Source organism: Aythya marila, assembly GCF_965140915.1.
Source record: "Aythya marila genome assembly, chromosome: 4".
In the NCBI taxonomy this organism is placed as follows: domain Eukaryota; kingdom Metazoa; phylum Chordata; class Aves; order Anseriformes; family Anatidae; genus Aythya; species Aythya marila.
In genome coordinates, this window is record NC_139045.1 from 67,185,249 (window position 1) to 67,313,249 (window position 128,001).

Consider the following 128,001-nt stretch of genomic DNA (forward strand, 5'->3'; position numbering starts at 1 on the left):
TGGCGTCTCTCTAAACCCTTCTTCCTGATTGATTACTTCAGGTCTTGTGCAAACTGACCCTCATTCCCTGGCAGAGAAATGAGCCTTGCAGAACTGCAAAGCAAAGTCTCCATTTGTGATTTTTCAAAGGTGTTCTTAGCAGTTGTTTGCCTTCTGATTTTATTGCCATCTGTAGAAATAGCTATGCTGGAATTTTTGGAATTAAAAAAATAAATAAATAGCCAATATACCCAAAAAGGGCAGTCAGAAGTTCAAATCAAAGTAGCTCTGCCACACAGAGGATTACAGAAGGAACAGGAGTGAGCATATTTAGCTACAAGAATACAGCGAGATTAAAAACGAGTTCTCTTTAGCTCCTTCAAACCAAGGAAAATAAAAATCCTGTTCAGCTTTGACCACCTACAACTTTCCAGTGCAGCCTTAGAGCCTGAGAGTTCAGGCCTTTTTGTACTCACAGCCTGAGAGCAGGGGGTAGCAGAGGCCTTTTTGTACTGTCAGCCTGAGAGCCAGGGGTAACACAGGCCTTTTCATAATGACAATCTTGCTGCTTGGCCACCAAGGTGTATTTTATCCACTCGCTTCCAGCTCCTGCTGCACTGTTCAAGGCAAGCACCTTGGCAATGTACAGACAAGGTTCTTGTGACAGCCCAGACTGAAGGTGTGAACAGCTGCAGACTGTAACTTGCATCTTGGCAGTTCCCCAACTAAATGGACAGCCGTGAGAGGGTCTAAACACATCAAATTCTGTCTTGTTCCATCTCCAGTAAGTCCCCCAACTATTATAAACAGGACTGACGATGCTGAATGCAGAACCAGGTATGCTTCAGCATCAGGCCAGGCTGCTCTGCACCAGCACTCACCCAATGTGAGTCACCCAGACTGGGCTTTACGCACACTTCTCTCCAAGGAGAAAAACAGCCACTGAAGGTGATTCTCTCCAAGGACCAAGCCATATATTCAGTACAGACTTGACCCCTTCACACAGCTGACGCAGGCACAACAGGACACGCATTGTCACACGTCCACCATGACAGTCTAGCAATTTGGAGTGGATGCAGGCATTTAACTATCACACAGTTTCTACTCCATCTCTGGTAGAGGTGGCACAGCAGATCTGTTTGAGGACACAGCAGCAACCTCAGCCTGATCCAAGAGATTTCGCATCCTTGCTGCATCCACGAGAAGCAGCAATGCAAGTGGCAGACTCCTGCGCCCATCCAAACGCAACAGTTCATAGGCATGAACACTCTCCTGCCACTATCCTACTCTTTTCTCTACAATCACTAGCAAATAAAAACTTGCTTTCCAGCTCTCTGCTGACACCTACCTACTTCTCTGCCAAACTCCCAGTAGGAATTTTTTGCTGTGCTTCTGAATTTGTGGCAAGTACTGCGAAGCTTTGCTTGTAAAAGGACAAAGTGCATGCAGCAGCCAAGGGCATGCCACAAGGCACGTCTTTCAGCAGCAGCAGCAGCAGAGAAACACTGATCTGTGATGAACCCAAGCAACTCCTTACATAATAAAATTTTGGTATCCAAAGGCCAGATTCCCTTCTGAGTACACAATCTGCTCTATTTTCTGTATGTTGAACTACCCATAAATTGTTAGCTCAGCCCACAGATAAGTAAAATTTAACTTATACAATATCAGGTGCTAGGATATTATTATTTTATTATTTTTTTAGGGATTTCACAACAGTGTAATGTAGAGATAAATTACTGTCAGGCTAAATCTGCTTTCTGATCCCACCCCCCACTACACATTCCTCAAATAAACTGACACTTCTTATTTCAGTAAAATGGTGATGTTACATACGCCTCGGTGTACACAGTGGGATAATAAATTTGAATTATTTCTAGATGCTCTGATGCAGACAAATGCTCAAAAGCAAGTAAATTTTAAAGTTAACTTCCCCTCACTCTGAAGTCCTTACCAAACTCAAAGTTCACTTGGTAGCTGCACTTTTCCAAACCTGACCACTGCATATTTTATCATAATCCAGGATGTGAATTATTTGTACTCTAGGCTGTATCCACTTGATCATCACAGACCAAAGTGTCAGAGTGAGGCTACCATGAAGCCCATCATCTTTCAGGGAGAGCATGAAACCACAATCATCAGAAAAAATCCTAACTGGAAAAAAAAAATAGCACTTTTCTTTAATTCTACTCACCCACACTGAAAAAACATATGTTTACATAGCTAGTCCTTACAAAATTCCACTGAATAAATTCTAAGTCTCCCATCCTTACTCTGTTTTGTTTGGTCTTATTGCTGCATGATGTTAAAGTAACATTTGTTTTCAAACTTGACTGCAAAGTAATGCTCATGTAGCTGGCGGAATGATAGCTGAGGATCCTCCCAGGTAAACAGGGACACAAAACTGTAACAATGTCATCTAAAAGAATGCAGAATTTTCCCAGAAATGAGCAGCCAGCAATCTAAAAAATCCCATGTGTTCTTCATGTGATCATTTTAGCAAAGAATGTGTATGTTATCCTGGCCACACTGGAAAAGGTACTAACTGAAGTGTGCATGTTGCAGCACCATTTTTATAAAGTGTAATCATCCATAATTCAAATTCAAGTATAGTTTTCCAAGCTACAATAATTAAAACTTGTTTGTTTAAGTCTACAGCAGGGAGGAAAGTGAGGAATTTTTCCAAGCTATTTGCTAAAAACAACTCTTGGGGCACATTTTCACACACATTTAGATACCTAAAGGCACCTACTGGCATTTTCCCTGCAGGTGCCGCAGTGCTGTTAAAACCCAAGCAACTATTTGCATTATTCGACAAGAAAATGCCTCCAAACCCCAGCAGCACGTTTTTGACTTGGAGAAATTCCATCATCGAAATATAAAACTGTTCCATAACAGTTTGTGAGCAGCACCATAAAAACACACTGGAGCAGTAGTTACATTTGGCAGTAACCGACGGAGCAAGACGACCAGAGTGAAAGAGGCACACACATGTGACACACAGATGTGCAAAACAGATGCATGGCAGAGACAGCTTGGCGATGGCATAGATTGGTCCAGACCTAACTGTTATGCCCAGACACTTCCCTTGCTGACAGCCTGCTTTCTCATCTCTGAGAGCACTGTCCACAAACTGGCACATTAATATATTTCAAGAACATCCTACAGAAGCATCAGCAGCATCACATGGTTTTGTCCTTCTCATAGTTGATTCCCATACTCCTGGTAAGGGCAGGGGGAGAGAAGGGGAGAGCTCACTAAGAGGAGACTGCTAAATTAAAAATGAGCAAAGCCTTCACTTGTGCCAGCAGAAGTTATGAGTCACATTTATGACCAAAAGTATTGGAGTTGTTTTGTTTTGTTTTTGTGCAAAGAGTTCTGAAATTGTAATCATCTTACAACAATCATAACCCATATTAAACTGCATTTTAGACCACTTACACCAGATGTGTGAGTAATCCCCCAATTATTTGGACATTATCGGCATTACCAGTGTTAACCAATGGAAGCTACATGGTGAGCACAAGTCTACTCATAGGATTGCAACTTGGCTTTCATTTTTCCCAGTTTGCCACCGGAAATAGGAGGCACTTTATTTATTTAGAAATAATAAAATAAAATAAAATAAAATAAAATAAAATAAAATAAAATAAAATAAAATAAAATAAAATAAAATAAAATAAAATAAAATAAAATAAAATAAAATAAAATAAAATAAAATAAAATAAAATAAAATAAAATGGTTTGCATTTCTGTGAGCTCCTGTTGTTCTAGTCAGAAAACTGTGATTTCCTCAACAAAAATGTCAAGCCTATAACATAATAGCAAGGATTGCAAGGTACTATAAAAACGAAAAGCAACCGATTTTTAACAGGCACAACAGTAAGGTTTGACTTGCTGCTTCAGCCTCCTGAACATTTTGCAAAGTAATTTAGTGCATGAGAATAGGAACCAAATTAAAAAACAAGTGAAAATCATCTTTTCTATTTGACTTATTCAAGGTAAGTACAAAAAGAGAAGTAGAAATCTGTAAAGCAAATTACTCCATTTGTGGAAAGCCTTGTAGGATAATTATGTTAACATTAACAATGACTATAAATATATCCAACCATCTAGATAATCCTAGCTGAAATTACTATGACATACACAAATCCATGCACACAGAGAACCACATGAATGTGCTGATTCACACCCCCTTTAACCTGAAAAAAAAAACACATTTTAACACTGTGACTCCTCCTGTAAGGCCAGCAGCAGTCTGATGACCTTTAACATCTCATCAAATCTCCTCCTGTGCTGCAAAGTCCCAGTGCAAGCAGTTTTAAGCAATCTACAGAAAGGCAGCCTTTGCAGAGAACCTGGGTGATATATTTTCCTGGTAGGTACGTTTTTACAATAGAAATTTTGCAGCTTCATTATATATCACAATGCTGCAACTATTACAAGTACGGTCCTGTAGATGGGTTGCTAAATGCTGAGTCCATGAAGGTGAAAAGCTCTGCTCCATGCAGATGTCAGATCAAGGCCAACGTATGACTTGGAGACAATACACAAGGGCATTTGCTTCATCCTGTTGTCACACATCCTGCAACTATAGGAGGTAGAAAGCAACTCACTTCATCATGAAAACAGTTTTGCACTGGTTATGGTACAGCATAATGAAATCCACTACTTACATCTAAACACCAGCCTTCTGAGACCCCAACTTTTTACTCCAATATCAGAAGACAGCTCTGAAACACTGACTAAACAAAGACTGAAAGTGGAAAACACTGCATTTCAATGCATCAGGCAAGCAATGCACATTTTAAATATCAAGTACAAATAGGCACATCACAAGGGTTTTGTCCCTGCAAGTCCTCTAGTGGCGATCTCTTAATGGAAGAGCAACTATTAGGCCTGGTGAGCACTGGGCCCTGATATCCTGTTCCCAAGGAGCTTCAAGTCCAGGCTACCCTAGTTGTACTAAATGTGTGTTTATAATGTAGATCACCACTGCCCGTTTGTCAAATAATAATAAATAATAATAATAATAATATTAATAATACCACCACTTAAACTGGGAGTCTCATAAGAAATATTCCTTTTTCCCTTCAGAAATAAGTTAGGCTGATAAAAAGGAAAGTACATCTCAGCACAGAACAGATGACAATGGCATTAATCAACTCTCAAACGAGTATTTTTTTTATTTGAGAGATTTCTGATATTTTACATTACTATTGAGACTACAATCAAATAAATTTAAAGGCCAAAATCTGTCTCAAAAACAAGCAACTGCCTCTCTTACCAGGTCACATAGTGAACCCTCTCTTGCACAAAATTTACATTCAGCAATATTATGAATTATGCATATCTAAAAAACAGAATTGGGCTGTGATATTGTGTCTTATGAAGGCACAGTCAAAAGATTGCAATACCCAAGATATCATTCTTGATAACCACTGGAAGCCAAAGGTGGTACATTATTACAGGTCAAAACTTTGTTTTCTTTGTAACTACACTAATTTTTTAGTGTAGGATAACTGCCATATTTACATTCACGTTTTATTTAAATAACATTTTGTTTTGGGACAAATACACAGAAAACAATAATTACATAGACAATGCAACACAAGAAATTAAGTCAAGTTTTGTATCATACAATCTCATTGTACAAAAGCAAGTTGGCAAAGACTTGTGGATAAACCTATATTACAAGAGAACTTTTTTTCTGTTGATTCTGTAGCATATCTGAAGACATGCTCTTACCCAGAACTGTTTTTTTGCTATTTAGGGACAGTAAAGAATTATTTAACAAAAGTTTTAGCGTCAAGGTGGATGATTCAATTTTGATGCTGGTACATTAGGCATAGTTTTGGAGATATAAATAAAGAACTCACATTCAAAAGTGACTGTTTCTTTTGAGTAACTTGTTTTTAAGCTTTTCTGTATGAGAAGCGTGAAACCTCATTTTATAAGTCATGTGTATGTTCAGATGCAGTAAAATTTGACAAGAATTACAGGTACTCAGCAGTGATGAAAGCAAAGTTCATGTTGTCTAAAACGGAGCTTTTAAGAACAGAAGCACCCTAAACATCCCTTCAAATTACTAAGGTTTATAAGTATAATTAAATTATGTTATATATGTGTGTATGTGTTCTTGTCTGTGTGCACCCTTGTCTGTACGCACTCCTGACACCACATCTTTTAAAGCTGAGCAATTTTAGCCAAAGCTACAGAACTCTTGGTGAGGTATAAAACTGAATTACCCATAAATCTTTTTAAGCATGTCCATAAAAGAGCATATAAATTAAACAAAACTGTGCCTGCAAAAATCAGGCACTGAGTTTTCTTGCTTTTGTAAAGTTTCATTAATATATTAATAAAGGTTTTACATAATTTATACACTCAGATATATACATATATTTTATCTGTAATGTGTGCTTACATACATACAAATGCACGCATGCAAACTTATGTGTACACATACCACACACACATTCACATTCCCTTACCTGCACACATTCAAGTTCTTTTTTTTTAAAGAAAATGCCACAATTTCATAAATGCTGGGATTTGTTCCAGGTTCTTACATGACTTTAGACTTACACAAAAAGATAACTTACATCTATTGTATATGGAAAAAAACTCTGGAATTTACAACCAAATTTTAAAAAGAATGAAAGGAGGAGAGAACGAAAGGAGGAGAGAACAAAGGGAGGAAAGAACAAAAGGAGGAGAGAACGAAAGGAAGAAAGAACGAAAGGAAGAAAGAACACGCACACACCCCTCAAGCTACCAGCTTTCCAATTAGGAATCAATATATTGGAATGAATCTGGTATAAATGCAATATTCAGTGGCAGCTTTTGTATTTTTAACAATAAATGTGAATCTTTTGGAAGTTAAATTAGTACCAGCTTATGGTGAGCAAAATGTTCTTTGCTAGACAGGTCACTGCTGAGCCCCTTTCTTCTTTTGCTCCAGCTCCTGCAAGCGTTCCTCCCTGCACTGCGCATGCTGTGTTCCCACTTTGTGGGCTGTCTCGGTGGCTGTGATGTCAATCTGTGCATATCGGGATGATCCACTCCCTGAAACACCAAACAAAATGGTATAATAGACTATACCACACAGTCCAGAATAAGACTGACTGAGTGTTAAGCTATTGAGAGACTTCTTCCTTGGATTTTCTATGTGGATCTTGGTCTGGCATTGCAGCAGTCTCTATAATGGAGTAAGATGATAAACACAACTAAAGAAGCTTTGTTATCTAGATATTTCAGGTATTTGCTTTTCATCAAATGAGAATCTGAAATGCTTGTATTTCTGCTCCAAGTTTTAATCTTCACCCCTGCTCCTCCCAGTAGATGACAAAATTGAATAAAATGACAATTTAGTCCAATAATAGTGGGGACTGCTAGCGTTAGGTCAGAGGTTGGACTCGATGATCTTGAGGTCTCTTCCAACCTAGAAATTCTGTGATTCTGTGATTCTGTGATAATTGGCAATGAGATAGATAAAAGCTGCTCAGCCTGTTCAAGAGAAGAACAGTTCTGTAAGGGTGCAGACATACAACTCCAGAAGCTGGAAAAACTTTAATATGAAACATTAAAATAGTTATTATCAGCACCTTCAAAGTTATACAAGTTGAGCATGGGTTAGCGTTTGACATTTAAGAAAGTTCATGTCAGTTTATGGAAATAAATCTCTTCGTTCTTAATGCCTTAGTTTACTGTCTTTAAAATAAAACATCACTCTCATATCTCAACAGGGTGTTATACAGAGATCTATATTTATTAAAAAAAAAAAAGTGCTAGCATTTCAAAATTGTAAACATGCTGATATTAAAGGTATTAAAATTAAAATGTCAGTAGCTGAAAATTAAGCATGGAAAATCTATCAATACTAAGGAATTGAATGCCAAATCCTGATTAGGATTAGCTGTCTGTAAGGCATTCCTCCTTACACCTCTAAATGACCGTACATGTTAGTTATAATGCACATTTATGTGCTAATTCTCCAAATGAAGCATTAGAAGTAAATACCCATATGCAGACCAAAGAATCAGGGGGTGAAGGGGAATCAAATGCTTCTGCTAGCTTCCTCTCTGCAGCCTTTTCACATGGAAAGCAGACAGAACACCATATTTCTGTTCTTAAGCATTTGCTGCATGGCTCTACAGGCAGTGTCTTCTTCAGTACCTTTAGAAGCAAGCCTTGTACACCTACACCCACAACCCTGTCTCTGAAGCCAAGCAAGGAAAATTAAACAAATGCAGTCCTAATACATGCAATAAAACTCTTGAGAACATGAAGCAAATTACTGTCTGTCAAACTCCACAGACATAGAAATGTTCACTTTAGGATTGCATATACAATGCACCTGTCAGAGGGATGCAACATCTTATAGAACCTTGTTAGTTCAAAATCTTTCTCAAAAGAGTCAGCAGCTACAAGAAGTGCTTCACAAACGTACCTGGGTACAACTCCACAGTTAGCCAGAGGCTAAATGGGTAGATGAGAAATTAAGATTCCCCATACCATGTACATTCTGCATTACTGCATCCTTTGCTGTTTAAATAGTACTGTAGACTTCCTTACCTCTTATGCTTGTGGTAGGTTCTTGAAGTTCCAGTTCCATGTAATGAAGTTGTTTTTTGGAAGTCGGACTGACAGGAATATTAACATAGGTGGCTGTCTCACTGTGGGGTCGATCTGATGCAGGTACATCAGCTGAATAACCTACTGCCCCTTCTAAAATAAATAATATGTTATTATAGACACTGTGATGACCAGTGATCAATTTCATAAAACACACTGTTCTGTCAAATATTCTGAAAGAAAACATTTAGCAGTAACAACTCAGCTCACCAAATGGTATATTTGTCAATCCTAAATGGGACATGAGAAGACCAAAGCTTCTACAGAAAATATTGTCAGAGACCGATCAAATCAGGAACTACGCAGAAGACCACAGACCACTGCCTGTGATCTCATTGGGTTGTGTCAGAAAACAAACACTGCACAGAATCTTTCTAACAGATGCAAGGTATGCAACATTACTTCGCAAGGCTATCAGCTATATCTCAGATTAATAAAGCCTTACATGAAGCAGCCTGTTCTAGGAAGATATGGACTATTATAGCACGTGCAAGAGAGCACCCAAAACCAGTAGAAGTTCAGAAAGCATGTCACAAAAACAGAGACTGAAGAACTGCTTAAAACAAGGGAAAGGCAATCTTGTGCAGACAGCTTTCCTAGGAGGACTGATGCCAAGTGGGGAAAGACCAAGTAATAAAAGATTTCAACTGTAGAAAAAAAAAAAAAAAAGAAAAAGAAAAAAAAAAAAAAGAAAATTAGACAGTTGGAAATATATCTTTAATAGTTAAGATCACAAGAACACTAAAGATAATCCCACAGAAGCTGAAGAATGTCTGCATCTAGAATTGTCTAAAAAAGAGAGATGTTAATGCCTACCAGGAAATAGTTCTCTATAGAACAATTGTGACTTAAAGGGGACTATATTGTCTATTGGATGACTTCTCAAGACCCCCTCTAGTACTATTTCCAATTATTCTAATCTTGTCAGAAGTGAAACTAAGAGAGAAGATAAAAGGTTAATGTTCCATTCACTGGCCTGCCAAGCATTTCAGCCTTCAAACCCCACCTGACATCAGGCACCTACATCAAGCTTTTCAGTCTTGATGAAATACCAACAGAAAGACTTCCCAGAATTACTTGGGCTATAGGACACCCAAATACAAAGCTGTATTCTGTCTGTACCTAGACAAGGCTTTGAGTCCCACCCTTATGGTACTATTCAGAAAGCCAGTTATCACCTGTCTGCCCAGGCCTGTTGGAGTTCTTACCATTAAACATTTTCTAGGGCGGTGCTCAAGCTTACAGTACCATGGCTGCTACATTCTCACAAGGCATGGGTAACTTAGAATTCATAGTTCAGGTCAGCACAGAGAGATGACAAACTGCAAGTTTACATGCTCATCACCAGGATCACCAGGATCCACCTATGCACACTCTCTCCCATCATTTGTTTTGTGAGTTGTACCCAACTCAGGTCACCTTATAGGCCAAAATGGAAAGCCTGTTTTGAGAATCACAGAATGGTTAAGGTTGGAAGGGACCTCTGGAGGTCGTTCTGTCCAATCCCCCTGCTCAAGCAGGGCCACCAAAACCTGCTTGCCCTGGACCATGTCCAGACAGCTTTTGAATATCTCAAAGGAGGAGGCTCCACAACCTCTCTGGGTAACCTGTGCCAGTGCTCTGTCATCTTCACAGTAAAAAAGTGTTTCCTGATGTTCAGAGGGAACCTCCTTTGCTTTATTTTGTGCCCATTGACTCTTGTCCCATCACAGAACACCACTGAAAATAACAAGGTTCCATTCTCTTTGCACCATCCCTTTAGGTATTTATATATTGATAAGATCCCCCCTCAGTGCTGAGTAGAGGAAGGACCACCTCCCTCAACCAGCTGGTCATGCTTTGCCTAATGCAGACCAGAATACAATTAGCCACTTTCATGGCAAGGGCACACTGTTGGATCATGTTTGATGTGGTGTCCACCAGGACCCCTAGGTCCTTTTCTTAAGCAGGTATTGGTGCCTGGGTTTGTTCATCTCCAGGTGCAGGACACTGCACTTCCCTTTGTCGAACTTCAGGTTTCTGTCAGCCTAGAATCCTCTTTCAGGTTCTCCAGATCTTGCATGAAGACTCTGAGCAGCTTGCCTGTATCAAGAGGAACTCTGTGCTTGCTGGGTTTTGGTTGTGACCAGTAGCATCATGTTAGGTATTCAATTAAGGAAGTCTGGGGCCTAGAATTTGCAAGTAGCTGAGCAAAAGCCCTGAAAACATCAATGATATTTACACAGTACAATCACACGATAAAGATGCAGATGTGTAGTCCTCAGTGTCCCAAGAAGTCATAATTTAACTAACAACTAAGTGAGTTACTGCCACTGCCTCCTACTTCAGGTAGTGCCAGGAGGAGTGCTCCATGGCCTGCAGAGGTCAGTAAGTACTTAACATTAAAATGCCTCTGTCAAGTGAGTTTCCAGAGAAGATGGGTTTTGACTGTTGTTACTGCCTAAATGCCATCATCCATTACATTTTATTAATAAAAAAAAAAAAAAAAAAAAGTTTGTTAAATATATTTTTATAAATACAATGATCACTACTGATTGATTGCTATTGCATTTTAAAGCAATGCATTTCTGATTTTCTTTCTTCCATGTTTATCTTTGGCAACAGCTTGGGGGAAGGGAGAAATGAAGGGGGATTGTTTTTGCTTTTTAAAACATTTTGGTCAATGATTAATGCTAGCTTTCTCCAGAACCAGAGCATAATAATTCCACAACTATATATTTACATATATCTGAGTAAGCTGGTGGAAAAACAGTTGTCATAAGCAAGCAGAAGACTCAGTACCACAAGCTCTGTCTGTCATCACTTACAAAAGGAGTACTAAATTGAAGGGGTAATAAGATGCATGTGTGTGGTTCATCAGCTGTTATGAAAGGAATAAACTTGATCAAATTATGTTGACTTTCATTTATAAGGTCCATCTCAAATGGAAATGTAAAATCCCATACCAAATAAGGCATCATAAATCACTCCTGTGTGTTCACTAGATTGCAGGAGTGACAGCTTCTGAGTGCTAAGAACTAGAGAGAGGTCACCTTAGAGTCTGAGGTTAAGTTGAGGCAGAGGAGTGCAGAGGAAAAATGGTATCACTTTCAGGTTCTTCCTCTCCCTGAAGTTCCTTTCTTTGTCCGCGCATAATACTCATATCAAAACTTTATTTGTCCAAATCACTATGTCTCTTTTAATCCAATCCGGACTTTGTCAGGATATAAATGGAAAGGTAGTAGGTGGTCTTTTTAGAGCACAGAAGAGGATGACTTCCTATATCCAAACAGCATCAGCTGTTAATAAAAGGGGACTTTTTCTTCTTCTTGAACTGCATTATGAACAGCAGAGAGAGCTCATACAATGTTGGGTAACAGTAAGAGTTGTCAGAGGTTACAGTAGGATCCACAATAATGTAATCTCTCTAGACTTAAGCTATTTAAATCAAAGGAATATACTGTACATTCCAAAAATTTTAAAGACTTGTAAACCGACCAATTTTCTGATAGATTTTCATTTTTTAAAAATAAATAAATGAATAAAAACAGGGGCATCCAAGAAGTAACCAACCAATTTCTGACCATCAGACAAGTTGTTGTTCCAAAGCAAGTGAGCAAATGTTAAAAACAATAGGAAAACAAAAGCGAACTAAAAAACAAGAACAACAACAAAGGAGAAATCTTTAAGTCTGCACCAAACATTATTATCAGAAATAGCTAAATGATTCTGTCTTGAGTATTTCATATGAATTTGGCAGATCCATAGCACTGAAAACATGCACCCCAAAATAGTTAAAGTCATAAGCAAATGACAATCATAAGGACTGATACAGCGCAATAGCTGTTAAGGAAAAGATAATTTTTGAAGTCTTTCTATACACTATTAAAGTGATGTAGCAGGAGTTTAAGTCAAGTGCCCTCAAAGCTAGCTAGCAGGAAAACTAGCAAACTATAGGGGTAAATAGGTGAAAGGCTTTGGGAAGCTGAATGTCATATCTGATAATTTTTCTGAGAAAGGGAGAAAAAGGAGAACCAAAAGAAATATTTAAATCAGTAACAGGAGAAGCGTAAAAACAGGAAATGGAGTAGCATTGATAAGAGTGAAAAGAAAAAGAAAGGAAAGGCAAACGTAGGTATGACTGTGGAGAGAAGAAGAGAATGATATTTGAAACTGGTGTTTCAGCCTTTCTTTCAACAAGTGTTGTTCGCAGAAAGAACACCAACACCCGAAGTTAACTGTGTGCACGTGTGTGAGTGTATGAACATACATGTAAAACTGACATGTTCAAAGGCCATCACCTCAGAAAAAATCAACATTTAGAAGAGATCACAATATAAAAGCAAATAAGGAGAAAGAAACAGGAGATGTTAGTGTAGTCCTCTGATGTAACTAGTTGCAAAGATCTTTACTCACCAGGTTCCTCAGGGCTAGTAGGAGTTCCAGGTTCTGAATGAAGTGTCAGCATCTCATAACCACTTTTAGGACCTAGAATACAGGAAAACCATCAATGGCTTCAAAGGTGGGAATCTGCTTAATGAAAACGCAATTTTAGGTTTGGACTTGTAACCTTCTAATCTAAATAGTCATACTGAAAAAAATCCAAGAAAGGATAACAGTGGCTAGTGTTGGCTTTTCTGTGATGATGATATCAGAATTTTCTACAGAGTGCAACAACAAATAAATAAACAATAGGGCATTTTTAAAAGTATTCACACTGAAGGCCACTAAAGTCAACAGCATGTTTTGCTATACATTGATGTGGGAGCGGAGCTGTCTTGAATGCATGAATCAGGGAGAAGAGCGTGGGTGATCTTGGGAGCATCTGGAAGACTCTTGTTAAAATTCCACCTCCAGTATGATGGATAACTTCTTGATTTCTGACAAAGCTCTGTAGAAAGTGCCTAAACTAGCCCTTCCAAAGATAACTTCTCATTCCAAGTGCAAATCGTCATCTTTGCAAGAAGCCAGGTTGCACAACATCACTGGTGCTTCCAGAGCTCTAAGCTGAAAAAAGATGCCCATGTTCCATCGTGATCTCAGACTCCACCCCAGTTCAAGTAAGGCAAGCTGAAAAGCTATGCCCATAGTATGAACGTACTGGTATTAAATCTGAATGACAAATGCTCACAATTTTACCCGCTAATGTTGTTTTTTTCCTCCATTACCATAAGTATCTTTAAATGTGTTTGTTTTTTCTTTTCCAGCATCTCTTTGCTAGGGTACAAAATGTCTCATGGCCTGAGGTGGGTTTTTTGTTGTTGTATTGTTTTGGGCTTATGTTTTTTGGGGTTTGTTTTGTTTTGTTTTTTGATTTATTATTTTTTTTTTTTTTGGTGCGTGCCCTTTGCTAAAGTGCTGGCAACATTTTACTGCTGTGAATAAAATTACTGCCTATGCTCTGACACTTATCTCATCTGTCACTGCCTCTTCTAAACTTATCCCATCTGTCAATGCCTTTCTAACAAAAACCTGCAAAGCAAAAAACCCAAAGATATGTAAGTGTTACAATAGGGAATCAAATCATACATTACTTTTTACCATTTCTGAAGTTTAAAATATTTTAAGTTGAAATTAATTTAAACTTACATGCACACACACACCTCATAACCAGTTGTACCTACCAGCTTGGAGACTGTGCCCTTTATGTAGTTTCAGAGACCCAGAAGATGCCATGACAGAAGAAGCACCTGTTTTCAGAGAGATATTCACATTAAACCTAAATACCTGTTGCTATTATTAGATACCTGCTGTGCATCATCATTCTTAGTAAGTGTTTCTGAAACATCAAGAAAAATTCTAGTGAAAAATACAAGTCTCTGTTCTTCCTTCAAGCAGTATGTTTTTTTGCAAAATTCTTTATCCTGAGATGATTGTGGCATTATAATCTAACTTTGTTGTTCTTGTTTTGGTTGGGTTGTTGATTTTTAGAAAGAGAGGATGCCTTCTATAAAACTTTGAGATATCTGGCCTCCCTATTCATGGTGACCTTATTCACAGAGAAGTTCATCTTCAATCGAGAAGTAAAATGGCAGTAAAAAACTGAGGAGTTGCCTTTGCAATCCATAACACAGCTTTGGTAGCCACAAAGTTAAAGCTGTCATTAAAATCTCACCAGACTGGATCCAAAACCTAACAAAATTAACGGGAATAACTGTATCTCAGTTCAGTAGTCCACTGTTCAGTGATATAAGAATACATGAACGGGGGCAAGCTGAAGGCTAGGTGAAGGATCTAGCTTTAGAGTGCTGCAGCCAGAAAAGCTTTACCAAGGGCATGTCTGATGGCTCAGTCTTCTTTCTTCTGCCGTTTTCAGATCATCATGAATGTCCCAAACACAATTCTAGATAAGGAAGCTTGAAGGACGATAAGCCAGCAGCTCGGAAACATACAAAGTGGTGCATGTTTGTCTGTATCCCCATATCCCTTCTTTACACAACCAGCAAACTAATCAGGACTATACCTACCTGTTCAGTTAGAATTCTTGTTATCCAGCCATGAATTTCTTCTCTCTGCTGTTCTTACAATGAGCGCCTTAATCAAGGTGAGTGGCATTTACTTCCTGACATGAATAATTTCAAGGGAACTTCTTGTGCAAGTAAGTGGTACTTAACAGAAATGAGGTAGGAGGCTGTGCTTATGAGTAACCCTGCCACTGGTGACAGGGCAGCTATGCCACGTGCTGCTGGGTGTTTGGGATCAGGTATAAAATTAATACTGTCTTCAAAACTGATGAATAGTCTCGGAGCAGGATAGACACCTCTCTGCAAATTGTTTTTAAAATAGCATCCAAAAATTAACATAATTCATAAGCAACATGAAGAAATTCTTCAAGATAAATACAATCTCAAGTGCTTAAGAAACCTACATGACCTAGGAACCTAAAGAAAATGGCAATTCTTTATTTTTTCCCCTGCATAAAGTATATATTAATGGATTTTATTTTCTAATTGTAATCATTTTCATGCTTATGAAATTATTTCCACACTTTTATAAAATAAATCTAAATAAAGTATACATAATTTCACTTATCGAGGATGGTAGGTTAAAAAGTAGTGAACATATTCAAAAGCACAAGACTGAACCAAAACCTTTGGTTTTGCATTTTTTGCTTTGTACTCAAAGGCATGTTTAGGGTAACACAAGGTTACAAGAATTTTCAAGCATGCCATCCTGAAAAAAACTGATTTTGTATTTTAACCAATGAGTTCAGATTGTAGAATCTTTATGTATCCTGAAGAGAGCTTAAGCACTAAAAATATTGTTTGAACTTTTGTTTTTAACAAGGCTGTTGATATAAATAAATACAAAAATAGGACAGAGAAGTATGACATCCTGGACTAGCTGATTTACTTGTATTTTCACTGTGACTGATTTTCCTTTTTCTCACCTCAGAACATTCTGTCTCTGCATTATTAAGTATATCTGAATATACCTCATGCAGCTGAAAGTCTCATCTCACTTTGAGAAGAAGACTACAGCTTTATGCTAATTGCAGCTTCATCACAAAACTGGTATTTTTTTCCCCTCAAAAACTTTATGCAATTCAATAGAAATCATTCTACAGGAAATATGGATTTTTAAGCAACATTTTTAGGATTTATGAAGAGCGCACACAACAGGAAAGGAAATTTACAACCATAAAGTGTTCCAGTCCATTTATCGTCAAGTTGAAATTTTCCGATTTGAAGATGCTTTAAAAGAGCTGTGTTAATGTTTCAAGGTTTGACCTGTTGCATTTTCCTCATTTTCAAATCTGGCAACTAACAAATACTTACATAGTCAAATCTCTCATGGAATTCTTGTGAAGCTTTGAACTGCACTGTATAAACAGGCGTCAACAGAGTTTGACCTATTTTCTTCCTTCTCCTTTACAGCTACCACATATACTGTCTTGTTTCTCATTTGTGAATCCTAGGATAACACTTGAAGGAACAGAAAAGCTAGCAAGATAGCTTCTGAACATATGAAGCATCCAGTAGGAGACAGACAATCCCTTCCATTGTTGTTTTCATCTTACAAGGGATTGTTAAGAATAAATTTCTGCAGTTTCCTATGCCGTCCAATTCTGTGTGGCTGACTCGTTCATGTCTTTGTTATAACTGAATAGTTCATCAAGAAAGCTATTTGTATTCTACTTCCTTCAACGTATAAGGAGACAATGATATTCAAAATGTAAAAAAATGAAAATAAGTTGCCTCCTTCCAGAATATTTTGCATTCCTACCTATGATTAGACTCAAAACTCCAGTGTAGTTCAGTGAAGACAACCACTATTTGAAAAGTTTTTCCAACTGTAGGTTCATTTCTTTATGTCCACTCTTCAAAAAATAAGCACAACCTACAGCACACATACCACAAGAAACAGCCATGAAAATAGCTCTTATGGCTCTTGTAATGCTTAGCCCCGTGATGTATAGTGGACACTGTTCAGCATACAGTCCTTTACTGGCTCAATAAATGTATCATTGTGGATATTATTTTTCTACAGCTGAAGAACAGATAACATATACAATTATGTGAATTATGAATTATTTCCAAACTAAGCAACAATAACCAACTCAGTATGAGACAAATTCTTCTTTCTCACCACTCTCAATTAATTCCTTGAAACTCCTAAGCCTGGAATAGAAGCATCAAGCTGAACATGTTTGCAATAAAAATATTAAAAATGCCTGAGAGAAAGCCTGGTTTTCCATCATAAAAGCTAAGCTGTCAGACAGACAAGTTCATTTTCAGCATCCATCAACCATTATATACTTAATTTTATTCTTTTTTCTAATCTCCCTTGACTCCCTATCTACCTAAGAATAACGTAATAGAGATGCTGTGTTCATAATCAACACCCTGACTTTTCAGCTGAATTCCAATCCACAGCATTGTTTTATGTTTATTCCTTAATTCAGCCTCTCAGAACATCTTCAGTCAAGCATTGTGTAGGTATTACAACAAAGAGGCTGACAGATAGCAAGAGCGTCTGTCGCAATGCTGATGAATTTGCTCATTTACAATATGGAAAAAAAATGGAACTGTGCAGCCAAAAAATAAAAAATAAAAGAAATTTAGGAGTAACAAAACTTTACAATATTCAAGTATACAGCTTCCAAAAGAGAACATTTTTTGACGTATTTTCCCACTCAGCTACTGATTTTTGTAATACCAGAGCCTGCAGCACAGAAGAACAAGGAGACCAGAGCTTCCACAAAAGAGCACAAGATTTAACTGACAGACCTCAGTTACAGCAAGAAACACCTCAACTATTCAGAAATGCATTCTAAATGTAAGAACGGTAAAGGACTTCAGACAAATTAGACGGATTAAGAATTCTCACTGCAGAACACACTAAACAAACACCGAGCAGACACATACCTAGAAGCACATCCTAGCCTTGGGACAGAGATTTGAACTAGACAAGCACTCGAGCCTTGTTTTTCCTACTCCCTGTAAAACGCGTCACAGTGATTTATAGCACCAGAAGGACAAACAAGAAAGCAATGAGCTCTTTAGCTGACCATCCTGTGACAAAAAGTGCTGTCCTTTGATTCCAGCTCTCAACACTGAATGTGCACTTCATTCATGATCCCTTAATTCAAAATACATATGGTTCATATTTATGAACATTTTCCAGCTTGCCATTAGAACTAGACACATTTCTCTGAAGTAGCTTATTTTATTGCCCAGCATACATAACTGAGAGTAGCAGGAGAATATCATCCCCCACACTCACAAGCAATATACTGATACACATTTAAACTGTAACTCCATTTGTTGGTACAAAACTGAGGCACTCAAGAGCAAAAATTGTTGAATGGTTCAAGTGGACACCAGTAGCACTAAAAGAGGTGTGCTGGCATTTGTATTAAAAAAAAAAAAATGTAAACTGAAGAATATGAAAAAAATTACATGAAAAATGTAAATTGAAGAATAAAGTTCTACAGGTATACATAGTAACAGAATCACATGAGACTATTTGAGAGCTGAAGACCCCACAAAGACAGTTAAAAACTTCAGCTGCTGTATCCACCTAAAGCATTTTATATGCATTGCAACAAATAGTCGTTTCTTTTCCTAGTGTACCAGATATGAAAAACAACCCATTTTTTCAGCATTGCATCTTCCCTTTTTGTTGATCTTAAAAGCTGCCTTCTATCTGCATTTCCAGTTTGCTTTTGATAAGTTTTTTTCAAAACATCTAACTCCTTCACCTGCATGAATACCCTGAGATCAAGTTCTCAGCAGATCTTGTTTGCATGCACACTTAATTTGCCACTGACCTCAGTGTAGAAATAATATTGTACCCACCACACCTAGCTGTAGATGCAAGTGCCCCTACATTTACATCATAAGAATTTACATCATAAGAATTGCTGTGGTTTCCTTGGGTTGATTAAAGGACTAGAAACCTGAGTATTAGATAGAAAAATAAAATTAGATGTAATGATCCAATTTGTGCTTCTACTTAGACCTCTATAAATCAGGAGTAATTCCACTGACTCAAGTGGAATAACTAGGAATAAGATCTGCTACATGCTTCTGGATTTTCTCCTGCTAAGGCAAACAAAGGAATAGAATTACTTATGACCTTCTCCAAAGACATCTCCTGATCCTAGGAATCTTACTGGATTTGTTCACACAAGCATCAGTTAGCTACTTTTTTTTTTTTTTTTTTTTTTTTTTTTAAGATTTTTTAAATTAATAAAGAAACCCGAGCACAAGGTAGTGTTCTTTTTGAAGAAGGGTACATGATAAATTTAGTGGATCTATTGAATTATCAAGTAGATAGTTAATGAATACAAAGATATTTAAGAAACTAAACAACTTCCCTACACAGATCTCTCAAAGAATGAAATGGAGACAGTACACAAAAACAAGCATACTTAAAGCCTTACAAAATGTTATGTGTGAAGCAAAATGATGATATAATTTACTGACTGTGTCAGTCAACAGTTTCATGGGCATAAGAGAAGCCACACTATATTGCCTCTGGTAAGGATCCATTCCTGTGGTCTTGTGTTATTTAGAAAACTGGTTATATACACAAAACATATAAATCAAGCTTGCCTTTGATGTTAATATAGCATAAAAGAACTTCATCCTGACTTCAAGAATGTAAGCAGGAAAAGCAATAAATAACTTTCTATAGAAACTGACAAGTTTGAACCTCTTTACATTATAAAATGAAGGAAACAGTCAAATACATTAATCTTTGCAACAGAAGATACTACAGATTACATGTACTTCATAAATGTCAGTCTCAGGAATAGCAGCAGCAAAACCTACCGCAAGCAGGATGCTTCTCAATACAGTCTTTAGTTCTATTTCCATAAGTCTGCTGTTTTGCTGATCACCATTTGGGACCATTTGGGCATTATTTTTTAACAAAACAAGTAACTAAGTGGTTCCTACCTGGTATAGCTGGTAAGACTCCAGACTGTAATATTGCTGATCCCTAAAGAAAACAGAAAATTTTAGAATGAAAATCTTTAAAAATTAAATTTTAAAAATTAAAAAAAGTATACAAAGTATAGGAAGAATGGCAGAAAAAACACTTCACCATCACAAAGGCTTAATACGTGCTATTCAAATCTGGAACACAAGCAGGCAAAAGTGTTCATACCTGGAGGTGTTTAGAACAGGCATAAGTTGTGAAACCCTCATGTACCTTAGTAAAAGCAAACTAACTTTGCTAACTTTTTGCTTTGGTTGCTTTGCAACAGCTGGAACAAGCACAATGAGGCTTAGCACAATTGAATCAGTCATGAACCAACCTACAAAAAGCAACAAAATTTGGTATTCAGACACAGCTAGCACTGAGTTGGAGTAACAGATAAAATAATTAACAGATTAATTAAGGTCATGTCTATATTTGCTTAAAATGGTAGGTGCTGTGAGCAGACCAAAGTTGTGTGTGCTTGTCCCAGCTGCACAAAACCAGCACATTTTATTTTGGAGATCAGACTGACTTCAGACTGCCTTCAAATTCTTCAAGACATCAAGGTATGTCTCTAGAAAAGCTTTGAGCCATCTCAGTTACTTTACGTTACTGGTATCAGTACAGTGGCAGCTGAGGCACATCAAAGCAGGCAGCCTGAGTACCAGTGCCCATCCACACCCAACAGTAAGCACGTTCCAAAATATGCAGGACACATTTTTCCCAACTATGCTACGTCATTCAAAGATGATCTGGAGGATGCTCTGGCACTTTGATCTCCAGACAACATCAAGGCTGCTCCTACACTAAAACATCAAGGTAGGCTATGAAGCCAGCATGTTCTGTGCTGCAGACCACCACTCTGCCAAGGAGATCTCTTTTACTTCTGGGATATTCACAAGAGCAATAATTCATCATCACGATCTATTCTTTTTGATTAATAAATGCATCTTTTGGACTTTGAAGTGGAAAAACACTCTATGCTTCCTGGACCTGAGCAATAACACTGCTCAATTCCAAAGCAGTAAAATTCCATTTTATGTTAACACCTGGCATTGGTTTTCTTAATCTAAACACACAGACTTTCTTGTGACCTCTGATATGTTTCCTACACTTTCCTATGAACTGATAGCTTTTGAGAAGCTATCAGGATTTTATATATACTACTTATCTTCACCTCTGTACAAGCACTGTTTACTGTTTTAACTTCCCCAAAATTTCTCAATAGAAAACGAAATAGTTTATTTATGTACTAGAAAGTTCAAGCCATACTAATTCCTGCACAAAGTCTTCTTAAGGCAAACATATTAAGATGTAAATCTTATTACATAACGCATTGCTGAATTCAGAACAAGGTGACACCACTGAACAGTGAGATGGAAGAAAAAGAATTTCACAGGATTCATTCTACCTGAAAAACAAAATAATAATAAAATAAAAATCTAAGCACAGAAATTCCCAGAAGCAATATTTTCTGCGAAATTATGTGTCAGGATGCTTTCAAGTGGTGATGTAGCTTCTGATTCAAGAATCAGAGATTATTTTCTTGATGGTATATTAATCACTTTAAGGCTTCCTTTTGTTTACTACTTCAAAAAAATCTTTTTTTCTGAGCTGCCTTCCATTTTTCAGAAACTATAAATGTGACATACAAGAAAAACTGTCAGAGTTAGCAAATCTATCCAACTTCACTTAATGCAAGTGGAAAGACTTTGGCTTTGATGGAACTTGCATTGAAGTGGGAAAAGATTAGAAAAGATTACAGTGATTCTGCTTCACACAATAAAATACACATTAAAAGAGCTTCATTGGACCTTTGGGGGTGTAAGGAATTTTTTTTGAATGCCATTTTGATATCTGCAACACAAAACAGCCTAGAATAGTAGCATAGCACACATCAGACAGGAGACCAGCCTGATCCTATTGCAGACATGGAATCTCCAGCCTCAGTGTTTATGGAGTTTTTGTGCTAGCAGTATGTTTTAACATAAGAGACACTGAATGTGAGCAACTGTTTAGAGTGGAAAGGGGGTGGAGGGATCAGAAACATAGACCAGATTTCATTTCTGAAACAAGAAAAATATCATCCTGCAGTATTTCGGAAAAAATAAAAATAAAACATTAATTTAACCATATGGAATGTTGTTTGTTCCTATAGTTACTGTGTGCCATCACAGAAGATGCTGATTTCAGCTGGGGGGTATGCATACTTATCTGCTCAGGTAACATACAGAAGACTTTGGAATCCAATGTGAGCAATATCATGTATATTTAGGTAACATAATACGTTTCTGTTGCAATAGAATTTCTACATTTTTTGTCTCTTTTTTTATATCAGACTTCAAAAATACATTTCTCCTGTCTCCAATAATTTATTATGGGTATGTTAATATAGAATGCAAAAATAAAATAAAAAAAAAATCCTGACTTTTTTGTGTCTGTGGATGTAAAACAGATTATGGTGTCTTTACGGTAACACCTGCTAGTTTAGTTAATGAAATAGAAAGCATCAGACTGCAGTGCTGAATCACATGAAATTCAAATCTTGCTAATGAGAAGGGGTCTCACAACTTTCTTGCAGTTTTTTTGCTTTTACAAACAAAGGAGTATTTTTGTAACTTGTGGGGTAGGGGAGAACCATATGTTTATCATTTCACAAAGTCAATCACAAATTGTTTGGGGAGGGGAAAAAAGCCTTTATCTTCCCTTTTGCCCCTAGACTCATTATCTGTACAGCCTTGCTGTCATTCAGGGCTTGTGCTTGATGCATGAAACTAGATAGCAAGTCTGAAAAATATTTTTAACTCTTTTCCCATAAATGCATTGCACATCAGAATATCATAAACTATGGTAAAAACATGGATAGAAACTTAGGATAGAAAGCAGAAAACCTGAAAGAAGATGGAGAACTCTTTAAAGAAAGAAGGCACTTGTTTATTCTTTGAGTCTCCCAGAGAGAACTCTTTCAACAGTACAGACCTTACAAGCAACAGTGATGCAAAGAAACAAATAAACTGAAAATTTTCACTAGAATAGGTTTTTTTCTCAATTTATAGCAAAGTTATTATTTGCAAAATAGCATTGGCTCCTACATGCTAAGTAGCTCTGTTTCCCCTGTAAATCCAAATTGTAACTACTTGATTTACTTGCAAATTAATTTTTGCTCTTTTTCTATCTTCTCATCATTGCATAAGTATAGCACTTCTGCAAGGAACAGAGGGATTAAAAAGCTAGCAACACTGAATGTTTCAGCTGCAGAAACTTTGATTTTTAACTCACATTAAGCAGCACAACTCCAAACAAAATAATAAAATCAACAGGGAGTTCAGACCTCTGAATGTTAGTGCAGCATTCAAACCATCACTTTTTATTTATTCTGTGCATCATATATCGTGTGGAAATAGCCAAAATTATAGAGATGTCACTCTGTTAACATATGCACAGTTTGTTCAACAGTGGAGTCTTATTTCATGACTGGAATTCCTAGTCACTCTTACAAAATAAATTCTAAATAGTTTTTCATAAAAATGTATGGGTTAGGTGGGTAAGATAAGAAAACTGATGAAAGACTAGACAAATAATATCAAACAAATATACCTTCAAACTCATTATTAGAAGATTAGATCACACCTGATAAAAAGATGCAAAAGGGCTAGAAGAAGTTAGATGGGTGAAATTTCATCAGATATGGGACACTGATAAAATATTGTTGGAATTATAGTGAAGAGATGGAAGACAACAAATAAACAGAAGAATCAGATGTGATTAGATTTAAAAAAAAAAAGTCAAAGATAATAACAAAAAAATTAAACCAATCTTTTGTCATCAAGTGATTTTTCTAGACTATAAAGTTGTTGTTTTCATTTTCATTTCACTGCACTTATTCTATTATTTCTGCAACTGCAAGGCCTCCTGCAACAATCCTTAAGAAGAAAGAGCCTCCACTGACTTACAGTGGCTGCTGCTGAGGCAACCCAGTAGACAGAATGAGATTAGAGACTTAATTTTTTTTTTATTCTACATAACAAAGACAAAACATGCTTTGGTCTGCAGGAAACAAAAATTTAAATTACTATGGCATAATGTAAGTGCACGGCTTTCATATGCAGAGTATAATACAGAACTCAAACTACCATTAAGCCAAAGAAGAAAATGAGTAAGTGACCTCACTCATATTACATGCTTTTGTTATGCCTGATGTGATATTCAGACAATAACTAATGATGAGAGTGCCTAAATCCTGGAAATCTACTGCTACTTATAAAATAATTTAAGTTAAACATCATTCTAATGTGGATTCTTTTATCTGTGACCCACGAGCTGAGTGCTGAAATATGTGATGCATGGTTGTTAGTTCAAACAACCTCACCACTACAACACCCACAGTAAACGGATATGTACCACTTGTATATCACACATCATGAACTACATGTCCAGGGCTATTTTAACTCTGGTAGTGATCTGGCTGCTGTCAGATGACATTCATTTTTGATGTTCTGCTTCCAAATAACTTGGGTAGGGTTCAATGATAGATGTTAGGAGAACCACTAGTTTGATACACTGGATCATTATTCACAGATTAGCTCTGTTGCCCTAAACAGCTGAACAGAATCTAAGCATTGGCATTTATTTGTGTGTGTGTGTGTGTGTGTGCAAATAACCATCACAATTATTTTTACAATCAAAAATTAGTTATTTTGTCTCATGTATATTTGATATATCTCTCCCCCTTTTTTTTGTTTCATTTGATTTTATTGTTTGATTCACTTCAATTTCCATGAAATACATGTTTTACTAAATCAGTCCTCATTTAAAAAAAAAAAAAAAAAAAAAAAAAAAGCAGAACAAATACTGTCCCATTTAAAGAGCAACATGTCTACATTTCTTTACATACACAAATCACTCTTACAGCTAATTCCTCCTCCTACTGGCTCCAAGGGTATAAAACATATACATTCTCAAAGAGACAAAACATTTTTGTTTCATATTTTTAAACACGGCTGATAAAAAAGGAGGAAGCCACGCTTCCAAGAAAGAGTACATCAGCTTCTGTAGTTTGCAATGCTGAGCTGGTCTCCATCATCACTGGCAAGAGAAATGAAATGCCATTTGCCTGATTACTGTCAACATTTCAGACACACCTCATCAGCCACAGCTTATGTCATTCCCTTTGTGTATCTTTGGAACTAAAGCTTCGCTTTCAGCTCATCTAAGTTTTTTATAGCTCCGTTATTCTGAACCTAGTAAGAGCTAGATGTACAAGGGTTTAAGTGTCATTTGCATTTGTTTGTGCATATCTATGAAGCTTTGCCACAGCCTGGATCCTCAGACTGGAAGAAAGGCTCAACATAAATGAGAAGACCCCATCTTCTTTTTTGGAAAGAGGAAACAGTGATAGGAGCAATTATCCGCAGTCAGATTTTTATCCTGCACACATCAAAAATATGATCATAATTGGAGAAGATGGAATGCAACACTGTCCATCTGCTTACTTTTCAAGAAGGTTATGATCTAATTTTTTTTCTCTTCTTCCCTCCTCCCCCCCATATTTTTGAAGCCACTGTGCTTTATCAAGGCCATGCAAAGCATCCAGTTTTTCAAAAGAAGACCATCAAAATCATGACTCAGAATCCATAGGTTGGTCACCGAAAAGAGAAAAACGAAGTGGACTTCTCTAACAATAAACAAACATTCTCATGCCTGCTGTATACAGCTGATAGCCCTTCATCAGTATCCCTGTGATTGCTTCACATAGTTTGTATGTAGAGGGAGGCAGCAGATTGCAGTTATGTTTATGACTATAGCATCTTGAGCTATAAGCAACTTCAAAAAGGAAGCAAAGGATTCAGTGGGAAATCCTGAGTGAGGATTTTGAAATTAGCATCACAAAAATATAAAATTGTAAACTGCTTTTAGAAAATGGAAAAGAAAATGCCTCAAACATGCCCAAAGTTCTGCAAAGCTCAGATACTTCAGCAAAAATAAATCCGTTCCTAATGAAACTCACAGCTAATGTACTTTTATCATGAGGATTAAAGGCTATGACTTATTCTTGGAGCAAACCAAAAGAAAAGTTTAAAGCTGAAATGCCTAGGCTGCCACGGGAAAAAAAAGAGTTCCCAGGAAAGGTCAATAAATATGGACACGTGGAGCAACCTTTAAAGGTCATGTGCTTTGCTGGGCTGTTTCACAATGCCCAGCAGTTGATCAGGTTCTGAACAATACAAAATTATTAAACTCTACAGTCTTTCGTAACTCCAAATGAAACAGAAACTCCAGACCATGGCATGCTTCAGGTGCAGGGCTCCAATTTCAGCTGCAACCTTCTGATTACTCAGCTTCATCTGTTGCAAGCCAACTGCTGGCTTACAGAAGGATTGCTGAAGTCAGTTCAGAAACATCTCAGTTTGCTCAGCCAAACCTAAACATCAGCTATTTTCTGAAGCGTGAGGCTGATGAGTTTAGTGGCACTGGCAAGCAGTGCCCTGTGTCACATTAAAATGTGTCTCCTGAAACCTGCAGAATAGTCACAACCCCACTAACCCACAGGTTAGAGGTATTATTTAAACCAAAAGAGATGAGAAAGAATTAAAAGTATTGTTTAGTTCTAGTCCAGATCTGTGTACTGTTCTTGTATTTTTACAGAGGAACACTTCAGTGGTGACAATGAACTACCATGCCGGTCACAGGCCTTTGTTGAGAGGGGCCTCCTGCTTCTTGCTGTGAGCGTCCCAGCCACCTGCAAATGTGAGCCATTTGCCACAATACGACCACTGGCATCATACTGCAGCTCTGAAAATGACACTCTACAAGATCGTAGAATATCCCAAGCTGGAAGGGACCCACAGGGGTCATCAAGTCCAACTCCTGGCTCCACACAGGGCCATCCAAAACTCAAACCACATGTCTGCGAGCATTGTCTAAATGCTTCTTGAACTCCAGCACCTTGGGGCCATAACTGCTGCCCTGTGGAACCTGTCCCAGGGCCCGACCACCCTCTGGGTGCAGAACCTTTCCCTAACCCCCAGCCTGACCCTCCCCTGTCCCAGCTCCATGCTGTTCCCTTGGGTCCTGTCGCTGTCCCCAGGGAGCACAGCTCAGTGCCTGCCCCTCTGCTCCCCTCATGAGGGAGCTGCAGGCCGCCATGAGGCCCACAAAGGCACTGTCACCAGCACGCAACAGTCCAGCAGAACAACATAAACAATCCTTTCCTTTATTACCCTCTGTTCTTCGAAGAGAGTAAGAAAGCCTGGGCTGAGCCCTCTGCCATGGCTGCCACAAAAGCCAGTACCTGGACCCTGCTACCCAGCTTCCACCCAGAGATGAAAGCCATTTCCAGCTGGTGGCCATAGCCCCAAAATTCAGATGGTAGGAGTCTGGGTTGCAATGCTGAAGGGTCAAATTTTGTGCCCTGCTACCAATATGGTACTGGCACGAGGAAGCTGACACAGCAACAAGTAACGTGGTTTATTCTTGTTTTGGTATTCAAAAATGGACCTTGAATCAGAATATACCAGAGAGTCACACTAGTCCTGTGCCAAACTGGACTGTAATGCAATTAATTATGTAGCCACATATCCTCTTTTCCATGGGACATCTGCCCCATTCACTGCCTAAGAGAGACACATGTGGGTAAAATCAAGACAGCAGGAGCAACTGTAAATCTGTCAATTCCTTAACAGTAAGGGGTTTAGCTTTTCAACCTAAATAACTTCCTTTTAACATCACACATTACATGCAAAAGTGTTTAGGCAGAATGCTAAAGGAGACAGCTATGCAATCCCAACCAGTACATATAAAATAGCTGGCATAAACACATCAATGAAGTTTGTGTCTGTTTCCAGACGCTAACACAAGTCAATCTTGCATACTTTTGGGCTAGACCAAAAAAAGTCAAGGGCATAAATAGCTGACACAAACCAATAAAGCTCACCCTGAGCAGAATCTGAAGGCACACAACACTAAAGCAACAGCAACAGTCCTAGCACCAGTATCAGCTAGATAGTTTTTCATGCTTGTGGTTACAGAGAAATGCCCCAAACCACAATAGCCTTAGTGATGTAAATAAAGACATTCCACCACCTCCCTCAAACAGAGATTTGGGATATTTTTAGTCTTACATTTTTGAACTACTTTCATAAGGTTTATTTTTCTTATAGTACTTTTAAAAAATGGCTATTTTGGTTCCAGATGATTTAATTCCCCTGGAAATTTGATCCATCTATCCTTAACCACAGGGAAAAATCAGAAGCACTGATTTCTATGCAGGTAGAAGCACTTCTTTGTCTTAGAGAGGTGTTACAGTGATGAGCACAGTGGCAAGCTGCAGAGAGAGATACTGCAGTAGCAAATCCTCAGGGTGAATCAATATAAGCCATTCCATTCAGAAGCCAGACACTATGAGTGTCCCTGAACACAGGATCTCATCTAAGCTTCATGACAGACCTCACACCACTAAGACATTGGAGTATGATCAGGACACCTTTCACCTCAGAGGAGGGCTTTCATAGCCAGAGCTATGGCTAAGCTGTAAAATTCAACCAACAAGAAGAAATGGCTAATCAAGAGACAGCAAATGGCTTCTGAAATAATTTTCATTTTCTGTATGTGATAAACATGCCTAGAATTGATGCAGGAGTTAGAAAGCAGGAGCTAAAAACAAGTCTTCATAAGAAATAAAAACACCATATGTAAATGTCATAAGGTATATTCATCAAACACAACAACCAGAGCATAGTACTTATCGCCTCATTTCAGAGCACAGAACCCTGAACAAATACACCTAGATAGACAGATAATCTAGACAGATAATAAAATTCATTAATATCAGTCTTTACTGCCTCATCTTTCAGCATTGCATAAAATCATTCTGCCATTCAGGACAAGAAAGACTCTTTACACAATTGCCAATAAAATAAACCATCAAGTACATTCAAGCTCTGAAATGGTAACTTTTTTTCTCCAGCTATGAGATTCCTCTCAAGAGGCATTCAGATCTAAGATTCAGGACAGATACTCCTGATATAGTCTTAAATTCAGCATATAATATATTCCTAAAGCCAAAATAAATATGGAGAATTCTTCCAGGCAGTAAAAATCAGGTACGTTGCCTTCCCCCTGACCCCTCAGCTGAGCTGTGGTGATTCAGAGTAGCAGAAGACCTGTTCTGGAATTTTATAAAAATTAACAATTTTTAACTTAAGCATAAGACACTCAGCAGTTTTTCTAACTCATGATAGTTATGTCAACTTTTTAGGGATGTTTTCATAATAACATTACATTCCCTTTTCCCCTTTCAGAGCCTTGCTCAGCCAGCCTCTTGTTAGTTAAGCCACCCTCCTAAGCTACATACAGAAACTCCAGCTGTGATGTTTAAGGAAGAGAGTTCAAATATGCATTTGTTCTGACTGTTAAAGGTTCAGCAGTGCACCCACAGCGTTGCTTTAACCATTCACACTGTCACAGGTGAACATGAGTGTGTTATGAATAACGCAGATGAATTATAGTGTATACAATAACTTCAGCCATGCAGAAAGACAGAATGTGTTTCTCTTTTAAAAGTGGTAAGGCTTTTATGAATAGATGGATGTTTATCAACAATAGAAATCAATATTGACTATATGAGGTTGCATATTGATATCACACCTATCTTGAAAAGAAAAAAAGAAAAGCACCTATGTTAACATGAAAAGATTATTTCAAAAAGGATTCAGTTCTGATGACTGAGGAGGAGGGAATCTTTTTTATTTAAGCCCCCTCCAAAATTGTATATATTATATATATATTATTATTATTATTATTATTATTATTTAATAGACACTGGCACTTCTAAAGTCCTATCAAGAATAATAGAAAGAAAGTCATACACACAAAGTCACACAGGCTTCACTTCCCTATATTCCAGTTTAAATTCCGTATATTCTAATTTCCAACAGGGGGTAGCATTACACTACTGCAAGAACATTTTATATTTAAAATACACTCAATTTCCCCACATTTGCTGGTCTGAGCTTCCTTGTACAACAGATGTGTTAAATTCCACTCATTCTGTACAAAATGAAATCCACTCAGACAAAACTACTGTACCACTGAAAATAAGCCTCAGATGGGGCCCAAGTAAGTCCAAGTAAAAGCAGATTTTACTGCTCAGATAATAAGCAGTTTGGTTTCCTAACCCCATTCTTCATGCTCCGTATGTAAAAGACACAGAAGAGGCAGGGTGTACACAGACAGTATGCAGCACCTCACACGATCTATCTCTTTCGTATTATGAAGTTCACAAGATTAACAGTTCCACCATTGTGGATATCAGTAGCATAGAAACACCTGAGAAATGTGGACAGCTTGACAAACAGAAAGTGTTTTTCTACATTTTCTTACAATAGCACATCCCAGAAAAAAAAAAAAAAAAAAAAAAATGAGCTCTGCTGCAGCAGGAATGCTAGCCCATTTCAGGATTTTAAAAGTCAATACGAAAGCACTGCCTAGCAGGAAGCTTGAAGCAACTGAACATACATGTAAATGCAAAGGACAGTCATTAGCATACACACCCCTGCACACACAAAGGGATTCAGATATTCTTGCCTTCTCAATTAGGAAAGGGTGCCTTATGGCAAATTTACACAGGAAGAGATGTATAATACAAAAGCTCTAATAATTCGTTTTCTTGACCCAGAACCATTCCTTCTCTGATGAGGAATGGGGATGACTTCAACCAAAAATGTGTAAGACATTTTACATATTTCAAATATGTATACATATAGTTCTTATGCAATTGTACTGAGAGGCATTCCAACGCACCAAAACTACGCTTATTAAGAAGTTCCTGATTAGCAGAAAATTAATTCCACATATTATACAAAAATGCAGAAGGTTTTCCTTTTACACAGTTTTTTGCTTGCAACAAGACTGTAAAACCAGTCATCTGTCCTTGAAGAAAATGGAAATTTTTGAAAATAAATGGAACTCATGGATTCAACTATACCACCACAGCTACAGTGAAAAACAATAAACAAAGAAGGGCTGAAATATGGAAATATTGCAACAGCTAGCAAAGTAAAAGCTCAAACATTTATGACAAATTAAACCTATGTCTACTGATTTTTAGAGATGGAGAAAGTTTATTTTAAGCTGTAATTATTGTTTTGAAATGTTTACCTAGGGACTGCCCTAAGAAAGCTTTGCTGCTTCTTCCACTTCCCTCAAAGTGTTCGGCAGTGAGAGCTTAGTTTGTACTTGCACTAAAAATACACTTGGGCCTGTTCTGTAGGCAAAGGAACCATGCCAAGTTGCATTAGACTAGCTATTTGATTCCTTCCTCCCAGCCCATTTCACATAAAGACATGAAGAAAAGAATCCTTGCTATAACCTGTGCATCCTGCTCCGCACAAAGAGAGAACTAGAGTGGGCTTAATTATGAACCTATGAAGAATAAAGATTAAAGCCTTGCATACCATCTTTGCATTCATTTTCCTTCTTTTTCAATTGCAATCCCACATTTGTAGCTAAGGTTAGTCAACTTCTGCCAGAAAAATGATTAACAAGATAATCAGTGATCAACACTAGAAAGAAATGGATGGAACTAAAAGGACAAACAAGGGAGAGAAAGCTCAAAATAGTAATATTAAGACAAGCCCAGCCATCACTGAAATTATGGTTTGTCAAAGGTAATGAAACTATAATTAAACTGCACAGCTTCAAAGGATACAGATACTTAACTATGCATGGGGGCTGCTCACAGGCTTTTCCTACATCGGAAAGCACTGCTATAAATTATTAGGTATAATTATTTCTGTAGCTTTCCAAAGCTTTCTATAGCAGTTATCTCCATAGCACGTGTTCTGCTTAACTTTCAGTCTCAAGGAACGAGTTGAATTTGCAAACTTCATCTGGAAAAGTTTTGCCAGTGCTGCAGAGGATTCAGGTATACAGTTACGAGCCCTGATACAGCCCACTCAACATTTCTCTGTCCTTGCAATAAACCAGCTCTGGAAAAGGTTTATATTTCCTTAATATTTTCCGGTCTCAAATTTCTTGTGCATTCAAAATTGCTTCCAATCAGCATTGAATTAGCAGAGGATTCCACAGAATCCAAACTACTACAAAGGATGTGGCTAGGGGAGAGGAACACGGCCAGAGCTCATGTCCCACTGATTCCCAGCTGTTGAAACAGTCATTTCAGTTGACTGACAGCTGGCTGCTGCAGTTTATGCTGCGAATAGCACAATATCCTCACGTGACAAGACTTAGGAGCACAAAGTCCCTTTCAAAGCCCCTTTTCCATCCACCCTTTGGACTCATGTGGGAATATGCTGCATCAGAAAGTCTCATGAACCGCTTTCTTTCATCTGCCCTGGTTTAGGAAAGGCAGCATGGAAGCACATAAAAGCTAAAGCAAAGGGAGGCATAAACACAGAGCAACAGAGAAGCTTTACTGCAGCCTTGAATCTGTACATAGCACTCTGGCATTCACTCACCCCATCCTGGCTGTCATTTATCACATGGATCACATTAACCATCACATGTTTTGATCTTAATAGCCCCAGCCTACCCCAGCAAGCTCAGCCTAACTTTTACACACACAAAAAATGCGTGTTGTCACAGACATTGATGCACCAAACTTCACTGGAGCTGAAGAAGATGGGATGGATAATTGCTCCACATAACATTTTTCCTATACTTCTGTCCTATGCCTGCTGGTAGGATTACTCCCTGAAGCAAGTTCAAGATTTTCAATGGATCCTTCAACACTTAAGATGTTATTATCCTAGCAAGAATGGCCAGAATGAAGGGAAGTCCATCCCTCCAAAACATCATTTAGGAATGGTACAGAAAGGTTGTGTGCAACTAGTAAAAAGTAGGGTAAATAGTTTTGGTTTTTTTTTTTACACTGTAAAAGGATTTGCTCAGTTGCAGTAACTTTAAGGTTTTGTTGTGTCAGCTTAGTTCTGGCTTAGATCTGAGTTTAACCAGCACCAGAGAAACTCAACAGTCAGTATCTACGTACCTAAGATGGGTCAAGCTGACTAGCTGAAATACTCAGCTGCAGACACCTTGAACTGCTCCAAAAGTTCCCTGTGGCTCTCACACATTGGAGTTTTAGCTATTCCCTAGTCAGGCAAAACTGCTTTTGACCTCAAAGAAAATAATAACAATAATATTTTTTTAAAAAATGCAATATGCTTCTCCATAGTCATTTAAGGGCATACGTCTCTGGATTCTGAAAAGACAAATTTCTCCAGAACACAGAAATTCTTGATTGGATAAGAATGTTGCCAGCTTTTATGTTTTTCTTTTCTTCCTCTGTTGTTGCAACTTTGCTTGAACTTTAGTCCTGTTCTCGAGCATGTTCTTGATATCTTAGACCTTTCTAAATGCTATAAAAATACCTCAACCCTCTAGTTAATCCCATGTTTATAAAGAACTGATTTTCAACAGCCATGTCCTCATACTCTAAATACACTGAGTGCAAAGGTTCCTGCATTAATAACTTCTTCCCAGTAATTCTGCAGTTCTTGAAAGACCCCATTCTTCAAGTTCTATGTCACACAAAAATCTTCTGTGGAGATAATATATTCGGTGCCACTACTCTGATCTTTCTCATTTACTAGAAAATGGCTTTGAACTATTTCTTGAAGTTATTAAAATTAGTGATAGACTTTCCAGCATGTCAAAAAAAAAAAAAAAAAAAAAAAATGTAGAGCAGCTGCTCCATCTTGGCAGGTTGATTTTCTTCTTTAGTAACTCTTATTAATGAGTTCCTTCTCTGTTCACAGTTCACGTGAAAGACAAACAACTTTCTGGCTCTCTCACTGCAGCCTGGAAAACATCAGATTTAATAACAGATTTAGCACTCAGATAGAATTGTCCATATTCAAAGCACTGTAGAAACAGCATCTGATCAATCCTGACAGTAGCCTTGGTAAGCAAATATTATCCAGGTACAGATTCACAGACTGAAGGTGTCAGAGCCACCATAAGACCATAATGCAAAATTTCTAGATCAGTATAAATATCAAATTTCTTATCGCTCTTGCACACCCCGGAATTTCCCTCCTGTCAAAATGAGAGAAAACCCAAAACACTGTCATCTGCACTTCACCATCACAAATTCCTACCAGGAGTTTGCCTTAGACCACTGGCTTTAAAGAATAGCTACCAAGTTCATAAAACACATCAAACATTAAGCCAGGCAGGGCAAAACACCAAACTTTAGGATGGATTTCTTCTGTATTTCCTGAGGTCCAGAACAATAGACCCCAGCTGTCTAGTCTCTGCTACATGGAATTTTGAAGAACTGCCTTTCTTTACTCCTGTGGGCACATCCCCTGTCCTTTCAGCAGAAGTGTTTGCAACTATGATAATAAAGCAATACATGAAATTGCAAGGCAACTTTAAAACAGTCCCTTTTGAAAGCTGTTGTGGTACGTATTGTTTCTCTTTCTATACTAGAGTGGTTTACCCACATTTTCTATCTGTTCTCCTTAAGGAAAGTATTCCAGTATTCCTTCTGTTATGATCATATATACCCCAATGATTCATTCTTCAAATTCATTTCAGTGTGTTGTTTTTTTTGGTGGTGGTGGTAGTCGATTTTTTTGTGGAGCAGGTAATAATGTTATCTTCGGAAGGTTTGTTGGCACAACTGCTATCATTTTGCTAAACAACGCGAAAATCACATTGCCCATATGTCATTACCATGTTATTAAACTTTGCTAAGCCAATATTAGAAAACATTATTTGCTCTTTATGAGCCAAGTAGCATTGCTTGGTATAGGGTTGAACATTTCTGTTAGAAACAGTAAGAATTTACTCATATCACAACCTCTACATGACAGATAGTTTATGGATCTAATCTGAGTACTACAAATCTACATCAAAGAATGGTTTGGGTTGGAAGGGACCTTAAAGATCACCTAGTTCTCAACCCCCTGCCATGGGCAGGGACACCTCCAACCAGCCCAGGCTGCCCAAAGCCCCGTCCAGCCTGGCCTTGAGCACTTCCAGGAATGGGGCATCCACAACTTCTCTGGGCAGCGTGTTCCAGGGCCTCACCAACCTCTGAGTGAAGAATTTCCTCCTAACATCTAATGTAAATCTCCCCTATTTTAGTTTAAAGCCATTCCCCCATGTCTCATCACTGCACCCCCTGACAAAGAGTCCCAGCTTTCCTGTAGCCCCCTTCAGGTTCGGGAAGGCCGCTGTAAGGTCTCTCCGAAGCCTTCTCTCCTCCGTGCTGAACACCCCCAACTCTCTTGACCTGTCTTTATAGGAGAGGTGTTCCAGCACCTTGATCCTTCTTGTGGCCCTCCTCTGGACTTGTTCTAATGCATCCATGTCCTTCTTGCGCTGGAGGCTCTAGAGCTGAACACAGGGCTCCAGGTAGGGTCTGACAAGAGCAGAGCAGAAGGGAACGATCCTCTCCTTCACCCTGCTGGCCACGCTGCTTTTGATGCAGCCCAGGACACAGCTGGCTTTCTGGGCTGCAAACACACATTGCTGGCTCATGTTGCACTCTCATCAATCAACACCCCCGGGTCCTTCTCCTCTGGGCTGCTCTCAATCCATTCTCTGCCCAGCCTGCATTATATCCTGTGTTATAGGATATTATCAGCCCACTTGACAGTATTTCCACAGATATCATGAAGTATTTAGTGTACAGGGCATCCTAAATTCCCCAAACTAATTCCCCTTGTATGTGTTGTCATGGATCATGGAAGAATGTAAGTAAGTGCAATTTTGTCAAAACACATTCATCCTTTTAATTTCCACACTTCTAGTTTTAAGTGGCTGTGTGAAAAAGAGTTGGTAGGAAAGGCCCTACACATACTGAGCATCTATTTGCACTCCTCCCATCTACTGTCAGTGAGTTGCTGTCAAGCCTTCAGACATCCCATCTGAATGAGTGCAATCCAGCTGACACTCACCCATTCCTTCTCTGTGCCATGCAATTACTTTAGTATCAGTAACTTTTAATCAAAGCACAGTATTTTCTGCTTAGCCTTCTTCAATCCATGATCTTAGAAATATAACATTAATTAAAATTACAATCAATTTACAAAAATGCAAGTCAGTAACTGAGATTTTTTACTTTTTTACGACATTACAGAAGGAAATGAACTGCTTGGGAATCAAACCTAGGAATCAGTCTGGGGCTGACACTGGAGCTATTCATTTCCCTCTGAGTATGGTGCAATTTAATCCACCCTCTCCCAATCTTTTTGTGTTATCTGCCTCCACAGGTGAATTCTACTTTCACCTTTTAGAAAATAAAGACGGAAAATGTCTGCTAACATTTTAGAGTATTCTCTAGACTTTTTCCAGAAATAAATGGATGTATGTGAGAAAGAAAAAGAAAGAGAGAGAAATAACAAGAGGGAAAAAAAAACTTCCACTTTTCCATTTTGGCCACATTCCCAGCAATTTGATGAGTCTCTCTACAACTGGATCAAAAACAAAAACCCTGTAAATCCTACATTCCAAAAGGAGTAGTTTTTTCCAGCTTTCATTGTCAGATTCCTCCTCCTTCAAAACATTTCTTTCTCTCTCTCTTCAGATAAGCTATTGCTCCCAACAGAGGAAGAAGTAGTCATCAGCTGTAGTAATAATAAAAGCTGTTATCCAGCTCAATTGTATTTAGGGGAGGAAGTAGATTTTCCCATTTGTTCATTCTGATGGGTATGAAAGGTCAATACTGTGGTTTTATCAGTATCTTCGGTGGCTCTCTGACAGAAAAGCAATCCAGCAACATTTCTGTTTGGTACAGAAGAATGAGTTCTGCTGAGCTACGTTGTCTACATTCCAAGCATGTAGGGAAGATGCTTGCTTCTCTCGAGATTATTAATGCCATTTCACTTACCAGTGCTTGTCTGGCAGGTACCTCCTTTCCCACTGCAGAGCACAGGGTGTCTGTTTCACTTTAGTGCCTGATCCCAAGAAGTGCTAAGAGCTGAATTCTTGCTATTCTGAATTCGGATTTGAATCTTTGCTCCTAGCACAAATGCTGGAGATTCTTTTGTGATAGATGAGATGGAGAGTATCTCCAATGTAATTTGTTAGATAAGAGGTAAGTGGCAAAAGCAATCTGCACAATTGTTGTAGGGTGCATACATCTTCTATTTCACTGTGATATCTCAAATCCAAGCTGTACCCATTAAGTGACCTTCTTAAGGGAAGACATCTACATGACAATTTCTATTCTAAAATAGAAATTTCTATTCTAAAAAAAAATAATAATAATAAAAAAAAAATCTAAAGGTCATCTGTATAAGCCTTTATCAGCAAGAGCAAAGCAAAAAGGAAGTTTGGTCTCTGGGTAATTTGTGAGTGAAGCCTGATGCCAATAAGTGTTATAGTATTGTTTTATTGCCGTTATTTTGTACAAGAAAAAAAAAGTAAATCATCACCGTTCCTCTATGAACTGCTAATAAGGAACATCTCAAAACAGTGCACAAGCAGACCCAACAGCACTTTGGTAAGATGAAGGCTGCTAATTCCATGGCATACCTGGGGTCCTGGCCAAAACCAGAAAAGGGAAAACAAAACAAAAGCTCTGAGCCTGACACTCCCCTCACATCTTTTGTGCTCTTTCCTCTGCCAGTTTCAACTGGAAAATGTATTTTTCCTCCAATCTTTGGTTTTCATGGTGCTGTATGCAGCATGTCATATGCTGTAAAAAAATAACACGAACGCTGTATGCAGCATTGTCAGGGCAGAAAACCAGTTCTAAAAGTGACTGCATTTTATTGTCAAGGACAGCAGTAATAATGGATTTCTTCTATTTCAAAGAAATGTTGTGGGGAAATGAATGTTTTTAAAGATTTCTTTAAATCTATGAAAAGCAGAAAATAACACTAGTTTACAGCAAAAGTTTTAGAGCCTTTTACAATAACTGTAATAAAAATATTTGTCAAATCATTGTCCAATGCATACAATTACCTCATTAAGAGGTGACCCATGTTATGGCAGATGCACCTCACTGCAGATTTAAGTATAACAGTCACAACTTAAAGAAAAGCAAGTGGAATTAAAACTTAAGAAGCAAGCACAAATGCAAACTCTCTAATTCATACCAAAAGCCAATAGTACCCATAATTAGGGGTCACCAAAGCATAAGAGACCTCACAAACATCATTACTGAGATCATACCTACTTCTACTGACTTTCAGATTCCTCTGAGATGTGAGCTGTTCCTTTTATAGTTTTAACAGTGAACATGTTGCCTAACTGCCCAGAGCTTTGAGATTAAAACAGAAAGACAAGTAGGAATAGCACCACTGATGATGACAAATGCATCCTTCTCAACTGAGGATTTAGACAGCCTGGAGCTTTTTGGAAGGTGGAAGGAAGCATAAGATGTTACGGCATCACACATCAGTAATAGAAAATAGCAATAATAATAAAACCTTTGAAAAGAAATGTAAAAGGCGTGTAGCTACTAGTAATCATGTTCCTATATTTTAAGAGAAAAATAAGGAAATAAACATAAAATGTTCGAGCCTCATGGGGAAAAAGGTAATGGCTCCAACAGGAGAAAGTTGCTACAATAAAGTTATATATAGTGATCTACTGTGCTTCCTTTATTTTAATACTGCTTTAGAAAAGTACCCGATTAAAAGCTAAAAAAGAACAACAAAAAAAAAAAAAAAGGAAAATATTTGCTGTTACATGAGTGTGACAGTGTAGGCTGCAGCTGCTGTATCCCGAGTCCCACCACAGGAGCTTACACCTTACAGGCCTTCTCTTCCACCCCTTCCAGAAGTAGTGTCTACAGTGAAGCACCAGCAAAATCCATGTCTGCGGCTGTGTACAGGATTTGGAAGACAGAAGCCATATTCCCAACCCAGTTACAGGCTTCTCGTGACCTTGGTAAGTGAGGCCAGGCAAGACCACAAAGCAGGCCTGGGCTTCTCTAGACATCATCTCCCTGTAGAGCATGATGGAAACAGACATATGCACAGCAGCCCTACACCTACCCAGAGACTGTGCACTCAAAGAAGGTTGCATTTGTTTAAGAAGCTCTGCAGGGACCTTGCATGAAGTGATGATCACAGCACAGACATGCGCATGCCCTCTCTTAAAAGTTACAGTGCAAAATAAAGCAGTTTCTACAGCACAGACTAACAGAGATGACTTTCGTATCAGCTAATCAAAGCAACTCCCCATATAAGCAATGCCCCCACAGCCCCCCAAGGCAGGTACCAGGTCTCCCTGTGCTGTGTAGGGAGAGGTTCTCAGCCACTCAGAGCTGTGAGCCTGCTACCTGACAGAGTCCCTAAACTCCTTTGTGCATGGTGGCCACAGCATCCCTGTGTTTCAGCTTGCTACAGATACGCCGGGCGATTCAAAGTCTGAGACACACAGTTACTGTGGCAGCAGGAACCATGCAAATAGTATGTAGGGCCCCCATAGAGGGCTTTGGTGGATCTGCTCCTAATCTGGGACCATTGTCACCAAGGAAGCTTTGGTATTTTTAAATGATCAACTAAAATAGGTGGCTGAGTGCCAGTACAGGACTGATGACAACAGACACATACAAACGGATGGTGGCAAGTTAACTACCAAAGCTGCAATCGAGCCTGTGTTTCTACAGATGTAAGAACTCCTAACGTAGGTATGAGTTTAGGTGAACCAGAAATACATAAAAGTAATTCCTACTGATAGACACATTTTGAGCTGCCAACAGTGATTTGAGTCCAACACTAAGCAGTACAAAGAGAAAGCCAGAGTCAATCCATATTAATTCAAATCGCAAGAAGATGAACGTCAGGGGACAAAAAAGCGAAGCAAAAATAAAAGCAATACTTGTCAGATGGAAAAGGACAAAACCAGTTGGAAAAGAATTTTATTTTTCAGAAATTTACAAACAGTGGTGGTGTAAAAAAAGACACCCTATAAAAAAAACGTTGACAGTTTCTCAAACTACAGCATCAAATGAAGTTACAGAGCAACAAACTTACAGTATAATGCCATTCCTCAATTAGTATCAGCTAAGTAGCTGAAAATTAACTCTAATAATAAATCTCTACACCTTACTTAGAAATCCCACAACAATTCAACATTCTGAACTTAAAATATTCTTACAATACACACAGAATTCATCTCTGCATTAATCTATAGCACTGAAATCACCTAGGCAAAAATTACATAGCAAAGGCACACCTTGAGAAGTTTATAATGAGGAACATCTTGTGCACACTACAATAACATAAAATAGAAAGCAAATCACCCTGCATGCTTGCTTATTAATCCCCAGTGTCTAATGTGAAACACAATATAGAAATTAAAGAAGCAATATTTAGTGGTTTTATTCATGCTGGTTCTATTCTTCACCCAGAGTCAAACAGAAAGGCTTCCTTCCCCTGTTTTGTTTAAACCCCGGCGCTCTCCCAGAGTATGTTCTCCCTGTGCTCCTCATCAACCATGTCATTAGGGGAGCAGGTGGCTCTTAACCTAGTCAGTCCCCATCCCGAATGCCACCAGCCCTTCCCCATGTGCACATCTTCATCCTGCACCCTGTCTCCAGCTCTTCACATGCTGAACTCCAACACAAAGACAACATCCCCAAATCTAGCTTTCATTTGCCAAAGTTTTCATACAGGGCAGAAAATAAATGCTTCCATGCATTATTACTGCTGTAGGCTTTCCTCTCTTCAGGCCACCCACTCACTCGAAACAGGAGACATTTAAAAAGCCATCAACACAATTTAATTAACAGCTTAAGCTGAAATTGCAAAGGCACTCCAAACACTGGCACACTAAAGCCTTTTGAACATCAACTCGAATAAATGTGAAAACCTGATGTCTTCATTAATTCATAAGTCAACTCCTTTTGGCCCTAACTGTATCTCAATTAAATTCTGTTCAGAGCATGAGAAATAAGAATTATTTTTTAGTTACAGCAATGGATTTCTGCTTTCAATGCATTTGCCATGAGAAAAGCCAAACACAGTACCCATTAAATACTGCTAGAAATAACTTGACAATGTATCAAAAGGTTATTTTTTCTTTCCAAAGTAAAAATAAATCCATCAATCATTCAATTTAATATAAATTCTTTCCCAAATACTTTCAACTGGGTAAGGAAAAAAAAAAGTGCATATGATGCTAAAACAAGAGTTAGTAGAAATGTTGCACCAGCGTTTCTCTGTCACTAAATTTGCTTAGTGACTATTCCTGAGATTCTTGCCAACTGATATTATTAGGGCTATTAGAGTCACTGTGAAACCTGACAGCCCTTCACAATAATATATATATTTTTATACATATACACACATTTAAATAAATATATATATATACACACATACAAATAAAAGTAATGGGTTTGTATGTCACAGAATGCTTACTTTCAACTGCCTGTCTGCCACTGATGTCCAGGGAAAGCATAGATAAAATCATCTCTAAACTGACAATTCAGAGCACCCATAAAGATTTAGACCATATAAGCTAACCCCAGCCCAACTGGTTCTTTCCTTGCTGCCTCCAACAAAGCCAAGTTGGAGCCTGAGCACCAGAGAGCACCTCACCACCCGCACTGCAGGAAGAGCAGAAGTGGGAGGCTGAGTCTCAGGCCCTTGCATCCAGCCAAGCTTTCAAAATTAGGCTGGAGGGCTTGCAGATGGCTGGTTTGGATGGCCTCAGAAGAGCACTGATCCTAAAAAGCAGCACAGGCACAACCTCCGCCTCCTACACCAGCATTTCCCTTCCTCCCAAATGCCACAAGTACACAACAAAGAAATGTCCAAGGTGCTCTCACACTGCTGTTACAGAACCACACAAGCACCTCAGGCACGAAGGATGTTCTAGGTTTCAGATGCACAAACAGCCAATGATGCAAATACATGAAACACCACATGAGAAGAAAACAGCCCCTAAAGTTTATAAACTTCTAATTTCTTTCTTAACTTACTCTACACTCAAATCCTTCTCACAGCAGTGATTTATGTAATCCCACATGCTGAATTAAGAAGTATACACTTCAACAGCAGTACTTAATTCCTCATACAGAGGTCTCTCTTGCTGAATCCTTACTTCACACATTCCTAATTTGAGCACTCCCTGACTTTACTCCTCTGACTTTACCAGCACTTCAAGAGCTCACCAACACAGCTTTGCCTTCTTTTTATTTATCAAAAAAGAAAAAAGTATTCTCCAGAATAGATAAAAACAGAAATATTTTCTTCACGCAATGTATAAAGCTTACTGTCATAAAAAGCCAAGAATTTAAGAATTTAACAGGGTTCAGAAAACTCTTGGGAACAAAGTCACAGTAACAGATAGCGATAGAGATAAAAACGTGTTTAGAAAGGTATATGAATCTCCATGCTTCAGGTTTTAAGTTTTTCTGTGACTGGTGATCAAAAATAACTTTCCCTGCAAGAACACTGTCTGGTTTTGTATACCTCCTCAAAATATCTGTCAGAGGCCAGTTATAAATACCGGCTTATAATAAATACTTATAATACTTATATATATTATTATAATACTTATATATATTATTATAATACTTATAATAAATGGATTCGGTCATCTGTTATGGAGTGCCACACTAACTGGGCTATCTTCTCTTTCCCCAGTAAGAAGCTTCACTAATCTAGCTTTTTCTTGTGCAAGATACGCTCACAAACTCCGTTAATAAAGAAAATAGAAACATTAACAAATAAAAATATGCACCATGGCCATCCTTAAGCACAGGCTATTTGGCCTCTCTTCTTTCCTCTTTTGAAGTGCCAGCAGCAATACAGATCAATGACCTCCATACTAAATTATTGTTACTATATGACAAATTCAGCCCTCTGGTGTGCCTGTAAAGCTTCCATCTCTGTCACCACAAGCCACTCACATACACTCAAAGACAAAACTGGCCAATTTAAAAGCAATGATTGATGGCCTATATTATTCAGTGTTTTCTTGATCAGGCACAGATTTTGAGGAACTTGTGTACTAAGCCTCTGAACTTGAGCATAAACGACACAAAAGTAAATATCTATTACAATTATAAAGGAAATAATATTTATGACTTGCAAGTTAAGCCATTTTAAATTAATCATGCTCTATCATTAAGTAAGGCTTGTTAGCATCTGCTCAGTGTTAGGTATTTACCTTTAGTCCACCACAGATTGGACAAGCGGAAAAAAGAGCTCTTGTCATCCCAAGGTGGGGGCTACAAGTGTCATAGGGGTCAGCTGAGACTCCACTAGGTGGTGCCAACTCACTACTTTTGGAGTCTAACACCTGTCCTTGTGGCTTTGTATCTGACCACCTCGAAACAAAATCCACATGTGTCTCATCACTTGAGTCCTTGGTGCTTTCTGGGAGTAAGGATGAAGGCCTCCCTCGGTCCTGGCTGTGCTCAGCCGCCCTCTGTGCTTCTAGGCGTGGTAGTAGCAGTTTCGGGTCACTAGCACCATGAGGTGGCAGGGTCTGGTCCTTGGGTAGTGTGGAATCTGCACTCTTCGGTTGCACATCTTTAGCAGCTGCCTGTAACAAACTCCTGGGTGTGTCATAAATATGTCTGAGAGAGCTGGGAATCTGATACTCTGATCCCGCACCTCTCTGAGGCTCACTGTGAGGACAAGTACATAAATTCTGATCTGAAGGAAAGTTCAATGGCAGGCTTAGCAACGATCCAAACTCATCACCGTGGCAAATGTCCAAGCTCCCAGCATAGGAAGAGAAGCTTCCAGAGTAAGAGGAGTGACTACCAGTAGCTATTCCACTGTCAGAAGAACTCTGACGACCTATTTCCTGCAGCTGTCTGGATCGGAGGGGCTTCGGAGGTGGTTTTGTGATGCCACGTGCCCCTTCTGGAAGGGTCTTTTCTTCCCCAAGATGAATGCCCTTTGCAGCTGCCAGTCCATGACTCTCTTGTGAGGTGCTGGCTGAAGACTGTTCAGGCCAAATTGTCAATCTGCTCCCAACACTAACATCTGAGTGGCTGGTGTCTGAAGACGAGCTTGAAAGACTTCTATCATCTCCTAGAAAAGAAGAAAACAGATCAACCCATGTTTAAAATACAATGGAGAGACTGACAGCAGAACGAGTATGCACAGAAAGGACCCTAAAATTCTGTCTGCTTTGTAAGGGAAAGTTCTGTCAGAACGCCAGGATTCCTGTAATAATTCCCATCCCCACTGGAAAAATAAAATGCAATAGTATGTTAGCTTACCATAACCCTAGCACATTGTGGAATACACTGCATTCAGGGCTACATTTTTAGAGTTGGTGCACCCAGTTCCCCCCTTTTCAAACATATTTTACTCCTATACAGTTATTTGGCTTTATTTTAGACACTCCTCTTACCGCACAGGACATAGTCACAGAGGCCCATATTCTCAGAACAGCAGAGGGTGTTCTGAAAAACAACTAGTCACTGTAACCCAACACTATACCTAAGAAATTCCAATATTTCTATTTTATCTGAATCAAACAAATGGTTACTCATACTTTTTTTTCCCCTCTACTTAAATCTTACCTGAATGATAAAGTGCATGTTAAAGACAGCAAGAATAAAATCAAACTTAAGACTGTCCTGTCCACTCATGTCTCCCTACACCGTACTTCTCCATAATATCCATACCAAAAGGCAATAATGCATCATAGCCGCAAATAAAAATGCCAATACTACCATTATGACAATGATTACAAATCTACATAGTAAAAGATCTCCCATGGTTAATTTATGCATACATTGCAATATTTTTTTTCCTCTTGATACTTGAAAGGACACAATTACAGCTATCTACAGCTATCCACAACAGAAGATAAAAGAAAAAAAGAATAAACATCGGCATAAAAGGGCACTTTTATGGACATTTTCAAACACACAAAACAACACCACCCTCCTGCAACAAAGTTATTTTCTTCATTCGTAGTTAAACCTATTTTATTAAGACAAATACGGCAAAAGCCAACACCAGGATCACTGTGTTGGTATTAATTTTACTTAATTTTAAATCTTGGGCAAAAAGTTACCAAATGAGGAAGATATGTAAGGGGTCCACCACAAAACACAGCATAAGCTGCAGGTGCTACTAAACTATTTCTATTTTCAGTTTAGGGGGAAATGTTTAGAACAATTTTCATACTCTGAGTGGAGTAATTCTTGTTATGTACTATCACAAAATAGTAACATTTATTCCATGAAATCTAACCTTTCTTTTCCCGCAGTGTCCACTGCTCGACAATAGCTTGTGACCCCTACACAAATGTAACTCCCAAGATGACATTATGCTGCCACCTAGACAGAAGGCATGAATTACAAAAAATATTGGTGTAGTTCTCAGCAGTATGCCTGATACCTGAAGAAAAATACCTGCTAAATAAAACAGTTAATCTTCTGAAAAAAAAAAAATACCTTTTTAATTGAAAAAAATAAGATTAGTTTATTTGAAATTACATCCCCTAGTCTAATATATTAGGTAATTTGAAACTTTGGAAGGTAAGCTCTCCCACAGACTTGCCGAAACTAGAACACAGAGCTCCAAGGCAGTGGCAGAACCTAGATGTCCAGATTCAGGCAAATGCCCTCCCATGTTCTTGTTATTATAATTTTCCACAAACACAAATGTTTAATTTTCCAGTGCAAAACTCAAATAATAGTATATGAAAAAGCTTGTTTTGATTCCTCATTCTCTGAGGATTATAATATCATTAGGGAAATGGTGGCAAAAATTCAAGTAAATCTCAAGCAGAGAATGTACACGAAGTTTGGCCACACATTACCTAACCAGAGTGACTGGGTTAAACAGCATGCATGCTTCACTATCCAGTTTCATTTGTTGTACATCAATCTAGTAGAAATATTCAAAGAAGTGTCAGTGGTATTCAGTCACAAACCACTTTATTCAGCAGTGACTAAAAATCAGGACCAAAGTAACCATAGACATGCGTAGAACCAAATAATTAAGCTCTTGACTTCCTTCACTAGCCATTTTTAGGCTTGTAGACTATTTAGAGTCAAGAGCAAAGCAGATGTTTTGAGAATATAACTTTTGTTATTAAGCAATTCAAATTGCAGTTCAGGGCACAGGCCCTTTTACAAATCTAGTGCTAGACACCAATTCTTCTCTGATACATAAATAACTCCAGAAAGGACATGCACAGATACCACCAGAAAAAGAAAAGGAACACAGAACTAAAGCGCAGGATTCCTCAGATTTACTACAGATATCTGCTGTAAGCCTGCTATGTGAACTACACAAGTCAGTTCCTCTCACAGGCTGGCATTAGTCAAGTACTTAATCAGATACCAAACTTGTCACAGGCAATTCATTTGAAGTTACACATGAAGAGTTTCAGCAGGATTCAGCATATTAAAAGATTTTCTTGTATTAATACTGTTTGATCCAAAATTCAGACTGCAACAGCAGCACAAATGAAAAATCTTGACCATCACTCTATTATTTTTCTTTTAAGCTCACCATCTTATAATCATATACACATGGCCATTCCTAAAGCCCAGAAAGGAAGGGAACACTGTTTATCTTTATTTAATTAAAGACACTTCTCACCTCCACTGCCCTGGCGACTTGTATGGGACAGCAAGCTCAAGCGCTTCTCTAATTGCAAAGCTTCATGAGCCAATCTTTCTTCTGAATAGGCTGGATTTGTACTTGGATCTTTAAAAGGAACATACAATAAATAAATAAAAAGAAGATGACAGGAAAATATATAAATAGAAATTTAAAAAGCATTCTTATGTTAGACACTCTATTCTTGTGTTACAGGAGATGGAAAATGCTGATCGGAAAATATATGGGACAATCTGCCTTCAAACACATCCTGGAGAAATGCTACATAACCAGTCATAATTTTAAATGTCAAAGACTTTTGGAAATTATACCCGATATCTGTAAGAGTTGCCACCAAGGACAGAACCCTGAAGAGCACAGCACTGGAGGAAATATCTACAGATCTAGAGGAGTTAAAAGCTAATACATGTATGTGACCTGTAAAATGTGTCCTGACTTCACCAAACTCACCAGGTATTTTATCACCAAGAAAGAAAGAATTTGTCATCCTACAAATTTATAAATCTAGTGAATAAAGTTAAAGTCATAGTGCTTAAAATATTTGATACCCTTACATTACAACTGATACAGATCACCTATTTGCAAAGACATTGTTTTAAAGGTTGATGTTCAGAACATCACTGAGTTCAGAAGTCAGAGGAGAAGCAGTGTGGTGAGCGTGTTCCTGTTCAATACAAGATAAGATAAAACGATAAAAAAACAATACTAAGATATGCTGCAGGGGATTTTCTCTATTCATTTTAGTGTATTTGCCATTCCAGCTAAAATTGCTTCACTGCAGAAGGCTCTTTCCATTCCAACAGAAAGACCAGAAGTTACACAGAATGTGGGAGAACTTTCATCAGAAAAACAGACCAGTTTCCTCTAAACCACTTGGTTTGCAACTAGGCGTAGAAACAAAACCAGATGTCAAAAGTAATCATAGCCATCATCCCAAGAGAAATCTTGCAGATTTCTTCAAACAGCACTAACAATTGTGTCATGTTCAGCAGTTGCAAAGGATATGGTCTGCTAACTTGCTCATCATCAGAAGTTTCAGAAGCCCTCAATTATCCAGGGAAAGGAATTAATGACAGATAAAGCAGATTAGCTTCCTCACAGCTGTGGCTCTTGTATATTTGATCAACTTTGAAATAACAGCACACCACAAAAACATTTAATCACTGAATCATTTAATAAGGGGAAAAGGAAGAAAATGGCTACACATTGCTATGGTTGAGTTAGTAAAAGAAAAAAAAAAATAGTTGAAATGATGAAAGGACAGTTTCCTTTTCAGCCCAGGTCTTTCCATTTCTAATGATTTGGGTTTGATGTTGTCAACACAAAAGTCAAAGCAAGCTCATAGTCAGGGGAAGTGGCTTTTCCAGATGAGCTGAGGCTCCATACAAGTGCCTACATCACAAATTCTTTCTCCTCTGTGACCCCATTCACACTTTCTGACCTGTCCTGGACAGACGGGACTGCATCACAGTAGCAAAAGTGACAATGCTGAACTTTCTTCTCCACGCAGAGGGATTTTCCATATTTAGCTATCTAGATGAGATTAGCGGAACAAGCCAGGCATACACACAGTCCTGCTATAACAGCATATGTTGGAAATCAAAGATGTTCTAACAGGGACAGGACAACAAGGCCTGTGACAGCCTGTGACAAACAAAGTGTGTGACCTCTGTTTCTCCCAGCTGAAACAGCACTTGAGATCAGTGTCTGACACCCTCCAAACCTACCTTTCAGAATAGAAAAGAGGACTGTTTTATATGTATTTTTTAATTATTATTTTGTTAGGTCTCCATTCCTATTTCCCCTGCAATACAACTCACATTAAGTACTGACTAGTTCAAACCTGCTTGAGTCACTGCTTACTCAAATGAAACCCCCAGTGCTTCCACATGGATCTCTGCCAAAGGCAGATCCGAGATTTGGCCACCAGCACCTATGGTGCAACTCAGACAGGTCTATGCAAGGATCTCCTCAGTGGCAAAATGCGTCACAGGCTACTGCTTGAGTCTGTTTTCAGATGTCCTCGGCTCCAGTTACTCTACTGTATGTAGCTAAATGCTCTCATGTCTAAAAAGGTTCAAAAAGGTTCCATGAGCACTTGGAACAGAAAGTTAGCGTAACAGACCCGCAAATGAGTCAAACCAGGATGCAACAGACACCAGTCCTTGCAACAACAAAGAACCATCAGTAGGAAAGATCTTTCCCCTTTCCTCACAAATTTGAGCGCTTGATGCATATTGATTTTCAGAATGTTACTAGAGCACATACACAGCTACAAGCTTTTTAATAACTGCTATCCCTATTGCAGAAGAAAAATGCATTATAACTGAAATTATATATAAAAAAAAAAAAAAAAAAAAAAAAAACTGGTCAAGAAATTGCTCCTGCAAAAATGGCCTTGAATAAAATACAAGATAGGGAGGTAGAAGGGAATTAGAAGTGAATCATTAAGCTCCACATTTCAGGTGCTCAACCGCTTCTTGAAACCAACTTCCTAATCAACTAATACACACCTACAGACACAGATCCCCTATGTATAAGACCCTCCTTGCCACATCACTCGTGAGATAGAAACTGCTATCTGAAAACTGGGTTCATACGTGCTCTGACCTCTCATTGCCCAGCCTTGGGGAAAAAGGGTTATAAGAACCCTTTTTCAGCAAGCACTAGAAGACATCTAGAGAAACCAATTCTAAGCCTACCATGTGTACATAGACCTAAACTCTTAGGCAGATACTATTAGCAGTAGTTTGTCAGTTTTACTGCAGTCTTTGTTTCACATTTAACCTTGAAGTTCTCTGCTAATAAGCAGGACTTCTATAGAAAACACACAAAATACCATTTCCCAGGAGTGCAGTCTTACACCAGAATTTTTGATTATAGACCACCTATCGGTCACCAGGAGGTTTTATTACAACATAAGTCTAAGGTCTGAAGTCACTGGCAGCCACCCAGAATAACCTATGCTCTCCTGCTGTATCAACCTACAAATTAGGTTAAGAAGAAAATAAATAAATAAATAAATAAAAAGTGTTTTTTTTTTCACTCAACAGTTGTACCTCAAAACTCCTAAGTAACTGTGGAATAATTTGCCATATTACTAACTCAGGAGGACAGCAGCAGCATGACCTGTACTGAGGCAGCTGTCCAAGGAAGTTCAGGCAGCTTCTGCCCACACAACATCCTACAGCAGTTCCAACAACTCAGAGCAATTTGGTACCTTCATTTCCCAAACTCTAGGCAAATGTATCCTATAATGTTATTTACTCCCATGGAATCTAGGCAATTAGATTCGCTCAAGTTCTTCAGTTACAAAAGTGCTTTATCATTTCCCAACCAGAAACGGTTTCCTTGCTATAAAGAAAAATCTTTTGTCTGAGGCAGTCACCAAAAGTTTTTTAAACCCTGCTTTGGGGCAAAGAGGAAAGGATTACATCAAATTTGGCTGGACTAAAAATGTCTCTGATGGAGATTTTATTTTTATATTATGTTGGTGGTTATTCATTAGAGCCACATTAGCTGCTCATTGTGGGAGATTTTGAATACTTTGGTAATACACAAATAAATTGTCATTGTAATTCAAAGCTCCAAGGTTGTTTGGTAAGCACCTGCCAGGAAGAATGCATCATATCATGTTAAGTCAGCAGCTACTTAAGATATTTTTGATTATATGCATCCTTAAAATGCAACTGGTTAATTACTTTGCTAAACAAAGTTAGATAAATTAGGCTGAACATCTGTCCTTTCCTCCTTTGTAACTGCAGTCATATTTGCAAATCAGGCCTGGCCCCTCACCTTCATGCTAACATCTCCACACCCTGTAAGATGTCTGGATGAATGCAAAGATGTCCTAAAAGTTTGAGGAGGATCCACTTGGTACAGATAACTGCAGAAGGCAGCCACAGAGCTGTCTTGCAATGGTCAAAGGTGTATCAAGCTTCAACAAAAAGAAAGAGCATCAGATAGATCCTCAGCAAGCAGCACTGTACATTCTCAGTCAGTCACAAAGCATCCTGAAAAAGCTTCCAAAATTAAAAGAGAGCATCAAGACTATCAACATTACACTTGGAGTCTCTCCAGCCTGCAAGACTAGGCTGTCCCTTAGCCTTAGCCAGGTTTACAGGGTACAGATCTGTCTCATGCAACAAAGAAGGATATCACCAGTAGATGGTTGGCCCTTTGCTGTGTTCATCTTTGGAATTAAAGATGACTCTTGTTAGTGAAAAGAAGGAATTCAACACACACCTGATAAGCAAACAGTTCTCAGATAACATGCGTGAAAATTCAGTATAGATTACAAACCATGCCATCAGTGACTCAGTACTTTGTCAATACCTAGACTTCTGTCAAGACAAGAACAAAAAATTCTCTGGCCTGGTTTACTAAATATCCTCTCAAGGGAAAAAAAAAAAAAAAAAAAAAGGACTGTGCATGTAGCCAATTACAGCAATTATATCAGCCAGCAGCTGGGGAAAAATAAGCAGTCCAAAGACCTCCTGTCACTCAATTAAATCCTTTATTAAAATATTACACTGCCTAAAACCATCTACAGATACATACACTACCTTTGGATTTCCACTCAATGTCATGTCTTAAAACATGAGACCTTGTTACACAGCCTTTAACAAATCAACTGCATTTTGGTATGCTTCTTCTAAATTGGTGGGCTTCCAAAATAAGCACTATACAGTGGTAAACTGTAAAAGAGCTAACATTCTTTTCATTTTCTATTTTATTTTGTATGTACACATAACAGAATTATTTTTATCATGATAATATTCCCATTCACTTGCTATGCATTTCAAAAAAAAAAATAAAAAATAAAAAATTACAGAGCAATTCAGGTTGGGAGGGATCAAAGGAGTTCTCCAGTCCAACCTGCTGCTCAAAGCAAGGTCAGTTATGAAATGTCAGACCAGATTTTGCGACTTGCTATAGAGTCAGTCAAGTTTATGAGTTCCACTCCACAACATTTTCATTTACTATATATTTTACAGATGACATACATACACACAATAATCAAATGCATCTATATAAGAATACCAAGCTTTTAAAGAGATAGGGTGTATTTTTTAAAATTGCAATCCCAAAATGAAGATGTGAATATAGTACTTGATCAAATTTCCTTTGCACATGCAGTGTACATGTATATCTTTATATACTTTAGTGCTCCATTTAACTACAGTTAAATGAGGTGTTTGTACATAAGGAGCCACTGGTGTCATTCATTACCCTTTTCAAATGGCAGACTAAGCAAATGCTGACTGTATAATTATATTTGTCAGGCATGTATTGGAACCCAAGAACACTGTCAATATGACTTTTTTTTTCACCATGTTTTTTCTACATAAGATTGGTTTTGTGTCTTTGCCTTTCTTGGGAATCCCTAATAGTTATTCAAGCGTATTTCATGTTTAAATTGGAGAGGTACAGCCAAAAGCAAGAAGCTGGCAAACTGTGGAAAAAGCTGCTACCTATGAAAGCTTTTAAGCAAAATAAATTATAGAAAAACAGAACATTGCATATATAAAGCACAGTCAAGGGTGTGCAGCACTTCACGCTGCAGTAAATATGAATAATATTGATGGTTTTTGGTAAAATCCTCAGTTTGTGGATTTTTATCTAGTTATCTGAGGTGTGCAGATGACTAATTTATTTACCATATCCCTTTCAAAAGGTTGCATGCATTCCAGTACTCTTACCAGATACAGTATGCAGCTGGTAGAGACTTGACCTTTTCAAGCAATACAGCAGGTTTTGTGCAGCAGCATACTTGATAAGTGAGGTTATTTTATGGATGAATCACTAGTATCGTATATGTGTACGTGCATTGAACAGGTCTGTGTAAGCTTCTGAATGGGACAATAAATGGAGGAGAACATGAAAAATAAAAAGTTTCTACGAAGGAGAAGGTATAACATGGGTAACAAAAAAATGGAAGAGACAAGGTTAGAGATACCGTAAAATAACAGATGGACCAAAGTAGCTTGGAAAGGGGCCACAGAGGAGTATGCAAGAACATGAGCGCAGTTCTCTACAGAACACTGGTCTCGTCTTGACCAAGGAAACAAACTGAAATCCAGTGGCTGACTACATCTCAGTGGCAGGTCTATCAAGCCAAGAAGACAAATGAAACAGACCCCAAAAAAGAGGTTGCACAAATCACCAACTCATCCTCAGGATTTTCCACATCCACTGGATGTGCTCACTGAGATCAGAATGCTTGAAGGAGGGAAAGGAATGTGGTATGTAACTATGTATAACAATGTACAAACGATAACTGAATTGATAATTAAGATGCAAAAGCAAATTTACTTCCACATATCCAGAAAAAAACATTTTTCAAATAATGTGCCATCATTAAAAAAAAAATAGTAATAATAAATTTAAATGAAAAAGTCATTGTAAGCATAACTTTTCTGGATATCCGTTTTTGTTAAATGAAAGATTTAGGGAAAGTTTTAGAAATACCGAAAATACGCATTAGATGGCAAAGCTTTAAGTATTAGCACTGTTTTAGGGGGAGTGAAGCGGGTTGATTGTTTTTTTGGTGGTTGTGGTTTGTTTTTTAACCACTCCTCTTAGTTCAATGTAAACACACATCATCATATAAGAAGAACGAGATCTCATTGCCTACTATGCCACTTGGTTGTTTAATGTACCTTGCTGTTACAATAATGGGAAGAAGAGAAAATCAACCTTGTGGCTACTTTGTTTACCTTAACTAACTTTTTGCAGTTTATTTTCACAAGTTTCGTATCCAGACCTAACATTTTCCATCATACTTCCTTCCTGAAATTGATTATCTTACAACAGTGATACAACCTTGTAAAACACCTATTAAATGTCTAACACTTAAACAGAAACTTTAAATATTTCCTATACATCCTGCCTTGTCCTTCACCATTCTTTCAGCCTATTCCCACTATATCACATTGCCAATACACAGATATTTTTCTGCAATCTTATTTCCACACATTTGCCCTGTTTGACAGGGTAATTCCAACTCAACACTGTATTTTTTTCATCTGCTGAAGTCAAAAGGCAACAGGGCTTACTGTGATTCTAATTTTCTTTCCAACCGTTACAGTACATGCAGCATTTACCATGAAATAAGAAAATGAATTTAATCCTTGCACATCAGAAAAAAAAGCTGCAAAACTGAAACTGATAGAGGCCTGACAAAACTTAAGGTTGGCAAGACTTTTCTAAGTGTTCGGGATGAACTCAAAATACCCCAGAAGTTAGTTTTCCAGGTTTCAGTTCACTAAACTATCAAAATAGTAATTCTGACATGGAACCAAGTTGCACTGTGCAAGTTTAAAACTAAAGGTTAGGAATCCTCACAACTCAAACTGCTATATTTTAGAACCTTTAAAAAAGAGAAGGCTAAAGATAGCAATATCAACAGAAATCTGAATGAGCCAGAGCAACAGGGTGAAACTGGGTACATTCAACTGATACATCTGTACTGTGACATTTCAGAATGAAAAATGCTTTGCACTTTCTGCACCCTTAGTGTCTGCAAGCTGTTCTTACAATCAGAGCAGTAAGTGCTAGACATGGCAAGTTCCTACTTTGCTCGGTCACGCTGTACTTCCTATATTAACCTGGTAGGACTGGACGCAAACCAAAAGGGCCTTTCGTCGGGGAGATGCCACGGACGATACAGTCGAACAGAAAGCTGATCTGCTCCCCTTCAGCACAAGAAAGGAAAAAAACACCGGCCCCTGCAAGAAAGCACAACATAAATGCGTGTTTTTTCACCTGGATACATCAGAAATATATTTAGCTGAAGCTATTTATAACATAGCAATCAAAACCATATAAAATGCAAGCCATGAAAAGAAATCAACAGGACATTCTGCAAACAGAAAACCAAAAATGGGTCAGCATACACAGTATGTCATGAAAATACACATAAATTCAACAGCTAATTAATCATTTAAGCTGCTTTTCTGCAACGCAGACAGTTAGAGTAATGCCAAAACGCAAACCATATGCTCTACAGCTGTCTGGGTCTTTTACTCTCAGTTACCCCTAGAATTCTGTAGATCCAATCTTAGCTATGTAAGTGTCAGAGATACTGAAAGTGTTAAAGCAAAATGAACCAGGTTAATTCTATTTTTACTCAATTATATCAAAGAATAGTGTTTTATATCCTATATTGATCGGGATTTTGTTATATTGCTGCATTATATTATATTTTTTTCTACTTGTTAGAACAACCTAGACTAAGTCCTATGTGCCTATTATTAACAGAACGTAACACGACTCCACAGGTTGTCATCAGATCTTTACCCTTCGCTCTATTCTGATATTTTGCTTTCCATTCATTAAGAATAGCCCCAAGCAAAATTAGAATGAGAATCACTAAATAAACAAACAAGTTCTGAGCTGCATGATATATAGCTACGCGAACAAGACACGAGACTAAAAATGCTCCACAGAACATTTTGTTTGAGAACCATCAGCCCGAATCGTACTCACATCAGAGAAGAAGTGTAGCTGGCCTTCTTGATGATCTGAAAACATTAGGCAAAATACCCTCCACCCCAGTAAGCAGTGAAATTAGCATATAGATTTTTAAAAAGTGCTGCCAGTTCACCAGAACCTAGCACACTAGAAAACCAGAAATCAAATCTTAGTCCTGCAAAGAATTTTATGTATTACTCTCATAGGGGCTTGGGTCATTAATTTGGGTATAGGTTTGGCTTTGATATATTTCTCTAGCCTTTTCTGAGTTGCATGGATATTTTTGTCAATTTTACTTAAAGCAGCAGCACCGGTCTTGACCAGAACACTTCCACGCCCACCACTTTCCACACATATCCCTAGTCTATCCAAGAGGATCCACATTTCACTTGAGCAATGGATATGCTTTTGATTGCTTGACAAAGAGCTATTGGATTCAAATAAAGGTGATAATAAAACATAGACCACAAAGTATTTTAGGAAATTAGATATAGCCAGCAAGGAGTAAAGGACTACTCCAGGAAAAAGCGATTTCTGGTTCACAATTGTGTCATTCCTAGTTTTTGTCACATCTGAGTCTCTGCCTGCTTTGTTTTAATCTGTTCAAGACTAGGGTGCTTCTTCTAATTTGCAGCATCTTCTAATTTGCTATATCACACCATCATATATGTTCCTCTCCAGATCTTACTGATCAACACTTTTTTAGTTGAAACAAAGAAATCCTGCTCCTGGTCCGGTTTATTTCATTTGGCAAACTGCTATAAACACAACTGGAATTAGAATTCATTTGCTGGTACTCATTCAGACATACTAGAGAATTGGCTTGCCAACATTTCCAGAGTATAAGGTCTGAAACATTACTTGAGACTCAAGTTAGACAAATATTAAAACACGAAGCTATGTTTAAGCAACTGAATTAAGACTGACACACACACTGGCTCATGAAATATAAGCCAGAGTAAATCCTACTTTACATTTTTGATACTGTTTTTTTTTTGTTTGTTTTGTTTTGTTTTTTAAGCTATTTGTCCTGCACTTTCTCACAGCACATATACACGCAATGGCTTCAGTATCAAAAACCATCTAGGAGATTACAACACTATCCATGCAGTCTGACAGGTGTGAAAGTTTCAGGTGGTGACTCACACACAGTTTTGTCTCACTTCCCCCTCTTCAAGAGATGACCAAGAATCAAAGAATTCTGTATTAGAAAGAGTTGGGTGCAAAGTATGCATTCAGAAACTTGAAATTCAGCTCTTGATCTGTGCTCCTTCCCCCATTGAGTAAAAATCAGTTTGCCTCATCTTAAAGGGTATGACTCTTCCCCTGTGAATCATGTCTATGCCAAAGGACATGCCTTTCTTGAGGAAGTGAAGTGGCACAAGGCTTTGCTAAACATGACCTTCTCATCCCATTCACAATAAGTAGACAGGGTATGGAGACAACATAACAGAGAACGTTCATACCTAAAGCACGGTGATGGACTATGTGGCCTAATATCTCAGAAGAATCCTACACATCCATGTTACCACTCAGGAAAAGAAGATAGCTCCAATATTTCTGCAAAAAAAAAATTTCATCTGGACTGCTTGTTCTTGTATCACTATTGTTAAGAAGAGTGCTTCTTAAACTCCTGGGAGGCTCTACAAGCCTGTAGCTTTAAACAAAAAAAGTAAATGTGTGCAGAAATTTACTTCTGTATGAATTGGCTACTTAATTCAAGGCATAATTTCTATGGAGAACTAATACACATTTGGAAATTCCAAAAACAAATCTGAATGCCTTTATATAAGTTGTGCAAGCAGTGTATACACATGCCTAGCCCAGGGGTTCAAATCCAATATATGCACATATCCGTCATTTCTTTACAGATTTCATTATTCACTTGATCACCGTAACTGCTGATCAACTCGCACGAGATACGTTTTATTTCTTGTTTTGTTAGACAGAACTAGGAGAGAAGAAGCTAAGGAGTCCTTGCAAAATACATCAGGTGAGATGAATGACTAGGTAAGGTTCAAAGAAGTTATGTTCTGAAAACATACATAAAAGCCAGCAATTACATTTGTTCTCCACTTTCTTGTGAAAGTTGTGAAATTCACTACTGGAAATTACACATCTCAGCCATGTGCTGGAACAGATTTGGTTCACAAGCATTTGGAAGCTGAGGAATATGTGGTATGCATCACTGTAATGCCATGCAGCTGTTTGCTAGACTGAAGAGCACTCTCTCCCTTTCCCCCCCCCCTTCCTCCCTCGGGTAAGAGACTCAGTGAAAGAAGTTGCTTGAATTCACTAAGAGTTTCCTACCATGTTATGCTATTTTGTACCACAATTATTATGCTTTTTGTTCCTTTGAATGGGTACAGGCAGGGGACAAGATGCAAAAACATCTGGCCATGGCAATCAAAGGTTTGTAACTATGCCAGGTATCAAGACAGACACTTCTAAAGAAAAAAAAATAAATATTAATATCATGCACAAAAATATAGTAGGACCCTTTTCAAAATACTTTGTAATTTTGGTGGCCGGCAGCCAAAGATTAATTCATACTAAAAAAAACAGGTACACTGGAGAGCTACTGACTAGCTGCTGCATCTTACAGGGAAGACAGCTGGGCTTACTTAGCCTAGCAAAAGAGACACAGAGCATAAATAAAGGCTCTAAAAATGTCCTAAGAGGTAAGCATCAGAGAGAACGAGAACATGATGCTAAAGGACAATGACAGTACAACAATCTTGGATATAAGAACAAAAAATTAGGCTGGAAAATTTTTAAAAAGAATTTATAAGACCATGGATATAAATGGATCTACAAGACTCAAGACCACATTCTAGCCTAATGCACACTTTGACGCATTTTAAAGGATTAGAGAGTCACAACAACGTCAGTGTTCAAAACAGCAATGGACCTTCAGAAACAGTCAGGAGCCACTCAGAAATCACATTCGTTATTTGGGTATGCCTCACCACAACTTCAAACAGCATTTTAATTAAGGGTATATCAAGAAATGCAGAATACCTCCCTGAAACCAGAAAAGTTTCCCTTGAAAGATAAGGTATCTTATTTGTTCCTTTTTTCACCTGCAACATTTTGACTCAATTTCTGGGGAATACTCCCAATTTACAGTAGTGTAAAAAGAAAGAAAGAAAAAAAACACTCACAGAATATTCCATTCTTTAAAAGCAGCACCCAGAAATTAGGGTAAGATTAAAGGATAGAGGGAGGCTGGGGAAAAAAACAGCATAACATAGGTAATTTAGTGCTTCAAGCTCCTGGAGCAAATCCATCACCAATAGCTTCACATTTGCATCATCCATCCACATTTCATACCAGACATTCTTTACACAGCTGGCATCCTGGCCTATGAAGCGAACCATTTAGGTTTTCTGCAATGCGGAAATAAGATACAGCCGCAATCAATGAGCCCAAATCAGCTGAAATTCTTGGAGCACAGCAACTGTATCAAATCCAGAACTACTTACAGAAGATATGCCACAATTAAACTAAATAATGTAAATGGAGAGCTATTTATATATCCTATTAATTTGGGGCTTTCTTACACAACCAAGCTTTAAGTTTGGGAGCAGCGACCAGAATACGGGATCTGTCCCTGTAGCTGTGCTCCCAATTGCAAGGATACAGAAGCATACTGCACTTTTCTCTTCTAATCCCAGGGAGACACCTTCCAGGCCCCGTACTGAGCCTAGACCCTTCTTTCTGCAAGCACCAGTTTCTCCTCAGCAGGAAGAAACCAAATATTTGAAGCCCTGAAGGAAACCAGGAACTGAGGTTTCCCACTCCATAGTAGTATTGTGACCAGAAGAGACACACAGAGCAACGCAACCACCACCACTTCAACTTTTCTAGAGATGTTTCAGTGTCCTCTCCAGTAAGGCAACTGACAGAGGGAAAAAAAAAAAAAAAAAAAAAAAAAAAAAAAAAAAGATTCCATGTTTGTTTGGTTATTATCATTTTAATGCTCACCTAGGGACCCAGAACATCTTCACTCCCACCTCCCAGAATTAGTCTGCAGGAGCAGAATTTAGCCTGTTCATTGACCCTGAATCTACTTGGAAGAACCCCAAGGTACGCAGTCCTGGAGAGAAAATGGATCCAGGAGAGCTGACTGATTCCAGCTGACTGAGCAACTAGAAGGGTGTCTACAAGTGTATTAGCAGAAAAGGGAAAACTAGGCCAGGCTTCAGCCTACTGCTGAATGGGGTGGTGGACCTGGTGACAAAGGACATGAAAAAGACTAAAATGTTCAACGTAAGTAAAGTAAATGAAAGTCCCTGTATGTTAGTAATGCTGTAATATGTGCTTGCATTTGCTACCTAATCCAATAAGAAGACTGAAACAGTTATTCCTTAGATGCTGTAATGAAAATGAAATACAAACTGAAGGTCATCTATATTCACATCTTTGGTATCACAAACACGGTTTGTATTACTTACTCCTCTAACTTTATTTGGAGAAATACACATCTTTAACAACATCACGAGTGATGCATAGAATTATAGGGTGATATACTATTAATCTAATATATTCCATTCCAGTTATAAATACAGATTATAACAGTACATGGCCAATAACACAGACCCACTCAATTTCATTACAAAAAAATCAAAGGAAGAGAAAAGTTGTTTGTTTTTTAAACTGAGGTAGATCCTATCAAAATGTACCTTCTTCCTTTATGCTAATATCAAGTGCCGTATTGCTGAATACTCAGAATTGAGTTGTCATCAAAACAGTTACTATGGAGATGCTATACTCAGATTTCTGGACACAGGCAACCCTCCAACAGCAAATATAAAACAAACACATGATTTGGGTAAGCTGTACAACCAAGGAGCACATATTGCGTGCCTCAAAGCAAGGCTCTAGAGGACCTCCTAGAAAGCTGTTATAGATATACCTTCAAGCAAACAAGAGTCCAGCAGGCAGGAGAGTGGCTCAGCCATCTAACTTTTTGTTACTTACCTCCCGCAGACCGCCTTCTTTGCCGATCTGCAGTGCCCGTAAGGCCACACTGGTTACCAAAGGAGTATCAGTGGTACCCACATCCTCCGGGAATCTTGGCAGGGAACAAGGTCTTGTACTAGAGGCACTTGCTTACTCATCCACCACTCCTGACAGCACTGTGTTCATAAACCCAGCCTCACCCTGTGCACATCCTTGCAATCCTGTTGCATGCTGAGATGGTCTGACTGTACCAGCAAACACCATGGCAGCAATTTCCTGACTAGTTGCAAGGTAACCAGCACACATAAGTGTTCAAATAGCGAACCACACATTTCACAGATTTGGTTCAGGCAGCCACTAAAGAAAGATACTACCACACAAGATAGGTGATAAATAAGTCAGCACATGCTGTTTTGATCTGCAAATACCCCTTAGTTTAATCCTTTAAAGAATGAAAGCCAGAACTGACGTTGTATCCATTCATCAACATTAAAATAAAAATCACACATTAAGGATAGGTAAATGTCTATTTTCTATACCCTATCACAACGTCCCTCTCAAAACTATAGTATATCCAACAAACGGACTCTTCAGGAATGTGTGGGGAAAATTCTTTTTCAGTTGGTGCTGAACATTCCTTCTGGAAAAAGCATGAAAGAAAAAAAGCCAATTGTGGGGGTTTTGTTCAGTTATTTTTTTTAAATGAGAACCTCAGTCCCAACATCCATCATTGTCTTCTGCTGGTCATTTCTACTTTTGGGTAGCTCTCAATATTATTTTGTCTTCTTCCATATTTTAATGAAAGTCTGCATAAAACATGTGTGGGATCCACAGGTATTCTATTTGCCATCAATTACGTGCTCCAAAAATTAAGCCATTAATTGAAGCCCTTATTAGTAAGAAATTACTGTCTTCTTTCTCTGAGGCACCTACTTTAGGATTTAAGGGAAAAACTGAATTTAACATACCACAGAAGGTACTGCTCTACCTTCTACTCCCTAAAAATTACAGATGCTCTACTTCCCTAGAGAGCCTCAGGACTACAAATTACCCTTGTAGTTAAGTTTTATATTCTCTCATTGGACGAATTACATAAATTACACAGATTATACAAGTTACCAATCCATTGCTAATCTTACTTAAAGATTGCTTAGCATTTTTTTTTCAGCTGCCTATACTTTTTAAATATAAGTTTTCCACAGTTAAATGATCTTAGGTTTTATTAGTTCAAAACCTACTACTCTAAAAAGTACAGCAGTGTAAAAAAAATAAAAAATAATAAAAAAAAAAAAAAAAAGAACCACACTGTTTCAATTTTGGAAAGTTCTTCCCATAAGCATTCTGAATGCTTAGTTGAAGATTTTCTATTTTCAGTTAAGAATTCAAAAAGCAGACCCAAATTATGTCTGCACAGAAGTGCACACATTTAAATGCGAGCTGGAGTTCTAGTAAAATGGTACTTGCATACAGAGAAGCAAATGCTTTATTCTGCCTGGAAGAAAGCCTGTTCAAACCAAAACTGCAGGTGTTGGCAGATGTACACTAATTGCAGTTGACACAGGCTAAACTTGAATCTGCAGAATCACAAGAGAGGAAAAAGGTGACTGTGCTAACTTCCCCTTATACTTTATAACCAGTCATCTAGCTGACAGCCTGAACCATGCCACTGGGAAACAAGACACTCGTGTTCCTGTTCCCACACCTTTTAACTGAAATACAATAACCTTAACAAAAAAGCAGATTTGTTTCCTTACCAGCTGTACCTACAACCCATTCCTTCAGACACTGGAAACCCCTCTTCAACCCCAACATCTACATTAGGCAGGGAAAGATTTGAAGTAGAGTCTTCTGCATTACAAGAACTGTCCTAAATCAGAAATCAGGGTATGACCATTCAGTCCATACTAACCACCTCTGTAACTCAGCTCTATTTTTCAACAAAGCAAATAACTCTCACTGTTGTAAAGTGGACAAAACTATTCCCCTTTCCTACACAAATTTTGCTAGAAGTACCAAAGAATAATATTTTTGGATTTCAATCAACTTGGAAACTTTATGTGTTTGTTCGTGTGTTTTTTTTTTTTTTTTTTAATTTTAGTAATTGAAGAAATCAGTTATTTTCACATTGTATTATGCAGAAGTCACACAACTTCACATCCAGTTTGGCAATATGCACATCCATTTGCACTCAAAGATCATCAATATAGCACAGTTTTAAATTCTGCTTTGGAAGTTAAAATCTGAGGTTTTTAACTGATGTATACGATATATCTACTGCATTAACCATCTTTTCTTTTCAGCTCTTCTGTTTGTTTGCATTTTAGCTGAAGTGGTAATGTAAAAAGTCCCAAACAAGACGCTAGAACAAGACATTTCTCTCCATCTTCAGCTTGCTTGCTTTCATTTTGAACCCATGAATGCTATGGTCCCATAGAGTGACAAAGCTGCTAACAAGCAGAAGTTTCTAACTTTTACGAACTATTTCTCTACTGGATTTAGGTATTAGCATTACACAAGCGCCTTGATTCTGCAGGTAACCTCAAAGCTTCAGCGTCATTTTCCCTCTGCTGGCAACAGAATCAATTATAATTTAATAATCTCAACATTAAACCATTTTGCCTCATCTCTTGGATGACACAGGTCTTAAAATTTCACTACTTTATTCTTGCTCTGAGTCTACCAGCAACAACTGACAAAACATCTTCTGGAGAGCCACACAGCAATGTTCAGCCACAACTCCACGTGGTCACGTTTCTACTGAATACCAGGGTTGAGGCCAGCAGAAACCTACTTACTAGAACGGAACCTCTGACATGAAGCTGACTGTATGACAAAGCTACAGAGCTGGTGCCACAAACTCCACATTGACAAAATAAGCATTTGCATTTCCACAAAAAGGTTGCGAACAACGTTTAGAAGACAGGGCCATTTGTACTTACAGAAGCCGCACCTGGTACCCCCTTCAAAGATGAATCCATTTGGGACAGCTCCGTATCGGCGCAGGTCTGAGAGTTTCCATTGCCCCATGACGCTAGGAGGGAGGTCTTTGGCAAGGACGAGGATGTCATTGCAGAAGTGCAGGGTAGCAGGCCCACTCTCAAGTTTAGTGCCAGGTGCTACAAAAACTTGAAATCTATGAACTATCAAATAAGGAAGAAAAAAATTACTACAGAAAATATAAGTAAGGTACTGTGATTTATGTAACAAGTCATTCTGTTCAGCTGTAGACTGATCCCTGCCCACACCACCAGGCTCTCACACAGGGATTCTAGGTAGAGCCTGAACAACCCCACGTGTGTAGCTATAAGCTCATTATTCTATGTTATGTCAATTTAGTATAAGAAAACATATGTTGGCTTAATACTACAAAAGATTAAGCTGTAATGCTTCAACTTAATGCCGCATTAATTTATCCAAAGTCTAACAGAATAATCCCTACCTCAAATTAGTTATCCAGCCCATGCTTAAATCACACCTCTTCCATCAGTACAGGGATTTCTTTCTGTCTCCTCCTCCAAATGGCCCATGCCTAGCCTTTCCAACTTGTGTGCACACAGACACATAACACAGTGTCTGAACAGACCAAAAGTCAAGGCTCAAAGAAGCAGCAGTTCTAACCACAGCTCTGTCACTGATTCATTTGCAACCTTTAATAATCTGCTTTAATCCTTTCTGCACTTTGCCTTCCCTAGCAGGCAGTAAAAGGGGGAAAGTACATTTTCCCACCTTTGTGAATCTTTTGCAAGTTGGTGATGGTAGATGCCTGGATATTTCAAGTGATTAGAAAATTAAGTGATTCATAAGTAATGCACACTCTTAGAAGACAGTTAATTCTTCATGTTTCACTGTCTAAACTCCAGCAGAGTAGGGGAAGAGGTCAGACACCTATCTCATTCAAGTTTACAAACCTCAGGTTCAAATCCCAGCTCCTGTGTCCCCTACACTGCAATGGTCCTTACCTACAGCAGCAGCTGTTCTAGGCTGGTCTCCCATCTTCTCCAGAGTTGTTGCATTTTGAATAGTAAGCTATTGGGAGCACTTCAAAGGCTCAAATCTCACAGTGGAGATTCAAAGGGAACTATTTCAGTCAGCAAGCAACCAATTTTCAAACAATAGTTTTGACCACTACTCCCCCAGTTTCTTTCACTTTGTCATCAGACACACACACACAGACACACAAAATCTGTCTTGACACAGAGAAGCATCTGAAATGTTACATTTCCAGTCATATTTTCAGTAGAGCATTTATCAGGAATCACAAAGATTTAGATTGTGGTTATTCATCAAAGATCATGCAAACAGCTTCACTGCTATGACATCTAGAGGGTAATTTCCAGGTAGTCTGATTTCTTCCCTGCCTCTTGACCGTGTTTCTTCAAGCATCATGAATGTCAGCCAGGTCTGAGCCTTGCTTCTCATCTAAATAGTTGCTATATTCTTAGTTACCATCTTAGCTGTAGGTCAGCTCCTCATCCATGACATACATTTGCTAAATTCCCTAAGGCTCCAGCAGAATTAGCCACAAAGTCATTTGAGTGAAATGTGCAAGGAGCCAGAGATAGATCTAACTAACCACAGCTCTCCTTACAGCTTTGCCAGTGGTACTGCTGAGGAGCAAGTCAATAGTCACACAATGTCCCCTTTTGGGCACACAGTTATGTTATACAACCTATCTAAACATAAAATATGAAAGAGACACCAAAACCACCTTGATGACTGATGTTCTATTAAGTAATCTTTAATATAATTTGGACACCACTGCACAGTTAACTTCAGAGGTACTACACCAGCAATTAAAGCATAAGAGCAGAAGCATCAGCATAATTTCAGCCTCATAAAGGAAGAATGGACCATGATCAGACACGATCAGTTACAAAGTATCATAGCTGCCAAAAACGAAAAACTGCAACTAGTCTAGAGCACTGTTAGAAAGCAGCATACTCAATCTGAGCAAAGCCAAAGCAGAGGGCAAATCAAGTCTGGACATGAAGATTTTTCCATATGCTTTCTTGGTAAACTGTAATTTTTTCAAAAATTCTCCTCAGCCATCTACAACTCCTGCTCTAGGATAAAAAATCAACCATAAAATACCTAGCTCAATATGTCTGTGAGCAGAAGCTAATACTAAGGTTTTCATTTCCTTTAGCTATTTTTTTTTCTCTTCACAGCTATTCAGTGGCTCACAGTATGCTAACTTTCTCAGAATGAGCTGTAGACTTAAGCACTCTTCTCACACATGGCTTACACCTCACTCACTTAATTCCTCTGCTTTCTCTAATGCTGGTTCTTATATTCCCTTGAGCTGTCCTACAAATCACATCCACCTGACATGGGAAAAAAAGAGAAAACAATGGGAATTCCAGTGAACACTCCTTCCATTCTGTGGTCCTCATTCAAGAACAGCATCAGCTCTTTTCATTTTTTCCTCCCCTCTTGCTTCCCAGACTCTGAGGTCATCTGTCCACAGTCTATTTTCAGCATCCAGCTACTTTACTTCCAAGGCACACAAAGGCATCCTTACTAGTCTTTAAGGAAAAAAAAAAAAAAAAAAAAAAAAAAAAAGAACAAACAGTCGCCATCTTCTCTTTGTAGTCTGCACACTTTTCTCTTTCTGTCAACTCAAGCTAGATTCTGTTCTGTTTGACTTCTTTCACCTACCTGACCCAGCACAGGAAGATGGAACCCTGAAAAAGTTTTCCACACCCTGGTCTTTCCTCCTTCGCTTAAGTTTTTTGCAATTAACATTCTACAAATTATTGTCAATTCAACCAATCATGTTTGCTCCCTTTGTCATTTCTTCACCTCCACTCACACACTATCCCCACCTGTCCCTACTCCAGGGCTACATGTGAAACAATACCTTCACCCAATAGGCTCTAATCATCCCCTCATTCAGAGCATTAAAAAACACTTCTGCATTTCCTTCTATCACAGTCGTAACTCTCACACCCAGCTTGAGATCAAATATTCTCTCCATCCCAGAACTGCGCCAAAGCAAGTTCATGAAAACTAGACCACCCTTGTCAAATGCAAACTCCCCTCATGTACACGTACAGCCTATGCTGTACAGAGACCCCAAAACTTGTAAAGAAGTAGAACTAGTGCACAACACAGCTACATTGTCAATGTGCCCACTGCTGCAGCTATAACTGCCTATATTGTTCAGGGACTCCCTCTAACTTTTCTCGTGCAAGGCTTTATATCTGATAGTTCCAAGCATCCCTGTCTGTGATACTCTATATTTTATCAGTGTAAAATTCCCTGATCATCTTTGCAAAGCAACAAGTCTGTAACTACAACAGATGGCAAAGCATATGTAACAAACGATGATGACAGCTAATGAGCATCTCCTACACACCTACCCTCCTTTCCTAGATATGACTTAAAAAATATAAGACAGCTACTATGGATTACCAATGTTATCACTCTTTCTTCATCACTGTATATTTTAAGGCTGCTAACTACGAAATAATAATAATAATAGGATGTATAAGAATGAAGATAACTGGGAAGACCATGCCTAACAACATTTTTTATTGAGAGATGTCTCTTCCCACAAGGAGACACGAGCAGCAAAACAAAGGATCAGTGGCAGCACCTTTAGATAGGCTTGCTCAGAAAACTGGGAATGAACTAGCCAAATTCTAATCAGGACTCTCTTTCTCTTAATTCGGACCCCCTCTGAATCCTGTCATCAAAATCCCAAAGTAAATTATATTATCAGAAGTAGAGCTCTGATCACTTTGCTTCAAAGCTACACACTTTCAGTACCAAAGTGAAAAATGAAGTTGAATGCTCTCTCGGTTAAACAATGGGACTGGGCACTACTGTAATCACAACCTGTCAGAAGAGTTTAAGATTTAAGGAGAAGCACAGTCTCTTCACTCAGATGAGCAAGTCTTCTCCTTAACTATACTTTTTTATTTGCATTTTGTCTATGTTTTTCTTTGATTTTTTCCTGGGGGGAGGGGGTGGGAGGGAGGAAGAGGGGGGAGTATGAAAAGACAAAGGTTACCTTCCCCCAGACTGTAGCGGATTCGTACATCCCACGCATACATTGTTTCCTTGTTCTCAAATCCCAGCATCACAACTTGAGAGAGGCAGATGATTGCAAGCGTGTGATTCAAGCCCTCATAGGAGAGCCCAGGATCCAAGCCACAGATGTCTTCTAAGGTCATGCTGCTCCTCTCCTTATGCCCTTTCGCTCGCTCAGATTTATCCTTGTACACCAGCATGAGCAAACAGTCTAAAAGAAGCAAAACTGTCAGAGATGATGAGGCAAAACAGAACACAACACATTTCTTAGTACCCTGCTTCAATACAAAAGTGCTTTAGACAATTACAAGGTCAGTCTGATCAAGTCAATGCAAGACCTGTTTCCTTTTCCCACCCCTGCCCAGGTAGTTTGCAGTCCTCGTTTTCAGGGAGCAGACACCAAAGGCATGTTTCAAGGGTAATCTTCAGGCTCAGAAAAAGGAAGGCAAGTAAAAAGTCTTCCCAATTGTTTTTACTTTACAAAACACCAGTGGTTTTTCATATCGTCTCCTAAGTCTGGACGGGACCCACTCATTAATGCTGAACACTGGGAGTTATAGTATGACAGCTTTTCATGTTACGAACACCAAGGACTGAGAGGCTATTGTCAGCTATATTTCCATTAGAACATACTGAACCACAAATGAAATTCTTACAGTAGTTCACAGATTACTCAACTACTAAATGGTGAGCGGGCTGCACTGCCAGAGACTGTGTCAGCTCAGGTTTCCTAGTTAAATGTTACACAGTAGTCAATGCTAAATAATCATTATGTGCCACACCTTTATTTTTTTTTTTTTTTCATATTCACATGTGTCACCATTTGTTTTTAACCCCTTCTTAGAGGTGTTAATTACATAGCAACTGTGTAATCAAAGAAAGTAATTCAAGCATCACGGTGCCCTGGGAAAAGCACATTCCACAAGCAAACCCAAAAGACAAGAAAAAATTGAGAGCCCTCTTCAACCTTTTGCAGATGATAACAAGAGCATTCATCTTCCCCCAAGTCCCCTTCCTATTGCACAGCACTCAATTATAGCTGAAATTAACAGTAAATACCCAAGCTGCAGCATCCAGAGCTGCTGCTGACCTGCATACCACAAAGGAGGAAGCTCCCTGTGCACCATTTTATGAATGTTGGGGTGTGGTGCCCTGAGCCCTGGCAAGGTGCCCTGTGTCGCTCAGCTGGGCAAATCTCCAAAGAAGTGAAAAATGACTGAAAGACTGAAGCATCTGCTAACCCATGCGGAGCTCTGCGCACACTTCCAATTGTTTTCTTGCACCTGTTAGCAAAAACAGCTGCAAGCCCGATATTAAGCATTCTGCGATACAGTTGTGTGTCTGAAGGAAGAGCTACTGTGGTTTACAGACCAAGTAAAGCAAATCACTGGTTGTTTTCTGGTAGACCTGTCTACTTTTACTAGAACAGTATTTTTGGGGAATAAGCTATGGTGTCAGTAAGTTTTCAAAGAAGCCCCCTCATCTTCCCCTTATGTTTGGAATCCAGACCCATACTTACATGTCTCGATACTAACTTTTAGGATGTACAGATGCCTGTTTGTAGATAGAAGTTTAACAGATGCAGCCAAGATGTCTCTAAAATACTAACATATACCTGTAACAACCCACGCACCAGGGAGGTAGGTCTGAAGAGCTTCAGTTAGTAAAGAAACATCCGCTTTACCAGCAACAGCCTAGAAAAGGCTCCATAATCCATACTGAAACTATGCAGGTCCCCATTTTCTGAGTGCAAACAACAATTAACTCTAGAAATAATATTTTGGGGGCCAAACGCTTTCCCAATGAGAAAGAGACAGGAAAACCTGAAACTTACTTTTCCCTCTTCAACAGAAAATCATCAACTCTGAATAACGTTTTCAATTTTTCCCTTCAAAAACGTGGAAGAGAAGTTTTTAATCCGAGATGTCAGTTTATTTTTAAATCAAAACGATGCTTTATGTCAAAACACGGATCGAAAATAACTACAGAGCTCACCACGCCAGCCTTTTACAGCCACCCAGAAGAAATAACACACGCTTTAAACCACAACCACGCAACTACGCTCTGACAGGCCACCTTTCTCAAACGGGTTTTATTCAGCACCTGCCCCGAAACGCCCGGATCGGAGGGCGGTTTTGGGGTAGTTTCAGGAAAAACGGCCGGTTTCTTGCAGGACGTCTCCCGGCCTCACACACAGGGCGCCGGGACCGTCCCTGAGGGGGCTGCGGGCTCTGAGGGGGGCACTGCGACCCCTGAGGGGGGACTGCGAGCCCTGAGGGGAGACTGAGGCCCCTGAGGGGACTGCGCTGAGGGAGAAACCGGGGAGGAACACGGGGGTGAAAAGCGAAGCCTCGTCCCGGGGGCTTTCTTATTTCGATACCCGTCGGGCTATTTCTGGCCGCCTGGCTGGCTGCCAGCTGAGCCCGTAATTTGCGTGTGCGCGTGTGTCCCCAAAAAAAAGGAAAAAGAGCAACGGCGGAGGGCCGCGGAGGTCTCCCGCAGCCGACAGGGCTCGAGGGGAGCCCCGCAGACCCCACACCGCGTCCCCCAACCCGTCGTCGGGCGGAACAGGGAGGGAGGGCAGCGGCACCCCGGGGCCCCCCTACGCCGCCCGGCTCTTACCTGCCACCGGGGAGGGCTTGCGCAGCACCAGCCACCTACTCTTCCACTGCAACGAGAGGCGAAAAGGACAGGGTTAGGCAGGGCCGGAGGAGGGGAGAGCGGGCTCGCTCCCCCGCCGGCGGGACGCGGGGGGCGTCGGTCGGGGCCCCCCGTCCCGAAGGGGCGCCGCGAGCGGGGAACCTTTTTTCCATCTCTCAACTTGACGTGACCCTCCACCACCGCGGAATCCGTCATCTTCAGTCATGATTCCGGACAGCTGCGCCCGGCTGGCTGCTCCCTCCCCGCGCTCCGGCCGAGGGGTCACTTTCAAAATAGCTTCGGGAGGTCCCCGCACGGGCACACGGAGCGCGGCGGGCGGGCGAGCGGCCAGCGCCGCCCGGCCCTCCCCGGCGCCCCCCGCCCCAGCGGGCTGAGGGGAAAAGGGGCAAAAGGGGTCCCGGGGAGCTCCCCGCTGGTGCTTTATCAAACTATTTTATCGTGTTGTGCGCTTGTGGCGTGGTTTTGTTTTGGTTTGGTGTTTTTTTTTTTTTTTTTAATTATTATTATTTATTTTATTTTATTTTCTTCAGGGTTTCAGCACCGCAGCGCGGCAGCCCCGCTCCGCCCGCCCCCTCCGATCCCCTCCAGCCACGACCCCAGGCCGCCGCCGCCCCCCCGTGCCGCGGATCCGCTCCGAGCTTTGCAGCTGACCGCGCGGCCAGCCCCATGCCCGGCACGGCCGAGGGCCCGCAGGAAAACCCGGACCGGATTTTGGCCGCCCCCCTGTACAACGGAGCGGGGCCTGGCGCTGACACATCCCTGGCCTCGCAGCATCCCTGTAGCGCCCCAATTCTGCTTCCAAAAAGTGCAATTACCACTCCCCTTGGCTCCCAGAAGACATACAGCCAACCACCCCGGATAAAAATACTCTTTTTTTTTTTTTTTTTTTCCCCTTTGCAATGCAACTGTCACGAGATAACAGCCCACTTATACCAAACCCAGAGCTGCTACAATTAATAGAATAAGATGTGTTAATGATGTCCTTAGATTTATTTCAACGAGCGATGGACTAATTAGAGTCCATTATTCTAAAAATACTCCTACTGCATCTTATTTGATGGTAATTAGTCCTTCAGCTATTTTTTTAAACGGCACCACAGCACATTTTTCTTTCAATAGCATAATAGAAGGGTTTTTTAGATGTTTGCAGTTATTTCTTCTCTCTGAATCGGTCAGTTTGCATGGAATAACATATAATTTAATAAAACCATCTTTAAGCATGCTTCATAATGAATTAGGGATGTGTTCGTTCAACTGGTTTTGCATTCCAATTCAATTTCAAGCTAAACGTTAGAGGAAAAATTATCAGAAAAACTTCCTCTAGTAAATTTTAGCCATATTTCAACCTAAGTGATAAGCATTTATGTAGAGGAGGAGAAACTGGGGGAAAGTTTCCATGGGGAAATGCTCAACAGAAAGGCCAGTGGCAGAAATTGCTGGAGTACCCATAGGAATATGACCGATGTTCTCAGGGGTGTGACAGGTCAGGCACGGACCTCTTGCTAAACTGAAGTATTTGCTTGCCACCCAGGCTGGTGCTCACCACCCCTAGTCGGAGGTTGTGGATTTAGTGCAGGGCTAGTCACCATACAGCAGAACCTCAAATCAGGAAATTTAGTTCCACCAGATTATGCAGTGACAACAAAAAAGCAGGCTGCTTTGAAAACCAAAAATTCAATTTTAGTGAATTTGAAGTATGACAATTGACTGAAGATTTATCATTTAGACCTTTAAGGGCAGAAAAGAGAGAGTTCCACTTATGAACATTCAATATATTTTTTAAAAATGCATATATTTTTTATGTTACTGTCGCTTCATAGTGGTAATAATCATGCATTTTTGAAAACAGAATTTAAAAGCTCTATACAAATTGCCAGAAACACCAGTGTAACACCTTTCCTGACAAATAGCCACCCTTTTTACAGCAAGAGAAGACTGAGAGAATATGTATAACACACATCCAGCAGTTTAAATCATGCCCAGTGTGGATGGATATTAATTTCAACATGAAAGTGAAGTCACAGAACAGATATGGATGTTCAGAATGGCATAAGCTTTGTGTTGAAACCTGTTCCAAATGAATCACTTCCAAAGAAGAGTAAATAGTTCCTTCGTGCTCATTTAGTACTTGTCTTTCATCAGCAGGTACAGTTAGTCTTGTTAAACAGTCACATTCGTTTCACAGTGTTAAGCAAGCCAGACTTGTACTGTAAATGGCCAGGAAGGCAAACCCAGACAACAATAGCCTTCAGATTGTTTTGGAATCAAGAGCTAAAGACTTTGATCTTAGCATTCGCAGTATTTATAGCTGAAAATCTTACCTAAGTTTTGTGACTCAAGTTTCTTCACTCTTACATCTGTCTACTGGAAATTTTGCGCGACACTTACATAAACTGGGAGCACCACCAGCTGGAAATGATTCTTATGCAGAGCTTTTCAGATGCCTTCTGGCACAGAGAAGTGTTATTTCTTTTTTCTACCAGCTCTCAACCTGTTGAACAACCTACACAGTGATTCAAAGATTTAATTGTAACTATATACACAACAGACTAAGTCCAAGAAACAGAGGGTAAATATTTTTATTTAATAGTTTATATCACTTATCCAAATTAGCATTGTTTTTATCTTTGTAGTTACTTTAAATCAGCTTTTAGTTATTTTTCCTTTCAAAGTTTGTTCTAGCTGCAGAAATCATTCACTAAGAAGCCCATGAAGACACCACCAGTAAACACACATATGAGTACCCAAGCACCAGTTTACATTTCTATATTGTAAAGAATACAGCTTTTTTTGAACATTTAAGAGAATTTTAAAATGTTTGCTATCAGAGAAGAAAAACATTTACATCAATACTCCAAAACTTATATATCTGACATGGCTAAAGATGTCTGTATTAAGAAAGTTGTAATTTTCTGTTCTTCTTTATGAGATTCAACTGTTTTATACTCAATCATTTCCTGCCTCGTTGCTAACACAGCTGGCTATACAGGCCCTAACCACTTGTATATTGTAATAATTTATTTAATTGTTCTTATAATAATTCCATAGACCATGTCAGCAGCACATGGACTTTATGATTATCACCAGCCTCCCAAGGAAAATACCAAGCAGCTCCCACATCCAGGCAGTTTAAAACTCTGCTAACAACCCTCCTGAATTATCTGAACAGTTAAATAACTTGTTAGTACAAAACCTAAGACATCTCCAAAACATTGTCAAATTTAAGAAATATTTAGTCATTTATCACCCAAGGAGAAGTATTTCTACTGCTATCCTCAGGGTGAGGAGCAGCTGATGGTCTGCAAAAGGCCCTAATGTTTTGGTCTGCAATCAGGTGCACTGACTTTCAACATTTTTCAGCAAAAAACTTGTGCTTTCAGCAGGTGTTCCATTAAACTTTGCTGGAAAATTGCACAGCAAACTCAGCAGAGCTCTGAAGCATGTTCCTGATGTCTATGTCAGCAGAACACAGAAATGTGCTTACATATTTTGTTGAATCAAAATCTAAATCCTCTGTTTTCTGCCCAGAGCTGGTTTCCCGTAGCTAGCTGAGGAGCCACTTCACCTGTATTGCTCTGCTGGTTTCTCTCAACCTGCACTTAAAGAAATCACTTCTGAAGGAAAGGGAATTTATTTTTTGATGCTCCTCCTTTTTATTTTGTTAAAACATCTGAGAATACAGAGACAACATTGTTACAGATTGGTTGGAGGAATGACAGCTCCACCAGAAACTTCCAAATAACTCTTTCCACCTAATCCACCAAGCAGATAAACAGTTGTAGATTTCGGTACACTCTGTCTTGACATGTTTGTTTTATTACGCTAATAAAGACAGTCTTATATGTTGAGCTATCCATGGCCCTAAAATTGCAGCTCAAAGTTGCTGGTATCAGAGGGATTAGGTCTGTTTTAGGTGGTCTGTTTGGAATTTCTAAGAATTACCAGGAGAGTTTTCATAATACAATGAAATATTTATGCCACTTTAATGAAACCAAAAGATTCCAGGACCACGCTTGAAATGTTATCACATTTAAAATGTTCAACTAGTTTTTCGGGGGGATATTTTCTCATTAATCCAGTTCACATAGTTTGTCACTCGTGTATACACTCCAGGTTTGTTGACTCTGCCACAGCCATCTCCCCAGCTGATAACTCCGTAAAGGTAAGAGATTTCATTTTTCTCGCAGGCCAAAGGTCCACCAGAATCTCCCTGTGTTAAAAGTAAGGAAAGAGTAAATAATTTGACAGAAAAGAGTTGGAAAAAAAGATTATTTTGGGAAAGTTCCAAACTGAAAGCATTTGCATGTGAGATTTAGTTTTAAAAAATTAATATGGAAGCATTTGTCTGCTGAAATTTTATTGTAGAAAACTTTTTTTAAAAATCATACCTCTTATATAATGGCTTTTTTAAATTTCACATTAAAAAGAAATATCAAAATGTCATATTTTGTTTGAAAGATTTTCTGAAATTCTGCTGGATTCAGACATCTACTGAAGAGCATGATTAATTGGGGTCCCCTTCAGTAGGAGTGAGCAAGTTTTTAAGCTTTATACTGCATTGCATTATAGGCTCTGCACAGATTACATAGCCCATAGAAGGTCTGGAGAGTTTCTTAAAACAGTTTATTATAGCCATCAGAGATCGTTGCACACATACACATAATTTTCCATACGACTGCACAATGCTATAATTTTGTGGTGTACACCCAGTTTTGTATCTATTGAATTTAATGCTACTGAGCATTACCTTGTCATTAAAGCCATAAACTGAAAATAAGGCCAAACTAATGTCTGATGACACACTACAGCAAGGATGAATTGGGAACACTTCTACTTATTTAAAACCTTGCAGATATTCAGGGAAGGGGGTGCTTTTATTATTATTGTTCCTCTGAGAGTGACTTCCTACAGAAATGGAAACGTTTGAAATGAAACAAAAATGCATGACTGGTAAAAGGAGCCACATCTCAGATATCTGGAGCTAAGGATAAATCATTTTTTCCTGTTTAAAAAGAAAATCCTTGAGATTTGCTTTCTAAACAGGAATGCTTTTGAGACCAAAGTAAGTAGGAAAATTGTATTGCCTTCCTATTAGGAGATTTCTTTGATAAATCAGGGACATCTATCTGAGATTAATTTACTTCTCAGAAACTTGCATGTGTCTCCACAACTTAGCTCATTGATTGCAATTTCAGTACCCGTGCACTGATTTAAAAAAAATATAAAGTTTCCAAGAAAATAGCAGAACACACTGTCTACTTGACATTTCTTGGTCTTTAAATATTTTTATACATTACAGATGGTTTATAGATAATTTCATAAGAATATGTTAAGAAAATTCAGAGGTCAGCTACATTTGTTGTGATATTAAGAGGTCTAAACTGTTTTTCCTTAGACCACACTACAAGTTGTCCAACAGGGAAAAAATGAATTGTTGATTCACTAATAATGATGTCATGATTAAAAAAAACCTCTCATCTCTCACCACAACAATTCTGAAACCTTTTTCAGAGCCAAAGTGTGTCATAATTCAAAAGGAGACACGAAGTAGTACAGATTTGAGGTCCTTCCATGAAGGATGGAAGTCATGAAACAGTTTCCAATGGATAGATATCCTACACCATTAAAGCCCTTCCACTCTAATAACCTCAGGACATACCTCCTCCAAACTTCACCACTGCTCCCACCTCTTACCCAAGTATCCTTGTTTCATTCAAGCAAGAGGGCTGGGGATTTGGCTTGCCAGTGCATACCTGCCAGCATACCTGCCAACACAGTGCCATCCCTCAGACAGGAGCTGAAGGACCTCCTCTCCAGTGTATAACTACTAGCTTTTATGAAGGTAGGAGGAATATAGAACTTGACATTGAACAGGTTAAAAAATGTGGGAGCAAACAGTGCAGTCACATAAATATCTTTTCTTTAGGAACTTTTCTTTTCTTTTTTTTTTTTTTTTAGGAACCTTTCTTTTCTTTAGGAACACTGTAATGTCAAAAGCAAGCACTGTAACACTGCAACATTTCTTCCAATAATATACATTTATATTCTTCACTTGGAGGTGACTCACAACATTACCTGACAAGCATCAGATTTGCTGTCAAAGTAGCCAGCACAGAACATATTTTCACTTATTTCTGTTCCATAAATTTCAGGGCTTCTGCACTTCTCCTCAGAAATAATTGGAATCAGTGTTTCTTGCAGGACATCCGAGTAACCAGAAATATCTTTAAAAAATTCCCAAACAGGGAAAAAAAAAAAAAGTATTTTTTATAAAATGTGAAGAGCATAACATGGAATCACAATGCAAGATACAATGTATAAACACATTTAACACATCTCAGTTGTGAACCTCTTTAAAAGATAATAATTATTCTAGTGATCAGATTACTTTCTGCTTCTACAGTCAGGTTCCCTGCCCTTTAAAACAGCAGTATTTCAAGTTCAGACATTGACCCACTTTGGGTTCTCTCATTTCTTAGAGACATGGGAACATTTCCCCAGCGCTCCTCTTTCCAGGTGTAATATTAAATCATAAATTATCCAAGGATCCATTACCTCTTTTTGCCTTTAAATTGCACAGTTAGATCAGGATGACATTTGCTCATTCTGTCTTTTACCAAAATGAGGCAGCCAGCTCTCTCATCCTTCTCATCTATCTGCATAGGTCTCTGCTATCTCCACATCAAGGCAACATGGCCAAGATTTATGATCCTGAAATTCCTTATCTCAAAGGATGGGAGAGAAGCAGTATTTCCTTCTGCTCACCTTTCTTAAATTATATTTAAGCATTTCTTAGCCTAAAGTCCCTCAGGCCCTCTCTAGTAGATGTTTCCTAAGTTTTCTGCCTGGTGAAGGTAAAGACCTCCTCCATCATAGACTAGTAAGTTGGCTGTGTTTGCTTTGCAGTCTTTGATATCTACCTTGAGAAACCAGGAGTCGGATTCACTTGACAGTTGGTGGCCCCTACAGCTAAACTGCTTGCTCCAAGCTCCCCTCGTTGTCCATGGAGGTCTAGCTAGAGAACAATTTATCCTAAATAGATACAAATATTTGGTCATGGGAATCATGTTCCAAATTCCAGGGACTACAAAGGAAGTTCAGGATGACTATTTTCAGATGTAAATGCTGTAAATATCCAAAGGCCAGTAAAATGAATCCCAAAATAAGTCCCTTGGAAAATATTTTACAAAACCGTCAGCTGTGTAGCACATCCTTGAGCATTATATTTAGTTATCACCAGGGTTTTCCACAGGTACCAACTTTGTCATTTCACTCACTCTCGTGCCTGTGTCCCCATCCAGAAATCTGACATTTGAACTGTTCGGGGAAAATGGTGTCACTGTCCGGCAGGCAGATGGGCTGAACAAACTGAGACTTGACGGCACAACGCTGGCCATTCTTCTTCAGCTTAATCAAAGCTGCAGAACAGAAAATACACCAGGAATAAAGTGACTGTTCCCTTTTTTTAATGGGATTGGCAGCAATGGGTCTCAGATAAAACTTTAATTATCCCCTAAGCCTCTCTTAATTAAGATATTTCAATCAAAGACAGACACACTCATCTCAACAGCACCTGATTTCACACTAAATTGAAGGCTGAAATATTCAGCTACTCCCCTTGTGGGAATATTTATTTTATGCTGCACTCACTGAGCAGATTTTGCTTCACTGCCTTTGTAGAGAAGAGGGAAGATAGAAAATACACATGCTCCTCCCACCCCGAAGTTAAATAACAGTGACATATCCACAACTTTCAGCTGAAATAAGTGGGATGTGCAAGTGCTCGCTGCTTCTGCAAGTCTGGCCACCTGCCTCATTCCAATTTGATTAAAAAAAAATAATTACTGCGAGAGCCAGTGTATTTCATGTTCCTTGTTATCACTGAGTTCAGCAAAATTCAAGTTCTCAAAAATCAAGGAAAAGAAAATCAAGCTATTTCAAAACCAAGCTTCTGAAAGCTATCAAGAGTTACACAGCCCACACAACCTTTAGTCTCCCCCCATGAGGCTGAAAACAGTGTAAATATGGAGCTGTGCAGCATCATGAACTCAGGAGTGAACAGAGATGTCAAAAGTAGCAGAAACTTCACTTCCCCTGTAGCAAACCTCCTGTGTTTAGCAGTAGGGCAAGCGAGGGGATGTTGTGTTTGGTGTAACACGGGCGGTGTGCTGGGTTTGGGCACACCACTCAAAGAGGACAGAGCTGAGGTCCTGTGGTTTCACCTATTTAAACTTCCTATCATGGCTTTCAGAACCTGCAGATTTTCTGAGCACAGCTGTGTGGAAAGCAAGAGATCCCACTGAATAATCTTATTTCTATTCTGACTACATCTCTGGCTTTGGTGGAATGTGTAAGCAGTATCTCATGGGTCGAGGAACCCACACAAACCACTCCAACACTCAGCAGCTTGCTCTTCCTCACCTGCCTCCTCTCCCCCTCCAACTCTGCCTGTTTCTGAATCCCCCATACTTCCCAATACTTCCCAACAAACACTTATGCTTGCTTCCTTCTGAAACGCAGTTTCAGCACCAAATAAATCTTCTGCTGCATCAGGAGAAAAAAAAAAAAATCACTGACAGGGCAGAATGTGCCCACACATCTTTGCCCCCAGTTTCTGCCTGCTTGTTTGTTTGCTTGCAGCGGGGCATGTCTTAGGAACTCCATCTTCAGCCAACCCTAAATTTGGACACTGTGCATGTGAGTCATGCCAAATTTCAGAGCAATCTAAAGAGTCAGGAGATCCCAAAGTGCAAACTGTGATTTCTACCAAGATATTTCAGAGCAGAACAATACCCCAAATGAAGTTAATTTCTTGGTATGCTCTGACAGAGTTCCCACCAATGCAGGACCTGAATGGTTTTTGCTACATAGTGAAAAATGTTCACCATCTGGGAGCAAAAAAGCCAGTACATTCCCGATCTAAGATATCCCTAGTGCCAGACTATTAAACAGTTTCATAGACAAAGTGCTCATACAGCTTGATACCACAGGGAGACATGCCAGCTTCCATAACAGCAGATCAGAAAATAAGAAGCAAGTTTCTCTTCTATTGTCATTCTGGCTAATACTATAAGGTCAGGCAGAAGGGCATTTAACTTTTGACTGATAAGACAGATGATTTTTAAATCCATCTCCTTATTGTAAAAAATGATTCTTAGTAACAGATTTTTCAGAGCAGATGGGGCTATTATATTCATCTAGTCAGATGCTCTATACAATACAGACAATAAAATTTTACCAAGCAATTCCTGCTTCAAGCCCACAGTTTTGGGTTTGGTTGAAAAAAAATGCCTAATCGCATCAAGACTTGAAGCGATGATGAATCTGCCATACCTCTAGGTAAATTGCTCCAAAGGGTAATTATCATAATTATTTAAAATTTGCAATTTATTTCTCATCTGAATTTGTCTAGCTTTCAGTTGCTGTTATAACTCTGGTAGAACTAAGAACCCTCTGTTCTCAGAAGCCTCTCCTAACATCTGTGATCCTTCCACTATGAAGGCAGCTTTCAACAGATCAGCTAAGGCTGAAACTAAGTCAGCTAAACAGGAAATAAAACTGTAAGAACAAAAATACTCACCAATATCGTGTTCAGTAGGGCTGAACACAGAATACTGAGGATGCAAGATGTATTTCTCTATTTCAAATGTTTGTGTTACGTCAGTTGTTCTATTAAATATATGCTGACCCAGAACTACTGTAATAGTGGATTTTAGAGGACTGTAGTACAAAAGAGAGAACAAGCAATTCTGTGATTAGAAGGACAAATAAAAACCTATTTCCAATGGCTGTGTGCACCATGAACTGTTAATACATGTAAACTGAGGTCCCCACCACACCCATTATTTACCCTCTCATTATGCCTTGATCTGTCACCCAGGCTTCTTACCTACAGTGGGCCAGGAAAAAGATTACTAATGTTATAGGGAGTCCCGTGCTGTGTGGGTCCTGATTAACCTCATTAAAGGCTGTTGCTCTTTGACAGAAGGAAAAGACAAGCCACATGCACTGCTGCCCAGCTGTTGTCTGGCTACAAGCATCTTCAGAGGCTGTAAGCACTTCTTGTTATATGAACTTAACTGGGTCAACCTTGACCAGACTCTGCCAATGAGTAACAAAATAATTGAGGAAGAAATGAGACACCAAAGGACAAGTCAGTGGTGGATATCTCATTTCTCTGGGTGACTAAACTCTTAAAAATATTATAGGTATAGATCAAGATTTTAGAGATGCCTGACAACTCAGGACATCTGACATCTGACAAACTGACAACTCAGTAGCATCTGGGCAGCTTCCACCTAATAACTATCACCACTTCTGTTCTGAGATTAGACTAATCCATGTTTAATCTGTTGTCTAGAATCAAAAGCGTTCTTCTGGTAGAGGAAGGTTTAAAAGCAGACTGATCTAATAGGAAAAAACACACTCAGAATATAGGTTTTGTAATTCACACCATCTTACTGATTGTTTACCACAGTCCTCTCACATCCAGTGTCCTGTGTCAGAGAACCAATAAGAACCAGTACAAAAGTTGTGAAAAACGGGAAAATTGTGAAAAATCAGCAAGAGTTTGGAAAGACAATAAATTCTCTAGCTTTGAAAGCGATTGAACTCAAATTACTCTCTTGCTTTAAAAGCAGTTTAATTTGCACATTCATAAATCTACAATGAATTTAGCCAGTATCTTCAACATGGGGAACTCAGATATTTTGTTATCCAGTGCAGAAATGGAAAATATCTGTCGTGCATCATACACAGATCCAGAGTGGTCAACATCATTCCAAAGTTTCCCTAGTTATAATTCTGTGCATCACCAGCAACTGTCAGATATAAAAGCACTGCAGATTCTCCTCCAGTACTGAACACAAAGCAGCCATCAACAACTAGGGGAGAGAGATTCTGACTAACTGCAGTGCAGAGAGCAGGCAGCTACCCTGCAATAATTACTATGAGTATGGTTAATGAAGCTCAAAATCTGGGGTTTGTTTTGTTGTGCATTTTTTCTTTTTTGTTTGTTTGTTTTGTTTGTTGTTGTTTGTTTTGTTTTGTTTTCATCTAGAAAACAAGAAAATGATGAAAAATGCTTCAATCAATATGTAAGGCCAGGATTTTCTCAGTGTTCTTGCAGTAGTATACCGATACCTTTGAAAATCAGATTTGGGGCACGTAAAACAGAGTGGAAGTTTGCTTCCCAGGACAGTATTTAGAAAAGATTTTAAAAGCACTAAATGGTTGCACTGTGATTTAAAGGTGATTCATTCAGGAATAGAAATAAAAAGTGAGAGGCCACAGAAAAGGGAAAAAAAAAAAAAAAAGAAAAAATCTATCTAGCTGCATAAGTATCTATTGTCGCCTAGTGGAAAACAGTTGAAATTGTGGCTAACTTAGAGGTACTAAACATACGGAAGAGTGCAAATTACAATGCAGCAATTATGGAAAATCTGTATGTACCAAACCACCAGCTGGAAGTGGGTGGAAATGTCCTGAATAGCTGCCAAAGTTAGTAGCTATTTCACAACATTTGAAAAACAAACGCGTTGTGGATCGAGCTCCAAATGCTTCAGTACAGCATTCACAATGGTATTATTAGCTCTACAAGCTATCAGTGTATGTATTCTGGCATGAGGTTTTCTGTTTCTCTTGGCTTCTTTACTATGCAAAGGAACAATGGGTATGAAATGATGTAATATTTTTACCATCAATGTGATCAAACCAAAATCAGGAAAATCAGCATTTGTAGAAAATTAAATATTTAGAATAAAGTAAGACCATCCTATAGTCAATATTTTCCCCGGTGCTCTGCAGCTGGAGGGGAACAAAAAAAAAAAAAAAAAAAAAAAAAAAAAAAAAAAAAAAAAAAAGGAAAGAATAGAAAAGAAAAGAAAAAGGGAAAAAAAATACACAACCAATTCATCCTTCAAGGAAATATGCTTCAAAAATTTAACAGCAGTTCAGTTCTTCCCTTTGGATTTTTGTAAAGCTCAGCCTACTCTATTTGTGTCAAACAACAGTAATTTATTGCCTCTAATAAATCATTACTTGGCTGTTTCAGCCTTTTTGAACAAAACACAATAATGAGCGTAGTCATCTCTGTTACACCTCAAAGCAGGCATAAACTTGCAAAAAGGTAACTGAGAAGAGAAACACTCCTATCCCCCTGCAGATGCCTGAATGTGCAAGCTCTATTCCATGTCCTCCTGTCCTTACACTCAGCACTACCTTGTTACTTAAGTCAGGTCATTTAGCATTTTTGACACTCTGTAACGAACCAGATATGGGCCTGTGGGACAACAGGACTCCACGCTATTTGTTAGCTTAACTGCACTCAAATTGCCAGCAACTCCCTGTGAAATATTTGCCTTTCGTAATCTCATTTTCTTTCTCACTTGTTTCAGTGCAAGTTTGTCATGATTCACAAGCACACAGTGACAATGAGGAGAAGACCTACTGTCACACTAATGGCACGTGAGTTTACCTGTTAGCAAAGCAGTGTGCTGCTGACACAACCCAGCATGTCTGAATAAGGGTTCCACCACAGAAGCTCTCTCCAATATATATAGCTGCTGTCCAGGGATGAGATCCAGGCAAAGATGAAGAACCCCCAATAATCCTAGGTCTCACAAAACTTCTTTTTTTGTGTCTTCTTCCACATGGTCTTCTGGCAACTGCAAAAGTATCAATCTGGTCTGGAACTGGTGGCTTCCTTTCCCTGCTTTCTAATATATAAAGGGAAATGGCATCAGACTATAAATCTTGTGATTTCTAAGGACTAGAACTTTTACAGGAGTTTAATTATCATTAAATGTTCACATGCAAATAAAGCTCATTCAGTTCCTCGGGAGAGCTGCAAGACTGAATGTTATGCCCATTCCCAACAGTCTGGCTACACACATACTAGCGTAAATTAACTGTGCCTTAAAGAATTCCTGGACACTGTTTCATTTACCAGTACAGATATAACCTTTAGTGATGGAGGAGGCCCAACACAATGCATAATACATCACATCATCGTGTTCAGATTCTGGAGCTTTGCCATCGCCATTCCAACAGCAAGGACTAGTATGTTTGTATTAATGTCGTCAATCAAATGTATTGGAACCATAAATGGAGAATAAAAGAACCACTTTATAAATTGACTTCAGATTAAATCTCTGTTCTAAAGGTCAGCTTGAACATTAGCAAGAATTTGATAGAGCTTTAATATTAACAACTGTTTAATTTAGAGGAGAAACAGAATTTTTAGTTTTCAGAATTAAATACTGTGTCATATGTCTTCTATTTGCTCATAGAGGCTCATTCACCTCTCTGAGCCTACTTCACATTTGTAACAAAGCATCATTTATTTCTGATGTCTTGCATGTTCTAGCAGAAATTCTGTTCATATCAGGATGACTGCAGTGGAAAGCAGTAGTGTGACACTGCTTATATACACTATTGTAGGGCAAAAATCACAGATTGTATCACAACTCCAAAAAAAATGCAAAATAAACTTGTTTTCATTGGATTTACTGCAAACAGTAAAATATTCTACACTCCTTGGAACAGTAGGACATTCAAAATTATATAATGAAAGCTTGTTCTAGTATCAATAACCCTTTCTTCATTAATTCATGACATGGATTTTAAGAGAACTTCTACATACCACAAGATGGAATTTTACAATAATCCCAAGACAAACTGTTGTCCTTCATGATGTAACACCATGGCTTCTCATCTTCATCTGGATTTCTAATTAATTATGGGGAGAAAAAATTGCAAGAATTAACCACAGTGTTGTTCCAAGCTGCCTGGACGTTTTCTGCATTTTCCTCTTGTACCATGCAGAGGACAGAACTCTTGGGTTTGAGCCATCTAATGAAGTGCTGAAACACCTGCTAACTCTTAAATGGGTTAGTAGCCTTTCAGTAGGGTTCTTTATGTTTAAAGCTAGTCAAAAATCAAGTTCTTTAGGAACTAAAATACAGCCACATGACTAAACATCTGTAGAATTTGCCTACAAGTATTCGGATGCATGAGCATATTCACTTGGTTTAAATACAGCCCACACTGAAGTGCTTCAACAGATATCAGCGCAGCTATTTTCAGGACTAAGTCCCATGGGAGAGATTCCTTTTTTTAGATGAATTTTAAAGCAAGGAAATTCCACCACAGGTAGATTCATAGAAAATCCATAACAAGAATAGCTAGCAAAAACGAATTTGAGATGCTCAAGTTCACATTCCCTGGAGAGAGTCTGAGGAAATGAAAGAACTACCTCGAGAAAATACTATGCTTCTCAAAAAGAAAGGGGGGGGAGAGAGAGATATCACAGTCAATTTAGTCCTTTTTTACTCTGATGTTAAACAGATTTGGGGTAGATTCCACTAGGATTTCTCCATTGTGCCACATAATTGTCTTTATCAATGATCAATGTTGCATAAGTAACCAGAAAGTTGTCCAATTTACTCCTCCAAGAATGTAGTGAAACTTTGAAGACCCAGAAAGATCTTTAGTAGGCCAAGAAAAATAGACAAGATAATTCAGGGCTCTGGATAAATCATAATTCTAATTTCAGTTGGATTTATCAAAAGCATTATCTATTATTTCAAGATTCTTCAATATTTTTTTTCTTTTTAACCTGACTGCTATTCAAAAAAAGATTAAAGCACTTTCAAATTTTCAGAACCGAAGAAGCAACACAGGTTGAGTCATCTTCCGCCAACAGTGTTTCTAAATTAGACTATTTGAAGAAGAAGATATCTGCAGGATTATATAGTGCAGCAGAGATATCCCAAGAAATTATAACAAGCTGACAAAAAAAGTGAAAAGCTTTTTTCTCAGCTCTACAGAACATGAACACATCAGCTCCTACACCATTTTATTCTTTGCATTTCAAATCTGCAAGTGAATATTGTGCTTAAATGATGCAAATTGAAGGGATCAGGATTTATCAAAGCACAAAATAAATGCCAAATAAATTGCCATGATGTGCTAGGACACCATAAATCTCATACTTAAGTACTTGAATAAGGACCAAGCCTTGGAAAGCAAGCCAATTTGGATTAAGGGAGGGTTTAGGAACTAGTTATTAATCTGTTTTAGATAGAGAAGAGATACTTTGAGCATGCATACATGCTTTTTATCACCAAACAGATCAGGAAGTGCAGTGCATTCCAATCTTCCTGAAATACTTGTCTAACTTCCATTCAAAAAATTAATTAAAAAAAAAAAAAAAAATCCTAGAAATCAACCAGCAATTTACGGCTATGCATCTAAAGTTTGGTGTTTCTTCCTTTTGCTCAGCTCCAGAATTCTATCTAAATTGAAACATTTATTTTACTTATGGATAGCCATTGGTCTCATGAAGAAATCAGACAGGGGAACATAACATGACTGAGTAGAAAGCCTATATACCACAAATATTTTCATTATAGATGAACACAAAACCTGAGCAGAAATTTAGTTTATTATACATATGGTTCAATCAAAATTGAAATGCCAAAATTTTACTTTGCAATAATTTCTCTTTGGAAGAAATATAAGAATTTTGACATCTCATTTCAGCATTATTGAAGTACAGCAACTTTGATTTTTTTTCCATTTTCAAATAACCTTTCACTCTTAAAAATGTTTTCCTTTATATTAAATATTTCACAATTTAAACATTGAAATATAGGTTAACCATTTCAGTTTGAATAGTGCATTTTTATCTCCTTTTGGATAATTATGAACAATCTCAAAATTTTTGCACTATCATTTGAATGATAGTCTCATTTGAAAAAAAAAAAATCGCAGGAGAAAAAGAACCAGGATTTTCCAACATGAGGTTGTGTCTAAGCTTCTCTTGGCAGACCCAAGTTTTGATCTAGCCTATCCACCAGATCCTATCTTCTGCAGACTTACACCTCTTGTTTCAGCCTGCTAAGTCAGTCCAAGAGAAGGTGCCATCTGCTTTGACATTCATGTCCTTTCTCCCTTCCAAATGTGTTCCCACAATACATCCACCTTGTGGTTTAGAAATACAGGGCAAACGAGAACCTTCCTCACCTGCAGTAAGAGAAGGGCCCCAAGCCTAGCTGTACTGCTTCCTCAACACCGTTGATATGAAGCTCTTGGTAGAGTAAGTCTGAGTTCCAGGGCAAGCAGCTGTGTCCAGAAACAGTCATGTTGTTGGTGCCTCTGTACCCTGTGCCATTGCCACGATAGCACATTTGGAAAGGAGCTGGCAAAGCATAGGAGACTGGTCAGGATTCAGTGCTAATTACCTGTTAAACACTTATTTCACATCTGAAATCCTAAAGGAGAATGAATGGTCCCAACTCTGCAGTGTCTTTCATCTTTCCCAGGAATTTATTATATCAAATGAGGATTTTTACTCTTATTTTAAAAAAAGCATTTAAAACTTCCATGTAAGGAGAGTTGTGAGTTAGCCTCATTTTACATGTGCACAACAACTATTAAACAGGCAGAGAATTAGACCTAAGATTTTTGCTGTGTACGGAGGATTTTAGTCAGCAATCTGCAGTGAAGTCAGCAATATGGCTGGGATTCATCCTGTCTAATTTTAGACACAGCTGAGCTCATCACTGGAGACTCCCATTTCAGTCAATTAAGAGAAACAGGCACTTCTAGCACCAAACTTATCTAGCTTGTTTGAGGTGACTTTTCTGAGATGTGATGAGTCTTGATGTATGCTCTTGGCTATGTTGACTGAATCTCCATTGAAAATAAAGGGAGCTTAAGTCAACCAGTTCAGATAGAGACATCTGTGTTGTAAATTAGTGAAAACAATCCTGCTCTGCCAGAAAGTGCTTAAAAGTGCTTAAAAGATTTTGTAAAATATTTCTTTTTTGGCCTCGTACATGCCCATACATATACGTACCAAACCCATACATATTATACACATATATATGTAGACACATATTGGAAAAATATCAATTTTACAAAAATGAAAACAGCAGTTTGAATTTTCATATTCTAACTCCATTCCTTTGTCACCTGAACATGAGTTATTTCTTCAGATAGGTCTGACACGTACTTGTTCTATGACCTGTGTACTGCCAAGGTCTACGAACAGCACGTACCAGCACTATGGCTGAAAAGCATATGGGGATGCATTTGTATACAAATAGCTACACTGAGCAGAAAGTCTACACTTCAAAACATGGCTCAGAGTATCCCAAAGGAAACACAAAACCATCCAATGTACAAAGAGTATTAATTGTGATCAAGCCTCAGAGGGTTTCTTAGCCCAGCCATGCCAGTATGACTTATCCCTGACATCTGCAAGGCTAGTGGAATCTTCTTGTAAACATGCTGAAATATATAGCATCACAATACTGCCTGAGTGTTGAAAAACACATTATGAGGATGATCAATCACACTGCACAGTGTGAACAACTATTGCCAAAGATCTGTTTATTTTGACCGAATAAGGTGACACGTGAACTGGCGCACGCAACCAGCACCGAAACAGTGAATTGCCGCAGTGAACTGCTGATGTCAATTATCCTTACAAGTCTTCAGTGTAGCAACAGACCTCAAAACCACAAGCAAGCATATGGCATAAATATGGGAGCTGGAGGTCAAAAAGTTTGGTGGAAGAATGTAACATGAGTCAGCACAGAAATAGTTGGCAAAATTGTCTTTCCAGCTTGGCCTAACAAAAGCACCTGAGATGGCGAGCCTACGTTTCCTCCTCCCACCCACCCCTTAAATCAAGCTCCCTTTATTTCAATAACAGGGGAATATAACATTCAATCAAACAAATCTTTTAACAGCCATAATCTCAGAGCTCACGGGAAAGATTTTTGTCTTCCATTTGCATTGTTAGCAATAGTACCCATTTCTTGGCGACCTGCCGTTTATTTTCTGGGCAAGTTGCAAGTTAAGCTGCTTTATTTGCCTGAAACAGTGTCATGAAAATACTACCATCATGCCGCATGCAAAAATCTTCCATTTATCCAAGGAAATGCCAGGTGCTGTTTTTATTTGTGGTGTATTTATTACATTCAGAAATGATTTAGAGTTGCCTGATTTTATGAGGATGAAAGAAGATTCTGTTTCAGTGCAGAACTGGGGCCATATTCTCCAACACCAATGGTTTGGACATCTTGCAGATGGTGTTTACAAGTTGCGCTCAACCTTGTCAGGCTTAAAATCCAATGCATCTATGTATCTGCATGTCTGCCAGTCATTGCTAAAGCTGCCAGAAAATTATAACTGGAAGAATTTGGCCCCTTTCTAAATCATCCCTCATGTTTCCTCCTCTAAGAAGTTTGGATTACATATTGCACTTGTTGAGAGGAACAGTAATATCTCTCAGACACTTTTTCTTTGGTTTTGGTTTTCTAAGGGGTATTTTTGGCACAGGAGTAAAGTAATTTAATCTCACATCTTGCGGAGAAGCATCTAAATTAACAGAGTTGCTGTTTCCTTGCATTACTGGCTTACATTACCACCATGGCACCCCCATCACAGCTCATTATGTATCTAAAGCCACTAAGAAGTATACGCAAAGTCTAATACATTTTATACCTATAATTCAGGAAAAAAAGTTCTCAGAAATGTGTTCTGGAATGAATGTAGTCTTATAGATCTTTGGTTTCTAATAGTCTTTTTTGAACTAGAACTGAAAAATCTCCTTTTGCCTCTGTCAGAAGCAGTGTGTAGGTGGTCTGCTTTCAGCAGTTCTTAATGGATTTCTCTGACTGGGAGTTATTCCTTCTGAATGCTTTATAGCTTCTGCAGCTTCCCATATCTCTGAAATGTATTTATTTTCCTATGTGGAAGAAAGTAACGGAGGGCATGATATACGTATTTTTCTTGTTCATTCACTTTCCTGCAGTACTGCAAATCAGCCTTGGAGTAGAAGTGGCCTGAAGCTTCAGATGAAGTTTCAGATGAAACTTCAGTTTGATGAAAATGTAGATCCAATTTATTCTGCGGACCCATACCGCTATCATCACTGTTCATTTTCAGGAAAAAAAAAAAAAATCATTAAAATTCTAAAATAATTTCTTGTTATATTTTGAAAATCCAAGAGGTTTAAATAACTCACATAAAACATTCTTATTGTGTTATTGTGGCATGTTTTATCAGCATGTCACACCAATTCATTGATTTTTTAGTTTTCCAATAAAAAGCAGTTTCAGGTCTTAAAATTAAAAGCAACCAAAAAGAGCAGTTATCCAACCAGTTCTAATTGATAACTTCCTGAAAACATTTAACAAGACCTTTTTATCACCAGACCTTGTATCAGGTTCTGTAGTTACATACCTGAATATTTTATGAGTTTCTTTTGGAAGTCTTTCTGTTGAAAACAACATAACTTTCATATTTCTTCCCAAATATCTCATCACGATTTTCCTAATGTTTTTGAGCTTTGACTTTATTTTTCTTTCAGATATGCATATCTTGTTTCATTCTGCCAATATTTTTTTTTCCTCTGATGGTCCTAATCCTGGGGCAGGATAGCTTTAAGTAACCGTTTCATCCAGTAATGCTTTGTTTTATCCATGAGCAACCTATAATGCTTTTATCAAATACAATGTGAGATGAGTTTCTTTTTTTTGTATTGTTCTATGTGAGCGCATGGCAGGAAGGGAGAGAGGTAAGAGGACAAGGCTGAAGTCCCCTCTCTGCTTAAACTTGCCCTTACAAGATGTCTTTTCTTGTGTCTTAAATATCAATTATCCAGATAGAAGAGATCTTTAGAAAATCATAGAAAAGCAAAACCTTGGTAGAATTAGGAGAACATCCTCAGAGGTTTCCAGGAGCAAATGCCCACTACTGTGTAAGTGTCTCAGGAAGCCCCGGAGCCAAATGCATGCCCTACTATCCCTGTGCTGGGCATAGCGAGCACTTTGGCACTCACTAGACAGTAAATTGTTTGCAAGACAGGGCATTCATACCTGTCTGAAAACTTTCTAGTGCGTCTATCAATTTATATTTACATGTCATGTTTCATCTATTAACAATGAAGATGAATAGCAATGAACGATGAAGTTTTATGCCTCAGTATAAATTTATTGCTTATACTGCCTCAGCACTGTTGCTTCCCAAGGAGTCCTTTACAGTCAAGTTTCATTTCAATATGAGCTCAGATTCATTGGAAGGGCTTGTCTTTTCTTGATCCACCTAGAGGTTCCTCAGTCTCCTTTCCTGGGTAGCTGTGAGTTCCCAGGATAAATGAATGTGTAACATAAAGGAGTCTCCAGCATTTGTACAGATTGCTCCTATAGGCATTTCGCTTCCTTGTATAAAAATCTGAAGAATTCTCGGGTGTTTTGAGAGCAACAAGGCAGACTTGGCTGGATAAAGTATAGCAAACACCATGCTGAGATCTATGAAGGATGTATTAACCTGGCATTGCTCTTCATCATCCTCCCAAAAGAAAATCTGCTTCTTCTTCAGAACAAACTCTCCCTCCCTGTTCCACTGAAAATCTCCGTAAATAACTAAGAAGGTGCCAGGTGGGCACAGAAAGCAGTTGCCATCTTTTTCACACTATCATGAAGAGAATATGAAGTCTAAGGCACAGAGGCAGCAGCCCCAGGACTAGGCTGTCCCTGGCTTCAAGCAGTCTGCTTCATATTGCCATGCACTAATCCCTGTCTCCGAAAGTAAGAATAATAACAACTACTGTCATTTTCAGAGTTTGCAAATTAATGAATATAAACCATAACAGAAATATAAGGGGATGTATATTTCTGTGTAATTCTATTACATATTTATAATATTTACCTAGATCTCAATATTTCTATTTGGGCTTATGATTTAATACAACAGAAAATAACACATAACAAATTTATAACAAATAATCGGTTCATATTATGAACCAGCTTTCCAGTTTGTTGAATAGCAATAAAACCTCCAGTCTGACAGCACCTAACACTGAAATAAATCCCCACTGAAACCACAGCCTTATTATGAAACACAAAAACAATCTCTCTGAGCCAAAAATGATGCAGCAATGTAGGAAAATTGGCATCCCTTTGTAATGAATTAAATTTAATAGAAACTTACCATGTGAAACAAGAATGAATTTAGGACTGGAAAAACAGTGATTTATATAGCACAAAAGATCTTTTTAAGTTGCATCCTAACTTAAGGATTGCACACACCATTCACTGCAGCTGGACTTATTGTTTAACATATTTGTCTTTCAACTTATCTTTGTAATCTTGCACTTGCAAATACTTAAATCAGCTGAGATAAAACTGAAGGGTTTTTATTTTATTTTAATAAAAAGTAATGTATAAATCTACCTTCTGAGTAAATTGAGTCTTTCTGTATAAAGGTTTAAATTACTCTATACACTCTGGACAGAAAAAGACGTTCTGGCACTTAATGATGGCCAGTAGACGAGCACTTGCTCATTAAAGAGCAAGCAATAAGAGGGGGTTCTCTGAAGCACCTGAAGCATGCAGAGTGGCCTGGTAGGAGAAAGAAAACAATAGGAGAGGCAAACACTGTAGTGGATATTCTAAGTGGAACTTCTGAGTTCTACCACAAGTCTGCATCTTCCTGCATCTCACTACATCCCCCTTAACCACCTATCATAAGAGTAAGGACTAAGCAGCTGCTTCATATTATCAGCTGCTAATATTAATGATATTATTTTATACTAGGATTATGACAAAGACTAATCAACTAAAAAGGCACCAATGCAGGCACACAGAAGGTACCATAGAAATTTCAGTGCCCACCAACATCTGAAAAATACATTTATTTGTAAAAAATAAAGTTTTCTTTTGATCTCCAACCTACTCCTGTCTCCTCAGAAGTTTTTGTCTAGTCCTAGTCCTTATCATTTGATCTTCATAAAGTTAATCTTTGCAATACACCATACCACAGATAGCATAGCTCATTAGCTTTCTCCTCTGTAGCCCAGATTTGTTATGCCCACTGTAAATGACTGACACACAGCCTGTATGCAAATGGTGCTCCCTTCTTTGCTTGTGTTTTCCTCTATAAAAGCCAAAATCTTTATTATAATTCCTAACTCTGTAAAGAAACCAGAGATATCAGAGTAGCCTCTCTATCTCCACTCACATTCATCATCTCCATAAACAGTGCCTAATGAACATTGCTTTGTGAAGCCACAGTTGTCACCAGTCTCCTGTCCACCATCTGTTATATATCCTAGTGCAGTGAATCAGAGGTGCGTTTTCAGCTGATAATGACATGTTCATGTACTTCATCTTCCAGTTCCTCCTACCATTTACCGTTTCAGATCTTAGCCTACCAGACCTAGTTTTTCTCCATGAAACTAGCTCCAGCAGCCTTTTTGGAAATAATTCAAAATCTGGTAAAAATCCAAGCCACCTTTACTGCACCAGTACTTTCTGCAACAGTACCCTAGGCGTCCTCTTCATTATCCTTGCCTTTATAAACCTTGCCCTAACCTTGCACAACCTCCTAGGGAACCCATAAACTTTATGCTTGCAAACCATCTAGTCACTTCTCCAAACCATATCAAACCATAATGATGCTATAGAATGCCATTGGTAAACATAAAAAGTTTTCATTATCTTCTCGCTATCTTCTTCAGAAGGAAAGATTTAAAACTTTCCCTCCAGCCTCCAGAGCTAGATTTCCTTTACGAAAGTACCTTTTTTAGCAGAAAACTGCAAACACACTATGTCAGTAAAACAGCCACTAAGAGGGTGGGTTTGCTGTTTTTTCTTTTTCTTTTTCTTTTTTTTTTTCAACTTCTTTTATTAACTCAAACACCCCCAGTTACTCAAAGATGTGGCCAAGAGTTTTTCTTGTATATAATTATATATTCATCTATTCTGTCATTTTACTTTTCTAAAATTCTTCAACCTACTTCTGACATAAACCAACACATCTCCTTATATAACCATAAACCTTCCACAATTAGCATTCCAACTCATACTTGCTTTAAAGCTATGTTGTCCCTCTAATTCCATTACCAATAGCCTACAGGGGAAAAAAAAAATAAAAAGGAAATGAAAAAAAGAAAAAGAAAAGAAAAACCATCACCACTGGAAAACATAAGGGGTTTTCAGAAATACCCTCAACAACCCCATGCTTTACCATGACCAAACTACTAGCAAACACTATTTCTGATTTTTTAATACACAGCTACCTAAATTTTGTAAATAGTTCCACAAGAACAGACCCTGAATTATTGCTAAATCCTAATACCACAATAACAGAAACAGAAATAAACCCCAGCTAGCCATCAAAACCATTGTACCACCTAATGCACCCCAAAAATCTAGTTAAAAGTTAACAAACCATTGGCATATGTAGTACGAAACCCACCTCCGTTATCCACGTATGACTGCAAACTATTTCTCTGCTCAGTGTCAGCAAAACAAAGTCATCTGCAGATGACTTTTTGTGGAAGTGTTTCAGGAAAAGGCTTGGCAAATAGTTAGAGGATAAAGATACACCACTAACATTCACCAATAAATTGAGAATACATTTAAAAATTCCATTGAGACCACGAAACTAACTAGCAACCCAAACCCCAAAACAATACTAACGCAAGCACTCCACAGTCAGAAGGAACTGTTTTTATTGCAGAAAGGAAGCCAAATATACACCAGTTCCTACTTGCACTTCAACTAAGGCCTGCAGTACGAATACAATGGTGCTTTTTCGACCCCAAAAGCCTAAAGGCACCAATTTCTTAAAAATAAATAAATAAATAAATCTATGTCTCTTTCCTTCACCTTCCAAGTCCCTTTAATATCTGCATAAATGCCGAGTATAAATGATTAATCTGTCGTCTGTTCAAGTTGTTCCTCATTCTTTGTGTCCCTTAGTATTCAGGGAACATTTCTACCACAGCTTCTCTTGGTTCAAAGAAACTTGAAATATCAAAGTAATTTTACAATTACATCTTCATTACTGTTTGTCATGAGTTATTGCCTCCAATGAAGTTAAACATTTCTCAAGTTAAACATCTCCCTCAGCATCTTCACAATTCCCTCCCTTCTCCCCTACTCTCTATGCCAGATTGGGCCACAGATAAAGTATCACCCTTACATGCCTCTTAGTTTTCATTTCTTTCTCACCTTTATTACTGCCAAAGTACTGACTCTGAACCCTTTTTGTGACTTTCTCTGTACAGTAAGATGAGCATTGCTACTCTTGGTTGGATAATTAATTCTGAATTTTCGCTTAAAGCTTGGATTCAGAGCTCCCTCATCAAGAGCTCTGTCTCCAAAGTGAACACAGTTACTCTTTATACAAAATCTTGTTTGTGTTTCTTTTTTTTTAATTTACAAATACATATGTAAGTGCTATTATTATGAATTAAGCTTAATTAAAAGTGTATACCTGCATAATTTTAAACAGCATCTGTTTGGGGAGGGACTTTTTAGTGATGTAATCTATTTTCCTTTCCAAAAATCTTATGCAGAAACTGTGTTAGAACATTTTTTAAATGTCAGGTCTTTCTTTAATAATGATGGATTCTTCTTTAGGGGTTAGAAAATAAATTATTATTACCAAAAAAATAGAAATCTATATTAGAAACTGTCTTTTGTATATAGATCCCCTTTGTTATAGACATGTCCTATGTTACATTTGTCACCACCCATACTTTTTTTTAATCCATCTCACAATTTGCCAAGAACTGCATGGCCATTATGAGAATAGCTTGGCAATATCTGTAATGATTGTTTGCAAGAAAATGATAAAAATTGTCAAAAATGATTTTAAGCTGTGATCAAGACCCCATAGTCTGAAAAAGAGACCATCAACGGACAGATAAATAGGTATCTGCAAAGTTACAATTATTCTGTTACTCACAGTACAAAGTGGGGGGAAATGAAATTATCAGGGAGTAGGTTTTAAGCTAACAATAGAAAATACTGTTTCTCTTCACATCTATTTAAATTCTGGAACTTCTTGTCATGGCATGCTCTGAAAGGTGAAATCATAAAGTTCTATAAAGTTCAGACAAATTCAGTGGAAAACAAGTAAAGGTCTATCAGATATGAACATCCAGTGGTCTGCTGAGAAATTCCTCAGACCAGAAGTATTTCTCTGTAATTTCCTGCTAGTAGCGCTACTCCTCAATTATCCTCTACTTTACCAGTACTCAAGGCACAACAGTACTCAGATTTGTGATCTCACCCCGGATAACACTGCATTTATTTATATTTGTGAGTATGATGTTAAGACAAATTAGCTGATTTTCTGTTAGAAATACATGAAGATTGGTTATTTTTTGTAGAAGTCAAGGGCAGATCACAGAGATCTCAATCACATCACAGCCCAATAACATTTGGGGGTACTTATCGTCCATTAAATAGTTTTGTTTTTGTTTTCCTTCATTCTTTCCTTCCTTCCTTTTTTTTAAGGCATCTTTACATCACAACTTGGGTTTAAAGTTGCCTCCACAAATGAACAATTTAGAATAAAGTAAATTTTATAGACACTGGGATGGGGACACTGCAACTTTCTCTAAATCGAGCATTATAACCAGAGGCTACTGAGATTAAAGTGTAACCAACCTCCCAACTCAGTCCTGTGAGACAAAGGAAACTACAAGACTGTAAAAAAAAAAAAAAAAAAAAAAAAAAAAAAACAAGCCAGCTGTGCTCACAGCAACAAATTGAAGGTTTGAAGAATAAATTAATCCAACACATATTTAGAAATCTGTTCCATGTGCTGTGAGATCACAAACTCCCTGTGCTTTCACCAAAATACCATTGCACTTGAGTGGTGGCACTATCAGGTCAGTAGACTCCAGAACTAATTTATTTGCATTAATTTAGAATGACCAAATCCTGGCAAAGAGGCTTCTTTTTTTTCTTTTTTTTTTCTTTTTTTTTTTTTTTCATTTTTGTACTTCTTTGTAAGCCCTTGACACATAAACACAATCCTTCAGTACCTGTTTTGTGTGGGGGTGTTAGGCAGCTGAATGCAGATGGATTGTAAGCATCTAAAGCCATTTGTTTAGCAAACCAAATGTTTGCTTTTATTATTTTCAAGTAATCAAGAGCACCTGCTTATTTCTTGTTCTGAGCCAGTCTAACAGAAAACCAGTATTACAGCTACAACACTGCCATCCTGACATTCCCAATCCCAGACATGCTTGGCGGATGTTTACATACAGCATTGCAGCTCTGGGCATGGGAAGTTGATAACTAAATAGGAATTTGGAAAGTGTTTTCATGTGAAGCAGTGTGCAGTCCTCCCCAGGATATTAGGTTGTAAATGCACTGTATACATGCAGTCCTGCCACCCAAATCCATGGAGCAGCAAAGCCCAGGAAAAATCTCACTGGGGCAATAGAAGGACAAAAACAGAGCTACAGTGAGCTACTTCCAAGAGTCACAAACTTGTTTCACATGATTAATCAGGTATCTGGTAAATGAAGGTTCAGGACCAGTTCATAAACCATTCAATTTGCCAATTCTTTCCTGATATCTGTTATTCTAGCTGTACTGTCAGTCTCCCAAGTAGATTTTTTCCAGTTTGAATAGATGGCTGCACAATTTGTTAACCCCCAGAATAACAGAGAAGATTACCAGATACCAACTTATATATTAGTGCTCTCATTTTTTGTTTATTTTTTAACTCAAGCACTCAATCAGACCAAATAGGTGCCCACCGTATCTTCCAGAAGCCTTATCTTCGATTTTGATGAAATCTAGATCAAAGTCTTGGGGTTTATGTACTGAAAGCCACAGCCAATGAGTCAGTTGGAATCACAGGCTGGTATGAGTGCAGGTCTATTATAAATTATGCCTAATATCTTTGGTATTTAAAAAGCAGCCACTGATACAACTTAAGATTTAGTGTTCAGGTGAGCTTTACAAAGAGATGTAACCCTTGCAGTGAGAAATGTTAAATCTTCTGCAGTGAAGTTATACCAAAAACAATGCAGCAACAAATAAGAAGCAGTAGAGAGCTAGCACACAGACACCAAAGGGCAGATTTCTCTTCCCTGACCCACCAGTACAAGTAAGAATTTTTTAGGTAAGCTGTACAGAGCTAAATGTGATATTAATTTGAAGTACAAAATAATCCAAACAAAGGGTGTACATTTATCTCTGTCTACATCTCACAACAACCTCGTGCTACCAAATATAGCCAGCTGCTAGCTTTTGTTAGAGCACAACTCCTTATTTCATGAGGGGACAGCACAATATGCTTGAATCCATGGGGAAGCATTTGTATTGGGTAACAGCTCTGTGACTCTGACCCTACAAAATGGACACATGCACTTAGTTTTATGGACATGAGTAATTAGATTAAAACTTCTGTGTTTAATTTTCCATAAAGTTAAGGACATGAACAAATATTTTTAGAAGCAGTGTTTCAGTGAAGAAGAGTGTGTCACGTTCTACACTGGAGGAATACATTAAAAATTGTTTGTGAAGTTCTACATTACTGTTCTGTTATTACAAGAAATGTCTGCAAACGTAAAATACAACAAAGAGGTAAAAAATCCCTACGCTTACACATACATGAAAATTCCAACTTCCCTGCCCGCCAGAACATTGTTATACTTACCAATATTGCAATACTTTCCTACAAAATTTCTTTTGCAATCACATACGATTTCCCTACTGGAGGTAATCATTTTACATTCTCCACCATTCATGCAAGGATCATGAACACAACCTACAAGCAGAAGACAAAGATTAAATCAAAGATACAAGCAATTCAAGAGAATCCGTCCATTTTACCTTAATTTAGTACATCTTCTTCCTGCATATATATTTTGAGGAAGATTTTCCTTTTTACTCATCTCAGACCTACACCTGATATGAATTGAAGAAAAAGAAACTACGCTGATTTCTGCCCACTGAGGTCTGTCTCATTGCTTTCACTTGTATTGGATAATGTCAGCATAGCTATTGAAAAATATTATTAATGAACAATAGATAAAAGGGGGTGGTGATTGTTATTACCAGTGGTGATGATGTTGGCATTAGCATTTTGTTCTGTACAGAGGGTTCTGCCAATTCCAAGTTTGCCACAGAGCTGTGTTGAAATTTGTAATGAGGTATCTAGCAGGAAGCTCAGCCAAATATTTAGGGTGTCCAACGAGGAAATATGAAGTCCTATTAAATTTACAAGCTCTCCCAAGGACTCCCATTGTCCTAGAAAGCCACCAACTCTCTCCATATGTCAATTTCCACTTCTGTAAGGTGGAAATAAAAGCACCTAGTTACTTCAAAGGGCTTCTGTGAAGCTTACTTGGTACTCTAAGTTATTTGGTAGTCTAGGGGGGTGGATCCAGTCAGCCAGACTGAATAACACAATAGCCATACTGGAGCATACACACAGAGGTAAGGCATACTTTTGCTTCCCACCATCTATCCTTTCAAAAGGGAGGTGCCATGATGGCTTCATCAGATAGGTGACAACCTGGAGCACATGCCCTGCAGCTAGTTGGATAACTCTGTCTGGCACCTGGGAGCCCAAAACAAGGTGGAGGCTTCACAACTTAAGCATCACCCTGGTTGGAAATGAGTATGTTGAGCCTAAAGTCATGGGGACTCTGGGTTCGATGCAGGGCAATGGGATCCTGGAGGCAAGTAGTTAACACACTGGGATAGGCTTGGGAAGAAATCTCAGAGGAAACAGTAACTTCAAGTAATTGTAGGTGTGCAGGGAAAGAGTAGAGGAGGGTGTGTCTCTCAGGCACGTTACAGCTTTGGAAGAGAGAAAAGTCAGAAATTTCAGCACTTCTACTGTATCATCTGCTGCATATTCCTACGCACTGCAGTTCAGGATTGAATCTCCGTCAAGGACAGCACTAAGGCTTGTCACTAAAATTCAGCTTAATTCATTTAATAAAGATGGACACACTAAAGTGATTCCCTGGGTCAGCATTACTGCTCACACATGGGAGGATATGGCCCTCTTGGGGAGGGCACGTGAGCTGCAATAGCAGCCTGGCTCTGGTAACACCACTCAGACCCTGATACCCTTACTATCATTTATCCCCCATGCTGGTCAAGAGCTGCAATAAAAAAGTGTGCTTACTTTCATGTTTGATACTCTGGCACTCAATCTCGCCATCCACACATGTGCACTGCTCCACAGCTCCTTGTTGGACTCTTGACCAGGTCATGCCCACATCAAAGTACTCATAGAGACTGTTGTCAAAACATTTCCCTAAAACACAGTTTAAAAAACATCACAGGCTTTCTGAGGTTATTTCTTGCAGGAGGCGGCACCACATACCCTTTCTCCCTTTTTTTCTTGTTGAATTGATGTATGTTTGTTGACAGCTGGTGCTTCTCAAAGAAGCCAGCCTCCAAGGTGTGGCTGCGCTAAGCCACAGCTCTAAGGACCTCAAGGCAGAGGTGGCTTTCTCCTAAAGCTCAGTTAACATGGCAGCATCATTTCAGCCCTCCCAAAAGTTCAGTCAGCAAATACAAAAAATAAAATCAGTGATGTATTGCTGTGTCTGTCACACTTTATGGTGTCAGTCACAGGCAATGGGTTGCGCTGGAGATGGTGGAGCACCAACACTGAAAAGGGCATCCTTGCTTATGGTGGGAGACAGTCTAGAGCTTCAGGAAAAAGCCTTTATTAAACAACAGCAAGTGTACCTGAAAGCCCTTGTAAAAGCCAAATTCCTCCCTTGACATGCAGTAAATTGGGAGTGACACCACCACAAAACTGGAGAAATGACCCAAGCAAAGTTCTTCGGCTTGAATCTCCTCCACCTTTGGAAATGACTCCCCTGAAGGTGGAGAAGCTGTACAGGTGGAAGGCTGACATCATAGGAGAAGCTGAAATGGCCCCGTGTCTGCATATGCACAAGCAGTAAGGCGTCACCTGAAATGCTGCTGCTTTTTCATGTCTCCCTGCCCTACCTACTAGATGGTATTATTAGTCTTCTCCAAACATGTAAGTGATATTTAAATCTTAAAAACAGCAAAGGGAGGGGAAGAGGCTCTTTGTGTTTCCCATAACTTAATATCTCACTGGCTCAGAGCATGCTTGGATTTACAACTGTATAATCAAGCTATTTTCAGCTGTCCTGTCACTAATGGATTGTCTGTCATAACCATTTGGAAATCCGCCTACACAAACATCCATGCTGCAGTGGTCTCTCCCATCACAACAACACTACCTTTTCATTAAGCAAACTTTAATGAGCTCTACTTACTGCTCGTATTTCATGTTGTAACACTCGTGTAAGAAGATACTTACTCATCTGGCAGTCCCTTCCCGTGAATTCCTCAGAACAGGCACAGTGGTACATCCTATGGCCGTGAGCGAGAAAACAGGTCCCTCCATTTTGGCAAGGGCTGTTTGCGCAGTAATCTAGGCAGGCCACATAAGAAGCTGCTGTTAATGACTGCCAGATAAGCCGTGCTTTGTTGTGTTAGGCGTCGGCTTGGTTACCTTAACCATTCTGGTTCGATGCACAGTGGTTTTAATACCACCTATGAATCTAAAACGGTCTTTATCCAAACTATTCACGTTGTTCTTGTTTTAAGCTCCAAAGCAGCTATACTTACCCAGCTTTTTTAAAAAGGAGAGCAAACCACTGTGCTGAACCTTCTCCACCAGAGTAACTTGTCCCATGGTGGTGGGTTCAGGCACGCATGAAGTTGTATGGTGAGGAAGAAGATGGGCTGAATGCCCACAAGATGGAGCTGTGCCTTTGCACTGGGGAGGGAAGGCTGCAGCTCTGCCTCTGCCCGGATTACCGCCCTGCATGCTTCGCATTTCAACAGAAATAACCGGGATTATGCATCTTCTCTTTCAAATGACACGAAGGATGATCCTCCACAGAGGAATTTGCTATGGGTTTTTGGATTATGTCTAAAATGAAAGGACAGCCGGAACAAAGGAAAAAACTTTTGAAGCAAAACAAGGGCACGTCCAAATAAATCAGGCCAAATGAAATTGAGCTGGACCGGAGTAGTGTATCTGTTTGTACGGGAATTTTCTAAATCATGGGAAAATAGGTTGGAAGAGAAGAGGGTGCACCAGGACGACTCTCTCAGCCCTGTGATGGAAGCTCTACTTCCATCAAAACAAAAATTGTGAGTCTAGCTGGCCACCCAGAGCTCCTGATTCCAGATAGTATCCAGGACAGTATCTCCCCTGAAGTCAACCAACAACATATTTTACACCTGTGGAAGAGTTAGCCTAACATCTTGTCTGCATTTCAATCCTTTTTGTTAAAGCTAGTCCAACTCTACAAGAGCAGCTGTAGAGTTATTCAACCCAAGTGCTCCTTTGGTTAAAGTGTAGTCCTAAACATGGGAGGTAATGTACGAAGACACAGGCACACACATACAGAGCTGAGGTGAAGCATGAAAGAGCAGATCCTGAACTTGGCTATGGCAGTGTAAATGGGAAGGTTCCCCTGCACTTATCAAAATATTTACTTCAGGACAGAGTGGTGTAATTGGTGTAAATACCAGCCTTGGGTGTATTCACTGGTAGTTTCACTCCAGGATAACATCAAGGGAAAGCAAGTAAAGGCAGTGATGATTCTCCTGTTCATGCTGCTTGATAGTTATGAAATTTGTAGTGACGTAATGTTTCTTCAAAGGCAAATTCTGTATTTCCTATACCCATCAAGTCCAAACCATGAGTTGGTCTCCAGGCCATCCTCTGGTGCAGCAGTGCTCAGTACCCTCATTAAACTTGCAAAGAGCATTAACATCCCTTCCTTTCCTTCCTAGTCCAGGTCCCTCACTATATCACACCTACGCACTGCCAGACTTCCCCAGGGTATTCTGCATCCCTCCCCTCTTGTCCTGGAGCCCAGGACCAACTTCTACCTCTGAGAGATGCTTCTAAGCACACGGACAATTCACACCTCTCTGTAAGGAATCCTGCCCACCATTAACCAGGGAGTACCAAGTCCCTGCTTGTTCAGCCAATGTCTAAAGCCACCCAGCATTACCTCCCCACTCTCATGGGAAAAACACTCTGTGTTTGCTAGCAGTCACTTTGACTTCAGCTTCACCTCTCTGAAGCTCTGCTGAATGAGCAGGAGCCTTGTCTTGCCTTGTCTAACCGTATCTGCCCACAAAAACTTTCTGTTTCTGCCACCCACCTTTCCCAGGGGCTGCTCTTCCTCACAGCCCCCCCTGCAGTGGTGCCTCTTCCTCCTGCCTGCGCAGCCCACACAGCACTAATTCTCTAGTTCTTCTTTCCATATCAGTCCAAACATCTCTTAAAAAAAGAACTTGGTGTCTGGCTGTCTGACATTTTTTTCCAAATCAGGGTTTTGGCCACTCGTCCAAGATTTCCAGACGTTCAGCAGCCTGAGCAGTAATATTAACAGGCTGCCCAAGATCTGGAGGTCCCATACATAAGGGCATTGTGCATGTATGCCTATATATTTGTATAAATCTGAGCCATGCAGGCACAGCCTGGCCCATGTCCATGAAGGTGCTCACCTCGGGCGGATACTACACATGCTCTCCAAAGGATTTCCGGGGCAGGAAAGGCAGATCCTCTAGAAACCTGAACAAATATCTCCCAAAGGCAGCGATAAAGCTCCTGCTAATTTCAGGGGGTTTTGAACAAGCGCTCCAGGTATTGTTTCTGTGAGCTCTGGCTCTGTACTGCACAGTGCTAACATCTCCCTCCAGCAGAGCCTTTATACCCAAGCTTAACTTCACCCTGCAGCTAAAGGCTTGTTGGTAAAACTTTCTCTGGAAGTTGGCAGAAGTATTTTTCTGGATCGATGCCTCAAATGCTTGCTTAACACTAACTTGCAAGCAGCTTCAATGGGTTCAAGCAGACTCCCCACGTACACAGGGCATTCTGGGCCTGGAGAGAGTCCATGCTTCAGTCTTTGATCCTTCCCATCCCAGTTTGCACACTTCTCACTAGTCAGCCAAGGATGTTTTCTCCCCCCAGAATTTCACTTTTAACTGCTTTTCAGGTGCCTATAAAGCAGCTGAGACTCCCCCAAAAGTGCGATTAGGTTAGATTAATGGGATTCTTTTCACAATAAAATGGTATACTTTCCATGTTTAGAAGATCAGCATTATTCAGTTTGACTCCTGCCCTCTTCCCAGTTATTTTCCCCACCAAGTGAACTCTCCTCCCTTTGCTTGAAATACCCTTCAGCCATTTTGCCACTCCTCCCTTTAGAACTCAACATAAACTTTTACTCTTTAACCTATGGCTGGTGATCTGTTAAACCTTTTCCAAGTCCAAATACAGTGCCTGCTGCTTAAAAAAATAAATAAATACATACATACATACATAAGTAAATAAAATAGAACTATGCTTATAAATAAACAAACATCTCAATACTTTTATATTTAATTTTACAAAATCCTTAACGCTTCTAGAAATAAAGTATTTTCTTTGTAACAGCCTGCAATGATTCCATCCCTCTCTTTCTTTTCCTTTTCACTCTCACACACACAGCTCTTGCTTTCTGGAGAAGAACCAGTAACCAGGGAAAGGCCTTACTGGGGTTGTAGTACACTGACAGCCCTCATCAAGAGATGGGCTGGCAAGCCTTTCTTTTAGCAAACCACCCTACAGAGAGTAACAGCTGAAAATTAGCTGAAGAGTTGGAGACAGCTGCTCATGGGGCTGCCAGGACCACAGTGATGGGCAGGGAGCGGGACAGAGGTGGCACGAGGAACCCCTGGAGGAGCAGTGGGGAGAGGGGGAAGATGGAGGGCTCCCCAGTAAATCCATCCTCCACTGGGGAATTCCCTTTCCTGGCCAAATGGACTATCTTGGGTCCCAAAAGGACACAGGTCCTATAAGCCCTGTGTTTTTCTGTATAGGAGGAGCAGCAAGTGATGCCAGGGTGGTCTGGGACTCATTCACAGCAGTGAAGAAACAGCACAACAGAAACTCTACCCCCAAGACTTCAAAGAGAAAAGGAAAGGAAAAGGGCTGAAAGATCTGTTCTGAGAAGAAATGGAGTGGGGAAATAAAAGCAGTAAGGATGGGGAAAGACAAGAGAGAGGCAGGAACCCTCCTTTTAAATTCACTTTAGGGCAGAGCCCAGGGGCATTTCTCAGGTGCCGGAGAACCACTGGTGGGGCTGGACCTGAGTTGTGCCTGCCAGGATGCTCACTAACATGGAAATGCAAAGCATGGGGCTTGGCGAGCTGCTTCCTCAGTCACTGAAACAGCCTCCTGCCATCAGCCAGACACCACTGTGACACGGTTTCACTGGAGGATTAAAATAGTCATGAGTTACTGCTTCCAACACTTCACGCTCTGGGAGGACACCCATGAATAAGGAAGTGGAACCTTCATGACCTGACTCTTGCAAGCATGAACTGTCTATAAAGTCTGTGTTCATGTCTGGCACACTTGCATTACAAAGGCACATGCACTGCTGCTTGTTTTGGGTTAGGCCATTTGTCTCTGATCTACTGTTGATCTGTTTTAAAGCCAGGCTGGAAAATAATTTAAAGTTGTTAAGTTTAAAATGATGATGTTGCACACTGCTTAATTTGAGACTCTCAGGATGATTCAGCCAGCATTGGCTTCTCAAGTGCTCTGGTAGATTGTAATATGTTTGACAATGAGTCTCCTGACAGGATGGAGAAATCCCTGCAAGGGGATGGCAGAAAATGTCCTTTGTTTGAAAGTGAGAAGGGAACATATAAGGTTGTCCAGCCAGATTCCACAGACTAAACAAGACAGGTCACATCTGAAAGCAGTATCAAGGAGAACAGAGGAACATGATCAACATTTAGACACAGATCCAAAAATAGACACAGGGGCATCAAGTCTAATCAGTGCTACATACGATTTTTCAACGCCACCCTGTCACTGTATAAATTGAGGACTAGATGTGTATATTCCTTGCAAAATGAATGAGTTAGATGCCTCAAAATGAATGTCATATGCTGCCAAATGAGATCCCCAAGCAGCCAGCCCATGAAGCTGGGGAGACAGCCATGCTAGAGCCAGCCATCAAGGTAATGCTGAGGACAGGGATGCATGCTCCCCACAGGAATGCTTGGGACGTGGTGCTTTCACCCACTGTGTCACTTAGGAGTGACTTATATAGAAAGGAGATTTTGCCACAGATCTTGGCTTCTCGTTTTAGACAGACTTTCACAATGAGGTAATCATAGCACTTGAGTGGGGTGATCCACATGAAGCTGTAGCACTGCTTGGCTAAATAACCCTTTCATTCTCCCTTGGTTCTCTTGCAATGAAATATCTGTCCTCTTGTATTTTCTGAAGCAGCCCATAGCCCAAGAAAGACTGGTTTTGAAGGCCTACCCCTTACTCTGAGATCTTGAGGCAGGACAGCTGTAAAGCGATGGCTGTATGTTGTACACAGTGTGAAATGGTTCTGTACCTTCTAAAAAAATAATAATCAAAGAGACAGAAAATGTAGCTGATTAGATTAGGGAAAAACTAAAAGGCACCTCCAAAGCATGAGGGAGGAGAAGATGATCACCTCTGTGCTCAGCAGGAGCTCAGATTTCCATATTGGCTCTGCCATAATTTCTCTCCATGGCTTTGGGTTAGTCAACAGTGAATTAAAGACTCTGTGATATTCACAGCCTCGTGGTTATGAATATTCAATGGCTATGAATTCACAGCTATGGTTATGCAGAGTCACAGAGAGACCCCAGAAATGGCTAGTGTGAAGGCTTGTTCTATGTATACCAAATAAAAGCTGCACAGAAGGCACTTTCCCTTCCTGCTGTAGATGGCAAAGTAGGAAGCAGGTAAATGGTGTGACTAGGCAATGGTTTGCCTTACCTGTCTGCTCTTTGGAGAACAACTTGCAGTACCCCCATTTCCTGTCGCGGTCGTAGTTATGCGTTGTTGAACACCTGGAAGGAATTAGAGATGCAGCTTAGAGCAGCTTCAAACAGCATGGATGTTGCACCAGGTGAAGCAAGAGGACCCCTCACAATCACAGAGAATGAAGGGCAAGCATGGGAAGCTGTTTCACCCCGGCTGTTGTTGGAGCAATTTGTGCACAGAATATTGGGATTTTTGGCTTCAAATAAAGATCTTACAGAGAAGAAGATGCTTATGAGGGTTCACAGGCTTAGGGCTACTACAGACCACTGTGCCCCTCAAAACATTGCTTCATTATAGCCAGGCACCGTCTTTTTGCTCTCAGTCCAGAAAGGCCAAGAATATATTTTTACATTGAAACTACATGGCCTTTGCTCTTTGGCAATATGTAAATTCATACTTTTTTCCTAGTCAGCATCTGTTTCATTCAAACTCTCTGAACACCAGAGGAAAATATATGCCTTTTTGTTGTTGTTAAAGATGCTCTGCCCCATCTGTTTCAAATTAAATACAGACTAAGAATGAGATGTGGAAGCAGAACCTAAGATCCCCAATGAATCCTCCAGAAAAAGGAAAATTAAAAAAAAAAAAAATCTGCTTTCTATTTCTAAGACTAGAAAACAAAAGACAGAAATAAAAACCAAAACCAAAGCCAATAAATTATGTCTCCTTTATTCATTACAGAACAAGCCAAACAGGACCCAACCCATTTCTGATGGCTGCCAGTTACCTTTAATAATCTGCAGAGGCAGAAGACTGTCCGCAGAGGGACTTTCTCCTGGCTTGCAGCAGCAAACATATTTTACACTCAGTTCCTTTAAAGTATTTCTAATTTTTAGTTTGCCTGACAAAATGAGGAAATAACTGACGTATGGGTGGTTTCCAAAGGCACGGATAAACCCTCTCCTTTCTGCAGAGCAGCACGTTGAATCCTGCACCCTACACTGCCTATGAGAACCCTACCAAGGCACCATCCGGGCAGACTTTGACGGTCATTTAGTCTGTGCACTTTTGCCTTTATCTGTCTGTTGCCTCCAAGACTCATAGCACTCTCACGAGCACTAAGTTCATATTCCCCTCTTGAAGAGGTAGACTTACTTATAGGTTTCCCCAAGGTCATGCAGGGAGTACATGACTGAATCAAGCCTGAACCCCAGAGGTCCACGTCCTGTCCCAATATTCCATCCACCAAAACATCCTCCCTAGCTGGACATGGCCCTAAGGGACACAGTTTAGGAACATGGTTTAGTGATAGGGCTCAGTAGGTCAATTAATGGTTGGACTTAATGAACTTGAAAGTCTTTTCCAACCTAAACCATCAAATGGTTCTATGGTTCTGTAATAAATATTAGCTGTACCATCTGTCACCACATAGGGAAATGTGTGGCTACAGGGCATTGGAAGAAATAGAGGTTTTCTTTATTTAACACGTCAGATAATCTGTTTTTATTATTTGCATTTTCATTATACTTTGAACACTCGTGTTATCAAATTATCTTTCCACTCCAGGACCCTAGAAGCTAGGTCAAAATTTTATTGTAGAGCACATCTGTGTTTTTTAACTGCCCTACCTTTCTTCTTAACTAGATGCTATGTGGTATTTAAAATGCTTTGGTTCCTATGGAGATTCTGAATAGGCCACGCATGTTAAGTTAGTTGACCTCAATCATATAAGGTGCATAAAAAGAAAGGTGCTTAGTATTCTAATGCAAAATAACTCAGCATGTTCTTAAAGATGCTGCTTTCTCACAGGCATTAAGGTCCCTGCAATTCTGCGGGGAGTTGATGGAAATTTCCCTGTGCTCTTTTGGTGGCAAGTGGATCATCATGCTCTTTTAAAGGATGGTCGACAGCACATGAAGATTGCAGTGAGTTAAGTGCTTCTCAGCAGTGTGTTACTTGTGTTACTGTTGGCAAAATGGCCTCAGACTTCACATTTCATTTGTGCCAGTAATGATGGGGAAGGAGAGTTTTCTGAATGACATAATTATTGATTTAGCAGAGTGGTGTTACACTGAGCAGCATGGGGGAGGCAAATGGAAAAGGTTCCGTATACATCTAAAAGTAGAACTAACTGAGTATTTGTCATAAAGAATTGGAGCAAATTCCTGTCATTAGGGGGAAAAATTATACAAAAAGTAATACTCTCTGGACTCTGTCCAGCAGGTGTCACATTAGAAGCAAATAGAGAGCTCAATTTTTTTCTTCATAAAGGTTTGTTGTGTGTTTGTTTTTTTTTTTGTCGTAAGAGGTCCTGCCTTTGCTTCTTCCAGTGGCTTCCTGCAACCCACTGGTTCTCTCACCTAATGCTCTTCACAATCTGTCCCCTCATTCCTTATCATCCCACAGTGACTATGACTACGAAGGCGTTGATCATGCCCTGGGCTGCCAGGCTGCCTCCTCAGTGCCAGGCTTCCTACACATTCATATAAGTTTTTTATATTCTGCCACGTTTCTCTTACTGTTTGGGACAAGCTCTGCACATCCTCAAAGCTACCTCACTATTCTCCCTCCTTTCCTTTTTTCATATCTGTTATTCACTGGGAGGCTTTCCAAAAGTGTGGTAACATTTTGGTCTTTCACAGGATGTTGCCTCCAGCTGTCAGACCAGCCAATATCAGCTTATTTTTTCTTTGTGCTGGTTTTACTTATGCCCGCTCTCAAAATTTATGGGATAACAAGTGTCTTTACATCAGCCTGTCACATAAAATTGTTAACAAAAAAGTGAAAACTTAAATACACAGATATTGAATTACACCAGAATCAGTAGTACACTATTACTAGGGGTTGATTAAACCAATACTTTAACCTATGTGTGATAAACAACACGGAACAGAACCAGGAATGGACAGACAAAATGGTGGACCACAGATGTGGCCTAACTGATAGGTAGAACAAATGGAAGAAAGGCTATTTTATCCATTGTTTTATCTATTGGGAGCATTTTGGGAGCCTTAATAATAAAACCTTTTGGAGACCACACAAAGCACCGAGCTGGAGCCAGATAGGTGGAAGGAAAGAGCTTCGTGGTCATGTCTGGTGCTATCACTGTGTTCAAGGCCTGGAGGTTCCCTCTGGCCTCCTTAGGCATTGTCCCAGCCATGAGAGATAGCCTGACTTTGCCAAATACCACCAAAGCAACCACCGCCAGCACCAGCAGAAACCAAAGCCTGATGATTGGTGTCTCCTGGCTCACCCTGCATATCCTTCTTCTTTTGTCAACTACCATAAACCCTCCAGCTTGAAATTCATTACCTTTTGTCTTCTGCCAGCTGGACAAAAAGCCCTCTTTTGAGGATTTGAGCCCTGAGATCTCAGGGGAGCTCATCCCACCACTAGCAAAAGGGACAGGGTTCAGCAGCAGCCCTGCAGCCACAGGATCTAATCAGTTCAGACCAGCCACATTTGCTCTCACAGGTGTCCCTGGCACTTGCACCCCCATTTTGTCCATCCCTACATTGTTTTGTGTTTCTGGAGGTGGGAATGAGCTTCATCACCAGTTCCAGCATTTTTTTTCCTCTAACACAAAAGGCGAATTTACATGACATCTTTAGTACCTGGTAAGAGAATGCTAAATAGGAATTTATCTGTGAAAACAGATTATAATTAAAGGGGAATGCAATACAGGATGCTGTTAAAGGAAGTTTGTTATTTGAATACTGCAATTATTTTGTCTTCTTTCCTGTGTTTTCGATAAATATTTATAAAGATACAATGTTGTTTGTTGCACTCAGAATTAAGTAGGGAGAGGTTACTGCAGTCAGAACTCTGACTTATGTTGAAATGTTTAATGCTAGAAATCATCAAGGTCATGTCTGATCTTCTTAACACTTTTAGCCCTTTTAATCAACATCTCAGCTTTCATAAGTGAGATATTCTGCATTGTGTTAAGATAGACACTGCTCTTAAATGCTTTCTGAAGCAGGACTGTCTTTTTATTAAACCTAACATCACGGGTTAGTGCATTATACCTGCTTCATAGGAAGTATAAGAATGCACGTAACAAAACTAAAGCCAGTGGAAGCAGGCTTTGGCTCACAGTCTAGCCTTGAGTCAAGCCTTAAGGTTTGACCTGAGGAGTAAGAACATGTACTCATTAAGTGCATACTCCAGAACTCTCTTGGTCTTGATCAAGCACAGAAAGCCAATTATTACAGAGAACCCTTGCAGACTAAGCAAAATATCTAAAAAGGAGCAATTTCTCCTGGTCTGGTCTCATTCCCAAAAGGCAGGTGGCTCCCAGCCTCCCACCATCTCCATCCTTGCTTGCAGCTCATGGACAGGCAGCAGCAGGAAGGAGCTAAGCCTTGTCCTCACCTGTCTGTCCCCTGGGACCAGTTCTTCACCATCAGCCCACACGGGGTTGATGCCAGCACACACAAACATGCACAGAGCACATTTCCCAACAGTTCCTCAGGGCTCTGTTCCTGGCATCTGCGTGCCTGAAGTCACACACTGCATTGCTTTTATCTTATGAAAGAAGAGTAAACACTGGCCAGAAGGTCAACCATGGGGTTAAATGGCCTGTCAAAACCAAACAGCTCCAGCTGCCCTCCTCATCTACCCACTTGTAAATGGCTTTTAAAAAAAATAGGAAGCACAACTGCGAAGTGTCCAAGGTCAGCTCTAAAGTATGCTTTAACCTTGGATCCCATACATTCACGGGTTTTCCATTTCTGTAGCCTAACTGGCTAAAAACAAATACACAGAGTGTCACGTATTAACAAGACTCATCTTAAACATTGCATGAGATTAAATTGGTCCAAAGGTCAAGCTCATTGTGGCTGCAGTCCATCAAGGACAGGTTTCACACTAGAAAATTATTCCAGTTCCCTTCCTTTAGTTCTTGAATCCTTGAGGTGTTTCTTGTCTGGATTGTATCTTTGGATGCTGAGGACAATCAGATGTGCTCTCCTAACCTGAAGCTCTGTGTCCATTTGCAACACATTGTGTTGTTTGTATTACACCTGCCCTTGCACTTGAAACAGATGTGCCATCAGAAAGACAATAAAGATCCTAAAAATAAAAAAAAATAGTGCAGCATAAAACCTGCAAGTTCTGTCCTGCATGGGCCAGCAATACACACTCCACAAAACATCTTCATCCTGAAAATGTGTATGTATGTGCCTTTCACATAGGTCATCTGTGCATATATTCTCACGTTACTGGTGCCCATATACTCCCTGCTTTGATGCCTTTGGTTTCTGTTAATACACTCATTAGACAGGTTTGTCTGCAAGTTAGTCTTGTTTATTCAGTGCTTGCTGCAGTAGGGTTCCCACCTGACTGCCCTTAACCTTAAATGAATAATGAATACTAACAACTTCCACATGTGAAAGAACAACCTTTGCTCAAAACTAGGAGACCTGGTCTTAAACATACTAGTAGAATAAATCTCTACTCAGGAGTAATGCACCATGCAAAAGGAGTCTGGTGCCAATCAGAATAGAAATTAGAGATACGGGGGAAAAAGTCAACTTCCCTCAAAAATCAGCTTGTCCCTGCTGCACTACAAGTACAGCCCACACAAATCAACCAATTTCTTAACAAAGTGTCACTTCTTACAGGTGGTCATCTCTCTCCTTTGGCCTTCAGCAGAGGGTTGCTGTCTGGTAGTGGCTCATTCTGTACCAGCTCTCCTCACTGATAGAATTGCAATTCCAATCTGAAGGCCAAGGAAAAAAAACATTTCTGCAGTTGTTGAGATTTATGTGGTTTTAAGGACCCCACAACTGGGTTCACCCCCCTTTGTGCACGACTATTGGTCCAAGGACCATGAGTATCAGCAGTGGAACAGCATTGCCCTCAGTGGGCGCAAGAATGAGCCCATTTTAGTTACTACAAAAATAAGATTAAAATACCAAAAGCATGACACTTTCATTTGAACATTGTCTTCATTTGTGAACAACATTAACTTACCATTTCTTTCGGGAAAATATATTTGATAAACAAGAGTGGTAAAGCCTTCCGCCATACCGGAAAGGAAATTTGCATAAATTTCCATCCTCCGTAAACACTGCAATACAAGAATAAAAACCTCATCATGCACATGAACACCAGCCCACAGGTATATATACACGTATTGTATGTTATTATATGAAATTGTAAAGATAGATAACTTCAAGTTTTTCAGCTGTGCTTTGGATTCTGTGTCTTTGCAACTTCTAGTGCATAAGAAGAGGCCAAAAATCCTACATAATGACTAAGTCAACAGAGAGTAATGGGCTATGTGGTAAAGATCACAGATCATTTCAAGCTCAAAATACATTACAATTTCTGGTACAGCAAATGCCAATTATATTCATTAATCGCAATTATCATTTCTAATTATGGAGTATTGTAATAGCATATTAAATTGATTTCTGAAGTAGTATCCTTTCAGGCTACCTTTCACTTTGTAATATCTGTTTAAAACAATTGAGGCACCAGGCAGTACAAACTGAAATAGAAACAGCCAGGGGAAAGAAGGTTTTAAAGGTTGTAGGGAAAGGTTAGGGGGTGACGGATAATTCTGTATCCCTTTGGGATAAATGGAGATAAATCAATGGGACTGGTGTGTGAAAAGGGCAAGTTTTACATTTGCCAAGTCAGCGATAGTTTTGTAAGGATGGGTGGTGGGAGTCTAACAGAAAAAAATCCTTCAAGATGAATGTTGAGAATGAAAGAGACTGAAGATAAAAAAAGACAATGGAAAACTGTCAGAGCTTATTTAACCATTAAACTAAAAGCAATCCATTCTGAGAACCAGGAGCATGAATGGGAAGCCAACAGCTGTTGTAGGTGAGAAATGGGGCGTACAACCAAGCCTGCAGCACAGCATGTTTCCATTTCTTGGTGACGACGTGCAATCACTCCATGTCCTGAGCTTACCCTGCAGTTATGGCTGGGGTTCCTGCACACTCTTGCAATATCTGTTAACCATTTCAAGCCCTATCATATTATCTCAAAGAGCTGCTGAGGCCAGTTGTTAGCACTATGGAAAAAAAAATAACCCAGCCTGGTGGTCCTAGCCCTTTTTGGCCAATTGGAATTACAGTCACCCCATCACTTCTGCATTGCCACTGCAAAATAGCTTCCACAAGACCCTTTGCTATCACTTTTTGAAATGTGGTTTTCAAATTTATTTGAAAATTATCTGAACGAATTGAGCAAATGTTCAGATATTTACCTTAGCTGTATGATAGTTCCTGTTATATGTAGCAAGGACAGTTGTGAAAACACATCCATCCAGAAGACATATTTCATCCCATAGGTCGTTAAAGACTGTTCTAAAATGTAAAGGCACCACTAATGGTCCAATTCATATAATCCATAATGGCAAAAATGCAGGGCAATAAAAGCTTTAAAACTGGAAGTCTGCAATGCCCGCACACAGCCAGGACATCTGATTTTTAATGTGCCATCTAAATAAAGGCAGTGCAGCAAATTGCATGGTACTCAAACCCTCGTCTCACACAGAGATCAAGAGCTGTGGCAGAAATTGAACCCATACATACAAAGAGTTCATGTACTTTAAAATGCAGGGCAGACACAGCTCTGATTAAAATAAAGGGAGTTGCACATCTACAGCCTGACCGTGTTGTGAGAAAACATAAGTCACACCAGCTCAAAAAAATGAAAATCCCATCAGCACCTTCGCATTAATCCCCACCTGAAGGGAAATTATCTTAGATGCCTGAGCTAATCCCAAATTCACCTCTACGCAGACATTAATATTGTCATAACCATTCCATAATCCTTATTCATGTTGAAACAAAGACAGGCTTACTACCAGCTTGCACAGCATGGATGCAGACAGGCAGATCGTTCTTACTGTCATGAAACCTATTGGATTTGACTTTGTACCTTGTGGGTGAGTGAACTCATGTTTTGAGCCTCTTCCTGCCCCAGATTTGTAGTGCTACAAAGAGAAAAAGAGAACGTGGATTGGAGAGAGAAATTCACTCTGGGAACCATCCTGTAGAGACAAACATGCTTTCCAAGGTGCCCTCAAGCTGTGTTTCTCTCAGTTTTTCTGCAAAGATCTCATTATTTGCACCTGATTTTAGCTGGGGGCACAACCTGATGAACCAGGGTAAGTAAACACTGGCTAGTGAAAGGTCTCTGTTAAACCAGAACCCAGCACAGTACAAAAAAGTCTGAAGCCCTGCTCCATTATATCTTTCTACTGCCAAGAGACAAGAGACACATGCCCTGTTTCTCTGCAGAACACGTGCATTTTGGGGCCAACTGACAGTTACAAATAATATCTTTTTTTTTTAAATAATAAAAAACAAAGTCAAAAATTTGATTTTTTTCTTCCATTTAGCTGTATCCCCCAGGACATTAGCTAAAAACCAACCTCTGCTTTATCTGGGTTCACCAATCAGCAAGCAAAGATCACTAGGCTGAGCTGATTTGAAGCCACAGGAAATAATAAAAAAGGTAATAGACCTAAAATGCTGCTGCTACCAAAGCTGCTGACAGCTGAACCATAGAAAGATAAAAATATAATGAAAGCAGTCAAGGAAGCAGCACATGATGAACATAGAGCAGTGCAGAAAATGTAGTAAGCAAGCAGTAAAGCCAAGCTGTTGCTAAGATATATAGGTAGGCTTGAACAGTTCTGGGGAAGAAACAATTTTAGCACTCACCCTCTGTGCTAATTCTGTCTGCACTGGGAAGTCCCTGATGGCTTCAGCCAAGGCTGATCTTTGTCCCTGGCACTGTGAATGTCCCTCTCTGCTCCAACCTACAACATCTACAGAAATACTTCTGCACTTCACTTGGACAGTCAGGATTATAGCATCAGTTAAGAAAACCTGAGCTAGTTTTAATCTAGCTGGTGATAAAAGACTAACCGTGACACACGCAAGTGTGGGTGAGAGCTATCAGCTAGGCCATGGTGGATGCCGGGCCACAGCAGGGTTCGAGCAAACTGGCAAAGTCAAGCTGGCATGGACATGCATTGCCACAGCTGCCTTGCAGATATTCCCCAAAAAGGACACAAAACGTGTTTAAAACACTGACAGGCATGGCATGAAAACAGCAATAGGAGGAGATAGTTGCCATCATGTTGTTACCAGCTAGCAGCGAAGCCTGGTGGGGTAGCACTCTCTTTCCATGCTATTGCAGGTACCTGCTTGCACCAACACACTTCTGAGATGCGTTTTTAAAGTATTACAACTTTAGTAGTCCCTACTCCCCCTCACTCTTGCCCCTAGCAAGCATGCATGTAAGCAATTGCTTTAAATGTATAGGGACAAGCCATCCTACAGGCCCCTGGTTAGTCAGCATTGCTGAGAGCCCTGATCTAACAAACCCATTTCGTGTTTCACTCGAAGCACTCTTCCTTTCCGTCTGGCCAGCGGCATCACTCATTCAGCCCCTGGGCAACATCGTCCTGCCAGGCAGCACGTAGGAGATCAGCCACTCCAAAGCAGAGGAATCACACTTACCATCCTCAAACAGTCACCACTCAGAGCCAGAGCCAAGACAAGAGTGAAAGCAGCATAGGCTTTCATCTTCACTCTCCTCTCACAAAGGTTTTTCCTGGCAGAAGGAAGCTTCCAGGGCTGGGCTGAAGCAGGAGGGTGAATCAGCAAGGAACTTTCGCAAGGCACTGTAATTTACTTGACTTTAGGGTATTTTAGTTTTCTAAGTAAGCAGAGCTCTTATCGTTAATCATTAATGCCTTTGTGGGTAGATGGGAATGCCATGGAGTGAGATACCCTGCCTAAACCACAAGGAGCAAAGAGGTTACAAAGTGCCTGTCCCTCTAATAGACAGCAGTATCCTCCCTTCCCTCCCCTGGGCTCATAAAATAGCTAAGGACACCTCGAGAGCAGCTGATCCAATGTTGCCTGTAACAGAAATCATTTAGCACCCAGACACTTCCCATCTTCCCTTCACGAGCTAATTAAAAGCACGGTATAGCAATAACAGGGAGCTCCCAACAAGCCCACTCAGGAAACGACATTGCATTGCAAAATATGGAACAGATCAATGCCAGTATCAGACAGAGGAATTACTCATTAACAGATGGTTACCTGCCCAGCTGTGACTTACAACAACAGCCCTGCAGAGCAACAGACTGGGAAAACTAAAAGGAGAGAGAACACACAGCACTGACAAAACAGTCGGTGTACCAAAAATCTCCCTTCTGCAGCCACCTGAGCAAAGCCATCTGTCTGGCAAGTGCTTGCCCACGATAGCTGCACAGAAGCTCTTCTAATTGGGATGCAGAGTATTGCTAAAACTGAGATTTCGCCAGTGGAGGCTGTTCCAGCCCCACCTTGCCCCACAACCAAAATCCACAGGTTTGGCTGGTATAACTGTGCCTGTGCTGGAGGCTCTTGCCAGCCATCTGCTGTCAATCAGGGACCACACCTCTTCACACCCTACATCCACAGAGCCACAGCAGTAGAAGGAATAACATGGCCCTTGCTTAAGTTTTGCTCTGCCCTTAGAAGTTTCACCGGCACAGCTATGGAAGTGGCGTGATTTTTTCTTTTACCCCAACACGACAATGGCATTAAGGCCCTGGGACTGAGAGGCACGATTTTTCTATGATGGTTTATCATGTTGGAGGGAATTTCCACTGGATGTGCTATCACGCTGCTGTGTCTGTCATCACAGTAATAGCTCCTGTTAGTACAATTATGCAGATATAGAATTATAGACAAAACTTTCCTACTGTCAGTAAGGCTTCAAACAGCAGGAACCACATAAATTTTAAACTGTCTCCTTCAAAATTTAGCAAAGAGCAAACAAGCAGAAAAAGATTATGCCATTATGCATTGTTTGTTGCCTGAAGATTTGAAATTAAAAAAAAAAAAAGCTTTAGAGTGGACTCACAGAACAGATCTGTCTAATTTTTCCTCTTTTTACAAATAGGAAATGAGAGGCAGAGACAGTCTGGTCTGTCTGGAGACACCTAGCAAAGCTGGCACACAGGTTTCCACTTCCTACCCTCATTCTTGACTTAGGTCATTACACTTCCATCTAGTAATTCCTATCCAATGACCTGTAGACATCTCTTAGCATCTATGCTCCTAAAATTGTGGAGGGGTGGAGGGGGGACAGGGGAGCCATTGGTTAGTATTCCATCCAAAGTCCCCAAAAGCTCTGCAGAAAGAGAGAAGAGTGAGGCCTGGACAGCAAGAGAAGAAGGAAGATGCTTCTTTAACACTCAAAATCTCCTTCCATCCTTTTCCAGAATAAAAACCATCTACTTCTGGGACCAAAAGCATTTCAGTGGTGACCAAGACAGGTTGTAGGAAAGCTTTTTCATATATCTAAAAGGAAGAAAGTAGAAAAATAAATTATTTGTCCCCCTTCAGTGTGTCTGCTCCTGGTTGCTGTTTGGTGGCACTGAACTACAAGCAAGAATTGCAGAACATCTTTCTGGGGAGTCACAACTCTTAGCTTTTGGCTGAAACTGGTTCCTTAATAAAAGGAAAAGGAAGAATCAACACCAGGGATGTTGCAGGCAGAAAGCAAAAGAAGACATCAAAGCAAGCAGTTGCCATGGCTGCTTCCAGGAGCCGCCCAAGGAGCATCACCATGTAATGGGAATCACCTCTGAGCTCTGAATCACCCAACAGTGATTTCAGGGTTCAGACAGATATGAACCACCAAAAAAACCCAACTACTATAGGAACACTGCCTGCATTGATTCACAGAATCACAGAATTTCTAGGTTGGAAGAGACCTCAAGATCATCGAGTCCAACCTCTACCTAACGCTAACAATCCCCACTAAACCATATCCCTAAGCTCTACAGAGATTCAGCAGAGAGGTGTCTGAGCAGATCTTACTGCCAGAGAGAAAAAAAAATTTAAATTACATTAAGTGATTAGTGACCCTATGGGTTCTTTATAACCAGGAGAAAGTCTGCCTGCCTTTGACAGGCTTTTTCTAGAATCTGTAAAAAAAAAAAAATTTTTTTTTTTTTTTTTTTTAAAGAGGAAGAAATATTTAATTGGCAAGAAACTACTCGGAAAACTGGAGAAACTGGAGATTTAATTTTGGTATTCAATTCTTAGAAACCTCACAGGGTACTGGGAACTTGGGACTTCATGAGAATGAAGAACATGGGAGGCTGCAGATATTTGTGTCTTCCCATCTGACGCTTTTGTCATGAGCAGCATAAGTTTGCACACAGGGACAGTTTGGGAACAGATTGGGTAAAGAGAGCTGAGACACAAGAACACTCATAGACCTTTACACAGTGCTGGGTGAGCTGGGAAAGACCCTGAAGGCACCAAGAAGAGAAGACAACCCTTCCCAGCACATGTTCATGCCTAACTCTTTAACTCTCTCCTTTAGAGAATCCAGCTGCACAGAGCTTCCAGCATGAAAATAACAGAAATGGGTACAAAATCAGCAGCACGGAGCTTAGGACTCTCCAGCAAGTGCAGCCTTTTTTATTTACTCATGTACATTGGTGCCGCAACCCCGGGTGCTCAGGCAGTTTACGGGAATTGCAGCGTGACCTCGGGACTCGACTAAGCAGAGATGGAGGCAGAGCACCACACGATGACCCACGGGTCAGGCAGATCAGCCCACTGAGCTGCTCTCCTCTGCCTTCTCGAACCGCTTTGCCTGTGACTCATCATTTCCAGCATACTGCAGGAAACTTTCCCTAATGGGAGAAAACAGTTGTGTATGGACAGAGAAGATATTATAACATCAACAAGAGAAGCACTGATATGGAAACAGTCCCTGTCACACTTAGGATAAAGTCCCTAATGTTAAATTTCAGAATTCTTTCAGTGCCTGTTTCAGTTGAGGCTCCATAAAAGACTGAGAATATATATATATATATCTTCAGTGTTTATGTTATAAATAGAGGAATATTTATGTTATAAATAGAGGAATAAATTATGTTATAAATAGAGGAAATCTGAAAATAGGAAATAGAGGAAAGACCTGGAGTTGGAGCAATGTTATTTGGCAGCTTCAAAGCATGGGGCCTGTATTGCAGCTCATTCCACCAGTGAAACTGCAGCTAGAGTCTGGTTCTTGTTTTCTAAGAAAATTCCATTTTCCTTTTAAAGAAAGGCATGTCCTGATTCTTAAATTCACTGCACATAATATTGAACATTTCCTGTGGAGCACACATAATCCAAATGCATTTAGAGCCAGCTTCTGCTACTGCTGAAGTCAATGAAAGGTTTCAAAGTAAGACTGGGAAGTCTTTGTCACGTTTGCAAGCTGTAATTCTTCTGTATCAAAGGCTAAAACCCCTCAGTTTCAGCAGTCATTTTCCCTTTATATTAACATCATCATGGGAAAATGAAAAGGCAAATAAACACACAATAAATGAGCAGAAAGAGACAGAAATGCTTGCTGCAGGGGGTATATCACATACTGATTATGCTGCCTCATACATTTCTCTTTTCCTCACTTCCCACATTGCAATGGCTTTTATTTCTCCACATTTAGCAATAATTAGTAAAAGCCCAGACTGAGCCCAGACTCTGAACTACTTAGTAATAATGAAGCAATGTTAACAACCATCCTTAATCACTCAATACTAACAAAAAGTAAATTGAGTCAGCCACCAGCATTAAATAATAAAATTGCATTTTTTTCATCAAGGAGTTCACTAGACGTAAATGGAGAAGACAGGTTCAAACATATTTGCATCCATTTACTTTTACACCTGTGTATCAGGTACTGAGCAGACTTGGGGAGGAATGTCCTATGGCTGAAGGTTCAACGGTGTCCTCTGTTTTTACAACCTTGCTGTCACTGCTGGACAGGATTACTTTACCTCTGTGGCTTGAGATCATTCCCATCACCTGCTTTTGGGAGTACTTATCAAAATGTGGCTGTCCTTCTTACTGACTATCCTAATCACCAAAACAGAGGGTAATGCTCCTGGGTTCCAAGGCTACCGATTTTCTAAAGATTTTAAAATAAGACAAGATGGGAACCCTGGTGCCAGGAGCACAGGTCAAAGCTGTCTCAAGAAACAGAGTAACTTCAACCTGATTGCTGACATCCAAAACCAGGGTCTTCACTGCTGGGCAAGAAGTGAACCTCCATCCACCTCCTCTTCCCTGTTCTGTAGTGGAGCCCAGAGAAAAGCCATTGCCCTCCTTCACTGAGGCCATGTGCAATGGAAGAAAGCTGAAATCATTTTGTTTGTTTGCTTACTTCAGCAAGAAAAAAGAAAAGCTTTGGCTCAAACCGAGCTGGAAAGTGCCCCAGACTGATGAGTTATTCATACGAATCTTAAACAGCGTAGCACCTGAAAGGCACCGCTTTCCACATGGGCACACTGCAACCGCAAACACCCTGAGGTGTCACATCTCCTTCCCTCTCCCTGGGAGCTTCAGAAATCTGTGGGAGGGGAAGAGAGGGGGAATGTTGAATATACATGGTTGTAGCTTTTCTTGTTTCATCCTCTCCTGCACTAGGCTTTGCTGGTAATATTTTCGGCCATTCATAACCTCAGCCACACTGTGAGAGAGCAAACCAATCCCTTCTCAAACTATCCCCCCCCTGCTGCTAGCAGCAGCAATGCTGGTAAAAGTGAAGCTGCAAAAGTCTGGTTTCTGGGCAGCTGGGATCCAGCAAACACGGATTCGGAGCTGCTGCGCTGTAGCAGATCCTGCTGGGATTGAAAGATACGCCTTCACCCAAATGTTTACTCCTCCTCAGCCCTCTCACCTCCCACGCTCCTCCAGCGCCTCTCCTGGCTTCCCTCAACCATGAGCTCACAGCTCTGGGGTTCTCTGCACCGTTTTCCCATTTCTCTCCAGGGACTAAATCTGTTCTTAGATCTATTGTGTTTATTTTTCATGTCAGTTCCTCACCACCCTCATCCCTCACCCCAACACGCTAGCTGTGTGTGTCCCATCCCAGACTGTGACCTCCCCAGCAGCCTCCACTACCTCCCCAGCACCTGGCAAGTAGAGCAAACATCTTCTGTACACGTTAGCTGGTCTTCCTTTCACCATTGCCTTCTGCAGGGCTTGGGTCTTTCCCTTGGAGGCTCTGCAGACCTTTGTGCTGCTGTCGTGAGTCCCCATGAAAACACATCTGCACCTGGACTCGGGGATTATCTCCCTAGGGTCCTCTGCCCTGCATCTCACCATCTTCAGTGTGTTTTCATTAGATGTCACTCTTCACCATGCCCCACATCCTGCTGCTTACCTACACCTTCCAGCCCTTTATGTCATTGCAATCCCTCAGAGATTACCTCTTTGGCCTTTCTTTCCACCAGCAGTGCAGTCCCTCCCCAGACACAGGGTTTCTGTGTTGGTCTCCCTTCCCCAGCTCAACTTGAACAGTTCATTGCCTGCTCATATCAGGAGCAGACATACAACTCTCACATAGCACCCAGCAGCCACAGCCTTCCCAGCAGCAGCAAGCACCCCTGGGTGCTACTAAGCAGCATGTAAATGCAATCCTGTGAGCACCACCTTCTGTTTCACTTTTTTTCCCCATTGGCACACCTGGCTTTGCATTGGCAGGATGTCGTATCAGACAATATCCTGCTTGTGATTTTTCTCTTTTCAACTGGCCGCCTTTCACGAGACTGCCACGGCACAGGCGTCTCCTGTTACGCAGAAGACGGAGGTTCACTCCTCCAGCCAGGCAGCGGGAGGAGACCTAGATCAAGGGGGGGAATGGAGGCAGGTGCCTATTCGGGGTGGTAGGCGAGCCCTCTCTCTGCCCACCTCACCTTCTCATCTACCCTTAAATAATCGATATGAAGGACTAGAGCAAGACAATCTAAATGACAAAGTAGACAAACACCCGTCCCAGTTGGAGGGGGCGCCTAAGACAATGCGACCTACACGTCGCATTGCCACATCATCCTTCAAAAAAGAAAGAAGGGCTATTGTTATGGGGGGCTCCCTCCTGAAAGGGACAGAGGGACCGATATGCCGACCAGACCCAACCCGCAGAGAAGTCTGTTGCCTCCCTGGGGCTCGGGTGAGAGACTTTGCCAAGAAAGTCAAGCGCCTGGTACGGCCCACTGACTACTACCCGCTACTGGTCTTTCAGGCTGGTAGCGATGAAGTAGCAACGAGAAGTCCGAAGGCGATCAAAAGAGACTTTAGGGATTTGGGGCGACTACTTAGAGGATCAGGGGCGCAGGTGGTGTTTGCCTCTGTCCTTCCGATAGGGGGGATCGAAGCTGAAAGACGTACTGTTCACATAAACTCGTGGCTTCGAGACTGGTGTGACCGGCAGAATTTCGGTTTCTTTGATCACGGGAAGGTCTATGCTACACCGGGCCTGATGGCACCGGATGGGATGCGCCTCTCTCGGAGAGGGGTAAGGATCTTAGGTCAGGAGTTGGCAGGGCTGATAGATAGGGCTTTAAACTAGAGTCGAAGGGGGAAGGGGCTAAAACCAGGCGAGCCGGTGAAGACCTAAGGGATGGTACGCTAGAATCAGAGGGGCTGTGTGCCAGTGGGGTCCTTTGGTCAGATCCACAAGGTGCTGAGTGTAAGGAGACGCACCTGAAGTGCTTTTACACAAACGCACGCAGTATGAGGAATAAAATAGATGAGCTAGAAGTCCTGGCCCAGTCCCGCAACTACGACATCATCGGCATAAGCGAAACCTGGTGGGATGAGTCCTGTGACTGGGGTGTTGCAATAGATGGTTACAGGCTCTTCAGGAGGGACAGGCAGGGTAGGCGAGGTGGTGGGGTGGCGATGTATGTGAAGCAGGGGCTGGACTGTGTGGAACTTCAGGTCGGCGATGGCAAAGTTGAGAGCCTCTGGGTAAGGATCAAGGGATGAACGAATAAAGGGGATGTCGTTGTGGGAGTCTATTACAGACCGCCTGGCCAGGATGATAGCGCCGATAAATTATTCTTTACAGAACTAAGAGAGGCCTCGAGATTAACTCCCCTTGTCCTTATGGGGGACTTCAACTTGCCGGACGTTAACTGGGAGTGCCACACGGCTGACACGAGCAAGTCCAGGAGGTTCATGAAGCACCTAGATGATAACTTCTTGGTACAGGTGCTAACGGAGCCAACTAGGAAAGGTGCCCTCCTAGACCTGTTGCTAGAAAACAGAGAGGGTCTGGTGGGAGATGTGGTGATTGGTGGCCGCCTCGGTCATAGCGACCATGAAGTGGTTGAGTTCAAAATTTATGGTGACAGAAGGAAAAGTGCCACCAAAACCTCATCCCTAGATATGGGGAAAGCGGACTTCAGGCTGCTCAGGGAACTAGTCAGTAAGGTCCCCTGGGAAACTGCTCTTGAAGGCCTCGATGTCCACCAGTGCTGGTCACTCTTTAAGCGATGCCTCCTAGAAGCACAAGATAAGGCAATTCCAAAATATCGCAAGTCAGGCAGGCGGGGCAGGAGGCCGGCGTGGCTGACCAGGAACATTCTAATGGAGATTAGGCGGAAACAGAGAGTGTTTCGCTACTGGAAGGAGGGCCAGGCGTCATGGAAAGAATACAGGGATGCTGTTCGTGTTTGTAGGGAGAAAGTTCGAGTGGCCAAAGCACAGCTAGAGTTGAAGCTGGCTGTGTCTGTGAGAGAAAATAAAAAGGGTTTTTTTAGATATGTAAATGGAAAAAGGAGAACTAAAGAAAACATAGGGCCGCTCCTTGATAGGGAAGGTCTCCTCACAGACGATGACGTAGGCAAAGCAGAGACCCTTAACGCCTTCTTTGCCTCTGTCTTCAATGCCGATGATGGGCTTCGGGACCCAGGGTGCCCTGAGCTGGAGGACCGGGACGGTGGGGATGACAAACTCCCAACTGACCCTGAACGTGTGCGGGATTTGCTACTCCACCTGGATCCCTACAAGTCCATGGGTCCGGATGGGATTCATCCCCGGGTGCTGAAAGAGCTGGCGGATGTCATCGTGGAACCTCTATCAATTATTTTTCAACGATCCTGGGAATTTGGAGAGGTCCCAGTAGACTGGAAGCTGGCAAATGTTGTGCCAATTTTCAAGAAGGGTCAGAAAGAAGACCCTAGCAATTACAGGCCTGTCAGTCTCACGTCAGTGCCTGGTAAAATCATGGAGAAGTTGGTTCTCGGACTCATTGAGGCGCACCTGGGGGACAAAGCAGTCATTGGTCCCAGCCAGCATGGGTTTGTGAAGGGTAGGTCCTGCCTAACTAACCTGATTTCCTTTTATGATAAGATCACCCGTATGGTGGACCAAGGGAAACCAGCTGATGTGATTTTTTTGGACTTCAGCAAGGCTTTTGACACGGTTTCCCATAGGATCCTACTGGACAAAATGTCCACCATACAGCTAAATAAAAACATCATACGATGGGTGAGCAATTGGCTAACGGGCAGGGCCCAAAGGGTTATGGTAAATGGAGCTGCGTCAGGCTGGCGGGCGGTCACCAGTGGGGGTCCCTCAAGGCTCCATTTTAGGGCCGGTACTTTTCAATATTTTTATAAATGATCTGGATGTAGGAATAGGGGGTATTTTGAGCAAGTTTGCTGATGACACCAAACTTGGAGGAGTTGTGGACTCAAATGAGGGTGGAAAGGCCTTGCAGAGGGATCTGGACAGGTTGGAGAGCTGGGCGATCACCAACCGCATGAAGTTCAATAAGAGCAAGTGCCGGGTCCTGCACCTGGGACGGGGAAACCCTGGCTGCATGTACAGACTGGGCGATGAGACGCTGGAGAGCAGCCTAGAAGAGAGGGATCTGGGGGTCGTGATAGACAGCAAGTTGAATATGAGCCAGCAGTGTGCCCTGGCAGCCAGGAGGGCCAATCGTATCCTGGGGTGCATCAAGCACGGCATCGCTAGTAGGTCAAGGGAGGTGATTGTCCCGCTCTACTCTGCGCTGGTGCGGCCTCACCTCGAGTACTGTGTGCAGTTCTGGGCACCACAGTATAAAAAGGACATGAAACTGTTGGAAAGTGTCCAGAGGAGGGCTACGAAGATGGTGAAAGGCCTTGAGGGGAAGACGTACGAGGAACGGCTGAGGTCACTGGGCCTGTTCAGCCTGGAGAAGAGGAGGCTGAGGGGAGACCTCATCGCAGTCTACAACTTCCTCGTAAGGGGTTGTCAAGAGGCAGGAGACCTTTTCTCCATTAACACTAGTGACAGGACCCGCGGGAACGGGGTTAAGCTGAGGCAGGGGAAATTTAGGCTGGACGTCAGGAGGGGGTTCTTCACAGAGAGGGTGGTTGCACACTGGAACAGGCTCCCCAGGGAAGTGGTCACTGCACCGAGCCTGTCTGAATTTAAGAAGAGATTGGACTGTGAACTTAGGCACATGGTCTGAACTTTTGGGTAGACCTGTGCGGTGTCGAGAGTTGGACTTGATGATCCTTAAGGGTCCCTTCCAACTCAGGATATTCTATGATTCTATGATTCTATGATTTACTGATTTTGTAATGGCCTCAAGCTTTCTACTCTGTAAAATCACATTTCAGCCACTGCAACTGCAGCTATGTATTATGAGAGTCCTGCCTTTACTTGCAGCTGTACTTACAAATGTTTCTTTCATGCATCCAAAAAACATTAGTTCTGATCTGAAAAATCAAGTCATATAAAAGTAGCTGAGCTTGAGCTTCAAAAAGGAAACCAGGCTGGGATTTTATACCCTTAATCACACAAATCTGTGAGTGATTTAAGGCTTTACTACAAGCCACAATATGCAGAACCTTCATTGACACAACCCAGACGTGAATCCAGTTGCAAAAATTAACCAATATTTTAGAAGTCCATTTCAAGATGATACTTAGATCTGTTAATGCACCCAGATGCCACAGTATATCTGAAATACTATGCCTGCAACTAGTCTGGGATGTCTTTACATGAAGACACTGTTCCTCCTACTGTTTGAGTAAGAGTGGAAAGTAGGGACTTTTTGATATAAACCTTTACTGATAACCCTGGCTGAAACAGCAGGTCCATATAGAGAGGCGTATGATTTTTTTTTAGCCGTGTACTCACAGCAAACTGACAAGAAGAGGTGTAGAGGCACCCACCTTCCACTGATGCCAACCCATTTAGGTAACTTCAGCACAGGCTGATTTGCAATTGTTAGGCATGTACATTTTTAGCTGTGCTCAAATTCCTGCTCTTCCACCCACTTTCTTCATTAGCATATTAGACGCCCCCATGGCGTACTTTAAAATGGTCTATAAGTCAGGCATGTGTGAGGGAAGGTGGCTCCACTTCTGCAGCTGAAGGCAGCTGAAATCTTCCCTCTCAAGGTTGGAAAGAGCACTCAGGGGTAAGGGTCAGCCCCACGGGAAGGAGGCAAGCTCTGCAGCTTGCCTCAGCATCAGGGTTATTGCCTATGGCAGGACAGGGAGCAGAGGTCAACAACATCACTTTATTTATTCTGATTGCAGCTCGAATAATAGCCTATATGGAAACCTACACATACACAACCATATATATTTTTCCATATTTTTTTTTCCATATGTATATATGTATGGAAACCAGATGCCTTATTAAGCATTCACTTTGTGCTTTGTAGGTAGCTAACGCGCCAAGGATTGGAGTGCCAGGCAACACCCTTCGGAGAGCCTCTGACTGTGCCTTTTGAGTACAGCGACCAGGCAAGGCCACACGATGAGGTATCCTCTGCTAAAGCCACGAACAGGGAGCACACTCATCACTCGGTGTCACTGCAGCAGCTGCCTAGGGCCAGCAGGGCTGCTTGGATGCTGCAGTGTCACCATAAGGATGCTTGCTTTGGATTTATTAATCTGTATTTTCCACCTGCTAATTTAGCGTAGTGTTTGCCCAGGCTTTCCCTGGGGTTTTTACATTACAAATCTTGTGGCAAACCTCTAAGGGGATGTCCTCAGAAGGTATTTCTAATTATTATTTCAGTGACAAATTGCCATCTCTTTCCCCATCTGTCATGAATGTCCCTTTTCTTCTTTTCTCTTCCTGTCTCCTCCTCACACTGCCTTTCTCCCCACCAGAGCTCTTGTATCTACATGGAAACACAACCCTTGGTTCTCAGTGCCATAGATCCCAGTGCATTTGGGAAAGCTGGTAACATAATGGAAAGGTGGGGAGGGACATGGTTGTCCCTCATCCAGGGCTCCCCTGTTGCTGCCTACAAAAAGCCCCCTTACTCATGGCCTCCCCTTCTGCTGTATGACCTCCTTCTGCCATCATCTGTCCACAGCCTCCTCCTTTCAGAGACTGCAGCATAGTTACTCATTGCCAGAGGGAGTGGCTGAGGCCAAAAGCCTGTGGGTTCAAACCCAACTACGCTCATGTTAGAAGATCCTCTTGAGGTCCACCAGCCCTCAAGAGGTCAGCAGAGGCAGAAGGTGCCCCAGGCCTTCATGTTGCAGAAAGCCCAGAGGGTACATAAACTTTCTCTGTTTTCATGTTTCCCCCTCATCATCTCCTAACTGGTCACTCTGTCTGTTAATTTTGTCACCAAAGCAATAGGGACGCTGTCCCTGACAGAGCCTAAAGGACACTTTTTCTGCACTCCCCCCAAAAAGGCAGGGAGAAGCATAAAAGGAGGAGATTGGGGTTCCTACCAGTGAGCAGCTCTCTCTCTGATGCACAACTCCTGAATTCAGAAGTGATTTGTGTACCACTCGCTGCCTCACTGCCTGCCCCAAGAATAGGTCTAGGCTACAGATTGCACAATGTGGCCAATACTCCTGCTGTGTTTCCTTCTCTCTCTTTTTTTCCCCTCATTTCCCTGTAACTCCAGTGCCACTCCTTGTAATTGCTGCAGAAATGTAATTGCTGCTCTGTGTAATTGCTGCAGAAACAATCTGAGCTGTCATTGACTTACATTGTTCACACATCAGGAGAAACTGGCAGATCAGATTCACCCCACCTAACTTCAAGGGACCTGCTGCATATGTATCTACATCTGAGGCAGGGACTGAGGCTCCAATGTAGACCTAGAAAATAGAGAAGAATGAAATTTAAGGTACAGATCACACACCAAATGTATGTTTCAACTCATTTGTTGTTCCACATTTATTCCACAGACAAGATGAACTATATCTCTATCAACTACATAAAGTAACACCTGTGTTCAGGGCACAAAGGCAGCTTTAGAATAGGCACCTAAAGTTAGGCAAAAAGATCCCAGACAGTGTCTCCTAGGAGGGAAATCATGACTTTCAGATCAGCTCTGTTAAGCCTATTTTGAATTTAAGTGGACTTTGCTCTCACAAGGCCCAGTGCTGTTAGTTACGGAGTTGCACAGCAAGGAATACTATGTCTTATGCCAAGTCCTTTCGCCCTCTGCATTGGTGCAGCCTCACCTCAAGTACTGTGTGCAGCTGCGGGTGCCACAGTGTAAGAAGGATATAAAACTACTAGAGAGTGTCCAAAGGAAGGCTACAAAGATAGTGAGGAGTCTAGAGGACAAGACATATGAGAAGCAGCTGAGGCCCCTTGGTTTGTTCAGCCCCAAGCAGAGCAGGCCAAGGGGAGGCCTCATGGCGGCCTGCAGCTCCCTCATGAGGGGAGCGGAGGGGCGGGCGCTGAGCTCTGCTCTCTGGGGACAGCAACAGGACCCGAGGGAACGGCATGGAGCTGGGACAGGGAAGATTCAGGCTGGGTGTTAGGGAAAGGTTCTTCATCAAACAGACAAAATGCAACGGCAGAATCATCATTCTGCAGGAAACTGGCATGGCGTCAGTCTTGTGATG

At 40.0% G+C, this 128,001-nt stretch overlaps 2 protein-coding genes across 3 annotated transcripts; both read right to left on the bottom strand.

The window, feature by feature from the left end:
* Positions 1–5,210: 5,210 nt before the first annotated feature.
* DOK7 (docking protein 7) lies at positions 5,211–70,110 on the bottom strand. Of its 2 annotated transcripts, none has more exons than XM_082760023.1 (12): positions 69,834–70,110; positions 69,654–69,699; positions 67,012–67,257; positions 62,936–63,136; positions 54,167–54,286; positions 46,536–46,643; positions 43,126–44,000; positions 20,001–20,043; positions 14,220–14,285; positions 13,012–13,083; positions 8,557–8,709; positions 5,211–7,047 (listed from the first exon to the last, which is right to left on the bottom strand). In XM_082760023.1, exons 1-12 carry the CDS (start codon positions 69,885–69,887, stop codon positions 6,911–6,913), a joined length of 2,121 nt encoding a protein of 706 aa, XP_082616149.1. In that variant the 5' UTR covers positions 69,888–70,110; the 3' UTR covers positions 5,211–6,910. The 2 variants fall into 2 exon arrangements, with proteins under 2 accessions (XP_082616149.1, XP_082616150.1); XM_082760024.1 differs by having other exon boundaries at positions 67,012–67,242; positions 69,834–70,109.
* Positions 70,111–72,273: 2,163 nt separating this feature from the next.
* HGFAC (HGF activator) lies at positions 72,274–114,991 on the bottom strand. The gene is made up of 14 exons (XM_082759629.1): positions 114,842–114,991; positions 113,250–113,304; positions 111,324–111,420; positions 105,360–105,433; positions 99,840–99,953; positions 98,661–98,792; positions 97,179–97,289; positions 85,719–85,893; positions 83,335–83,420; positions 82,168–82,408; positions 79,273–79,412; positions 76,970–77,110; positions 75,768–75,916; positions 72,274–73,902 (listed from the first exon to the last, which is right to left on the bottom strand). The coding sequence occupies exons 1-14, from the start codon at positions 114,905–114,907 to the stop codon at positions 73,732–73,734; spliced, it is 1,752 nt and encodes a 583-aa protein (XP_082615755.1). The 5' UTR covers positions 114,908–114,991; the 3' UTR covers positions 72,274–73,731.
* Positions 114,992–128,001: the final 13,010 nt, after the last annotated feature.

Bases quoted from the DNA above. Each gene is read 5' to 3' on its own strand.
- HGFAC (XM_082759629.1), bottom strand. From the start codon at position 114,907: ATGAAAGCCTATGCTGCTTTCACTCTTGTCTTGGCTCTGGCTCTGAGT. The intron at 97,290-98,660 runs GTAAGCACACTT...TTCTGCTTGTAG, and splicing joins CCAGAGTATCAAACATGAAA to GTTGTGTTCATGATCCTTGC. The intron at 73,903-75,767 runs GTAATGTTGTGA...CTTTTAACACAG, and splicing joins GCAAATCTGATGCTTGTCAG to GGAGATTCTGGTGGACCTTT.
- DOK7 (XM_082760023.1), bottom strand. From the start codon at position 69,887: ATGACGGATTCCGCGGTGGTGGAGGGTCACGTCAAGTTGAGAGATGGA. The intron at 54,287-62,935 runs GTAAGTACAAAT...GCTTTCTTGCAG, and splicing joins GGGTACCAGGTGCGGCTTCT to GGGCCGGTGTTTTTTTCCTT. The intron at 20,044-43,125 runs GTAAATACCTAA...TGTTTTCTTTAG, and splicing joins CAATCTGTGGTGGACTAAAG to GGATCAGCAATATTACAGTC.